The sequence below is a fragment of the Amphiprion ocellaris genome, chromosome 19 (genome assembly GCF_022539595.1).
Source record: "Amphiprion ocellaris isolate individual 3 ecotype Okinawa chromosome 19, ASM2253959v1, whole genome shotgun sequence".
Taxonomy (NCBI): domain Eukaryota; kingdom Metazoa; phylum Chordata; class Actinopteri; family Pomacentridae; genus Amphiprion; species Amphiprion ocellaris.
Window position 1 is genome coordinate 6,960,257 of NC_072784.1, and position 110,033 is coordinate 7,070,289.

Genomic DNA, 110,033 nt, shown 5'->3' on the forward strand with positions numbered 1-110,033 from the left:
CCAGAGAATAGATTCTAAAATCCTGCTGGTGGTTTATAAAGCACTGAATGGTTGTGGTACATAGCTGATCTGCTGTCACTTTATGAACCATCTCAACCTCTGAGGTCTTCAGGTACTGGTCTGCTTTCAGTCCCAAGAGTTAGAACTAAACATGGTGAAGCAGCGTTTACTCATTATGCTCCACATATCTGGAACAAACTCTCTGAAAGCTGTAGGTCTGCTCCAACTCTCACTTCTTTTATATCACAGCTCAAGACTTTTCTGTTTCCCACTGCTTTCCTATTATAACTTATTTTAAATTGTTTTTAGTTTGAAAATGTGGAAAAATATATAGATTTTTATAGTGAAACTTATGATTTCCACATTTTCAAGATTTTTGGGAAATCTTGGAACATTTTTGGTGGGGAAAAAAAGAAATGTTAAAATGTTCAAGAACATTCACATAGAAAATCAACCAAAATCCAGCGAATTTCGCTGGATTTTGGTCAATTTTTTTATGTGAATTTTCTTAAAGAAATTATTAGAAGTTTACTGATATATATGTAATCACTTTAGATATTTTTAGGATTTTTTTGGAAGATTTTTACTCATTTTTTGAAAACATTTACAAGAATTTTCTTGCCAAATTTGGGGGCCTTTTTTTAAGAATAAAACTTTTAAGGGAAACTTTTCAGCAATTATGGGAATTTTCAGAAATTTGGGGAATTTTTTTGCTGAATTTTTGGATTTTTTTTCAGACAAGGAAACAATATTTTTTGTGCCCGTAAATGAGGATACATTAATACATTTCTAATTTTCCTATTTTCTGTTTTATTATATTTATCATTTCAATTGTGCTTTTTATGCTTGTCTGAATGTTTCCAGTGCTTTTAATGTAAAGCACACTGAGTTGCCCTCGTGTATGAAATGTGCTATACAAATACAGCTGCCTTGCCTCCAATAACACTCTAGGGTTGAAATTTTGAATTTCAAAGTATTTCAATGAGTGCCCTTTAAAGGGTAATGTACTCTGTCACCTCCTGTCAGTTTCTATCACAACATTAACAAACTTATTAATCATTAATGTCCTGTGTTGTTCTGCTAATTGAATGACATCATAAAAATAAGTAAATCAGAATATTTTATTAACACAAATGTTCAGGTTTATGATGGAACAAAAAACACACAAAAGCCATAAATGAGCAAAAAAAATTGATTAGTTGACTCAATAAGGTCTGAACTTTCTCTGTGCCCTCAGCAGAGCTATTCTCTGTTTATCCTCCTCAAACTTCTTCCTTAGTTCAGCAATATCTGGAAAAAACAAACAAAAACACAATTAACCACAAAGATATTGTGCTCACAAGCTGAATTCCAAGTTAATGTGTTTCCATAGGTTTAGTAATCTTAGAATATCAGTAACTTACGTTCTTTTTGTGTGTTTCTGTGCTGCCAGGTGTAGAAGTTCATGAGCTCCTTCCTCTTTTTCTTCCTCATCTCCTTCCGTAGAGTCCTCTGGTTGGCTGCCTCACTGTGAGGACGGGCCTTGGTGCCCTTGTTCCCTCTAGTGACTTTCACCCAGCCCTCCTCTTCTTCTTTCTGCTGCTCGGCCTCCTTCTTCTGACGCTCTGCCTCCTGTGATGGGAAGCAAACGCAGGTTAAAGTCACTTAATGAGGGGGTATGATGTTGGAGGAAAAGCTGCAGAATTCTCACCTCTTCTTTATGCTTGTCGTAGTTTTCCATAAAAGAGTCGACGGTTTGTTGCAGTTTGTCCGGGTGAATAAAAGACTCAGTGTACTGCTGAATCCATTCTGGCATTAGAAAATACAAAATATATGCACTGAAAGTGATCCCGACCTACGCTGAAATTGTATTAACTGGTTTATATTTAAATTAGATCATGCATGCCATCCACCGTGGGGGACAGTTATTCTATATGTCCACTAAAACCACATTTTTTACAACAATTACTCCAAACCAGCAGGGCACAATCTAACAAACCTTTATATATCTATATGATGACTGTTTTTATTCATATTTGTCACCCTGAAATATTCTATCATAACTCCAAAATGGTGGACAGTGGTGGAAACTTGACTGTCATTCCTGGAATATGTGTTAAAACCTTTCATTACAAGAAAGAAGAAAGATACAGAAATATTTTCTAATTAACTGCAGTGAAGAAATCTTCAATGAAAGTTAAACTTTTTGGTTTCTATCCATAGTAATTTGGTAACATTATGCATCATTAGGGCCTTGTATAGCAACATAGTGGAAAACATTAGTTAATAGTGTGACATAATCTGATATCATACATGAAAATATGTATTGTTAATTATTGTGCACACTGCACAACAGACATGGGTAAGTAATAAGTTGTGTAAGTTTTTACAGAGGGGTTTTGCTCATATCATTCACAAACTTGCACATTTTAAGTTAGATAATACCTTATATGTATATTTAAGCATAGAAAAGTAATGTAAGTTCTAAACTATGTGAGTTTTATGGTCATATCTATTTAAGTTTTTACCCAATTGACTTGTAGTGTAGCTGAAGCACAATTTAAACCTTTGATGGCCAATGTCCTCTACAGTGAAAAAATGTAATTGGACATGATTTCGGTCTTGTTTGGGAGTAAGAAAGTTTTAAAACAAATCTCACTTAGTATTTCAATAATTCTTGCACAGAAGGATTGAGAGTGAAAGCAAAGAAAGCAAAACAAGCATAGAATAAAACGTGACAGCATCAAATCTAGTATGAATAAAAGCACTCACTCTGTACTCCCGTTCTAACTGGACGCTGCTCTGTGCAGACCACCAGAGGCACATCATGTGGGTGTGATTTAACTGCTGTTAAACTGGAGGACTTTTTAAACACAACGTAGCCGACATTGAAACCCTGGAAGAGGCAGAGAGACATAAGAGGTTAAACAAAAACCTGTTAAACAATATACAACAGAAATGAACATGCAACCATGCAATATCAGCTAACTGTCAAATGATTCAAAACTGAATGACCTCTTAACTGGATAAATTCGAAGTCGATCAGTCAATCAATTGAAGTCTGTTTATATAGTCCTTTACAACAGCCCAAAGGGTGACCAGGGTGGCCTGTTTTAGTCACTGTGAGCGAGAATTCAACCATAATTAGGTTTGTAGAGGGTTTTTAACATCATATCTGGACTCTAGGCTGCTGTGAGGAGCTGATTTAACATTTAAAATCTGAGTTTAACAATCTGGAAATTACAGAAATCATATAAAGCCACTTAATTTTTATTCCAGTCCAACTTCATCTTCATAATATAATATATGCCTCAAGTTTGGTTTCATTTTGGACAATTTCTGTCCAAAAAACCCCCAAAAAAACTAAAGATTTGAATCTCTAATGAAAAGTTGTATTTGTTACATTAAGTTTCCACTTGAGGTCCTGTATTTTAACCTAGTAAAACTTTACTCCTCAATTTGTCATAGGAGCAAATACCTACTGTTAAATGTAGAAATAAGGTAGTTACAGTTAGTGTACAGGAGTAAATAAGGAATACATAAGTGATCATCAAGGCAGGCCCACCTGTTTCCCAGATGGTCTGAAGAACTTGGACAGTTTGGGTCCTGATTCCTGAGTGGAGCCCGGATGGTCTCTTAGCTCCACTGACTCAACGTTGCCAAACTGAGAGAATAATTCTTTGACAACTTCCTGAAACACAAAACAGCGAAGAATATCAGTCCACAACAGTTATTGAACTGTTTACACCATTCAGAGCCGACAGTGAGCGGGCTATAGTGATAGAAACACACCTCTGAGCAGTATGGAGGGATGTTGAGCACAAATAAAGTCCGGTCCAGAGGTCTGTGGGAACTTTTCTCAGCTCGTACTTTGTGCTCTTTCACGTACAGACTGTGTCGTGCAGCGCTGTCGGAATTAAACTGTAAGGAAAGCACTGAGAGGGACAGAAAAACACGTCAGTGTCTGCAGCCACCGTGCGAACACGCACCAAAAAAACGATTTACACAACAAGAGAGAAGGATAAACCACTATGCTAGCGAAAGTCTGAAAAAATGTGTTGCTAATTTAATTTCTAAATACCCGCAAAACCTCCAGGAATGATACACGGCTGGCTGCTGGCATGTTTCTTCTTGGACGGCGCCATTTTGGTGTGAGCTTTCAACCCGGAAGTACAACGTCACAGGAAGAGCGAGGAATTATAGCAGATTATTTTTGATTTTCAGTAAATTTTTATTTCACCATTGGTATCTTCCGGCTGAAAATGACACAAACAAGTGACAAATAATACGAAGAAAAATTTGTGATTAATTTTAAGTATTTCTTTGTTGCTTTTTGTATTTTACTTAAAAAGCCATGTCCACAGCTACTTTTTTGGTTGAGAAAATGCAGCCTCTATATATTTCCAAATGGTCCTTGGAATTTCCACCATGCTCCAGAAAATTCTAACAAACTGAGAACAGCTGATGCAGTAGTTGCTTATTCAGGTCATGACTCAAACCAAAGAACCCAATGAGCACGTTATTGGGATCCATCAGTGAAAGAAACCTGGCTGCTCACAAGTTGGAGAAAAGGATGAAGCCATAATCAAGTGCTTCAAATGCTAGTGGCCACAGTGCAAATCATCATCATCAACATGAAAAAACAAACCAAAAAAAGGAGTTCAACACTGTGACTAATCTCAAAGGACAGCACTGATGAATCTGAGCAGTTTTTGTACCGACATCCTAATTAGACACCCCAGCGGACACTGAACAAGGAGGACTCCCCATCACCCAACCAGTCAAGGCAGATGGCTGCCTTCCCTGTGCCTGGTTCTGTCTGAGGTTTTTATACCCCATCCCACTTCTAGGTTGTTTTTTGTTTTCGTTCTTTCCCACCATCGCTCATAGGGAATCCAAAAGCAACTTTAGATTGTTGGGTTTTCTGTTCTCTGTTTATAATTTGTAAGCTCTGTACCTTACTATGCAAACCACTGTGAGATGACACAAGTTGTGAATCTGCACTATGTAAATAAAATTGAACCGATCTCCAAGACAGACACACCAATCATCTGGACAAAGCTTTTGGTTGTCAGTTCTGTAATGAACTGTGTTGAAAATTGAGTTTCTAGGACACAGCAATATCGTTTTTATTGGTAGAAAGAACAGAGAGGCATTCAAACAGCCAAACATAGGGATGAGCAATGCTTGCTATCCGCAGAAAAATTTGAGCTTGGGCAGGATTGGACCTTCCAACAAGACAATGATCTGAAACATACAGCCAAAGTGGTGAAGAAGTGTTATAGTGTAATAATCAAAGTTTGGCATGGGCATGAATAATATTGGGCTTATCTGTAGATATATATTATTACACAGTTCTCTGTTTAGAAGGGTAGAATTCCAACAATGTTCAATTAATTGTCATTACATGTTTAAATGTTAGATGTCCCTTTTTTAGATGAGAATTTCAAGCACTTGGTTTAAGTTTCAGTGTGTCAGCTATACGCCATTTAAACTGTTTTAGTTGAAAATGTGTAATTTACTGAAAGATATGGAAATTGTAAAAAAATATTATGTCACAAATGAGCTTGTTTTCGTGCAGTTTTTGGAAAGCTTACATGCCATCATCGTCCTCATCATATGGCCAGCAAAGAGGAGTCTCAGACAAAATTTACAAAGCTAAATATTTAATGGCGACATTTCACAGAAAGACCTGATCACTTGTTCCCTCTCGACAAACAGACCAAGAGAGCGACGGAAAGTAATTTACAGTCCTTCCACATGTATTGAGGGTAATGCATACTAAAAAGAATTAAACATATACTGCTCCAAAACTACACAACCAAGTAAAACCAGTCACAAACGGAGCATACAAGAGTCCGGATGCCACAGAGATGATAAAGCAAAAGAAAACAACACAATAGGAATACTTGAGAACTGGTTTACTGGAGTTATGGTGTTAAAGTTTCTGTCTGTCCCTGATTTACAGATGTGTTTTTTTTCGTTATTTCAGCTAGAAAGACATCTTCTTGGTTCAAGCCAGATGTGGCATCTACTATGTTTCTTTCTGTGGTCTGTACACACCAAGGCAACCCAAAAAGAGGTACTAACAATATAACTGAACACATCTGTGCAGGTATTCAGCCTTAAATGTTATGTATCCCTTATTAAACACAATGACACTCAAATGTCAATTAGTTTTTTTCAGATCTTTTCCCCTCTGTTGTCCCATTTTGGGAGGTGGGATGAGTGAAGACAACTGGGACAATTTATGGAAAAAAAAAATTAAAAAAAAAAAACAAAAACATCCAAATGGACTGGCATCAAATAAAATTAAAAAAAAAATCCCCCCCACCCCTCTTTCCCCTGGTCCATTTCAGAAACATACTGGTGACATCTGATACCACAAAACCAAAACAAACATGTTGCTTATCTATGACTTTTACATCCACAGTAGTCATGTATATCAAATGTGTAAAAATCAGTTGATGAGAGAATGCGGGCTGCCTGCTGTCAACGTGAAAACCACGGTTTATATGTGAACACCGAATGTAGTAATATGAACAGATGGCATATTGACATCAGACGTGACCTATATCTTGATGCGAAAGGCAGTGGCCTGCGAGCTGGGGGGCTCGGTGGTGGAGGTGGACTGTGCGGTGGACTTGAACAGAGCTTTGAGGATGGTCTGGGGGTCCACTTCTGGAGTGGGCTGAGACGAAGCTCGCTGGCTGGCGGGGCGCGACAAGTTGGGGGGCAGACCGTCTTTCTTTGTGCCGCTGCCTGCACCTGGAGTGTCGCTGAGTCTCCTGTGGGGAAACAAGAAGCGAAAGGTTTGTCATAATTCTTTAAGACACACTATGAAACTAAGCTTGATTTCATCAAATCCTAATGTCACTGAGAAATAAACGGTGGACATAAGATGTAGTCCCTCAGCTTCAAGGTAAATGGCAGCTGACTGAAAATAAGCTAAATAAAGCATGCATATAAATACAGTCTGAAGTCTGAAGCCTTGTGGGCTCACTTACAATAAAATGGGCTGATCAGAGGTGATGACATTTCCCTGAATATGAAGGTTACACTTCATCGGTTGGCCTGGGGGGGTGGACAAGAAGAAGAGATAAGGAAAAACTGACGACACAGAAAACAACAAACATCATCAATCTGGTTCGTGGCGATCACAGTGATGTTGACTACACATATCCTTCAGTTCAATAAAAACAACACATGGAGTTTTGTCTCTAACAGAAACTTATAATTGCTACAGTATTCGTAGACCTGCATGAGCAACAGAAACCAGTGCCCAAAGAGCCATTAGATGTGTGCGTGTCCTTGCTACCGGCACTCACCGTCCAAACAGCGGTTGTTGTACTTTCTGTACGCGCTCACGGCATCCTCTTTACGGACAAACACCACTTCAGCTACGCCTACCTTCACCAGCCGTGCTCGCTTTAAGGCACCGCACACACAGAACAGCTCCTGTGGACAAATAGGGAGTACAAACACACACCGGATGAGTCATCGTGCCGCTGCAGCACAACACTGAATATCAAACACAAGGAAAGGCTACAGGCAAACATGGTGATTTGCTCACCACTATGTCTTCCTCAGTGACCCGGGGATGCAAGTTGTTCACCGTTATTTTCGTCCCCTCCAAAGGGCTGAAAGCAGGCTAGAAAAGAAGGAAGACGGCATCACATAATCAAAAAAACGCAAACAAAATGGTGGACATAGAGCAATGTCTGCAAAAGTGTTGTTCAAGGTTAACACGTCAAACATTTTGGCCATTTATGGCCCAAAACACAATGAGTATAGGTATATATATTTCATGTTGCTTAACACTAATTTAAAAAATGCTGCATTTCTGACAATGGGGGAATGAACAGCCTTAGCGGAGGACTATGCTCTGAGTGCTTTTCTGGTTCATCTCTGTCATTTATATGGAGGGGTAACCTGTTTAAATTTGCACGTTGGTACCTATTCATCTGGTTACTGATATGGTCTGTCCAATATCATGAAAAATTACACTCATATTGTGAGCTGCAGATAAGCTAAAGGTGACAAAGGTATAAAAGAAGCTGCAGATGCAAGCCATAGTGTCTACCTGAGGGGGAGAAGGAGCTGTTGCGCTGGTTTCTGCTGTGCTCTGCTGAAGAGTCCTAGAGACTGGCTGTAAGGCTGCAGCCGAGGACCGGGCGGCAGCCATGCTGGTGGTGGGCCGAGTGGGAGCCACGGGGACAGGAGGACGTGGGGCAGTGTAAGCATCATTTTTAACCACTTTGGTGATGGGGGCTGACATGGAGAATGTGGAGCCCACTGGACCGGCCTGCATGAAATATAAAAATAGAAAGGAAGAGTTAGCTGTAATATGAGAACAGAGATCAGACATGCTAAACTGTATTAAGAGTCACTGTACTAAGTCTTAAAAAGCCAATCTTACCCTCGCTTGTAGCATACTGTTTGGAGTAGTGATCTTTATTTGTTTACTTTGGGCCCCATCCAGTTCATTTAAGACTGGCTGTGGAAAAAAACAGCAATCTTTTTAGTAGTTATATGTTTTACTGTAATAGCCAATACAACACAGTGTTTTTGTCATGTTTAAATATGACAAAAAAAACTCCTCTACCTGTGTAGCTGCACGGATTCCACCAGACATCCCGATCGGACGTTGCTGTAAAAAGAAGAAACGAATAAAGTACAATAACAATGTCGATGTGGCTTTACACATCAACAAATCCATAAAGATACATGTGGTAACTGTTCTTACAACAAAGGAAAACATTTTGCCCTCACCTGAATGGTCTTGGTTATTTTTAGAGGTGGTGCAGCAGTTCCTTGTATCTGTGTCCCTCCAATGCTCCTCTTGAGGCTCAGCCTATCACGAGCATCCATCATTCTTTTGTTACTACTCAGCTGTGGTGTTACGGTGGCCCTCACACTCAGTCCTTGTACGTTCGGGGCAAACTGCCTAGTGTTCACACCGGCAAGGTTGTTGTTGGTGTGTATCTGTATCTGCGGTACATGTGTCTGGCTCTGCAGTTGGTGTGCTGCTGCTGTCTTTTGAATGATCTGTGCAGGCACGCTGAACTGATTCTGCCCTTGTTTGCGTGAGTTGATCATCTGACGAGCATCCTGCACTGCTCCTGCTCCTCCCCGGCCACGAATTTTGAAGCGAGCATCCTTCTGACCCAGCTTTTCTCTGGCATCTTTCACTTGAAAACCTGAAGTGAGAAAGCAAACAAAATTTTACTCCCCAAAACAGAACATTCATTGATTAGTTAGGACTATAAAGGTCAATTCGCGCTTTATGCATCCGTGTGTCCACATCGGTGCTGTGTCCACTTTACCAGACACACCTTAGGATACATCACACTGACAACTTACTACAGCCCAGTCTTTTATATGAGTGCAAGGTCACAGCCTTTCACAAACATCCACAGCAACAAATGTGTTCAGAATGTGACCTTCCGCGTCACAGGCCAATGCAAACCTGCTGTAGCATGAATAGAACCACATGCGTGTCTGCTTTCAGTGTCCGCATCAGTCATGTAGGAACCGTGAGTTGGCCTTAAGGCTTAGGCATATTAATGATCTTATGCCTTATATCTTACCGGTGCCTCCTCCAAGTCGCTGTCTTACATCATTAGCCCCGATCTTCTGCCGAGCGTCAAAACTTTTGCCATCCATCCCTTGACCCCGTCCAAACATGGGCCTAAGAAAGAAGAATGCTTCCTTAAGTTCAACATCAGTACTGTAACAAGCAAAAAACATTCTCAGGTGTTTAAGTAGCAAGCAAATGAACTTGCTGTTGACAGGGTTTGCCTATAGGTGGGGCTTAAATAAATAACAGGACAGAGGAAGTCCCCTCGATAAATGGTGATACCTTCTACTTAAGCACACAGTAATATCAGTGACTTAAAAACTATAAAGATCTGTTGCAATGAGATTGTGTCGACAACGCTGCAACGCTGTTTTAAAATTCCTAGAAATACACATAAGTATTTACCATTTTGCTAGTGATGCTTAACGTAAGAAAGGTCGTTTTCTTTATCATTTCTTAGACTGTCTAAAGAAAATGCACTCAGGAGCTCTGCAAACAGGAATATGATTCCTCCTTCCTTTGAAACATAGTGGAGGAGGAACATTATTTGAAGCATTAAACATTGATTTAGACAAGGCACCAGTGCTTCCAGCAACCTAATTTGCTCAATCACTGGGGATAACCTTCTTCACTATCACCATGAATATTAGCTTACTAGCCAGCTAATTGGGACGAGTCAAGCTACAAACAAAACGCTAAGCAACCACGCTGCATCTTTTTTTCAGTTGATGCTTAATCACAAACACTAACCGCCAGCTCGGTCACATGGGTCGTGGATAAACGATTAACTTGCGTTTTCTTATTTTCTCTGAGAAGGGCTTCATAATGAAAGGCCTGCAGTTAATGGCAGCTACTTAGCGGTGCATTAGCGATGTGATCGTTGCTAGCTGCACGTAGCTAACATTAGCTCACGATAAGCAACAAGCTACCAACAACTCCAAGTTCTCGTAATGCTTTCAGAAATGCTACAGCGTGCTGCTACGTCGTAAATACACAAATATCCGCCGATGCAGTAAAAGTTTACATACCGTTTGGCTGGAGCCTTGAGGTTGATACGGCGCTGTCGTATAACTTCATCCAAAGATACGTCTGCCATTTTCTCACACACTTTCCAACAGCGCGTGCGCGCCTCAGAATATTTCAGTGACTATGGAAACCGGCTCGGGACAAAACCTCTAACGGCTGTCGGGGGCTCACAATGAATTTTGCGTATTGTTAAGTTTTCGTCGATGGTGTCCTTCCAGATTAAAAAAACGATTCACGTCGTAGTGTTCCACTCACCTATATTATCTGATCAAATAAGAACGCGCCCTTACTAATAAATACTCTGTGATCGATTGCTCTCGTCAGAGCGCAAATAACGCACATCCCTGCATACCCATGAGCCTTTGCGCCACATTGTTTTAACAACTATGCTTATTTTGCGCGAGAAATGTAGTTTATGATAAATGAAAGACTATGAAAGCATTTAATTCTGATAAGACATTACAGCGCACATTGACAGCTGCGTCTAGAAACTAGAACAAAGTGCTACGTGTGTGTTAATGGTAGCACCGTGATAGAGAGTAGCTGGGCATTTTTTGTAGTTCCGTCTTCGGCAGCTGACTGGTTATGCCTTAAACTGATGAGTAAGGAAAATAACGACGCGGGGTGACGCCCGTGTCCTCGTTTACATTACGAGATGAATTTTTGAAGGGGGAGAGGTCTACCTGCTGAGGTGACTCGCCTACTTTGCGAGATGCCTCGTGGGACTAGGACCTTCCCTGAAGCCTAACTTTGTCAAAAAGAAAACAAATTAACAGAACTGCTCCTAATAAATTGTAAACAGTCTTAGCAGAGGCTGTGGTTGCAGAAATCTAAGTTTTGTGTTTGGTTTTCTTCATTATAACATTTAAATCTTACAGAAGCACGTAAATAAATAATACCACAATCACCAACCTGCATAGTTTATCGTCTCTTTATCATGTGTTGTATTAAGCAAATGTAATATCATAGTCAGTAAAGTGCAAAACTCATAATTTGTTTTTGAGTTTAATGGATTTCTTTCTATTGAAAGGGAGACAGACACTACAGGTAAATATGGACAACGGACATCACTGTGAAACTTCCCCTGAATACTTATATTAACCCTCCTGTTGTCTTCATTTAAGGGCACCAAAAAAATATCGTTTCCTTGTCTGAAAAAAATCCCAAAAAGCAGCAAAAACACTCCCCAAATTTATGAAAATTTGCAAAACCTTCAGGAAGAAAATTCCAATAATTCCTTAAAAATGTAGCTTAAAAGTTTTTGTTCTTAAATCCCCAAATTTGGCAAGAAAATTGTTGTAAATATTTTCAAAAAATGGGTAAAAATCTTCAAAAAAAAATCCTAAAAATACCTAAAGTGATTACATACATATCAGTAAAACTTCTAATATTTTCTTTAAGAACATTCACAAAAAAATCAACCAAAATCCAGCAAAATTTGCTGGATTTTGGTTGATTTTTTTGTGAATGTTCTTAAGAAACATTTTTAACATTTCTTTTGTTCCCACCAAAAAATGTTCTGTTCTGGAAATTTATGCAATTAAGTACATATTTAGACAGACAATGTGCTGCTTGCATATTTGAACATACATTTTAGAAAATTCAGACTAAAAAACTAAATATTTTAACCCTCATGTTGTCCTTTGGGTCAAAATTGACCCGTTTTAAAGTTTGAAAATGTGGAAAAAAATATATATTTTCACAGTGAAACTTCTGATGTCCACATTTTCAACATTTTTGGGAAATCTTTGAACATTTTTTGGTGGGAAAAAAGAAATGTTAAAAATGATTCTTAAGAACATTCACAAAAAAATCAACCAAAATCCAGCGAATTTTGTTGGATTTTGGTTGATTTTTTGTGAATATTCTTAAAGAAAATATTAGCAGTTTTACTGATATACATGTAATCACTAGATATTTTTAGGATTTTTTTGCAAGATTATTACTCATTTTTTGAAAATATTTACAACAATTTTCTTGTCAAATTTGGGGATTTTTTTTTAAAGATAAAACTTCTAAGGGAAACTTTTAAGGAATTATTGGAATATTCTTTCTGAAGGTTTTGCAAATTGTCAGAAATTTGGGGGATTTTTTTTGCTGATTTTTTGGATTTTTTTCAGACAAGGAAACAATATTTTTTGGTGCCCGTAAATGAGGACAACAGGAGGGTTAAGGATTTGTATTGTAAAATTCCATCCATCATTGTTGGGAAGGGGGGAAAGTAAAATAGAAGTCCAAATTTTTTTTTTTTTTAAAAATGGATGTCTATTTTACTATTTTTTTTTTTTTTTTAAAGAGGGGGGGAGTCGGAGGTAAAATATACATCCAAATGTGTGTTTTGGAACTTTTCTAGTATAATTATTGCTTTATATAATTTATCTTTTAATTCTGCTTATACAGAGAGTGCCAAAGTGAGTTTCGTTGTTTTTTTTTTAATAACAGTAACAATAAAAGCCTATTCTATTCTATTCTATTCTATTCTATTCTATTCTATTCTATTCTATTCTATTCTGAAGCGTTTTTATGAGTGTGGTTGCAGAACTACAACTCCCAGGGTGCAGCGCGGCAGATCCAATCTGCAGGGTCGGTGGCTCGGAGCTGCACATCACCGTTGCCTCACGTCGGTATCTGGCGGATCGGTTGGAGGAGAAATGGCTGCAGCTCTGTCCCGAGCCCTCAAACTGCCCGGTAAGATGTGAATCTTTAGCGGACAGAAACCAGAAGGAGACGTGAGGAGGAGCAGCCGGTTCTCTGGAACCACAGACGCTCCTGTGATGGTCCACATCGCTGCTCCGCTCTTTAAATGCAACTGATTCATTCCACGCATCCCATTGTTTTTTTTTTTGTTTGTTTTTTTTTTATTTACAGTGTTTTCATCTGGATCATCCCAGAGCACTGAGCAGAACTTATATAACCTGGATGATGTTTGAGCTGCATGCTGCCTGTCTGCTGCTGCTGCTAGCCGCTAGCTAATGTTGACAACACAACATGCACTGTCTTTATTTATTTGTTTATGCATGATGTGCAGGAGTGTAATAATATCTGTTGTTTCATTGTTAACACTTTTTGCTGTCGCTTTAATAATGTCTTAGTTATGATCATGCTACAGTAATTGCAATATATTTATTATTGATTGATTTTTATAAATGAAACTAACATATATGCAACCCGTATTATAATTATATGATTATAGCTTAATATTATGCATGAATGCTTTATGTTTTGTTGCTTTATGGACTTACTTCTGGGGAAAAAAGGTGGTATATTTCACTACTCGGGGATTTTGTTAGATAAAATGCATTATTATAGAATAGAATAGAATAGAATAGAATAGAATAGAATAGAATAGAATAGAATAGAATAGACATACTTTAATGATCCCCAAGGCATGTTTTTTTCTTGTGTTTTTTTTTCTTTAGAATAGAATAGAATTTACAATAAGACCCTTATCTGCAAAGCAAAAAAAAAAAAATCCATTATTGCATCATACAATATAATCCTAATATAGTAAATCAGCAGGTTTCACAGGACAATAATCCTGCTCAGATTTTAAATACCAAACCGATTTTCATTGTTTTCTGTGACAGTGACATTAATGATCTAATCTATTCTATTCTATTCTATTCTATTCTATTCTATTCTATTCTATTCTATTCTATTCTATTCTATTCTATTCTATTCTATTCTATTCTATTCTATTCTATTCTATTCTATTCTATTCTATTCTATTCTATTCTAAATGAGTACCCAAACAGGACATTTGATTCTCATCACCTTCCTATGTCTTCCTGCAGGGAAGAAGGGCTCAGAGCTCGGCGAGTACGACCCTCTCACCCAAGCGGACAGCGAGGACGAGAGCGAAGAGGATGACCTGGTCCTCAACTACCCCCGGAACGGCCTGGGCAGGGACGGCTGCCTGGGCTCGGGCTCCTCCAAGCTGCGGGGCGGCAGATCCGGACGGCTGGTGGGAGCCCCAGATGAGGCGCAGGAGGACGAGGAGGAAGAGGAGGACGAGTGGAGGGAGCATCTCCCCAGCAAGTCCAGGCAGGACAGGGAGGCCATGAAGGGCGTCCAGTACTGGAGCCACGGGGACTCGGGAAGGGAGAGGACGGGGGAGGACAGGCGGGGGTCGGGGGGTTTGGGGGGCGCCGGGCTGGGGGTTCACAGCGCCGAGGCGGAGGAGAAGAGGATGAGGGTGAAGAATGCCGTCCGAAGTGCGTTTTTCCTGGTGCCTCTGGTCTTTGCCATGCTGCTGGTGCTGCTGTGTGCGTTCCTGATCCCCTGCCAGAAGGGGGAACTGGGGAAGACGCTGCAGTGGGAGAAAGCACTGGGAGACGCAGGAGGTACAGTACAGACATTTTCAGTTTGCATATTGTTGTTACTTCCACATATAATACACCTGGAATACATCCAGACTCAGAGTTCACGGAGGGTAAAAGATAAAACTGAAAAATAAGAGCTTCTTCTAATGCCCAGCAAGCAGGGAATGTCCTCACAAGTTCTAATAATGTTTTAGTCTTATGTTCAAAGAATGTTTTGAGGATATTTCTCATTTCAACTAGTACTCCTAGAAGGTAAAAGTTAATTAAGACATCATGTTTTAACCCTTGTGTTGTCAGGACAAAACAGTAAAAATTTCCCCATTTTCAACATTTTTGGGAAATTTTTTGAACATTTTTTTGGTGGGAAAAAAAAAGAAATGTAAAAAAATTTGTAAAAAAACTTTTTTTTTTAAAGAACATTCACAAAAAATCACTGGATTTTGGTTGATTTTTTTCTGGATGTACTTAAAGAAAATATTAGAAGTTTTACTGATATAAATGTAATCACTTCAGATATTTTTGAGATTTCTTTGGAGGAATTTTACACATTTTTTGAAAAATATTTACAAGAATTTTCTTGCCAAATTTGGAGTATTTTTTTTTTTTTTTTTTTTTTTACAGAACTTTTATGGGAAACTTTTAAGGAATTATTGGAATTTTCTTCCTGAAGGTTTTTGCAAATTTTCAGAAATTTGGGGATTTTTTTATTTTTTTTTTGCTAAAACCTTCAAGAAGAAAATTCCAATAATTCCTTAAAAGTTTCCCTTAAAAGTTTTGTTAAAAAAAATACTCCAAATTTGGCAAGAAAATTCTTGTAAATATTTTTCAAAAAATGAGTAAAATTCAGAAAATGTTTAAAGAAAAAGATATTTAGAGAACTTTTTTCTGCCTTTAAGGACGGCATTCAGGGAATAGAAAGAAACTTCCTGCTGAAAACATTACCAGAACCTTCCCAGAATGTATTTAGAATAACACAACTCTAGCTGGGTTTGTAGGTTTGTATGGTGAGTTGTGACACGAGTAAAAAGCTCACTTTTTAAACACTAACTCAGGAGTCTGGAGGGTGGAGAGACAATGATGGTTTACCCTTTAATTATCTGCCTGTGATTATACAGGATTCAGACCATAATTCCACCAACCACAAGCTCTGTCTCGACATGAACAGTCCGTGCGTCAGTAACGTGTCTTTACTGATGTATTTTTACCTGGATTTTATACAGTCTGGTCCATAAATATTTGGACATTGACACAATTTCCTGAATGTCTGTCTGCTAAGTACGTCTTGGAGCCAGAGAGAGCTATGCTAATGTTAGCATCAGGTGATATATACACAGCCATAACAAGTACGACTGTTATCTCTCTCGGCAAATAAATGGGCCTGCACATGACGGTCATTGTCTCTAGTTCAAGGGGGCAGTAGGTATTAATAACTCTGCTGTTGGTACATGAGATGCATGATGGCCTGTTTCACTGATAGTGGTAGCTCTTTGGACTTCATAATGAGAAGTGACCTTACCAAACACCACACTTGAAATGAACTCTAGACTTTTTATCTGCTCCTTTTATCTGAATAACACCCACCTGACCATGGAACAACTGAGCAGCCAGTTGTCCAGTTACTTTTGGTTCCTTAAAAAGGTGCAGGGCACATCTAAAATGTGTTGTAATTCACCTGGTTTGGATGTACACCACCAGTCAGAAGTTTGGACACACCTTGTCATTTAATGTTTTTTCTTTATTTTCATGATTGTAGATTCTCACTGAAGTCATCAAAATTATGAATGAACACATATGGAACTATGTAGTAAACAAAAAAGTGTGAAATAAGTCAAAACATGTTTTATATTTTAGGTTCTTCAAAACAGCCACCCTTTGCTTTGATTACTGTTTTGCACACCCAAGGTCTTCTCTCGATAAGCTTTGTGAGGTAGTCTCCTGAAATGGTTTTCACTTCACAGGTGTTCCTTGTCAAGGTTAATTTGTGGAATTTCTTGCCTTCTTAATGGTGTTGGGACCATCAGTTGTGTTGTGCAGAAGTCAGGTTGGTACACAGTTGACAGCCCTGTTTGACAACTGTTAGAATTCATAGTATGGTAGGAACCGATCAGCTAAGTAAAGAGAAACAAGACTCCATCATTACTTTAGGAACTAAAGATCAGTCAGTCCGAAAAATTGCAAAAACTTTGACTGTATCCCCAAGTGAGGTCACAAAAGCCATCAAGCGCTACGATGAAACTGGCTCCCATGAGGACCACTCCAGGAAAGGAAGACCAAGAGTCTCCACTGCTGCTGAGGATAAGTTCATCCGAGTCACCAGCTTCAGAAATCACAAGTTAACAGCAGCTCAGATTACAGCCCAGATAAATGCCACACCAAGTTCTAGCAGCAGACACATCTCTACATCAACATTCAGAGGAGACTGAACAATCAGGCCTTTGTGGTCAAATAGCTGCTAAGAAACCACTACGAAGGAAAAGCAACATACAGAAGAGATTAGTTTGGGTCAAGAAACACCAGGAATGGACAATAGACCAGTGGAAATCTGTGCTTTGGTCTGATGAGTCCAAATTTCAGACCTTTGGTTCCACCTGCCGTGTCTTTGTGAGACCAGAAAAGGTGAACGGATGGTCTCTACATGCATGGTTCCCACCGTGAAGCATGAAGGAGGAGGTGTGATGGTGTGGGGGTAGTTTGCTGGTGACACTGTTGGGGGTTTATTCCAAACTGAAGGCACACTGAACCAACATGGCTACCACAGCATCCTAGAGACCAAGAAGGAGAGTGATGGAGTGCTGCTCAGATGACCAAAACCCAGTCCAGATGGTTTGGGGTGAGATGGACCGCAGAGTGAAGGCAAACTGTCCAACAAGTGCTCAGCATCTCTAGGAACTGCTTCAAGACTGTTGGAAAACCATTTCAGGAGACTACCTCATGAAGCTCATGGACAAATGCCAAGAGTGTTCAAAGCAGCAATCAAAAAAAAGAGTGGCTATGTTGAAGAATCTAAAATATTCCATATGTTCATTCATAGTTTTAATGCCTTCAGTGAGAATCTACGATGTAAATAGTCATGAAAATAAAGAAAAAACATTAAATGAGAAGGTGTGTCCAAACTTTTAACTGGTAGTGTAGACACCCTGAAATTAAAGCTGAAAGTCTTCACTTAAAACACATCTTGATTGTTTAATTTCAAATCCATTGTTGAGCCAAAATGCTGAAAATTGCACCAGTGTCCAAATATTTATGGACTTAACAGTATGTATTATATGTATTTATATGTACACAGAAAACCCAGCTAGTAAATTTAATGTCTTCATACTCAGTTGCTTTCTATGATTCTTCCATTTCCCCCCATTTCTCCTGCAGTTACAAAGCGTTGCTCAGCAGAACACTTTGACCTTCACTCATTACAAAACCAGCCTGCTCATTGTTGAAGCAGCTGCTAAAAGCAAACACTGACTGTGATTCTGCAGCTAGAAACTGTTCAGTTTGTTTTCTTCTTGCTGTTTAGGTGTCACTCCACCCGCACTGGCTTTGTGGGACGTGGACGGGGATTCGGTGGAGGATGTGTTTCTGGGTGTTACCGGCTGGACCAATGATACCCACACCACACAAGGGAACAAAGGTATGTGAGGAATTCTTCAGGCATGGCCACTGAGTGCTGTTTTACTTCCATGTCCTGATGATTAAATGAATTAATTCAGCAGGATTCTTTTTATATCACAGAGGTTCTTGCATTTATTACTTACTACCTATTTTTTCAGTGCCACAAAATGACATCTTATTAATAATAATAATAATAATAATAATAATAATAATAATAATAATAATAATAATAATAATAATAATAATAAAAACATCTTAATAACTCACTTATAACTTAAAGCAACATATGTTCAAGGTCAAGACTGTTCATGAGTTTCATCAGTGTGAACTTTGATTACACCACAAACATCACATTTATGGTGACTGAGCTTCTGAAACAGATATTTTTCAGAGAAGCTACTCCATATTTACCTTTGATTCAGATTTATTTTCCATTTATGCTGATTATAGAAATAATGTGCTGGAAGAAATGAGATACAACTTGTACTTGCAATTTAGCTGGACTGCTTTCTTAATCCCATTGGATATTTGACCATTCCCACACACACCTCTGTTCCCACAAACATTCATGCCCACACAATATAAAACTCCACCTTATACATATTATATTGCTGTTCAAGGTTCGAGCTAATCTTTGACCTTGCAGCCAGCAGAACACCACAGTGGCACACAGGTTTACCACACTCTAAACCAACACAATAGATGAAAAAACATTATGCTAACAATAAAATAAACCTTATTAAAAAATAATGAAATCATCATCAATTTAAGACAAAAGAAATATGATGATAAAGGTGAATAAATAAAAGCAAAATAAATCACATCATGCTGTATAATAAAAACACAGTGGTAGCAGGGACAAATGAGTTTTTATATCTGGTGGTCCTGCACCTACACAGATGGCATCTGCGACGAAGGAAGCGACTTAAATTCACAACAGAAAAGCACTCAGAGAGTGCAGCACTCCTCCAAGGCTGTTCATTCCCCCATATGGCATTGTCAGAAAAATGCAGCATTTTTTTTTTAAATGCAGCGTTTGTTTATCAGTTATTGATGATCAGAAATCAGGGCAACATATAATGTGGCCATTTAATATAGATGTACCCACAAACAAAATGACCTTGCACTGAGCACAGGCACGTGTTTTGCATGTGTACTTTATGTACGTATACCGGATTGCATGACCGAAATATGTAGCAGCCGACGGGAATTGATGTAGGCAGCTGACATTTCGCAATGATACAGAAATCTTTAACAAATCCATGGATCCAGACTATAAGCCACATTACTACCAAAATCTAATCAGGCGGTACTTGTGTCATTTCTGACCTTCACTGAACATTTCATTCCGTCTGTTTTTCAGTAATGTTGCACACAGAATAACAGACAGACAGACAAATGTACATCACATAACTCCACTACGTTCCTTGGCCGAGTAACAAAAGAATTAATAGAAGTACATTCAGTTTAGATCAGACTTTATTATAAAACTGATTACTTGTGGAGGAAAGAACAGTCATCAGCTAAATTTAAATATTGACCACATCTCGGTCCAGCAGGAAAATGACTAAAAATCCATTTCACCTTGTCTGGTCTGAACTCTGTGCACCACTAACTGCCCAGTTTCTGCAGATCTGAGCGACCATCCAGGCTGAAGCAAGCATATCTCAGATATATTTTGGTCTCAAATCATTCAGAGACTCATGGACCATGAGTAGGGCCTTAAACACAACAGAAACTTTAAGAATAAGAATAAAAAGGCAGAGAATGTCTCAAAATATCCTTCCTGTATGCATGCGTCATACCTACTGTTTATACTGATCTAATCTGTGAAATGAATCCGTTACTTTAAGTCCTGAGCCAAATTACTAAAAACCTGTATCTACCTAACAGTTACACCTCTTCTGTCCTCTTTAATCTAGTTGACATTTATACATCCTGTATGTTTTCCTGATTTTTTGGATTTTATCTCCTAGTTTACAGTGCGGTGGCTGTTTCTGCCGTCAGCGGTCAGGTGCTGTGGAGGAAAGTGATGCGGGAGTCTGTGATGTACATCCAGTGTGGTCTGCAGTTCACCACCCAACCCTCACCTGTGTGTCTCCTCATTGGAAAATCCATCATCATGGCTGTCAACGGCACCACAGGTTAGGGGGGAAAAAGGCCATATAAGCTATGTAGGCTTCTACTAATCTGTTTATATCACTTAGATTGTAAACCAGAGCCAACTTCTGCACAACTTTAATACTTATTCTTACGCTGTCTTTTAGTCTTTCTTCCACAAAGTCTGTAATCTGGTTATTATTTGTTGTGATCAGATAGAAAAAGCAGATTTTTAGGATGGATTTCTGTTCACTTCCTCAATCAGATCCAAGGAAAAAAGTCATAAAGTGACATAAAGTGAATATGATCGCTCAACCTTGAGTGTTCAAAGCATTGAGAACAGGTTCAAAGAAGCTTCCTTTCACTCCTCAGGGGAGAAGTTGTGGCCCGTCATGCTGAAGAACATTGAATCCCAGGCGGTGTTGCTTCCAGACCTCCAGGGCGACTCGGTTCCAGATCTGCTCGTTGCCACCCTGCCTGTAGATGAGGTATAGCTACGTCGGCCACCTCCCTCTTTTCCTCATTTATGTGTATATTAAGTTGCACAGAAACATTGTACATGTAACTTCAACTGCAATGTAACTGTACTGGGTGAAAATCTACAATCAGGGTTTTACACAGTTGTAATTTTTAAATGTCACTTTATTTAGCCCATATTTATTTTTTTTATTTCTAACTTAAAAAAAAAAAAATCTATCCTATTTTTCAAGAAAAAAATAATATTTTTAAAACATTATCCTATTTTTTTAAATGTAATTTTATTAATCCTATATTTTTTGTTTTTAATCTATAATTTTAAAAAATGTATTTTATTTTTAAAGAAAGAAATATCACATTTTTAAAAAATTATCCTATTTCTTAAATTGAATTTTATTTATCCTCTATTTTTATTTTTTATTTCTAATTTTTTTTAAAAGTATCCTATTTTTAAAGAAAAAATATAGTATTTTAAAAAATTATCCTATTTTTAAAATTTAAGTTTATTTATCCTATATTTTTAATTTTTCATTTCTAATTTTAAAAAGTGTATCCTATTTTTAAAGAAAAAACATCACATTGTATGACCCCTGGCACTTTTCTTCACAATATCAGTGAAGTGATTATGAGCTGAAAGTTCACAGATCATGTCTTCAGGCCTTTACATTCAGTGACTACATGCCGTTTCCTTTTTGCTGAATTCAATTTTTCAGGCTTTGGATCTCTCCCTGACGCTGATCTCAGGACGGACAGGTGCGATGCTCGGACATCCCGTGCCTTTCAACCTCACCGGACAAGGAAGGCTGATTGGTCCTTTGCTGCATGAGACGCAACACGGGGCGTACTACATCCTCTTTGGACTAGGTAGAAGGAGAAAAATGAAAATATTTTTAAAAAAAAACACTTAAGCGACTTATTCTGCTCAACTACATTTTTATAAATCTTTGTGTTGATGCGTGTTCCTTCAGGTAATGTCGAGGCCATCTCTCTGCGAGACATCTACATTCGCGCCACTTCCAAAATGCCCATAACCCAGGCACTTAGAAAGAGGGATCCAGGATGGGAAGGACTCAAGAAAACCAATTTATCCTCCTTCATTCACATTTACAGGTACGCCTCAGTGGCTGGCATGTAGCTCTTGTTACACTCTACAAGGTCTTATTTGTCTGTTAAATGTTAAACCTCTAATCAGATGGCATGAAGGAGGCACCTTTACAAACCCTGTGGTGCTTGAACCAGTGCTGATGTTATTTCTTCCACTGGAGTTAGAGAGAAAATGTTAGACTTGTTAATCATAATTGAATTTTAAACATTACAGATAGTTTAATCTTTTGAATACATGCTTAAATCAATATCTCATAGATTAAAGAGCCCCATACTCTGTTTATTCCCCACTTTCGTTCAATGTTATATAGCTGCTTTTTTGTGCACGTTAAAGGCCTACAAACCTACAAAACCCAAAGTCCACACCGAATGGAGTTATCTTTAACACAGAAAACACATCACCAACCATTTCTTCTGTTGCTTATCTATATCACTACGTAACACATTTAAATAACATCTTCCTATTACCCACTTTGGCTGCTTCCTCTCAATCATGTCCTTGCTAGAGCACCTTTACTAGAACTATGTGTCTTTGCCGCTCTACCACTCCTCAGTTGTGCATTCAAATATAAATAGTACCATGGAAAGGATTAAATACCAGGATGTCCGCTACTTTGTAAAGACAGAACGTACTGTAAGTAAACAGAAAAAGTACGCACTTCGGAACACAAGACATCTGCTCAGAGACCTCCTGATAAACTTTCTTGTTGCGAGTCGCACCGTCCAGCTCCCTCTGTATTCTTTGGTCTGCCACCAAATACAGAAAAGTCTCAGCCTCTTCATTCACCCACTGTACAGGTCTTGTGTGTCATCGCTCCCTGTCCAATCAGTGGCCTGCACTCTGTAGACGTCACATTATCGGCTCGACTCAACTCGCTTGGAACCCCGGCTGAATAGGTACTAAAATAGTACCTGGTACCAGGTACTAGTCCTAATAGAAAACCTCACAAACAGAGTAGAGTCGAGCTGAGTAGGTGCTAGTGGAAAAGCGGGATTAGGGTGAAGGCAGGGGACACCCTGGACAGGTCACCAGTCTTTCACAGGGTTACATATAGAGACAAACAAAAAGCACACTCACATTCACACCTACAGACAATTTAGAATCACCAATTAACCTCAGCATGTTTTTGGACTGTGGGAGGAAGCCAGAGAAAACCCACACATGCACAGGGAGAACATGCAAACTCCATGCAGAAAGATCCCAGGCCCCGAATCGGGGATCTTCTAGCTGCGAGGCGACAGTGCTCACCACTGATCTACTGTGCAGCCCTCCAGTGACACATCTAGATTAGTTTAAATGTTGTGTCTGACTAAATGAAGTCTTCTCCTCTCCAGAGGAGCTGAGCATGCGGAGTTCTTGCTCCCTCTTGTGACTGGTTTTGGCAACAACCACAACAACCTGGACACGGTTTCGAACCTGAACGCCAGCAGAAGTGACTGGGTGTTGGTGTACGGATCCAGCAAGCTGTCAGTTCTCAGACAGAAGGACTTAAGAAAAGAATGGACTTTCAACTCAGCTCCCATCCACAGGTACAGCCCTGCACAGCTCTGTGTCACAGCGGACTGCATTTCTTTTTTCATGTCTGTTCATGCCAAAAATACTAGCTTTTATGATTAGATTAAAAAATACAAAGCAGTTAGCGTGAAATCAGACAGCTCTGGTTTCATACATCCTCTCACTAGTGTAAAAAACCCTACATGAAAGCACAAAACAAAGTATGGATCAGTATCTTCCTAAATGAGTTCTTTTTCTGACAGTCAACCAACCCTGGGACACTTCAATGATGATGGAATCCTTGATCTTTTCATTCAGCATTCAGCAAACGGTACCATGAAGGTGAACCTCTCATACTTTATTTTCAAGGGTTACATGAATTCAAAGGCTGACATACTTGGTGGCATCTTATACTGTCATGCATGTTAGTTCTAATTTGACAGTTTTTCCCTCTTCTTTGTCTTTCAGACGCAGATCGTCGATGGAGCAAACAGGGACGTTCTCTGGACGTCAGAGTTTGTGTGTCCTCATCTCGTTTTGGAAGCATCTGCAATCTCCACCTCAACCGGCCAATCAGCGTTCCTATTCTGGGCCAGCGAACCAATCAAAGCACAGAGAAATGTTACCAAGACAACGGTGAGTCTTCCCTTAGAGATCATTAAGGCAGATCTGCTGATGGAATACAAACACTGTATAAAACAGAAAGAGCAGCTTCGGTAGAAATCACGAGCGCCGTTTATTTCACTCCGTTATCTTTGACTTTGAAACCCAGTGTTCTAAACTGTCCACTCTGGCTGTCCAGGTGACACAAGGTCTTGCTGCACCAGAGCCGCTCATCAGAAAACTTTTCCTGCTGCATCCTGCGTATCCCTTAATCCTGCTGGAGCTCACCAGTACCACGGACACTACAGTCACATCTGCAGGTAACGTCACCGTGGTTAAAATGCACTTTAGCCACAACATACCGTAGAAAAACGTCTGCTTAAACTCTCTGAACCTCAAGGAGCTCCTGGATGTGTCTTTGCTCCTGTTACATTTTGTTACAAACAACATACAGGAGACAAGTCAGAGGAGTCAATTAACCCTCGTGTCATCCTGCGGGTCAAAATTGACCCGTTTTAAAGTTTGAAAATGTGGAAAAAAATAAATATTTTCACAGTGAAAACTTCCACATTTCCAACATTTTTGGGAGATTTTTGAACATTTTTTGGTGGAAAAAAAGAAATGTTGAAAAAAAAATGTTTTTTAAGAACATTCAGAAAAAAATCAACCAAAATCCAGTGAATTTCACTGGAAGACTCACCTATCTCTATCTCTCTCTTTTAAGCTTAGGTGTTGTCATTTTCCTGATTGAACTGCACATTACGCTTTATATACACTACGATTCAAAAGTTTGGGGTCCCTCAGGCAATTTCATGTTTTATATGAAAACTCACACTTTTATTCATGTGCTAACATAATTACACAAGGGTTTTCTAATCATTAATTAGCCTTTCAACACCATTAACTAACACAATGTAGCATTAGAACACAGGAGTGATGGTTGCTGGAAATGTTCCTCTGTAAACCTATGGAGATATTCCATTAAAAATCAACCGTTTCCAGCTAGAATAGTCATTTACCACATTAACAATGTCTAGACTGCATTTCTGATTCATTTAATGTTATCATGCTGCCATCTTCACTCAGTGCTTTTCTTTCAAAAATAAGGGCATTTCTAAGTGACCCCAAACTGTTGAAAGATAGTGTAATCAAGGACTGTTAGAAAGTTGAAAATCTGATTTTTTTCTTTTGATTTTGCAGTTTCTCACTGATAAACAGTTTCAATTTAGGATTTTGTTAAAAAAAAAATAACACAAAAAACATGCCTTTTAAACCTACGAGTTTCAAGGTTCAGATGTTAATGCATAGTAATAAGTATTTTTAAAATAATCCCTTTGCTCTAAATTCCTATGTAAGAAAAACCTGTCCACATAGACGTTCCTTATGTGATGCATGTATTCAGGTAATGAAAATGTTCTATTTTCTCCTTCCTGCTCTCTGACAGTGAGCTACCAGGAGCATCAGAAAGACGCCTCCTACATTACCGTGTCCTCCAGACCAACGCCTGACTCTGAGCCTGGTGCTCGGATAGTCAAGAGCATGAGCCTCAGAGCTGCTATCACCAAAGGGCAGATTGTCAGACTAGGAGAAACCAATAAGAACGGAGGGCCCATTAAACCGAGCGCCTTCGAGATCTACAAGTTCTTCCGGCGTCTGACCTTCAAACGTCAGGTGAGAAAGACCGTAATGTGAAAGCATGTTGGAGAACAAAACAGGAGATTTATTTGAAGCCTGTATTTATACATATATATACACTCCCCTCCAAAAGTATTGGAACAGTGAGGTCCATTCCTTTATCTTTGCTGTACAGTGAAAACATTTGGGTTTGACATCAAACGATGAATATGAGACGAGAGATCAACATTTCATCTTTTATTTCCAGGTATTTACATCTGGATCTGATACACAACTTAGAAGATAGCATTATTTGTACTGGAACACCAGTTTTTTTAATTATTTAATAGATTAAAACGAATAAGACTTAATATTTAGTATTATATTTAGTTTATATTTAATCGTAAATCCTTTGCTTGCAATAACTGCACCAGGCCTGTGACCGTTTTGCATTTGTTCTTTTCACTGCAGCCTCTTTCAGTTGTTGTTATATTTGGGTCATTTCAGAACTGGAGGACATTTGGGCTTCACATTTTTGAAAAATAAATGTTCTCTTTTACAATTTTCTGCTCCATATTCATCAATAATAGGTAATAAACTATCAAAGGCTGGATTGGCTCAGCTTTCACATCAATGGTACCATTTTTATTCCATGTTTTATGTGTTGTTTTCTAACCCTACTCTATTCACAGTAACAGGGTTGCTAATCCATGCTAATGTTAGCTTTTTCTCAGCAGTAGAAGCTAGATATTTAGCTAGCTGTTACTGCTGACCAGGAGAACAAACTTGAGAGAATATGAAAAATAGAAGAGAGGACATAGCTTCTTCTACCCATTCTTTTGGAAAACTGTTTGATGAAGTTAATTCCAGCGTTTCATGTGATTCATTGTTCTTCTTCTTCTACCAGCTAAAAAGGATTACGCCAACAGGGTTGTTGTAGGACACATGCATAATAATTATAATTTAAAATTATTATATTGATTAAAAGTTCCCACAATTACCAGAGACATCAATGAAAAAAGTAATACCAAAATAAAGGAGGTTTAAATTTCATTTTAACTGTTTTATTTGAGATTCAATTTGATCATCAAGGGGGTGGGACAAGAGAAAAATGACATTTTAGGGGGAACTCTAGACTTATTCGGTATTTTAAACATTATTTTCTCCTAGATTTTTTAGATTTGGTCTCAGGACAAGTAAATTTACACAACAACTGCATTTTTTATTATTTTGTCCATTTGAAATTTGATGAGTGGGACGTAAAATGTCCTCCAATCCTGGAATGACCCATTTATGTATATAAAATATAATCTGTGATTTTAGTCAGTGATAAATCTGTCTTATGTGTGTTGCTTTCAGTGATTAACCAACTCTGCACCCTGCTAGAAGCGGTACGACTTAAAGGACTGTGTGAGGATGAAAGGGACAAAAGCTGTGGATCGTTCTGCACTTGAATTCATTTGAAGCTGTTTACATCTCGTTAAGTAGAATTTCACTTCTGTTACTTGAGCAAGAGATTTGTATTGTTTTGGTATACATTATGTTGCTTATTTAAATTATTTGACTTGCATTTAGGAAGCCTGTAATATTTAACTGAATGTTTATAATGGACATGATGACAGGGGAGTAACTTTCAACTGGAATTTATTACCAACTTTGAAGCACAATAATGTGATGAAAGAATATGTAAATGCATTCACAGTATGGTTCACTCATAACACTTCCAAGGCCAGTATTTTCCTGTGCTGTCATTCCCTGGTCACATGCATTTCCTCCCCCTGAAACCACTAATAGTGTTTCTACTGCTCATTATCACAATATGTAGTATATAGGGAGTCTGTAAATATTTAATGCTGTACAGTATTTATTGGTTTGCTTTAGGGTTTTGTTTTGTTTTTTCATGTTTGAAATTTTGACTGATCTTTTAATGTACAGTAAAGTCCAGAATTATTCATCCCCATGCCAAATTTGAATTTATAGTTATTTTTTTATTCAACTAATAGGGTTATTCTAACTTCCTCTGTTTTTTGTGTCATACATTTTAACTATTTCTGTGGTCTTTGTTCAGTTTTACAAAAAAATGCCATGTCCAAGATGATTTATATCCAGTAATCAGTGTCAACGCCTTTATTCACACATCAGTTTTATTTGATTAGTAAGTATTTTTTCTGGCTGTAAATGGCATAAACCAATGACAAAAAGCAGAAATAGCTTGTGTTAGAGATGTTAATGATACATTTGAACAATTTTATGCTTTAATGATACTTTTTTTTAAGAATATGCAGCTTCTATCCCATTCTAAATAGTTCTCGTAACTTGTACTATGTCCTAGATTTTTTGAATACATTAGAAGCTGAGAACAGCTCAGGCAGTAGTTCTCTAGTTAGTTTCTAGTCAATCGCAAGTCATGGCTACAACCAACGAGCAAAGTGAGCTGGTTATTATAGTTGCACATTGTTGCTGCTCACATGACAGAGAAAAGCTCGAAAGTCATTCAAAATTAGCATCAAAAAGTACAATGAGAGCAATACTGAGAAATTCCAAAGATTTTAGTTGGAAGCCAAAAGTTTCCCAAGCAGAATCCAAGAATCACCACCATCCTGATGAATCTGAGCAACTGTGTGAACGATATCTCAATTAGACACTATAGCAGATTGTGAACAAGCAATGAAAGAAGACCCTACTTCTCCAAGACAGACACACAGAGCTCACCTGGACTAAGTTAAAACACTCGCACCAGTGACACAAAGAGCAGAAAAGTCCACAAATTCGCTTTAAATCAAAAGTTGGCATGAGGATGAATAATTTAACTGCATATAATCAACCACTTTCTCAGAAGATGTGGCTGCTAAAGGTTCTGGCATTTCAATGTAAGCTGCAACTCCTCAAGAGAAAGTAAACTGCAACGTGTCTCCTGCTGTTTATTTATTGGCTCGAAACAGTTCTATTATTGTTGTTACACACGGTGGCGCTGTTGTCCCGCTACGTCCAAAACACAGCTCCGTTTTCCGCATTGCTGCTGCTGCACTCGCCGCTGCGAACATGGCGTCGGCCCTCCTCGGTCGCCAGGCCCGGCTGTCGGCCCTCACACCTGGCCTCTCCTCAGCGCTCAGCCCCGGGGGGAGAACCGGGACGGTGAGCCGGTCCGCCGTGTCCACGTCCTCCGGGGGTATCCTGCCCAAGCCCAAGAAGGTGAGTCAGACCTGTGTGGGCGACAGTAACAGCTCAGGAGGCTCAGGAGAGAAGGGGGGGTTCCTCTGGAGGGGTAAAGGGGTAAATATGTCAGGCTGTGTGTTCCCAAACATTTGAATAAAGAGCTAAACTGCAGGTCAGTCTGGGTCACTTCACAGACAGGAGTTAAGTTGTTTTCCTGTCTCAGGTTGTGCTCAGTCTTCAGATATGTGTTATTTGGAGTTAAAAACTAATCCTGGAGTCCAGGTGGGGCAACAGGGGCAGTTATGTACATGAAGCTGTGGTGGTCGGGAGATTACGGAGGGTACAGAAGTCTACAGTCCAGCGGGGAGTGAGTGACTGAGGCCTTGTCCACACGTAGCAGGGTTTTTGTAAAACCGTATATCCTGCCCCCTCTGTCTAGAAAAAAACTTACATGCACACCACCTCGTTTTTAGAAAAAAACTTCATCCACACCTAACCGCATAAGTGCGTTTTTCAGCACATTCATAAGCATGCCGGACCTTTAGGTGGCAGTAGTTCCCCAAATCCTAGCAAGGTGGTGGAGAATAACCGTCCTTAACGTCGTCCTTCGCCTGTGTTGTTGAATGTGGAGCAGTATCTGGGCTTGTAAAAACAAGCAAGTAAAAAGCGCCTGTACAAGAAACAGCGTCCAAAACCTTGTGAGAGCATCCATACTGTTACCGAATGTAAACACAGGTCGCATATGTGACGTAAGAACATATTTTGTCGCAGGCGGTGACGTTTCGAAACGCAAAACCCCGGTTACTGATGTCCACATGCAGACGCATAAAACGGAGAATTCGCAAATCTTCACTTTGGTCAGAGTTTTTAAAAAGAAACGTTTTTGGTGACGTAAATCTGCGTTTTCGTGTGGATGATAGGCCGAATCGTAGAAAAATATCTTCGTTTTGTGAGATACCCGGCTACGTGTGGACAAGGGCTGAACTGGGTTTGTATGGTGGAGAAGTGATTGCAGACAGGTGAGCTCAATGGGCTGATTCTCATAGCTGTAATCAGAGGAGTGCAGGCAGGTGAGTGAGAGAGACAAGTGAGACAGGTAGAAAGACACAGAGACCAACAGATGCAGACAGAGGGAGCCAGAGAGACCACATCACCATATCCTCATGTCAGAATAGCAACAAAAAAAACCCCAACCCTCCTGTTGTCCTCATTTATGGGCACCAAAAAGTACCGTTTCCTTGTCTGAAAGAAATCCAAAAATTCCACAAATTTCTGAATGTTTGCAAAACCTTCAGGAAGAAAATTCCAATAATTCCTATAAAGTTTCCCTTAAAAGTTTTATTTTTAAAAAAATTCCCCAAATTTGGCAAGAAAAAAAATCTTCCAAAAAATTCCCCAAATTTGGCAAAAAAAAAGTCTTCTAAAAAAATCCCCCAAATTTGGCAAGAAAAATTCTTGTAAATATTTTCAAAAAATGAGTAAAAATCTTCCAAAAAAATCCTAAAAATATTTAAAATGATGACATATATGTCAGTAAAACTTCTAATATTTTCTTTAAGAACATTCACATAAAAATCAACCAAAATCCAGCGAAATTCGCTGGATTTTGGTTGATTTTTTTGTCAATGTTCTTAAGAAACATTTTTAACATTTCTTTTTTCCACCAAAAAATGTTCAAAGATTTCCCAAAAATGTTGAAAATGTGGACATCAGAAGTTTCACTGTGAAAATACATTTTTTCCCACATTTTCAAACTTTGAAACGGGTCAATTTTGACCAGCGGGACGACACGAGGGTTAAAATTCCACTGACCTTAGAGCCTTTAAAAGTCGTTGAAATGTTGCCCGATAAGTGTATTTTTAGCAGCATACATGGACATATTCATACATATACACTTAGAGAAACTTTCAGAGGCCCCAATACCACCTGCTTTAAAAAATATATATAATGCAAGTTGCACCTTTTTTCCACTTTGAAGGACTAATAACTAAAAATATGGGTCCATTTGGATCTGCTGGAACAATTTTGTCTATCTTCACAAAATGTAACGACTGTGGGAGGTTGTAGTTCTGAAGACGGTGAAGTCTTAAATTGGAATCCAAGACAAAATGTGTATTTGAGGGGGAAAATCACCAGGTCTGACAAGATATGAACTTCTCAGAATTTAGTTTTGTGTCCCGATGAGCAAATAAGTACATTCTTAGCAAAATCTGAGCCGGTGGAGCAATATGACCATCTGAAATGACACAGACTGACCCTGCAGTCTTTCTCACAGCTTTAGTACATATCAGAGTTGACATGAACTAACTTAGTTGTTTCTATGGTGGGCTGTGCGACACTGGGGAGCAGACCCCCTTCGGCCTTTTCCGGATTGCTCTCGTAGTGGTGCCCTTCTTGTATGTGGGGACTCAGATCAGCAAGAACTTTGCTGCGCTGCTGGAGGAGCACGACATCTTCGTCCCCGAGGACGACGACGATGATGACTGAGGGGTCTGTAGGCTTCCCGGTTATCAGGTATCGCCGGCTTGGATTGTGGGCTTCTCTGTGAATTGTGGCAAATCACACACACACAAACATTTACTCAGTCTGTCACATTGGTGTCCTCATCCTGACTATTTACTAATGCTGCATTTGAGTGCAAGCTGCAACATGGGAGTCCATAAACACTCACACTGCAGATAACAGCATGTCAAATAATATGAGCGACCAGTCAGTGGTGATGCTTTGGCAAATGTATTAGGGACAGACCGATTATCTGCCTGGCTGATTATTGTGGCCGATATTTGTCATTCATCATTATTTTAAATTGTCAATATCAGCAAATTATCGGCCCATTATTGATAAATTAAAGCGATACTACGGTCTAATACAGCCTCCTTTTTCTGTAGTCACTATGTGGTCTCAGCGATTTCTCTAAAGCAGACATTAACCAGATTCTCATTTAGCTAAGGCTAGTGGCTAAGTCAGAAGGCAGCCACAAATTATCCTGAAACAAGGTCTTTAAGAGATGGACCTTAGAGGTCAACAAAAGTTATAGGCCAGTGAAATATTAAGAAAACAGACGTACGCTACTGGCCAAAAATTTAGAAGCAACTTCAAGTTTCTATTCATAATGTCTTCCTTAAAAAGGTAGAAATACACTGGTCCATTGCCATGTTGCAGTTCACTTTTCGCGGCCTCACTGTATCGCGGATTTTTCGCTATATCGTGGGATTTTGCGGTAAAAAGGTATTTATATATTTATTATTTGAATTGTTTTGCGGTAAAATAAGCATTTTCTAGCCTACAAAATTAAAAACAATATAAAGAAACATAAAAAATAATAATTAAAACATATTAAAAGAATATTAAATCAAAATAAAATGCGTAGCATACAGCACTGGACACCGATTGGCTAGTCTCTTCTGTCTCCTGTATATAGCAGCGTGCAGCATCTGGCCTTGTCCATTCTCACTGTGCAGTACATTCATCTCATCTTCATCTGTACTGCACAAATAATTCTTCATCATCTTCATCATTCAAGTTGTAATATATTCACTAGTGAGTACCCATATAGAATTTTATGCCGCTAAAATTCCGTAGGTTTAAGAGCATAGGAAGTGTGTATATATATATATATATATATATATATATATATATATATATATATATATATATATATATATATATATATATATATATATATATATATATATATATATACATGCTCAGACTTTGCTTTCATTGATACGCACCATTTCCTCAATTTACCTTTAGGTATACACTGAAGTTACCACTGAGTAATTGTTAACAAAAGAAAAGAAGGGCTTAGTTTTAGGGTTGAGTAGGTTTACAAGAGTCACAACTTCAGTGCAAAAGTAAAAAAAATAATCAGTTTACATTATTCACTTTAGATCTTTGGCTTTTGAGAGTTTGAATAGAAAAATCCTAATAAAGCTCAACTGTGCCCGTATCTCTATAACCACCACAGAAATGGCTAGAAAGAAACAACTGAGTAAAGAAACAATAGCACAGATACGACTATCTGATAATTATAGTAAAAATGTATTCTGATGAGTGACTCTTTATATAATAATCATGTTCATTTTGTTGCAAAGTATACCAATGAAACTTGATTTTGCTTCCAAACTTTTGGCCTGTAGTAACTGCAGGACACAAACTGATCAATCTCAGTCGATCCTACATAAACAGAGAAGTTCCCTAATTGAATCATTTCTGTTTCTATTTTACATATTCAGTTATAGTCACCATTAATATGGAAGAAACCTAGTTATGAATGACAGGTTGCCTACTATCACCTGCTGTGAAAACAATACATTTATTGTTTATCGGTTTGAATTACTGGTTAATTATTGGTTATCTATTGTTGTTGATCTCCAGTAATTGGAATATATTTATTTCCAGGCACAGCTTTCTCACAGCACTACCTTGAATGCAGCAGTAGACAGGGAAAAAGTTCTGAATGCTCTTGTGTGCGTATTTTTCTTTTGTGACTGATGCAGCTTTTGCTGAATACATTATGTGTTAGTATTTGGAATGAGGTAGCTTAAAATGTTGTACAAAGTCACCACTCGCTCCTGCTTTTCTCCACAGATTACCCTGCTGTGTCACTACTGCTGCCAAGTGTCTGTGGGCAGATGAATGCCTTGGTGAAGTTCCTTCTGCTGTGTTTTCAAGTCGCCTCTGTAGCACTGGATTCAGGATTTTAGCCGGTACTGACAAAGACAGGGCGGCCGCAAGCTGCTTGTGTTCTACTGAGTTTGCATGCACTGCTTAAGTCTTAATAAAGGGAATGATACTTGTAAAATACAGCGTATAATCGGTGGACTTTGGTGTGAGTTAGTGGCAACGTCAGTTCTGTAAAGTGTGGTTTTGGTGGTTATCTATACATTGATGCACTGTATGTAAAAAAAAAAAAACAAAAAAAAAAAAAACAAAACAAAAAAAAACGTGATGTGATGCTTTATGTGTCCAAGACTGACACACACGATATACTTTCAGGTAAATAAAATAGTTGAACAGTAGTCTCCCACACCACCTTAAAAAGGACAGGTAATCTAAAATCTCCAATGTTTTTTCTCTCTCTTAATAGTATCATCACCTCAAGTAGTTTAGTTTGTCAAGATGAAAGAAAACAACCTTTTTCACAGCAGGAGTAACAATTAATAGCATTAATAATGACTGAGTTCCATTTAGTGTCCAAGAAGCCAGTGGGTCAACATATAATTGAGGGACTTTTGAAGTCCATGGGATATATCTTGCATACATTTTTATTAAAAGTAAAAAAAAAACTAATGTATTTTATGTTCATTATGATCATGTCTTTACAAATTCCATAATTATTATGGAAAAAATCACTTATCAATTAAAAATGACTGGATATCACTAATATGTCAACTAAATAACCGTCCGAATTTAATAACAACCACCTTCTAATTAGCTAAACAATAATAAAATGATTCAAAAATTGCTATGATTGTGTTCTTTTTACTCGAGATAATCATGACAGACACTGTTCCCTCTAAGCTGCGCAATTGCGCACTGCTGACACGGTCTCCGCGCACAGAAAATCTGCGCTGCGCACAAAAAAAAAATCCAACCTAAATTGTAAATAAAATAAACACGTAACAATTCATTCTGTGCTATTTTTCAATGTGAGTCAGTGAGTGACCAGTGACTGGCTGCTGCAGCCAATGATGGGATTCACATACGTATTTACCATAGACTGTATATAATGGTATTTACGCAGCTAATCAACGTCATTGACAGGCGTCCTTATGTGCAGCCATCGTTGTTGTCATAGATATGAATGAGTAGATAGGACACGCCCCTTTGAGCTGCGGCTACTGCGAGGCTAAGCTAGTGGGAGCAAAGTTTCAGTGCATTCCGTTGATGTAGACGGCGTGAAAACGGAAACAAGAAGTATGCCGGCTCACTGTGCTGCATACAATTACACACTACGTCATACGATTGAGACAAGGAAACTTGGAATGACTTTTCATAGGTAAGAATAGTTTTTGGCTCTTTTTTCATTATGAAATCTTGTTGAGAGCTTCCAGTCTATGAGAGCTAACTAGTTAGCCACTAGCAAAACGCTAAGGCGAGCTAGCAGCTTGACAACCAAATACCAGACGATTAATAGTAGCTGTAGTATAGTTGTACAAGCAGTAGTAGTAATACTAAAAGTACAAGCAGCAGTAGTAGTATAAACAGCTGTTAGAGTCGTAGAAGTAGTATCAGCATTTGTAATAGTATTACAAGTTGTAGTAGCAGTGCCAGTATCAGCAGCAGTAGTTAGTACTACCACTACTACTAGTAGTAGTCACATTGCTATTACTACCACCAATACTACCAATAGTAGTTATAAAGCCTAACTCATATATATCCAGATTACCATCTATGTTCTTCCTCCAAACCCATTTTATGATTGGGATTACAGGCAGTTCTTTAGGACTGCTCTCAAATAATTGAAATGTTACTAAACAAGGTTATACTTATCAAATTAAATAGCTCTGGTCTCCAGTATATTGGCGAATTTGGTTCTTTGTACTTAATTTATTAGTATGATTTCTTTTTAATATGTTGTGTACAGACTTAATTACTTCTCTGTCTACTTTTCTTACTCCATGTAGGTTTCCCAGAGACTATGGGTTGAGGAGGAATTGGAAGTTTGTCAGCTTAGACCTGGTGTCATTCCATCAGTGTTAAACTTCCCGGCTCATCTTGGAAGAGTACGTGCCAGAAAGACCACGACCAAGCAGCCTTGAGATCTTAGGCAGCGTCTCCCTGAGGTGGGTGTCGACGGTGTTCACGGTCAGGTCTGTGGTAATCCCGTCAAAAAACAAAACAGAAAAAAAATCTAGATTATAAATCAACATGTAACCAAAGCACTCTGTGTATAACGCCATAGTATAGGATGTAGTTCAGAAAATGTCAAAGTATAGTATACTTTACTCAAGAATAACATAGTATGGCCTGTAGTTCATAGTACAGCATGTTGGCAAGAAAGAAAAACAAAACGTAGATTATTATGTGGTTCAAAAAGCGCAAAATGATAGGATGTTGCCTAAAATTGTCATGTCTGATATGTGGTTCAAAAAATGTCATCGTTCAGTATATTGTCAAAATAGTATGTAATTCAAGAAAACATCAGAGTATAATGTCATCTAAAAAATGCCATAGAATAAGAATTTCATTGCACAAGTAAAAGTATAGTAACTTTTAAAACTGTTCGAATTCTTATATGTTGCTAAAAAAAACTAAAACAAAAAAACGTCACAGTAATATGTCAATTAAAAAAGCCTATAGTATAGCGTGTCGCCCAACAAACATCATAGTATAGCATGTCGCTCTAAAAACGTCACAGTATAGCCTTTAGTCCACAGCTGTCAGTAGGTGAGGAGCAACACAAAAACAGTCCAAACGCTGGTTTCCAGAGGGTTAGACGAGAATTTATTTGAAAGAGTAAGTTTACAACAACACAACATGTGAGGGGGTTTAAAAACAAATGGGTGTTAGTAAAATAAAAATAAATAAACAGAACTAAAAGTGAACTTCATGTTGACATTGACGGGCATTCCAACCAGGAACAAAGTAAAAGATAATCAATATGAAAAAAACTCTTCCTGTTCACCTCTTAAAACCCAAAAACACACTGCAGTAGCACCCTAAACTAAAACTACCAATGGGTTTCCTGTTTTCCTTTCTGAACAATTCAAAGGTCCCTCTCTATCTCCCCACACATCCACCAACCACTGGAACACATCTCCAAAGTTCTGCTGGGCCAGGTCAACTTCTCCTCAGAAGAAGTGCCGCCACCTGCCAGATGAAGGAGCCTTTTGAGAGGCAGCTGGCATCGTGATTGGACTGTACTTTGGTCTGTTCCAATCCAGCTTCAGCTCCAGAGACGGCAGGCGGGACGAGTCAACGGAGGCCTGGTGGACGAAGGCATGCAGCTGAGTACAATCCAGAAAACAACAGAGGAGGAGTGCAGGGCCAGAACAAAGAGAGTAGCATCGTATGTCTCTTAGAAAACATCATAGTATAGCCTTTGGTATGAAAAAACGCCATCATATACATCGTATATTGTACAAATAACAAGTCAAAGCAAAGAGACATACATTGTAGAATTGTAGTAATTGTGGACTGACTGATTTACTGACTATCAGTATTTTATTTTTTACTGATTTACGGTTATAAATACATTTAAAAATGGTGCTACTTTGGCTCTGAACCTTTATCTGCCTGTGGTCGCTCTGTCTTCTGGAGTGATTTGATTGGTTATACGTCATGAATAATAATAATAAAACTCCTTTAACTTAACATCTGTAAACAAAACAAAAACGTATCGACAAAGTTTTCTGTTAGAGTTTGTGTTCTTCTAAGTTTAACTCCAAGATTTTAAATACTTTCATTTACTGCAAATGAATATCTACTCCAAATGTCTCACTAATAATCATTATCAGCCTTAAAAACCCACAAAACACCCCTCTATACTCGACCACACTTAGTACAGTCCGGTTCCCCCTTCTATAAATCTGCTTGGAATCGTCCACTTCCTGTTTGTCAAAGTGGCCTTCTACCTGGACAGGTTTTGTTGGAGCTCATGCAACAAACATTTTGGGTAACTGCACTTTAATATGGATGGATGACACTGAATTAGAGTCTGTTTTAATGAGACTGAGTTAAGATGTGTAGCTCTGTCGTTAAGTAGGAAATTATTTCTCAGAATTCACAGAGAAAAGTCTGAAATGTTTGCGAGGTTAGCATCCCACATGTTCTTTGGCTCAGCTAAAGCTAACTCTCTCCAACTTCTGGATCTCTTGAGTTGCTTGTTGTTAAAATATCTTGCTAGAGGTGCTGAAGCTCAGAAAGTCTGAGAAGTTTGTTCAAAATCAGCTCATTCTCAAGTCTGATCTGAACTGTCCTCTTTTGTTTGAACTTTCCCTAAACTTAGGAGTTAATGACAGAGCAGCACATCCAGACTCAGTCTCATTTATGTAGAGATTAAACTTCAGTGTCATTCATTGATGTTAAAGTGCAGTTTTTCAAATGTTTGTTGCACATGCTCCCGACCAAACCAGTCCAGGTGGAAGACGATGTGAAGAGAAAGAGGATGAATATCACAAATTTACGTTGGAAATAAATGTCCTTTAATTAGACATTGTCATGCAAATGATGTTCAAATCTTTGAGTGTTTTGTTGATGTTGGTTTCTAAATGTTTTTTGACACTCGGCCCCAAAGATTAAAACCTTTTCCGGGCTCACAAGCTGCAACAATTCACACATTATCAACTATGTCTCTGACTAAACTAAGATAAAAAGTGAAAAACTGCCTGATCCCTGCATCATGAATGTAAATCTTTTTGGTTTTTTATGACCGTAAACTGAATATATTTGGGCTTGACATTTTATAAACCAAAACAAGAAATGAATTACTGGAGAAAACGATCAACAGATTAATGGACAAAGAAAATGTGTTTTCCAACATATATGGCTGAATTACTCCAACATTACAAGATACATACAATTTTAATTCAATTTTATTTATCTAATGCCAATTACAGGTCAAATTGTCTCAAGACAGTTTATTTTTATATTTTTTGTCATATTTAAAATATGACAAAGTAAGAAATTTAAACCTCTTGACTAATCCAATTTATTATTTGGTTTTTAAGAGACTAATTGACAATTAAAATAACTTTCTCCACTAAAACTAATAAACATGAGGTCAAATAGAAGGAACAGTTTTAAATACTGCAGTCCCACAATGACAAGAATAAAGTTTGTCAACAAAAACTAAATCTGCTGGTGGATTCCATGAAAGTCCTAATAAAGTGTGATACTAAAGGTTTGTGGTGCTAAACATGTCAAAGTAAAGATATCAAGTTGAACATCTGGATGGAGGTTGATAAAAGTTGACCTTCTTTCATTTCTCTGGAGCCGACTCCATGGATTTTATGGATGGTGGTTAAAGACCTGCTCTTCTAGTCATCTTCCTTCTCGTCGCTGTAAAAAGTCAGTCCATCCTGGCCGACTTCAACACCTCTTCATGACAACTTGTTCTGCCTCGGACCTCATGGAAACTCCAGAAACTCGGGAAAGCCCGTCGAGGCTCGAGGAACTCGTGGAGACTCGAAGAACTCGTCGGGCGGGGGAAGGTGTGGTGGGCGGTGGGGGGAGGTGGGGGAGTAGAGGGGGGAGGCCGCCACCCACCTCCCCGCCTACTCTCCGCCCTGACTCCACCCAGACTCCGCCTTGGCTCCTCCCATGTGGTCACTTTGGAAACTACGATGCCAAAGGGACGACGAATTTATTTCTTTGTATCTGATCTGTAGCTCAGTGAGTTAAGGATTTGCCTATGGAGCTGCAGGTCGCTGGTTCAAGACCAGACCCTTCTTAAGTTTTCTCAAAATCGTGACAAAGACAAAGAAAGAAAATTGCCAGTGGTGGGTCTCGAACCTGCGACCTTCCAGTTGGTAGTCTATCCTCTTATCCTCCTGAGCTACTCGCTCAGATACTAATTCTTCTTTTTTTTGCGCATTTATCATCTATTTTTTGTCGTTTTCGAGTTTTTTTTTTAACTCGAGTCTTGACTCGACCGTTTTTCTCAGGAGGTGGGACTTCGGCCTTTGTGCTGGAGGGTTGAACCCTCAGTTCCAAGACTTTCCAAAGCCTCCACACCTCCCGAGTCCTCAGGACCTGAGCTTTCACACAGTCTGAGGGCTGAAATTTTCTAAGTCCAACAGTAGTTCTCTGTTAGTTTGAACCTTCAGACAGTCCAAGGACTGATATCCTCTAAGTTCCTGAGTAGTTCTCTGTTAGTTTGAACCTTCAGACAGTCTGAGGACTGAAAACCTAAAACTTCTTGAGTAGTTCTCCGTTAGTTTGAACCTTTAGACAGTCTGAGGACTGAAATCTTACAAGTTTCTCAGTACTTCTCTGTTAGTTTGAACTTTCTGGTTAACAGAAGCCTTAAAACTTGTGACCATGAGTCTTGATTTCACATTTAGACCATCCATCTGAGTTCTTCTCAGACCTTCACCTGTGGGTTTTTTAGAAATCCTGAACAAACTTTGATTCTCTTCACTGAACAGTAAAGTTTGTGGAGATCAGAAGGTAACATTAGTTTGATCGATGCCTTCAACTACTAGTAGACTTTATCTGGAAATCAGTTTTCTGAAATGAGTTCTTAGTAAATCTGTCCACAATCAAACCAAGAACATAGAAAGAGTAAATGTTTGAAGAAACAACTTGATGTTTACATTTCAGACTAGAAAACACTTTAAGGCCTATATCTGTTTTTGCTCTTTTGATCATTTTATTGTCTCCTCTGTTTAATTTGATCTTCTAAAGTCTAACTGGTGCCCTTTCAAATGTTTTATCTTTAGTTTGATTCTTCTTAAATGTTTAGTTTTGCTCTTCTCTCACCTTTTATTCTGTTCTAATGTCTGATCTGATTTCGAAATGTTTTGTCTTTTTAATGTTTGTTGTTTTTTCAAATGTTTTATCGGCTTGTTTGAAAAATTTCCTTTTCTTTCCCAATGTTTAATTTTTCGATTAAATCTTTGTTGAGGTTTTTCTTTTTAAATGTTTTACCACCTTTTAATGCTTAATTTTCTTTTTTAATGCTTCATTGTATTTTGTGTTTAATTCCTATTTAAAGTTTGATAGTCTTTAAGATTTAATTTTCTAATTAAACATTTAATTTTTTAATTAAATGTTTTGACTTTTGTTTTGTATTTTTCTAAATGTGTAATATTCTTGTTTAATTGTATTTTTTAAATATTTAATTATCTAAAATATTTCATCTTTAATGTTTAATAAAAATAACAAAAAATAAAAAATTTTTGTTTAATTTCATAATTACATGCTTTGTATCTTCCATTTAATTATCTAATTAAATATTTTGTCTAATGTGATTTAATTGTATTTAATGTTTAATTTTCTTTTTAAAAGTTTTATATTAATTTTTTTCCCTTTGATTTAATTGCTTTTTTACTGTAGTTTATTTCTTTAATCTTTTTTTTCTGTCAAGATTTTAACCCCAACCTTAAAAATGAAACAAACCCTTAAATCACAATGAAAATACTTCTGTTGTCACAATCATGAGTTAGTCAATTATTCAGTTTATCAATTCAACTTTATTTGCTTAGCACCTTTCACACAGATGACAAAACTAAACAAGCAAAGAGAAACAACCTATGCTAAAACTATGATTAAAACTCAAAAAATAAACAAAAAAAAGATTTAACATGGTAATAAAATATGTTGTGTCCAGGGGATGGAGGGAGTTTATTGAAGTCTTCTTGGGGTCACATGGGAAATCATTTAAAATATAAACTTGATATTCAGTCTAAGGAAACTGCAGAGCGACAGAAGAAGCAACAATATCTCCTGTTTTCTCCTTTAATGAGTCGACTCTTCTTGTGCTTTCAGACCAAAGAACTACAGACTCTTCACAACCTGCTCAAACTCTTGTACAGGACCTCACCACACGGGTAAAGAAGGTTTCTGTCTCATTTCTACTCTGAAGATCACCTTCTCCTGCTCAAACTGCTGACAAATGTTTCTGCTGCTCTAAAGTCTGGTCTCCAGAACTTCCTAAAAACTCTCAAAGTCTCTTCTGCTGCAGGTTGCTTTGTAGAACTGTTCCAGAAAACCTCACTAAACCACATGGAGGGGCCTCAAGATAGTTGTCCAAATGAAACCGTACAAAAACCAAACTAGTACAACCCAAACGCTAAAGTCTCCTGCAGCCTACCAGAGAACCTCTGAGAACAGAGAATCAGGACAGGAACTCTTACCTTCTGGACAACCAACGTTGGTTCACAAACAAGAATACACAATGTGTCTGACCAAAAACCTCTGAAGACTCACTACAGCCAAGATAAAGACACAACTCAGCTGCAGCAAATCCACTAATCACTGCACACATTAGCACCATGTGATAACTGTGGCTAAAGAACCACATTTACCAAGACAGCTATCCAGTACAAAGCCCTAAAACACACCAAGAAACACATTAAAGCCTATTTTACTGCTGGAAGCTGCAAGCCAACGCCTAAAGAACAACCTAAAGCGACGGAGCCAAACCCGGTTCACTGGTGAAGAGAAGAAGAGGAAATGTTTGTCTGCAGCTAAATAAAGCAGGAAGACACTGAGCTGCTCAGGTGTTCCTGATAACACCAAGCAGCCACCTGGACAGCCAATAGGAACACATCTTACTGGAAGTCCAGAGGGCTGGGTTAGTGAAGGAAATTTAGTTTAAAGTTGAAGCAGAAAGTTAACAAAGAAAGTTGAAAACCACCTTCTGATACCTGAAATCTCTGAGTTTTCACACAAAGAACACCTGAACATGTCAAACTGGTTCCATAGTAGAACCATCATTGTAAAAACGTCATAGTATGGTGTGTTGCTCAAAAAACATTAGGACCCGGCTGTCAGGGGACAAACATGTAAGAAACATGAGAACAGAGAGAACCCAACCAGTAGGTCACAGTTTATCATCCCCCAGTCATCTCCTGAAGTCCATATGGTGAGAGACATCAGTATCTGGTTGTTCATTTACCAGAGGATGCTTATAATCATGCTGATGTGGTCTGTACTCTACAGTATTTTAGTGACTCAATAAATGCCTAAGTTGTTTTTTTTTTAAATGCTTTTTAGTTTTTAATAAACATTTAACAGCCTATATGTAATCAATAAATGGCCTTTGCCTGTCTTAAGAAAAACTCACTCAGAACTCTGATATGTTAACAGTACTAAATAAATCAATAAATACATGCATACACACATAAATAAGTTAATACGTTAACTGTGTTAAGATAAGATTTAGATTTTTTTTAAAAAGTTGTTTATGTTTTTGCAGAATCCAGTATTGCTCACTGGTTGGTCATTACATTTTGTTAGTTTGATTTCACTGTTTAAAATGATGCCACCTCTTTTCAGACAGAACCTGTGATAATAAAACAATACAAAATTTTTAGTTCCGTGTTAATAAAGCACTTAAAGCTTTAAGTATGGCTAAATGCTTTTTTCAAAATTAAATATATCACTCCTTAGGTGGTAGTGGCCCAAAGTTCAGTAAAGTTGGAAAGATATTCACAGATTCGGACTTCCAGCATCAATAACTCATTAGATATAGGTTTTCAAAACATAAACGGTGCCTCTTTCCCATTGTTGCAAGGCAGACAATGTGCTACAAGCCCAGTTTTATCAAAAGTAGCTGTCTTTCAAGCTACAGGAATAACATTGGTGTCTATGGAGTGAACAGGGTCCGTCTGCAATTTGCAAAACCACTGCAACAGTAAAGAGAGACAAATATTCAATAACTTCACTCTTATACATTGTAGTGTCACTAAAATCACTGCAGCCTTCAACTGGCTCCTGTTGACAAAGTGTTTTAACAGAAATGTAAATGCTGTAATTTGATTCTTTTAATGAATCATGTAACTTGAATGGATGTGATGCTGGTGTGACCACAGTGCACACGTCTGATGTTGCTCACAGTGGTCCAAGGAACGCTCAGGGAGTTTGTGTGTTTGCTCACACTCAGGAAAAATTACAGGGAACATTGATGACAGATATTTCTTTTTTGGCAATATATCAAATTTTATATGGAAAATCACTTTCAACTAAGTTACTCATTACAAAAACACCTCTCAATGAAGTGTGTTAATTCCAGATCACATGACCTGCTCCACATGATGTCATTTCCTCCTGAAGAAAAGACTGGCCAGACTCCAAGGCTTTCTGAGTTATTTAATATAAAGTAGTGTGTGAGTCAAGTGTGGATTTATGGCATGTCAACGGGTTTACTATAATATCTTTATAAATAACTTTCAGTTTCAATTTCACTCAATTGTATATATAATATTTAGAAGAATATTTCTATAAAAATGTCATGTGGTGTTTGGTTATAGGCAGTCATGTTGATTTTAGACCTGAAAACAGCAAAAATGTCAACTATGATACAAAAAGTCCCACAATTATATATTGACCCAAGTAATCATAATTGCCTCCTCTAGGTGGAGTACAACCATCATTAATACATACCGTGTTCTGTGAAAAAGGTTTTCATTAAACTTGTCATCAAACCCTCTGTAAATTCCTTTAAAGGGAGTTTTCAATGGAACTGTACCTTTAAAATGTATCCCAGTTAAACCAAAGAAAAAGACACAACTTCCGTTATTTGAGTGTTAAGTGTGTATTTACAATAAAGGACTGGACACAAGCAAAAAGGGGTCAGAGGTCAGCTGAAAGCCACACAGTTCACGGGTCATGACCGTGGTAGAATTTGGACAGGAAGTCGGTGGGACGAGCCTCCTCGGTCTCGTGGAAATAGCGCATTACGTGGGTTTTCTGCTTCCAGACGTGGATTGTTTCCTGAAGTTCCATTTTCCCCTGAGGTTTAAACAACATACAAATGGAAAACAGTTCAACACACCTTGAAATAAATGTGTAGCTCAAACCAACACTGAGATCAGGTACTGGGCAAAGTATGAAACACTGCCTCAAAAAAACCAAATTACTAGCCAGTAAATTTGTAAAGTTAAAGCATGTATGGCTAGTGGAAACCGCAGACTAGCAACAGGCAGTTCTTACCTTAATGACTAACATGTCAATCACACGAGGGTCGGTGACGTGCTTGTTTTTGTCAAACATCTCCCTCACTTTGTTTCTTCCCTGACGTGTTGTGATGTCCAGCTGGAACATTGCCACTAAAGAGAAAGACAAACAAAATGTCACTTTTTTCCAGTAGGCTAAACAGTATGTACAGACAGACAGACAGACAGATAGATAGATAGATAGATAGATAGACAGATACTGTAGATAGATAGATAGATAGATAGATAGATACTACAGACACATTATTTTTACAGATATTGCAATTGTAATGACTCCCAATTTTAGAGGGAATGGCGTTTCTTTTCAACTGAAAAAGATAAAAAATGATAATGTCGTATCTGTACCAAACAATCTTCTTCCTTTACGTCCACAATGCCACATTCAGAATGGTATGTTGTATCATATTTAACTTTACTGACAAATTGCATCTCCTGTGATTTGAATAATATACTTTCATGATTTCATGATTTAGATCAGCCTGAATTTCTGCCTTCATCCAGGAAATCATTTTTTACAATTTTCTTTGACAGTCTGCTGTCTTTGAGTTTGGACTGGTTGACTGGACAAAACAAGACATTTTAAAAATATTGTGGAAAATGACAATGTGTAAACAAGTGTAAAAATGAAGGTTAAAACTCTACAATCTAATTTATTATGTGAATTTAACAGTCGTTTAAATATCATAGTTATGACTCTACATAAAACACAAAGTTACCTACTAAATTGAAGGTTAAGTTTAAGACCGAACAATAATATTCATGCAAATTGACCCAAATGGCTCGAATGTTAGGTTTATGAACCTACAATATTATACTCTTGCGAATAACTTGACTAATTTTAAAACTGCAGTTGAGATCGTACAAAGATACACATGAAAAACTAATGCAAAGATTCCTTTTAAGCAAGCATATTAGCGACAATGTTAAAGAAAAACTCTTTTTTAACACAAAGACAGCCTCAGCAGAACCAGGCTCAGGGTGAGCAGCCATCTGCCTCTACCAGCTGGGGTGAGGGTCAAGAGACAAACTTAACGCTGGTTTCGGTTTTTCAGATTTGCTGACAACTTGATAATATGACCAGCTTTAAGTACAACACTGAGCCACAATGGGAGTGATAGAAAGAACATCTTCGAATCTGTCAGCAGCACAATTTACAGCAGCTTTGTTGTGAATCTGGAGCCGAATAAAAACATTAAGTTAATGTCTGTGTGGATTCTCAGGAATCCTTGTCATGGTGATCCAAGGAGCTTTAGTAAAAAGCCACTGAACTTGTTTTTTTCATTCTTGAAGACATCTCTCATCCAAGAAGCTTCGTTAAGCCCTAATTTGAAAACTTATTAAGTGATATTAAGCAATTAGAGCTCTACCTGCAGCAGCTAAAACAGTAACATGCTATTGACACACTGACGCTTCACGACTGACAGATGAAGTGAACACCATCGATCAGCTTGTCATAATGCAACGTTCAACTGGGAAACCTTCACATTTATGTGGATGTTTGACATGTTCCTCCCACCTAAACATTACAGGTCTAGCAACCTCCTACCCAATGGCACCAGTAGTCCTTGTTACCGGTTGCCACCCTCAGCAGGAAAATGCACCCCGACACTGCAAAAACTGCTCAGGAGTGGCCTGGGGAACACGACAGAGCAAAGGATTCCACGCTTCCTAGATTCAAATCTAATTGAACATCTGTGGGTTATACCAGGATAAGCCTGATCTTGGTAGGTCCCACCTGGCAACCCAGAAAACATCTCCTGAGGTCCTGTGTCCATGCCCCACTGGGTCAGAGGAGTTTTAGCAGCATAAAGGGGGCCAACACAGTACTAGGTATGTGGTCATAGTGTTATGCCTGATCAGTTTATATGGTCTAATCATGATTGAGGGACCAAACCACCTTAAACAGGTTTTAAGAAACATCTTGGATGAGAGCTGAAATGTCTTGAAGAATCAGAAAGAGAGGCCCATTTGCTTTTTACTGAAGTTTCCAGGAATATTCACTTAAGTAGAAGTAGGGGGGGAAATGCAGTTGGATGTTGACAAAGGGAGTCACAAGGGTCATTTTGAAAGTGTCGTCCTGACCACCACACTCCATACTCCTTGTGTAAGTATAAACCCTGAACACAGTTTAGCAGGGAGACATGCACCCACGCTGATTTACACAAGTATCAGTACGTGTAACCTCCCATAAGTCGTATGCTAACATAAAGATACAGTCCTGAAAAAGATGTCACACCAGCGTTATGGAGCAGAAATTCAAAGGTTGTTAGCCTGCCACGCAGAAACAAGAGAAAAACGAACTTTTCGATGAACTAGTCCACAGAAAATATCCTCTGGTAAATGTGTTGTTGTGCTCAGGTAGCTGTTAGCTCGCGGCTAATATCCACATAGACTCGACCTTGACGGTAACGTCGCCGTCTAAACACCGTTTACCGTCCACAGCAGACCCACATACCTGTGTTAGGGACCTCTCGGTACCAGGCTCGGTACAGCTCCCGGACCCTGCGCTTAGCCTCATCCAAGTCCCGGCTAAAAATCGGTTTAACGACTTTAGTAGTAGCAGCCGCTGCTCGGGTCGCCGCTGTGGACGCCATGTCTGCCGCTGCTGCTGCTGTTTCCGCTGCTGACTGGTCGGTGATGCCGCTGGCGCCCCCTGCAGGTGAGGATGCTTCAATGCAGGATCACTGCCAGCAATAGTACAGAACACTTTCATTTTTTCCCCCGAAACTTTAGTGGTGAAAAGTATTTCAGGAAATGTACTCTAGTGCAGTTTTACACTTCTCAAGTAATTCTACTTTAGCAGGTACTACAGAGCCATGTACACTAAAACCAGCAGACACAGGAACAGCTTCCTCCACATTACCATCACCCTAATAAACTGCTGAGCCATTCCTCCACACCTGTACAATATACAGTATTCCAATGGATAAATAAAGTACTTTTTGCACTATGAACAGCATTCTCTACTTTTTGCACTGTATCATCATGTAGCAATTATCATTTTGCACTACTGTTTATATATTCCTTTCTAGCTTGTAAATATCTGTATATATTGTTATATTTATTTTTATTACAATTTTTTCCCGTTCTTCTTTCTATAGTTTCTTTTTTATTATTCTCTTTCTATATTCCGAGGGTGACACTAACAGCCCAAACCAAATTCCTTGCATGTTGTGTACGTACTTGGCCATTAAAGCTGATTCTGATTCTTTGTACTTGCTTTGTAGTTGATATTGTACTTTGTACTTCACTGCATTTATCTGACTGTTACTTTAAGGTGAAATTTTTACACAGGATATTATAACAAGCTTTAAAAACGCAGCAACTGTTAAGCCTGGTTTCCAACATTTTTGGCTTCTTCCAAAGAACAGTGTTTAATCACCTTTCAGTTATTAAAAGTTCCACCAAAAAGTGACTTTTTTCTCTCTCTTAACCTCTCATTAATTTCAATAAATGTTCCAATGATTCAATATCTCAGCAAAAAAATCTGATTCGAGAAAAAGTTCAAAAGCTGAAAACAGATTTGTTTCCTCTCTCATTAATCCCAGTTAATATACTCAGGCAAATCCCAATCATCAATACCATTTTAGGGTCTTAATCTTAATATCTAATCTTGGAACACTAGTCTTGTTTCTGTACTACAAACCACTCTGGCTCCGCGGCTAGTGTTTTAAAGATGCTGTATAAATAAAGATTACTTGATTTGACTTCATCATGGGACAAGATTGATCTGCTGCTCCTGATTATAAAACTGGATATAAAGTAGTTCAAACTAGCTCCACCTGCAGCAGCTACAAGAAGAACGCGCTGCTATCATATAATGCTATATACTAGAATAATAATGTGTCAGTCAGAGGCACCATACCAGTACTTTAAAGCTTGAACTACATTTACTTAGGCACTTTAACTATTTTAATTTGTGTTTTTTACATTGCTTTTTGGGTATTTTTACTTAGCAAGCCCTTTGAAAACTTCCACCACATATCATTGGTGTTAACAATATTTTCCAGTTCCAAAGTAATTAAAGCTATTGTAAACTGAGTAAACTGAATGGAATATGGAATGTTGTTGTAAAAGCAACATCAAAAAGTATAGCCTCTTAGAAGTTGAAACACAATCAACTAACATGAAACAACACTATATTAACATTTGTCAAGGTTGAGTCGTACTTTTAACCCTTTAAGATCTACCATTGTGTAAGTCTGCCAGGACATATTCTTACATTTTTACATGCTGTCGTGCAATTATTTTTTGGAGTTTTTTAAATTTGCTTTACATCAATATAACCCTTATATAGCAAGTTTTAATAATATGTATTCACTTGTGTCTTAACTACAATAAATTGCTTAAAAATGAAATAAACCTAAAAAAAAAATCATGAAAATCGTTTTTGTTGGCAGAAATTGCATGGCTGTCCCTCAAATTTGCAAATGTATAAAAGCTGCACAATATCCCGTGATCTTGTTTATAAAGATTTTTGTTATGCGCGCTTTGTGTATTTTTACAAACCCATCACTGCAATAAAAAAGCGTTGAGACCTGGTGAATGTGTGAAATGTTAGTCTAACTCCCCAGATCTTTACGCAAAGAGAATGATCGATATATCTTATCCGGTTTCAAATCTACCACATATCAAAAATGAATATGCAATCGGGTTAATGCAAAATGAAAGAAAAACAAAAGCATGTGTGGTCTGCAGGTGCCACTGAAGTTAAACATATAGTGCACAAGTGTTTTACTGCAAGACTTTTTTTAATTGATTGCAAAAAAAGTGTATAATTTACAAAGAAAAGACACGAGGCTCTACAGTACATTAAATATGAAAATGTTTTCAAAAGGCAAGTAGATAAGTCATTTTATCACAATACATATTATCAATAAAAAAAATTGGCTCATTGATGCAACACTTGTTATTCGTCGTGGTCGTGGCACATACTGTAGATGCCCATAAAGATCAGGGGAGACTTAAAGCTTGGGAGTTCTCAACCGTGGTAAAAAAATTAAGACATCTGTAATGTGGGACAACATTCATCCAACAGCTTTTACAAGCATCCCAAAGAAAGCTGCGCCTGAATTTGCTTCTACACAATCATAGATCAATTTGCAATTCAACAAGGAATTTGAATTTTTGCTGTCTTGTCCTGTTTAAATCCCAAAATATTTTTTTCCAAAAATATGTATTCACAAATAAAATAGAAGATGGAGCATAACAATTGTTTCCAGGTAAAAAATAATAATTACAGCAAATGAAAAGCTCCCATTTCTTAGGAAAAAAAGTGTGCCATCTTGACAAGGTAAACATGACATGAAAAACTGTACAACGGGAAACTGAAATGACAGTAGCTCTTCTGACCGCTGCTGTCTCAGGCAGCAGACATGAGGCAATGAGAAGCTTATCCAACTACCAAAGCTGATACAGTATGAACTCTTATCTACAATACCTGATAAAAAAAAAAGAAAAAAACAAAGGTCATTCAACAAATATTCCAGTTTTTGGACCAATTGCGTACTCATACACGCTTGCACTCACAAAAGCAAAAAGCTAAAATAAACATAATTAAAAGTGCAGTTTTATATATCCGGTGTGGCCCAGTGTAATGAAACCAGCTAATGGCTACTCTACGCTGTTCATTGGCAGAATGATTGAAAACGAAGGCATGATCAAGGTCCCCACAGCTGGAAACAACACTTATCTCCTCTGTTTTTCTGCATCTCTCTTCCATTGAAGTGGAGACACACCTGCAAAAAAGACACAGAAAAGACTGAACAAATTATTACAAACTGCACAAATAGCTGCCTCTCTAACTCTCCATAGAGGCAGCTATTTGTTGGCTACATTAGTATGACATTGCGGTGGTTATCCCAGCCTGTACACACCTGCCAGTGCATTAGTACCAGCAGCAGCAGCAGCAGCAGCCTCTCAGTGGTCCAGGCTGTTCCCCAGCTTCTGCCCCTCCTGCAGAGCAGCCATTGCCAGCTTTAAGTGCTCTTTAAGACTCTGAATCTCTCGCTCGTTTCGGCCTTTCATCCCGCTCAGCTCTTCGTGCACCTCGGCATATCGATCGCAGGCCAGCTGTTTTTCCTGCAAAGCAAAGAGCGGGAGATGAACTTTCACCCATTTTCTAACAGATTCCAGGTAATGAGACGGTTAACTGAGGTGTTGTTAAAGCGTAGGCTGCACTAAAAGAAATTAAAAAGACTTTTAACAGATCAACCCACGCATGCAAACACACACACACACACACACACACACATTACCAAGTTAAGAAACTGCAGCTCGTTCCTCAGACAGCTGATCTCTTTGTGTAAGTACTCGATCTCGTTGTCTTTCATCCTAAGAAGAACCTGGGGGAAAACAACACATTGTGTTTTGTTAAAGACAAAGAAAAAACAAAAAAAACACACAGAAAAAACATATTTACAACCCAAGAATGCATAGAAAATATTGTGACATATTTAAGACAATACACTGGGCTTTGAGTATAAGTTAACTTTAATAGTGAAACGACACTCAGTGGCTTGGTGACATCAGTGTCATTTGTTTACTACAAAGAACAAACAAGCAAACACTTATTTGGACAGTGAAACTTATCACATTGTATGTAATAACTAACTTCATGTAATCCAACTAAAACTATTAATTATATTTTTGAAAATATTTACAAGAATTTTCTTGCCAAATTTGGGCAATTTTATTTATTTTTTTTTTTAAATAAAACTTTTAAGGGAAACTTTGAAGGAATTATTGGAATTTTCTGAAGGTTTTGCAAATTTTCAGAAATTTGGGAATTTTTTTTTTTGCTGATTTTTGAGGGTTTTTTTTTTTCAAACAAGGAAACTATATTTTTTGGTGCCCGTAAATGAGGACAACAGGAGGGTTAAATCACAGTATACTGTTACCCCTCTAAACCACCCTGTTAAACTAAAGCTGAGAATGTCTTCTTCAGCACCACTTGATGGACAGGTTTGCCAGTTTAGAGGATTACTGTCAGTTTAAGTATACAGTAGAGAGTTATTACCTGCAGCTCACAGGGTATCCTCTCCTCTGAGCCGTGAACTGTGATGGTAGATCGTATGCGGGTGATCTCTTCTGTCAAACGGGTCTTTAGGTCCTGAAGGGGAAGATATTTTGTCTTTATCATTTCAAATAATGACCATTTGCTGGCATACATTTGAAAAAAAAAATGGATTGCTAGTTTTCATACAGCTAGGCAGCAGAGTTCACACTTCTTTACTGTCCAAACAGAGAACAGCAGCATATCAGTAACAGATACTGTATGCACCCTCTCACCTGTCCCTTATTAAACACAAAGTTCCAGTGAGGGGCAGAGTGGTCACACTAAATCGAGGACCATGCGTCTAAAATACTCTAAAATGAAAAATGTATAATTATATCAACCACCAAAAATGCCATGCTTGCATGTCAAAATTACATCTGCCAGTGTAAAAAAGGAACAAAATCTTTAATTTTGACTTGAGCCTGATATGAAAGCTTGCATCCCTCTTCTTCGTAGCCTGACTACAGTTTAAAAATCTGCAAACTCACCTGGTTCTCTTTTTTCAGCTGCTCCATATCTCTCTCCTTGCGGCTGATTTCCCTTTCTCTTTCAGCATTATTCTGCTCGGCTCGGTTTAGCTCCAGACACTTCTGGGAGTAGCGCTCAGACAGTCCAGACAGTTCTCTCTGCAAGGCTTGAGCTTCTGCCCTGCAGCAAAAGGTAGATAGCACAACATGAAGATGCTTAGGGTGGGTCCTTACAAACTGAAAGACAGATTTAACAAGTGCAATGATGCAATTTCAAATCTAGCAGATGAGAGACTTCACCCTCCTGTTGTCTTCATTTACGAGCACCAAAAAATATTGTTTCCTTGTCTGAAAAAAATCCAAAAATTCAGCAAAAAATTCCCCAAATTTCTGAAAATTTGCAAACCCTTCTGGAGGAAAATTCCAATAATTCCTTAAAAGTTTCCCTTAAAAGTTTTATTTTAAAAAAAATCCCCCAAATTTGGCAAGAACATTCTTGTAAATATTTTCAAAAAATGAGTAAAAATATTGCAAAAAAATCCTACAAATATCTAAAGTGATTCCATATATATCAGTTAAACTTCTAATATTTTCTTAAGAACATTCACATAAAAATCAACCAAAATCCAGCGAATTTCACTGGATTTTGGTTGATTTTTTTGTGAATGTTGTTAACATTTTTAACATTTCTTTTTTTCCACCAAACAATGTTCAAAGATTTCCCAAAAATGTTGAAAATGTGGACATCAGAAGTTTCATTGTGAAAATATTTTTTTCTCCACATTTTCAAACTTTAAAATTAGTCAATTTTGACCCGCAGGACGACACGAGGGTTAAAATAACTCCGTCTGCCTTCTTTTTACTGTAGGATATTACACAGAAAACAGCAATCCCAGCAAATCAGCATACAAAGTAGTTAAGTTCAGAATTAGACACATCAGTGCTCCAGTGGGACAAGAGTGAGCTTCTTTTTCTGCTCTGCACTCGCATTTAAACTACGCTATTATTATAATAAAGTATGAATTATGTTTAATAACAGCAACATGTTAAGTGTTTTCCACTTTCAAGAGCCAAATATTTCCTGCTGTGGTTCAAAAACCTATTCACTGCTTCTAAACTAATAACAAAAATAAGGAAGCGCAATGCAACGTGAAAAATGCAGAGGAGGCAACAGGCATAAGCCCTAAAATGCAGGTTCCAGTTGCAGCCACTGAGACAGTCTGTGTCAAAGGCCTTATGAAGCTTACAAAAGAAAACTAATCCATGACCAAATTCTTCGACATTCCTGAAGTGCCTAACAGGACCCAGTGGCTGCTGCGGTAATGGCCTCGCCTCAACAAAGAACCCGGGCTTGTTGTGCAGTCTGCAAAATCAACCTTTTATTTCACAGAAGAGCCTTTTGTGGCCAGCTAGCTCCCCACTTAAAAGCACAAGAGACCTATTCACATAAATTACCGAAGCTGACCTGTACTGACTGAGACCGAGGGGCCAAACTACCACCGAGGGTTAATTCACGTTCAAGGCTTACACAAGACAACGCTGCGGTTTACGAACTCGTTGGTAGTCCAGGTGATGTTCTTGTTGCCATAAACAAATTGTGTATTTTCCGTCATATCTCGTGAAGCAAACACGATAACAGAGAGAAGGTGATGACTGGCCACATGTTTTGAGGGTCAAGAATTTCAATGACACCATATACAACCCCATAAAGTGTTCAGGTGAATAGTTAACTGTGAATTCAGAGACGCTGAGGGAAAGAAATCAGATATCTATCCGAGGACCTGGGATAGACTTCATAATATCATGTCTGGTGCAAGCATGCTGTGTAGAATTTCAACAGTTTAACCCTTCTGTTCATTATCCCTGATTTCAACTACCATTTTTTCTGCAATTGATGCCGTTTCTGTTGAACATTTCTCGATGTATTTTGCATAAAGCTAGCCGACATGAAGAGCTGTTTCCTATGCCCACAGCTATCTGGGTAGCCGTTATACTGTACGTCAGTCACACTGACTGAGTTGAAGTTACTTACTGTTGTTGGGCTCGCAAAGACTGTGAGTCTAGTACCCCGCTGCTCAGCCTCTTCACTTTCTCTACCTCTCTCTCCAGTTCCTCTCTGTGTTTCTTCTTCAAAGCCTCCATCACTGAAACATAAACAACATGATACAACTAAATGATAATAGCACATCAAGGTGTTTCTCATTGGGGAAAGTAAAAGAAACCACCTGAAAACAACTCATCATAAAAAAAATCAGTACAAACATCAAAATATTTTCACAACCTTACGTACTTTAAAAAAAAAAAAAGACAGAATCTATACAGAGTAGGTGGATATGGCTTAAAACAAGCATATCATCAACTGCACACACTACCGTTCAAAAGTTTGGGGTCCCTTACAAATGTGTTTATTCTTGAAAGAAAAGCAGTTTTTTTTCAATGAAGATAACATTAAATGAATCAGAAACACAGTCTAGACATTGTTAATGTGGTAAATGACTGTTCTAGCTGGAAACAGCTGATTTTTAATGGAATATCTCCATAGGGGTACAGAGGAACATTTCCAGCAACCATCACTCCTGTGTTCTAATGCTACATTGTGTTAGCTAATGGTGTTGAAAGGCTAATTGATGATTAGAAAACTTTTGTGCAATTATGTTAGCACATGAATAAAAGTGTGAGTTTTCATGGAAAATATGAAATTGCCTGGGTGACCTAAAACTGTTGAACAGTAGTGTATGCATTTTGTGAGATTAAAATACATATATACATATATATTTACGATCAGCTACAACATTAAAACCACTGGAACTTCAGGGGAATAACACAATGTCTCTGTTTACAATCCACACATTAAGAAGCAAGTAAACAATAAGTTCTTGATGTTGGCATGTTGGAAGCAGGAAAAACTCCAACCCAGTTCATCATATGACCTAGTCAGTGACAGTTCAATTAATGGTTCACTAAAAGTTACAATTAAACCTGTATGTTTTTTCTCTCTTTAAATTATGGAAACTGTCGCCATCTTCACAGAACTCCACAATTATTTAGTTGACCTTCTTTTTGACTTCGTGCGATCGACCGACCTCGTGCGGTGTCCTGCGTCTCCTCCAGCAACAGCCTGTCCTTCTCGGTCTCCAGCTCCTTCATCTGGCGGTCATGCTGCCTCTGTAGCTCCTCCAGCGCCTGCCGGTGAGCGCGCTCCATGGCTGCCAGGCTGCGGCCGCAGGGTGCCTCGGGGCCGCAGCCGCCCTGCACGCTTCCTCCGCCTCTCCCTCCCCTTACTCCCCCCCGTTGTAGTTGCTCCAGCTGCTGCCTCAGTGACGCCACCTGAGAAGAGACGGATGACGGAGGTAAAGTCCACTGAGCGACAGGGTTAGGGGGCCAAAGCTGATGAACATAGCAGTTTAATGCGACATCTGCTTAAGCTATTGTTTTAATCCAGGCAGTCTAATGATGCCAAACACTTACACTTGATGTTTGTGTGCTTAAAGTTTAGAGTTTTTGAACTTAAACCTCTTTCATCCTGTCTTGAGGTACACTACCGATCAAAAGTTTGGGGTCACCCAATTTCATGGTTTCAATTAAGACTCACACTTTTATTCATGTGCTAACATAATTGCACAAGGGTTTTCTAATCATCAATGAGCCTTTCAACACCATTAGCTAACACAATGTAGCATTAGAACACAGGAGTGATGGTTGCTGGAAATGTTCCTCTGTACCCCTATGGAGATATTACATTAAAAATCAGCCGTTTCCAGCTAGAATAGTCATTTACCACATTAACAATATCTAGACTGGATTTCTGATTCATTTAATGTTATCTTCATAGAAAAGAAATGCCTTTCTTTCAAAAATAAGGACATTTATAAGTGACCCTAAACTTTTGAACGGTAGTTTATATGCAGGGCTCCAGACTGCGACCAAAATGGTTGGATTTGCGACTTTTTTTTGAGAGTGTGCGAGTTAAAATTTCAATTGGTCGTATTGTGCTGGTGTATGATGATCATTGAGCTGTATTGGTGTCACTCTAACCGGCACAGGCAGTTACTGTGTCAACCACAGTGGTTGAAAGTAGTATTTCTAGAACTGTGGTGTACTGCAGTATTCATGTTTTGGAAAAGGAGGTCTTCTCATGAAGTGCGAAGCGCACATACATGCGTTGTTATTCCCGCATGTAGAAAAAAAAAAATCACTGTTTCTTCTTGGACAAATCTAACATCATAAAGCCCAAGTTTAACTCTTTTCAAAATAATTTTTGGTCACACGCCTGTCTGAGCACCGCAGCTACTGCAGCCTGCAATGTGGGGCGTTGGGGGAACAATGGTAAATTGCAGTGTCTATTGATTTGCCTGTGACAAGCAGGGAGGTGCGACCAACTTTCTCTTGGTCTCACCGCTGCTACCAGTGAAAAGGTTAGCCTGGAGCCCAGGGTTTTTGTAATATGCTGGAGTGGAAACATAGACTCAAACCAAGATGCACAGCACAACACGCAGAAAAAGAGCAAACAGGACTTTCAGTAGCATTTTCCATATTACTATCTGGATTCTTATTCCAATCATGAATTGTTGCTTTTAATCTTTAAACCTCCAACTGCATATCCTCCATGTTTCTGTAGAAGGCAACCTGATTTCACTTTTTGGGTCCTAAAAACCTCTTATCCAAGAGGCTTCTTCAGTTCCAACTTACTGGTTTAGTGAGTCCCACGCATTTCGCCTCAACCCAAAATCAAATGGCTCAGGGCTCTTTAACAAAACAAGACTCGAGGTGAGACATACCTCTTGGTGTTTCATCACTAAACAGAAGAGGGAGCTTCTGACACCACTTATCAGATACTTAAAATACAATCATGACACCTCTCTCCTGACAGTTTCACCACCATTAACACCTTGAGTCATCCCTCTTCAAGCAAAAAGTCCAGCTGCCTTCTAGTGAAGCACGTACAGTTACTATAACCTGGATGACTGAGAATCTGCACAGATGTATGTCTGCGCCCTGCACATGATTTCAGATGGAAAACACTGCTGAAGAGTATGTACACTATCGTTCAAAAGTTTGGGGTCACCCAGGCAATTTCATGTTTTCCATGAAAACTCAAACTTAATCATCAATGAGCCTTTCAACAGCATTAGCTAACACAATGTAGCGTTAGAACACAGGAGTGATGGTTGCTGGAAATGTTCCTCTGTACCCCTATGGAGATATTCCATTAAAAATCAGCTGTTTCCTGCTAGAATAGTCATTTACCACATTAACAATGTCTAGACTGTCTAGACTGTTTCTGATTCATTTAATGTAATCTTTATTGGAAAAAAATGCTTTTCTTTCAAAAATAAGGACATTTCTAAGTGACCTTAAAATTTTGAATGGTAGTGTACATGTCAGAGTAGTAAAAGTGTTAAAAAGCAGACAGAATTATTTGACTTCATCGATGTAGATGAAGGGTTAATTTGCATATTATTTAAATTGCAAATTGGAAAATCATCTCCACGCACTACCTCCCTCTGCAGCGCCTCACTGGCTGATTGGCTGGAAGACCGTAATCCCATTGGTGGCGAGGAGCTCATCTCCTTTAACGGCATTCTTTCAAACTCAGCCCACTTCTTCTCAATTTCATCTTCCATGCGTAGTCTTTGGTTGGATCCCATGCCGCCGTCCTTCCTGGACAGCAAAGCCTCCCACTGGCTGCTTGTACTCCTCTCCTCCTGCCATTGGCTATGTTCTCTCCCCTGCCCCTCCCCTGCTTCTCTCTGACTGGCCGGGAGAGGGCTGGAGGAGGCGGGAACAGGGGACAACTCGACATAGTCAAACCTACGTAAAGTCGGAGGGGCGGAGGCTGGAACGTCTGACGGGGCGTCGCCATGTCGTGATGTTGGGCGACGGGAAGACAGCAGAAAGCGAGAATGGGAGTTTTCCTTGTCGCTGCTGCTGTCAGGTAATCTAGAGAAGATTAGACGCAAATTATTAACTTATAAATCATCAAATTAATAAATCATACATCATATTTTAATCTCTTGGAAGAATAAGTCCATCAATACTCTCAAGGCAGAGCTGTCAGTGAGTCATTAAAAAAAACAGAACATTTATTACTACTCCAAATAATTGAATAAACTTTGAGTCATCCAGAAAGTACAAAGCGAATGAAATTCTTCAGGGGCTAAGTTGAAGGAGCAGCCTCTTATCTAGCTGTATTTATTCAAGGCAGAGCCAAAGCAAGACCTGAAGTGATTAATCCAAGAATGCAGGTGCAAACAATCTTGAAATTAGTAGAAGTGTACCAAAAGAACTATGAAGCTCATCATCAAATGATTAGCATTCAAATAAAAGTATTCTTTACTGATATTTAAATGACAGTATTTTAAATATTGGCTAACTAAATCTAAGATGATGTTTCAAAATGTCAATATACTTCAGTGAACAACGTCTTGGTGTGAGAAAGAGAATCTATAGTTTCACAATACTGGAAAAAATGGACATTACAATATGTAGCTGTTCTGCATTATGTATTATATTAAAAAGATACAGAATTTTTTTCCCTAGATGACTTAAAAAACTGCTTGTAAGAAAATAATTACTCTAGATTGATTGAGGTGATTTTGTAGGGAGGTGTGTGTATAAAAAAAATACCTTTTTGTGTGTTTTTTAAAGCTGAAGAAGCCATTTGGAACTTTTCTTAGACAGTGTAACCCAGGCAAAAGCACCACAGTTTTTTTTTTGCTCAGATGGCATTCAGAAGTGACTTTGCGTTCATCACACAGAGCTTCTCAGTGTTCATTTAAAAGGCCAGAGAAAGGACCTGTTTTCAGTCAACATTATTATATCACACTGTCACATTTAAATAATTCTATTTATATTAGAGCACTGCTTTCACTTCCATGTTGTGCTACATTCCCGCTAATATACACGTAAATTAAAATAAGGTTCTTCTTTATCTAAATCTAGTGCATCTACTTGAGGCAAAATGTAAATAAAGCTACACTTCAAACTCCTCACTTGCCCAACAGCTGCTTATTGATGGATAATACAATTTACCAATGTTCTCTAATGTTCTCACATGCAGGCTACAGTAGGCAGTAAATGATGTTCTACTCAACAGACTTCCCTTGTAAATTAGTCATGGAAAAAAATCACAAATGTTTTCTTTCTGTATCAAGCAGTGAAATAAATTGTCGCAGGTTTGAGGTAATTCGCATCGCTTCACATCCCACTTCCTGCAACGTGACTATTGCGCACACTGCACTGTGCATAAAAGAAAATGATAAATATAACATTGTAACTTGGAAAAAGACTTTAAAAAACTGTATCCAACATGTAAAGCATGCAAAAAAAGTCAGAAACAAAACTAGATACAATGTCAGAGGTCAACATGGATTTACTGAAACTGTTTAGAAATTCATACGATGGGAAAACAAACAAGAAGCCAATTTCAATGTTGGATAAATGTGTGACGGATCATAAGTGCCATTCCACTGAATACACAGGGTGGGAGAAAGAAGGAGGGAGACTATATCAGAGGAAGAATGGACTGCAATATGGGAACTCCAGTGGAAATGCACAAACTCACAGAGATGGAAGGAATATGGATGGAAAACCTTGATAAGATACTTTATCACCCCATGTCAACAAACACACTGTGATGGAACTCCTCTTGTCTGTTGGAGGAAGTGTGGAGACCAAACCATTTTCACATCCTATGGGACTGCCCACCTATTAGACAGGATTGGAATGATGTTCATGGAGCACTGCAAGACATTTTTAAATGTGTAATTCCTTTTGGAATAAAAATCATTTATCATGGATGTTTACCACAGGAATGAAGAAAAAAGGATAAATATCTACTGAGTGTTTTGTTGGTTGTGAGTAAGAAATGGTTATCATAGGGTATTCCCACCATGTCAGCATGGTGGGATATAACACTGGATATTTATAAAATGGACCAGATGACAGCGTTTATAAATCAAAAACAAGATTGGTTTGTAGCATGTTGGGAAAAATGGGTTGCGTATATAACAATTAACAAGCCCAATTTAATTTTGAGTCTGAAAATTTAAAAACAACATAAGGGTCACTCCCTAATGTTCTTAAAGATGTTTCTGTTTATTTCATTTTTTTGATGGGAAATCGTTTTCTGAAAAAAGAACAATGATAATATTGTGCACAAGTGAATTGTACCCATCACTGAAAATTGTTAAAACTGATAAAAAAAAATAAAAATGTTTAAAAAAGCAGGCAAAAATGTGCTTTCTGGCTGTAAAATACATTGTAATCTAAAAACATTGATACAGTTCTGTAGGTTCTTACTGTGTGAGGTCTGGAGAGCTGCTGGGCCGTATGCACTTCTTTAAAACCTCGATCCAGTTCCGCCTGATACCAGCCGTCATGGCAGAAAGTGTGAACACAGCCTCACGTGTCTGAGGAACAAAAGAAAAAAAAAACAGGTTAAGGAGACAAAGATGTAACAGAACTGGGATGAGATGGAGGAGATACAGTAAAACTAAAAGAGAGAAACACTGACAGCAAGGTGGAGGAGATACTGACATAGATGTGAGTGGTGATAACTGAAAAACAAGAAAATGAAGCAGAAATTGAGAGCAGGTGTGGTTAAAGATGATAAGGAAGACCACACGGGATGGATACAATAAAGAAAATCAGTCATACAGACAGCTGATATAAGAGTTTGACCTGTAACACAGATAGCCACCTGTATCTGAAAGCCATAGTTCTTCTCCACGTCAAACTCTGACACCTTCACGCAGGATTTAAGGTCAATCTCCCCGTCCAAGTCGTCTTTCTGTACAGATGACACAGGAGCAAGACAAATTTCTCTCACATGTTCTCATAAATTTAAAACATACAATGTGTTTTTTTTTTTTTTGGAACGCTCAGTGCAGATTGCTTTAATGGATCACACTATCAGAAAAGTTACGGAATTTTGCAACAAACAGACAAAGAAAATGGCAAAAATTGAAAGATAAATACCTCTTCTGCAGTTGAGTCTCTGTAGTACTTCAGGCCTGCATCAGTCAGAACAAACCAATGCTTCTTCCACTGACAAAACAAAAAAGATTTCACTTAATCTAAGACTGAAATGCAACGTTTAAGTCTGAATATAAAAACTATCAAAACAATAACAAGATCTCAGACCATTATATTTAGAGCTGCACCACGTGATCAATTACTTTTAAATGTATCTGCAGCCAATTGATAGGTTTTTAAAGAAAGAAAATGTAAATTCTCTGATCCACCTTTTTAATTTTGAATATTTTTGGGGGTTTTTTTTCCTCTTGTATGACAGCAAACTGAATATCTTTGGGTTACTTTCATAGATCAAACAACTAATCCATTAATCAAGACAAAATTAATTAATAAAGAATGAAAATAATCACCAATTGCAGCTTATTTATCCTTTGTTTTTTTAGAGTAACCGACAAACACAAGGGAACAGGAAGGCCCTGTGGTAAGCTGAAGACTTACAGTATGTGGTGTGTGAAGTGAGAAGCTCATTCACTCAAGCATATCATTAAAAGAGAGGAGACACCTGCTGTGCCTCAAGCCACCAGGTTAATAATGTGATAACAAGGATAATCTGCTGCTATCATCTTACACACAACCTTTCTCATTAGGAACTAGGCAGGCGGGGAAGATGGCAGTAAAGAAGGAGGGAGAAGAGCGGCGTGAGACACTCGGCGTTACAGCACTTTACCTCCCCGCTGTCGTCCAGGTTTGACATCCATCCCTTTTTAAAGTTCAAGAGGTCAGGCTGCAAGGCAGAGAGTACACAGTGTCAACTTCACCGACTTTAAATTGGATGCTTCAAAAAAAAATGCAACAGAACTCGAAAGAAGGAACTTTGTGTGTCTGTGAAAGTCAAGGCCGTTCTGCTGCAACGCCTTTATCACTTGCAAGTCTGGATGGATTTTACAGAGAAGAAAGAAACTGAGAAAGTGAACAGGAAGCAGACAGAAGAGAAAAAAAAGCGACTCAGTGTAACATATGAAACAACACCCAGACTGGGCAAAGCACACAACTAGGCCATATCAAAGAGTGTCCAAGAAATGAGAAACTAGAAACCACCACACCGCTACATGTTTATTCTTTGTATTGTTGCACATGCAGACAACAGACACTAGTAATACAATGGTGATTTATTTGGCCGCAATGGTCAAAAATCAGTTTCCATTGTGGAGAAATGAGCTTTTCTTAACCTGAGCCTGGTAAGCTTAGTAGTGGCGCTGCTAGATGTTTCTATTTATACATTTTTTGAACATGAAGACATTTAGATGACTAAACCATTTAATGCTGTTTTTATACTATGCACTGATCATTTAACAAAGCCTAATGTCACCTATATGGTATCTCAACACTACAGTGTTTACACAACGCTGCAACACAACATGGTGGTGCTCTGCTCTGCTGCAGCTGAGCAGAGCACCACCGTGCTTTCGACACCATGACAGGAAGAGAAAAACATGCGCCAGGTTTTTCAAGACGGGGTGATCTCAGATTAAGATTAGGCAACTTTTTCCAGCCTGCATTCCTCCCTTTGCTTATCTCTCTTTCACCAGCATGTGCATTCCTCACTTTTAAATCCCTCTGGATTCGTCAGCTCACCTCCCAACGGACCTCACTCCCATCAGGTTTTTTTCCTGTCAGCTGTAACTTCTTGTTAATTTATTTAGCTGTTAATTTCTCTGTCTTTTCTGTCATCTCTAACCATTCCATTTCCGTATTTATACTCCCTACCTGGTGTTTTTGTAAGCCACAGTACCACCCCGTTATTCTCTTTTTAATCCTGTTTATCTGTGCCACTGATCTTTTTTAATCTAACAAATTTTCCAGTCTGATGACTGCCAACAGACCATGTAAAAGGAATATTGTATTGAGAACTGCCCTTGGTGTATGAAAAAATTTGATAAGCCCCACCTAAACTTTTTTGGGAGCTATTAATAAAAGATGATGCAATGTTTGGAAACATTGGGAACCATTTAATGTCACTGATTAAACACTAAAACTCATGTCTGTGTCCCAGAGTTGCATAGTTTTAAGTCTTAAAATATCTTTGATATAATTCTACACACTTGCTTCCTCTAGTACATACAGATCTATAAAGTCCCTGGCTCCATCTTTAGCCAGCTCTCCACATTCACTGCAGCTTGGCACACCAGCTCACCTCTGACTCCTCTCAAACACAGTAAAACAACTCTACACTACACAGCGGCAAGTTGTGATGTTGGGAGCAATTCAGCCCGACATTGAGTCGGTGGAAGAACAGTCATACAGAAAGCCTCACCTTACAAGCTGATAGGGTTGGTTTCTTTGTTTGTTAAATATGAAACTTTGCAAGTATATTAAAACATTTAATACATACATACATAAAAAAAGAAACAATATAGAAATGTTGACATGGTTAAAAAAAAAACACTTGATTTTCACTGGAGGGGATCTTTATATACAATATACAAACCATGTCATAATTTTACATCACACCTAACAGCTGTATCATCAGATGGAAGCTATAAATACAATAGGAAATTTTTTGAACAGCGGCATTTTTAAGGTACTGTTGGAGACTGAAAAGGTAACCAATCACTGTTTTTTTCCATCCTTTTGTAATGTCTCACAGAAAGTGTGTAGATTTGGACTGAACAACTAACAGACTTCAACTTGAAACTACCATTAGAAACAATGCAATTAGAGATGTGCAAAGACTTCAGTTTAGAATATATCAGCAGATCCAATCCACAGTTTTTACCGTCGTATCAACTGATTTGCAAATTCATGCCGTCGTCCTTGTGAGACAGTCACACTTTTGATGGTAATGCTCCAACACATGTTTAACATCTATTAAACAGTGAATACTGAACTGAAACTGCCATGTTTTTTTGTTGCTTTGTTAAAATTACATGGCAAATCAAATCACAGTTAGACATTTTCCCAAAATTTTTCAGCCCAGGCTTATGAACTAAACTACTTGAGCAACAAGTGATGTGTGAAATCTCAACATAAATTCATATTTTCTTGTCAACGTATGCCCATAAGCAGGGTCAGGAAAAGGACACAGCAGAAAGAGGTTCTACTTTCCATACATTAAGCTGTATAATAAATCGTTTGAGCATCAACATTGTGATGTGGGCATGCACAATTACCAGATCACAGGACATATGACGTGAGAAGAGAAGCCTGTCTTTCCCAGGATACTTGCTTGGAAAAACTGGGTTGACTTTTATTTTTTATTTACTCGTGCACATCAAAATAAGAGAGAAACAATCGAGAAACACTGAAAAGCTTCATTCCACAAGCTGTCAGAATGCTGGAGTGCTGGTCCGGATATGCACATGCTTCTGCACCTTAACCTAAATTCTGGTATTTTTAGTTTCAGTATTTAAATTATTTATCATCCCACAAGGTCACTATAACTGTTGTGCACTTTACGTCACAGGATGTATGGACATTTAATAACAATTCAACTGCCAATTTTTGTCAATTTGGTAAAACAAAGTCTTAGGGATGTGTGCATGTGTGTGTTGTGTGATTACATAAGTTTTTTTCTCTACTGTAGAGTTTGTTTAATAGCTTTAAACTGATCCTGGAGAAACACTCTCATCTTGCCTGCACTAGTGTTGTACGTACAGCTAAATGACAACAAAGCTTGATTAGATTTTTGTTGCAAAAAAGAAGAAAGTCAGCTGTGTGGATGATGCTGACCAAAAACAGGTACTTTGCCTGCAGCAACTGTTGAAACTCCATGACACAACTAATTTGTTTGCATTTCAATCAAACCATAAAGCCAGGACAAATAGTTAACCTGCTCATCTGGTGATAACCTTTTTTCCTATGGCAGAAATACCACAATGTCAGTTTCATTCACAGGCACTTTCAACCAACACCGGAGACAGTTTGAGTCAACTCCTGTCATTATAAAGGAGCATTGTCTGGTGAGCTTTGTCCTTTAGGCCTAGTTAAATAGGTGAATCTTCTGCACAATGTGAGTAAGAGTATCCTCATGCACGGCTCATTGTGATGATAGTTCCTGAACGGCTTGGGGAGAGTCAGTACAGTCTGGGTGATTTTTTTTTTTTTTTTTTTTAAATAAAAACACCAGCCAGGTGTTGTTGGCTGAGTGCAAACAGGGGAACATGTGTCACAGCTGGCTGTAAAAACTGACACATACAGTACAAGCTACTGGCTAATGACCCTTACTGCTACTGTAAACATGTAAGGGCAAACAGGAGGAACTGTACCACGCTCGGAAACAACTTTTTGGACATGGCAGCTAAGCAAACGTGCAAATTTTTACTGCTTTACAGGTAACACATTCATATACATACAAAAAAAGTTTTAAGCTAGCGGCAGCTAACGTACACACCCCTCGAATCAAACAAGCGCACGAGAGCCCATTAAAACTAGCTAGCTACGTAAAGCTAACAAACGTTCAACTTTATTAAGAATTAGTCGAACATTTGCCTAAAAATTGAGCTATTGAAACGGCTAGCTCCTGGGCTAAAGTTCATCTGAGATGTATTATTTCAGGAAGAAGTGACAGACAGGAGAAAAAACACACACACGGCTTTTCAAGGTGCAGCCAAAACGAAGCGCTTACCGTCATGATAACAGGATCCAGAAAGGGTTTAAAAATAAAGACAAAAGAAGCGTTAAACCGCGAAAACAAAACCCTCCACTTTCCTCTCGTCGTGTTAGCTAAAGCCCAGATTACTTTCTCGCAGCACACTGACGGTAGGAGAACCGAGATAAAACCCCGCCATTCATGCCCGTGTTAACTTAATCAAGCGGACCGCCACGGTGCACGGCAGACGGGACGGTCGGGCCGCTCTTAAGGGGAAAGTACGTTCATCCCACCGAACACGGAACGACGAAACTAAAAATTTCTCCTCAACTTTCTGACAAGTTGTGAGGAGCTCAGCGCAACACGGTCGGATGTGTTCGCTCGCAGCTCTCTCGCCCTGTCGTCTGCCACTTCCTGGGCGGATCCGCGAAGACCGTTTGAGAAAACAAGCCTCCCCCAGAGCTGGGTGTATAAAGACGGGGTTCGGGGCCTCCGGAGGAGCAGGGGGATCCATCTGACCCCTCATCACATATTACAGTAATGATTACTGCAATCAGAGCTGGATTTAACTGACACTGAGACTCTACAGGTGAATAGAGTAGGATTTTTAACCATCAGATATCACTACACTAAAAAAAAATCATTTCATTTCGTTTCGTTCACGTTTCATAGAGTGTGTGTCAATCTTTTGGAGTTATTGCAACTTCCAATGAAATTATGTTCAACCACAATGACTTATTAGAATAAGTTTCAAGGGATTTTTTTCTTACTAATCATCTGAAATTGTCCAGACATGTTAGGACTTGAAATCCTGAAGAAAAATGAAGTTATCAAGCCATTTTCATTAAGTTACCTCAGTTTAAATGAGGTTTTAAATCGAATAAAGCAGTAATTAGAGTTTAAATTGCACAGAATATTAAGATGATGCAATTATCAACATGATTATATCAACACTTCACATCAAAATCATGTGTACACCCTAACAGATTTTAATTCAGTGATGAGAACAGGTCCCCTGAATCATTTATGTATACATGAGTGCATGAAACGCACTTGGTTGATTACTTCTGGCTCCACAAAACAGGTTTGCATGAATCTTTTGGAGTTATTACAACTTCTAATGAAACCATGTTCAACCACAATGACTTATTAGCATAAGTTCCAAGGTATTAATAATCATCTGAAATTGTCATGTTTGGTCAGAGGAGGGGACTTGAAATCCTGGACTCAAGGTGAAGAAAAATTAAGTTATCAAGCCATTTTAATTAAGTTACCTAAGTTTAAATGAGGTTTTAAATCAACTAAAGCAGTTATTAGAGTTTAAATTGCACAGAATAATAAGCAGGTGCAATATATATCAATGTAACACATTAAATAATCTGTACACCCTAACAGATTTTAATTCAATGATGAAAACAGATTCCCTGAATCATTTGTTTCTCTATGACTGCATGAAACATACTTGGTTGAGTACGTCTGGCTCAACAAAACCAAGTTTGCATCAATCTTTTGGAGTTATTCCAACTTGTAATGAAACTATACTCAACCACAATGAGTTATTGGGATAAGTTTCAAGGTATTTTTTCTTACAAAGCATCTGAAATTGTCCAGACATGTTAGGACTTGAAATCTTGGACTCAAGGTGAAGAAAAATGAAGTTATCAAGCCATTTTCATTAAGTTACCTCTGTTTAAATGAAGTTTTAAATCAACTAATGTAGCGATTAGAGTTAAAATGACAGTGTTAAGCTAAAGCAACATCATTATGTCAGCATACCACTTTAAAATAATGTGTAGACCCTAGCAGATTTTAATTCAGTGATGAGAATAGGTCCCCTGAATCATTTATTTATACATGAAACGTACTTGGTTGATTACTTCTGGCTCAACAACAAAAAAGTTTGCATTAATCTTCTGGAGTTATTACAACTTCTCATGAAACTATGTTCAACCATAATGAGTTATTGGAATAAGCTTTTCGGGTAGTTTTTTCTTACAAAGCATCTGGAATTGTCCAGACATGTTAGGGCTTGAAATCCTGGACTCAAGGTGAAGAAAAATGAAGTGATCAAGCCATTTTTATTAAGTTACCTCAGTTTAAATGAGGTTTTAAATCAACTAATGTAGTAATTAGAGTTAAAATGACACAGTATTAAGCTAATGCAACAATATTATGCCAAAATAACACATAAAAATAATGTGTACACCCTAACAGATTTTAATTAAGTCATGAGAATAGGTCCCCTGAATCATTTATTGAACAATAACTCGGTAGATTACTTCTGGTTTAGGCTCCACAAAAACAAGTTTGTATCAATCTTTTGGAGTTATTCCAACTTCTAATGAAACTATGTTCAACCACAATGACTTATTGGAATTTTTGTAATTAATCACCTGAAATTGTCCAGACATGTTAGGACAGAGGAGGGGACTTGAAATCCTGGACTTAAGGTGAAGAAAAATGAAGTTATCAAGCCATTTTCATTAGGTTACCTCAGTTTAAATGAGGTTTTAAATCAACTACAGCAGTAATTATAGTTAAAATGACACACAGTATTAAGTTGATGCAATTATCAACATTATTATGACAAAACAACACATCAAAATAATGTGTACACCCTAACAGATTTTAATTAAGGTCCTCTAAATGACTTGCATGAAACATATTTGGTTGATATATACACTGGATGAAGCCAGCTTCGAAATTATTGTTTCATTTTGTTGGCATGTTAAAGTCAAATGTTTTTACAGAGGGGATTTTGGATATGTCATTATACCACTCTATAAATCAGAAAATACATTCATATCATGTTTTAGGAATACAATGTTCTAAACCTTAATGATATAGATAGAAATAAAACTGAAAAGCTTGGTGTATGCTTCAGTGAACATATCTGGATAGTAGAAGAAAAACTCCTTTTTGAGAGAACAGCCTTTAAAGATATGTATTATAATTAAGACCTATGGACGCAAATAGACAAAATGTCAAAGGATAAACACCTGAATGTGTATTTTGTCTGAAAAAGACATGATACAGACATCCTAGAATCTTCAAATTTACCAGTAAATGAAAAAACAACCCATGTTTTTGCTCATAGTATCACACTTGAAGTGTTTTGCAATACTTTTTAACCTGATTTTTCTTTTCATAACACTTTTTTAGCTGTACTGTTCTAAATTTCAAATGGAAATAGTGTTTTTTACTTCACTACATTTATCTGACATCTTAATTTACGTTACAAATTAGAATATTTTTTGACACAAAGCTTAACTTTTAAAATATTATTTGTGCTATTAATAAAACTACTTGACAGCTTATATAAGTACAGCTTAAACAATTAGTCAGTTAATCGATTACTGAATTGACGGAAAATGAGTTAGCAATGTAATTAATGTGATAATTTTAACGCATTTTTCATTATTTTAAGGTTTAGACTGTTGTTGACAAAACAAATATTGTAAAAGTTCCCTTTTGGGAATTTCTGACTATTTTCAGAAGTTTTACAAACGTAAAAATCAGTCAATTAATGCAGAAGAAAAGCAGACTATTTCACAATGAAAAATAATTAACTAATCCACTAATTCCAACAGTAAAATCCTGCTTTTACATGAATCCATGAGTAATAATAATCTAAGGATATAACATATAAGTATATAACAGTAACAGGAGAGAAATTTCTGTATGAAGAACATTTATTTATAATACTTAAAGTAAATTTACTGCACTTTTCTTTAAGTAACATTTTAAAAGCACAACTTTTACTTGTATTTTAGCACTTTTTCTTTAGTAAAACACTTGAATACTTCCTCCAACGCTGCCCACAAAAGCAACAAAATGGAAAAAAACTATTCAACTATTCAATCTATGGTCTCAGTCCTGATAAAATCCTGACATGGAAAAGTTTAGTTATCCCCTTTCTTTCTGAACATACAGAACAAACTTACTTGCCATATTTTCCTGCCTGAAAATCTTTCGGGCTTGCAAATAAAGTGGCACTCCCCCCTCCAAAATCCTCTCTCGGTAGCTATTGGTTTCAGTCCAGGAATTTCAACACATGCCCCAGCAGACCACAATCGACAAAGCTCAGTCAGTCTTATGAAATGACTGTAGGGTGTAGGTGAAGCCCGCAGACACAACTACCAGCTATTAAAGAAGAATTTAAACAGAGTGTGCAATGTAGTTATGGATATACACCGACACCTTAGAGTGCCAAGTATCTAAAAGCTTTACAATTACAGGTAGGATCTGTGTGAACGTTGGTAAATATGTAACAGAAAGATACCATTTATTGAAACAGGCTGAACGGCAGTAAACTCGCATTGATCTGTGTGCACTACAGGTTTATTACAAGCATCACAAATATTAGTGATAACAAAAAAAAACTGTTGAACATCATACTCCATATGGCACAGCAGATGTGAGGTTGTTTCAGCTTACAGCACATACAGTATAATAAGAGAAGACAGATTGGGGATATGACATACCTGCATTTGTTCCGATCTGTGATGATTACCTTTCCAAGAACTGCCCTCATCTGCCGTGGGACTGCCAGACCTCTGGAAAAAAGGAGTTTGCAGTTAGGAGGATAATCAATATCTGACTGCGCAAACGTAGAAACCTCACATCCACAGACTTTTTTTTTTTTTTTTCAAATGTGATGTGTGGTATGTGGAAGATGTAGTTAAGCATTAACATAGTAGGCAGGTGGAAACCGCAGGGCACAATTGCACTCGTGGATTATATCGTGCAGGGGAAAAGGTACTTAATGCAGTACACATACCATTGTAGGGTTTTAACGCCCTGTTCCCAGCCCTCCCTGTACTGTTGCCACTCTGTGCTTTGAAACATCCCATTGAGGTTGTATTTCCCCCCAGTAACATAAGGTTTCATCAAATTCCCTCTAATGGAACACGGTTTTGGATGCCTGAATCAAGAAGCTAATCTTACCAAATGTTTTCCATCCTTTCATAACACTGGCATTTTGCTCCAACCTGCCTACCTGTAATGAGGTGGAGGAGTGAGCTCGAGATAGATGTCCACCGCCACCGTAGTGCCATTCTCTGTCAGTATCCGCCGTATCTAACCACTCTCTGGAGGGAAACTTGCTCAGGGAGTGGCTGAAACAGAACAAACAGGTTATCAGTGTGTCCGATCTAATCAAATTCATCCAATCTGATGGTGTACAAGAAAAAAAAAACATACTTGGAAAATATTTTGGATCATTTTGTGTGATAACCAATATTACCACACAACAAATGCTCAGTTAACATAAACTCCTACACCTGTAATCAACACGTCCAACATCTTTCAAGTGCCCACAGGTGTCAACCATACTGGAAAAAATGGTGGCCCTATATACTATAGAAATACTATAGAAACTTTACTATTTCCATTTTCTCACACTTCTTTGCACTTACAAAGATATTTCACCACACTGAATGTATCTTCCAACAACTTGCTTCTTTGTATAGTCTTTTTGAGCCATGCTACATTTATTTTAATGATTTGTTGACTTGTCTCCCATCTGCTCTGCAAACACAGTCTGCAGTTCAGCCAAATAGTCTACAGCTGAGTCAGTCATATCTTCTCAATTACACTGAGGAGTGCATATCTTTTTTTTTTTTTTTCACTGGATCTGGGGCAAAACATTTATTTTTTTGGAGTATTTTAAAACAAGATATGTAGACTAAAGCAGTTTTGATGAAATATCCATTTTAAGCTTAGATTTTGTTAATTTTATGTAATTGCATGTCATGGATAATTAGTTTAAACACTGTTGGAAAGTTTAAAATCCAGTGGTTCTTTCTGTTATGGCTCTGATAAATGGTATACTCTTGGCAGTTTTTAGAAGATATCCTTCCACAGGTTTTGTGGTGGTAATGGGAGTCTGACCTGGCTGGTTTGAAGAGCTCCTGTCTCCGAACAGGCTGCTGGCTCTGTAGTCGTCCCATGTGGCCCGGACCCTCCCTCTGATGGATCATTTTGGCCTTTGGCAGGTCAGCCATCATGGCGTACTCCTCTCTGTTCCGTCCTGTGGACCCCATTGAGATTTGGCCCGACTCTGAGGACTCCATGGAGCTTTGTGAGGAGGTGTGCCTCTGCAACTGAATCTGAGGTGAAGGAGATGGGCTCCATGCATGGTATGAGGACCTCTTGTCATGAGAAGAGGAGTAGTAATCCTCACGGCTATGTCTACCATCAGCCAATCTGATGCTGCCAGAGCTCATGGGTTTTTCCAAGGTGACAAAAGCAGTTCTGTTGCCATTTGTGGCGTGTCGAGAGGGTGAAGCAGAGCGAGATAATGAAGAGCTGCGGAGGGAATGAGTTGATTCCCTCCACGAGTGTGGTGAGCGACTGGAGTCAGGTTTTGCCTCACTGTGAGTGTTTTTTCTCTGAAAGGAATGACTGGAGTCTCCATTAGAGGCAGTTCTGAGGATTGAGTAGCCTGGCGGGTCATGGTTGCCTCTTCTAGAAGGAGAGGAGTTGCGATTGACTTGAGTCTTGCTGTTAAAGGAAGTGCCAATTTCTGATGTGCGTAGCACACGTTGGTCAGGAACATCATAACTTTTTCTTACAGCCACTGAACTGTGGCTGTCACGACCTCTGACTGAACTGTTAGATTCAGACTTGCGCAGTAGAGACTGGGAAGGAGGTTCGTAGTTTCTCCTTGAAGGGGAAGAGTTACGACTTTCATGGCTACGACCATGTAATGAACCACTGGTGTCTGTTTTCTTAAGTTGGTACTGGGAAGGGTTTTCATAGGCTCTCCTTCCAGGGGAGGAAGAACGGCTGTCCCGACCTCGGCTGCCACTAGCAGTACTTGGTTCGGTCTTACGGAGTATTGATTGACTTGGTTTGTCATAGCCTCGTCTAGATGGGGACACGGTGGGGACTTCATGTTCTTGATCATTCAGTCCATTTCTTGCTGTTGGGTTACGCAGCAGAGTCTGGCTTTCAATATCATAACCTTCTCTTATGGGGGAGCCACAGCGTCCATGGTGACTACGTCCATTTAAAGACAAAACTGATTCAGATTTACGAAGGATTGACTGGCTAGATGAGCTGTAATTATTCCTTGTTGGTGAGAAACTGTGTCTGTCACGCAAACTATCCGAAGTTCTCCGAGATGGAGAGGCAGTACGACTGCTGCTACCATGTCCATGTGATACACTAGTAGTGCTTACAGCTTTGCGAAGAGACATTTGGCCGAAAGACTTATATTCCCTCCTCGACGGAGAAGAGCTTCTGCTGTCACCATGCCGACCGCTTAAAGACCCATTTTCTTCTGTTTTCCGCAAGGCACCCCTAAAATTGGATATCGTGCTGGATTGGGATTTGACTGGACTAGCAAATGATTTGAAGTTTCTTGGAAGAGTCCCAGATTCAACACGTCGCCCATGTGTCCCTTGCAAGGTGCCTCTAGATCCTGACTCTGTCCCTTTAGACCACCCTCCACCATCAAAGCTATGCCTGCTTAGTGAAGCAGTGGACTCACTGCGCCTAAATAGTGAGTTTCCACGTGATGGAGAGGAAGAGCGAGATTGAAGAGCTGAGCCTTGCCTTGAGGAATCATAACGCCCTGACTGTTGATAGGAAGAGCTGTGAGAAGGTGGATTTCCTCTGCCATATGAGGTGCTGAAACCCTTTCGGGAACTTGTGGCCAGCGACTCTGCTATCTTAAAAGGAGTAGGGCTTGGAGAGCGAGGGCCAACTTGTGCCTCAACCTCAACTGCAATTTCATAAGGGTCAGGAGGAATTTCCACAGGCAGCTCCTCATTCAGATTCTCTGGAATCGGCCTTTCTGAGGCCACACCAAGATTAGGATTTCTGAAGGGGATGGTATCTTTGGGCTCAACGTTTCTGCTGTTGAAGATGGGATGACCTCTCTCAAAATGGCGGAAAGGAGCAGGTGGGCTGCTATCCTGAAGAGAACGGGCGCCTGCTGCCCTTCCCAGGGAGAAGTAGCCACTTTCACGCCTCTCTCTGTCTTCTTTTAACTCTGAAGACAGAAATAGAACGAATGTGAGATAACAGAAATAAGAGATGTTCACATCAAAGTTCAACCACTGAGGAACTACCTGAGGTTTCCTGACACAAACCTAGCTATATTGTATTACTGATAATTGCTCTTGGACACCTCAGCTGGTGACAGCAAATAGTATTGCCAAGTAAAGAACACCTCTGCTGTAATTGGATATAGATTGGTCAAATGCTGTAAGTCATAGGTTTACTGAAGACTCAGTCTACTGCAGCACGGAATATTTAGGACTACATGTGTTAAAATAAGAGTTCAGGTGCTCCATTTGTCCTTCTCCTTAATACATTTCTACAAAACTGTGCATCTTTTTCAGCTCTTTGTAATAAACCACCTCTATCAAGAAATTGACAAAACCATATAATAGGTCAGGTACCTGAGCGTCTGCTGAAGCCATCTCTGCTTCGAGCTTCATCCATCCAGGCCCGAGGGTTGGGTCGGTGAGGTGGAGGGTCAAGTCGGGTCATGCTGAGTTTGGTTGAACGTATTGGCAGGTAATCGTCCTCTGCACTGACAGAGCCGCTGAACTCTTGGTAGTCACTCTGGTCACGACAGCTATGTGGAAGAGGAGATGGGAGAAGAATGACGAGAGCAGAGGTAGGAAGGTGAGAGATTGAGAGCCAAAGAGGAGGTAGTACAATACATATCATAGAGCAACAAAGAAATGAATTGTACATTATTGAAAAGTTACAGGTCAGAGAATATAGTAAACTAAAAAACATGAGAAAACAGGACTACATACTACACACTGCTGCTTACTATATCTAGCATATTGAAACACTTAAAATGCATATTCTGGTCTAAGGTTAGGGTTGGGTTAAGTTACCTTTCTGGCTCTCCTAAATGTCTTACTCCTACCATCCAGTATCTTTACCTGTCTGTGCTGTCGTCGTCGTCGTCGCCGTCACAGATATAAAGCTCACAGTCGGGGCTCAGGATGCACAAAGAGCTCTCCTCATAACCCAGACGACCTCCATTGACACCACAGTAGCTGCTCACCACCGACAGACCGTCAGAATCCTCCTGATAGGTTGACAAGGAAAGACACCGGCCAATCACAGCGTCCCGGCAAACTCCATCTCCCTCCAAGTCACAATCAAAGAAGTACTGACGCCACTCTTGACAATGGCTGTGTGTATAAACAAAAGCGGTGCTTGCCAAAGAGTGAATATGATTCCTCTTACAGAAGAGTGACCTTACATGTTACACATAACAGTCCTAGACCTCTCTGCCCAGCTTCACCTCCTAGAATCGAGGGTTCGATGAATAGTGTCTGTCCCCTCCGTCCTCTCTGAGAAACACTCACATGTTCAGTCTGCTGTTCGATTAGGGTTACACCTCTGTAACTCGACCTGGCTCGCGGCTTTCCTCATTAATACTTTAGCACTTTTTTTTCTTGCCATAATACCTTCTCTTGAACCACCCTGTCTTAAAAGAGGATCTAAAACTGCCTGTAAATGTCATAAAATGGCATTAATCCCTACAACCTCGAGGAAACTACCGGTAAGATACCAGGGGAACTATAGTAGTACAGTTCAACATACAATAGAAATGAGTAACTATGAGTGTCACCACTTAACAGTGTCACAGAAGCAGAATGGATAGACAGTAGCAGAAGTTGTGACAGTTTTAATACTGTACAGAATCATAACCATCCTTTCTGTACGTTGCACCTCTAATATTACAAGTGATTCCCAAGAGGGCAGTAAGTGATCCAGCTTCATTAATTTATAATAGGAGCCACTACTGCCACCCTGCTTCACGTCACTACCTCTCATTCTCTGACCTTTTCTTTTTTACTTACAAGTAGCAAAGACTCACATATGATCTCACTAACTGTGCTTAATACTGTCTGCATTTGAGCAGGAGGGCTTTATTTGCTCATCCGTGGGAGCAGATTTTTGGGTCAAGCAAGTACTTTTGCTTGAGAGAAGTCGTACTTAGAGAACATTTCATTTTCAGTTCCAAAACATGAAACTCAACTTCTGAACTACAAAGCAGTTCAAGGTAAGTCAAGCAGCACAGTAGTACTTCCTTATTTCATAGACTTAGCATCTAAACTCACTGTCGTGCTGACTTCACCTGTGATCTCTAATGCTCTTGTCTCCCTGTCTTTCTTCAGGTCCAACTAATCCCATCTCTCAGTACATGCTGTACTCTGGGTTTCTCATTAGCACCTCTCCTCCTGGTTACCTAGCTGCCTGGTTCATCTCCCTCCCTCTTCCTTTCTGGCGTCTCTTCTTTCTTACCTTGCTGCTGGTGTCTCTTTCCTCTGCCTGGGATGGGATTGGCGTTAACAAAACTCCTTTGCTCGACCCAATCCCATTTCCAATCCCATCGGCAGTCCCAGTTTTAGCCCCAGTTCTGGGCTCTGCTGGAGATTTTTGCTGTGGCGCTACCTCGGTGCCCTCCCCTGCAACGGTGTGCAGGTGCCTCTGGCGGAGGCAGTCGTGGCAGCGGGAGGGGTCGAAGATGTTGGGCTGGAACTTGGGGCAGATGGGCTCATCGACGGCGAGGGACATGGTGAGTGTGGAGGGAGAACCTGCCCACTCATTGCATCCCACAGAGAAAACTAAAGAAGCAACAGCAGGGTCAACTCGAGATACAATATCACATTAAAATATACTGCACAACAAACAGTTAAAACACTTGAATAAATGTCAGTGGAATGAAATCTCTCTAAAACTATAGGGGAAGGTGATGGTGTTTCAGAATTAAAACATCTTGTAGGGAACCTTCCACAACCAAGTGTGACATAAGAAAAAGCAAGATTATTATAAAAATTTCTAGAAAAAAACTGTTGTCTTGCAGTGACATTCATCAGCTGCTCAGAGCGCATGCTAAAGAGGCTGTTTAATGGTTCATCTAAAGCAGATCTGTTAAGCTATGCGATAACTAATCACACTAAAGGACAGTGAAACACTATCCAGTGTGAGCACTGTCAAAGCGTTCCAGAGAAGCATTACTACAAACCACAAGTCACATGCACTGGAATTTAACAGCCTTTACATGCACGAGAGCCTCTAATAATACACATAATGTAACTGAACCTACTAAAACTGTAAAAAGCAGCAGAGTGAAAATAGCAGAAAATAATTTCAGATGTAAAAAGGTTGAGGAAAAATGACAAATACCTGACGAGAGGATCTCCTGCTGTCAGCTCCACTTTGAATGTGTCATTACGAGTTTGAGGATGAGCTGTCCATCAGACCCCCATCAGGCACATGCCTCCTCTTCCCCATGTTCTCTATCCTCCTGGGCTGCCAAGCACTCAAACCAATCCCCATTGGCTGCTCTGACAATGAGTGAAACTGAAGCATCCATGACAGCCATGGCGGCTCTCAGTTACCGCAGGGGAGCTCCTGAAGCACACACAACCTCGAACCAACATGGAGCCAGTGGCCTGCTGGTTCCTCTATTGAGCGGTTGTATTAAATATCATGGGCTTTAGAAAGCGAAATGAAACGCTCATGCTACTGACAGCTGGCACACGCTGGCTCAGGTTAACGTAAATAAATAAACACTGGTGAGATGTGGGTGTTTAACATACATAAGAACCACTGGCTGTGCAGGAGAAGGTTCTGCAGGTTAACAGCAAGTTCATTTGGTGTGTTCTCCTTTAGATGATAACCAGGTAATACTGAGCTGTGAGGAAACGGAGCTAAGGGTTGATTTCCTGATGTTCTACAGAGGATGTTGACAACAGCATCAGGTTTCCTATTAAACAATAGCAGCACAGAGGGACAAAATTCCTCACAGAGCACAGTGATAGTATGTGACGAGGCTACAACATGAGGTCGTTAGAAAAGATGAATATTTCCTTTAATCAAATACAGTGAAGTTTGTTCAGAAACAACTCTACAAAAACAGTTGAAAAATGTACAATTTTGACCACAAGATTTCAAGAGGCGGGTACTTTGGAAAACACGGAGCATCAATTTCAAAAACTTCTCGGCACATCCTGCTCGAACACAGGGGCATAAATACTCCAAATTTATTTACACACAAGATAAAGTCTTCAGGATTTAACACTCTTTCAGTCCTGATGATGCACCTTCTTCCCAGTCTGTCGACGTCTCTGCCGCTTGCTGGTCTTTCCGCCTTTGTGTTTGCTCTCGGTGATGGCAGGCCTCTTGTCTGTCGGACGGCCCTGTCTGCCTCGGCCTTCCTGCTTCCCTTTCCTCTTCCGCTTGGTGGTGTAAGTGTTAAGCGCCGCCGTCAGGGAGCGGATCCTGCAGCAGCAAGGGGGAAAGAGAGACAAAAATACAGCTGGGAGTCAGAGGAGTCATTCAGACAAACTGAAAAAAAAACTTTTAACCTTTTATGGGGCAAGTGATCATGTTTGGTAACTTCCACACACATTAAATATCCGTCTCTCAGTGAGGTTTAGAAGCATGTGGTTTTCACCCAGCCAATCAGTGAAGATCCCTCTATGTTACAGAACACTACATTGTGGCATTTCACCAATCAGCAGAGGCCTGGAACGAATCAAACTTTCTCTTTTCTCTGAAATTGGAAAAAGACAGACTTTAAAAATTGGAATTTTAAAGTATTTCAGTGAGTGCCCTTGAAAGGGTTAACCCTTTGATGAGCAACATGGGTCACAAGTGACCCAAATCCAATGGAAAACGAGTATCCCCTGACCGACATTGTGCATCAAAGGGTTAACGGGCACTCACTGAAATCCAAAATTTCAACCCTAGCGTGTTTTTGGAGGACATAATACTTTCTTTACTTTTGTGACATTTTTCAAAATTTTTAATTTTCATGTTGAAATTTAAGGTCAATGAAGTTACCATACATGGTTCCTTGTTACTCTCATTAATGTTCATATGTAGAAACCTGGATGATGAGCAACTTACTTTTTGTTGACAATTGGATTCCCAGCTCTTTTAGGCATCGCATTCGTTTTCTCTTCTTCTTCTTCTCCCTTTTCTTCGGCTTCACTCCCTTCATCAGCCTTTAAGGCAGAGATTTGCAGTATTAATGCAGCTTTATTACCTTCAGTGTAATTTCTTTCCAGCGGTAAAAATGACACATCTAAACCCACAATAACACTGTATATGGACTTTTAAAATGATTACAGCTGTAAATGTTCACCTGGTGTGTTGCAGGACTGAGCAGGTGAGCCCCTGTCAGGTCAAGATCACTGATGGTTGTCACGGTAACTGTATGGTTGGGATGATCATACTGCACAGACTCGGTTGTAGCGGTTATTGCGTCTTCCAGATCATCTTCGGCGTCCGCTGCGAGATGTATCAAGTGAGTAAAAAAACTTTATGTACAGATTCTGAGGTAGTAAAACAGTGAAATGAACAGATTTCCTGTTTTACTCACCGAGAGCTTCTGTTCTCTCCTTCAGCATCTTTATGTATTCCTTATGCCTCTGAAAAGAGACACCCAAACTTAACACCAGGTCATACTTTCACTACATGTAATTAAGACATGGAAAACATTATTAATAATGTTTAAATTTAACATTATTTGAGTTCTGTTACTTTACACTTACCTCTTCTCTGACTCTGATCTGCTCTTCCTTGATTCTCTTTCGGATTTCTGCCACTGCTGCTTTCCTCCTTTCCACTTTTCTCTTATGGAAACCAGTAAGATAGTCCCTGACAGGATAGCAAAGGAAGAAACTTAAGAAACGGCTCAGTTGTTAATGTGTCAGTAGGTTGGTACACAGGATAAACAGCAGGAGTAAACTCTGGGATATCATCTAAATACCAAATGATTCCAACTTGTTTCATATCTCAATAACTGCAATGTTTCTATGTTGAGCAGCAGAGTGAAACACATAGTTTAGAAAGACTATGTTAAAAACATAGGACCCAAAGTAGAAATTTAAGTCAACGAAAGTGAACAAAATGATTAGCGCTCACTGTCACACTAATCAATTCAATTTAATCTTATTTATATAACGCCAATTTCAATTGAAATTGTCTCAAGACACTTTACTGAGCCTCCAGAACAAGCCCTAAGGCGACAGTGGCAAGAAAAAACTCTCTTTTAACCGGAAGAAACCTTGAGCAAAGCAGAATATATCCCCGTTTCACCCCACAAGTCATGTCCTTTTCCACAGTGTAAGCTGATCCATTCAAACCCAACAGTGTTTGGAATAGCATCCCCATCTTCCAAGCATAATATCCTGATGTTCCTAACTGGAATTCTGAATGGATGACATGTTTTATTCCTTTGGGAATCAAGAGAAAGACAGACCTTCCTCAAAAACTCAAAAAACCTGCGATCAATCTGTGATTTCCAGTTAGCATAATTGCATGAACATGACTGCTGGTACATTCTTTGATAAGATGAGAGCAAAATAAATTGGTTCAGCTCAGATGGGTTTCAGCATGTCTGGTGTGAACCTGGTCAGGACTACCACAGTTAATGCACAGTCCTGATAGTAAAGCACAGAGGTGGGAGTGTGATGATATTAAACTAAGCTAGCTATATTTTTAACCCCTTATTTACAATTCCACCTTGGGTTATTCAGGTTTATGTCACTTCACTCAGACGAAACAACAAACCACACAAACTGCTAACGCACCAAAGCTAATATTTTACAATACAGAGAGGAAAACCTACTGAAATTTATCTGCATACAGTCAGACCTGGAGGTATCATAAACTCACAGCCTACACTCACCACATATTCTTGATACATGCATACATTGAGCTAAGTAATAATGTTAGAAACTTGATGCTAAAACAAGCCAGTGAATGCTAATGCTAGGATGCTAACTAACAGCAGCAGATGTTCTGAGTAAAAATAAACAAAATAAACTTACTGTCTGTCTTTGTCGTCAAACGTTATGATGCACTTGTTCTCTCTTTTCTTGGACCCTGGTTTAAATTTACCCTTTTTCGGCTCATTGTTGTGTTTTTTTCTGTTTTTCATGTTATACACGTGAGGACTGAGGTCGATACTTCCGGCTTCTCACGTCGTTTAAATGTGTCCGACGAGAAACACGAACATAACAGCGTTATCAGACACAGGAACGACAACACCGAGTAGTGAAATCTCTTTTTTGTTGTTGTTTGTTTTAAAACTCTTTTGACTTGAGTACAGATAGTGGCTTTAGATCTGGACCTAGTCTAATGTGGTCCAGGTGAGAAATGTCCCATTTTTGCATTTGCACAAATAGAATAAGTAATTCACAATTCATATGTGTTTTTGCAGACTCTTCAGTCTTATAGGACAATTTATTTCAGATTTGATAGGTGTGTATGTAGTAATTTTAGATCTGGACCAGGTTTAATGTGGTCTACATGTGAAAAAAGCATACACATCTCCCTTTAGTGAGTTTTAATTTATAGAATACAGATTTCACAATTCACAGACTATGTTTTAAAGACTATGTAGCCTCTGTAGTAGGCAATCTAGTGCAGATTTGACGAGTCTATTCGTGTTTTTCACGTTTCACAAGGTCTACGTGCAAAAAAAGCCTTTTCAAAGTGAGTAAGTTAAATTGGGAAAGTGGGTTTCAGTCAGCATTATGGGATTACCTAAAATCATTACATCGTTTTACACCATTAAAATGTGTGTGTGTGTGTGTGTGTGTGTGTGTGTGTGTGTGTGTGTGTGTGTGTGTGTGTGTGTGTGTGTGTGTGTGTGTGTGTGTGTGTGTGTGTGTGTGTGTGTGTGTGTGTGGGATGGGGGGGAATTAGAATTGGTTGCTCATGACCGTTTTCTGCTGAATTGGAAGTTAACTTTAACTTTTTAATGTAATTTTGTTACTAATATTGACTAAAAGTATGTTTGGATCTTTAATCTTTACCACAAAGACTCTTCCTGACAAATAAGTTTAGTTTAAGCTGATTCATATTCATACTTCTACCCTGTGAAGCACTTCTCAACCTGCTGCCATCAGGGAAGAGACTCAGATCGTTAAAATGCAGGACAAACAGGCTGAGAAACAGCTTTTCCCCATGTTCCCTCAGACTCCTAAACTCAAAATAACGCAGTGTCACTTTTATTGGTTCTAATGCTGCTTACGTGCAACCTCCTGACCACATTTATTCTATTTTATTGTTTATTTGATTTTATTGACCTCCCACACTGTATTGTACAAATCTTACCTCTTTTGCTCATCTTACACTTCTTAATATAGTCTTGTTTAATATATACATTTGATTTTTTATTGTTATTTTAGCTTGTTATCAATGCACCGTCCAGTGGCGGCTATGTATATTTTTGTAATGCCCTCATGTATGATGACAGTAAAGCTATTCTATTCTATCACAAAGGTTAATAGAGAAACATAGATGTAAACTGTGCATCCTAACTCCTGTCACACCTGTTTTCTCTCACTCATCGTGTATCCAGGAATGTCACCTCTCGATGTGAAATGTAATAATCCATCTTCTTTCAGTCTCTTTGCCTGCACTGTATTTCCTATATTACACACCTTCAACCATTTACTACACAAAGATCACATAAACCAAACACTGTCATGTATTGTTTTATTAGAAAACATCCAAATGAACACAGAAATTGAGACAACGAAACACGTCAAACAAAAAGGAAAAGACAAAAATAAAAGTAACAATTATAATGCTAGCAAAACCTGCAGCTTGCCGTCTAAGCACTGCTTTCTCCTCTGTGGACTTTTACCAACCAGGAAATCTAAACCGATGGAAGTATTTTCAGTACTGCTAGATTTGGGTTGACCTGGAAGACAGAGTTCGAGGACTTTCTAATAGTATGCTTGTGTTTTAAAATCAGCAACGAATTTCAATGTGCTAAAAAAAAAAAAAAAAAAAAGTATATCCTAAAATGCCAAGCTAAATGTTTAAATGAGGGATTTACTTCTTCAATAAAATACAAAACGTTGTCCTATGACAGATTCTCCCTCTGACTGTTTCTGACCCATACAAAACAATAACAATGACACAACTGCCCCCCCCAAAAGCATTTATAGTCATATCACATAACCATTAAATAAGATAATCAGAGCACAGAAACAGGAATGAAAGAAGTGCTGTGCCATGTGAGTCAACAATTACCAATAAAAAGATTTCACAAAGATACACAAAGTCCTCCGTCTTTCCTACATGACGACATGATAAAATTATTTTTTTACATAACATCAAGGCCATTTTTGCTTTGAGAGCTTTACTCATAGTTGGACATCACTTCCAAGAAATAACATTCTTCACTTTTATCAGACCATTTTTACCTAGATAGACCTTAAAGTGATACGCCAGCAAACATCTTTTGACTCTCTAACACCCACCTGCCTGCAGGCTTGAAAGGTGGCTTTTACAGGCAGAAAGGTGGAATATTCCACAGAAAACTTTTAGGAGCAGATTGGTGCTCTTTTCCTGTCATTACAATGAGCCAACATGTATTCAAAGCAACTACAAGTACTGTTTTTTGAAGCCACCATTCAAGGCTATATAGCAGGTGTTTGGTGATTTCATAGTTTTTGGTGTAAAACTTCAAGGTTGAGAAGTTGACCTCGCTCTCCAAACATTACATTACAGCTCTGATTGTTCTCAGGGTGCCTTCTCTCAAATAATAATTAAGAACTTTGTCTTTAATCTACGTCTGTCTATTTGCTTATGTACAACCTATATACAATCACATTATGTGTTCAAGCGCAAGTCATTTATATATGCATCTTGTGTTTGTCTACAGACATTTTTAAAAGCACATCAGCTCATGCCTGCTTCGCTCTGTTATTTAGATATTTCCCAAACAATTTGCCCTGCTTTTCATCTAATTCCTAAACTGCTGTGTTGCTGACTTGTACAGTTAAAGTTAAGCAGGTCGGCACGATTTTATTAGAATGATGCTGAATCGAAGCATCACTTGGTCAATTATTTTAAATTCTCGGTAGGTGACGCAGTGCACAAGTATCCTATTTTGCTCCGCGGTAAAACGCTGGCATTGTACAGTATTTGAGGTAGATAAGAGGAGACACTACTCAGCACTGTATGGTTAAAAGCAAGCGGCATCCTACTCTTGAATACTGCAAAGCCCTTAATTGAAGCTTGCAAATTAAATGAGACCGTTACAGTGTGCCAATAATGATTGTACAGCTCGGTATCCTACAGCTAATCAATGCACTGCTCCGTTGCATTAATTTAAACAGCTATTAAGAGTAATGGTCCCTTTTCCCTTCGGGCCTGTTTAACCTGATTTTCCTGGTTGTGTAGTTTTGTTGGAAATGAGGCAGCAGAGTACCACTGACGACCACAAGGTGGGGTGATTGTGCCGCAAAAACGCAAGTAAGTATTAAAGGAGCAAATATGTAGCTTTGAGCAGTGTGTGAACTTGTATACGCAGGACTTCGAAGCAAAGTCTTTATATTTCCATCCTTTGATCAGTGTGAAGAGCTGTCAATGGTAAAATTACATGTTGGTGGATGAGTAGCCTCATTAATATCTCTCTGTGTGTGAGAGCAAACTGCACAGATCATTGTGTGTTGTGTTCAGGAAGCAGCGATGGTGGTGCCTCCGCTGAGGCGCAGTAGGATCTGCTGACAGTCCTGCAAGGATCGACGGTCTCCCACCCGCTCCAGGGTTCGCTTGGCCTCAGCCAGCAGACGAGCTCGGTGTCCAGGCGGGGTCAGCAGAGGCATGGGCAGGTGGCGGCAGGCGAGCAGGATGGCGTGAGCCCTCTCCCTCTCACCTAGAACACACTCTCCATCTGACAGGGAGAGGACGAAAAGAAGCAGATTAGTGACTCCTGCCTGAGTGTGTGATTAGCATCCGTATGAGGACTCTCAGCTGTTACATCCTACCAGTTCTGATGTACGGATGTGAATCTTGGAACATAAATAATAAAATGTCAAACAAAATCACTGCAGCAGAGATGTGGTTCTACAGACACATGCTGCGTATATCTGATAGAATAACCAATGAAGAGGTTTTAAAAATATTAAACACAAATTATATGCTGCTGAACAAAATTAGGAAATGGCAAGCAACATTTTTTGGACACATCTTAAGGAAGGAGATCCTGGAATATATCATTACAACTGGAAAAATGAATGGGAAGAGAGGATGAGGCAGACAGAGAATGAAAATGATAGACCGACTGACATCATGGCTACACATGGAACGGGCAACAGTCACAATTTAGAGAGCAAAAGATCAGATTAGATGGAGAGAAATGATCACCTGCACTGAATGGCATGGCACTTGATTGATTGCCTTAGTGTGTGTGTACTTACACAGTCCCTCCAGGAATTTGCAATCGCAACAATTCATGCAAATTCAACCAATCTACGTAAATTCTGCGCAACCTTTCAATTTCGTCCAATCACTGCAACTCTTCTGCAACTTTGGCCAGCCTCCCGTGAGTTCCACCAATCATAGCAGTCCCCAGCGCAAACGTAATGCAGGTACGTCACCAAATTCACTTTCTTGTTTATGGTTTGAAGATCCAGACATGTCCCATTCTAATGTCTCTCATTTACCAACAAAAATTACTGCTAAAGACCGTGAAAAACAACTCTCTGATGTTCTTCACAAAAGCGGAGGTAAACTGTTTTGCAGCCGTGCAATATTGTGGTGGAATAGAAACAAAAATCATCGATTGATGGAGAATGGCTGAAACTAGCAGACCACAGAGCAGACAAATCACCATGACAGAAACTGTTGCATCCAGATCTGTTGCAGCACTGAAAGAATGAAGGTAAGTTAGATTAATTAATTGAAACCGTGAGCATGTGTGTGAACACGTGTGTGCCAGGATGTGAAATTAACTTTTTAAGCCACTGACAGATTCGTCCAAATATGATTCATTCAATATGTAAATTATCATTTTGTGCCTTAAATCTACCAAACACTTCATGTTAAACCAGTATCTGGCTGCTGCTAATTCCCCACCGTGGTGTGCCAGCTTTTGTAAAATGTGTTAAAGAATTAGTTTAGGAATAAATACTGTCAATTAAAATGTTGAAACATGTTCTAAAAGCTGAAAAAAAATGCAACTTTTTAGCAACTGTCACTGTGTCCTGCAATTTCATCACAACAAATATGCTTAAAACATCACATTTTTTTTAGAAAAGCTGCAGCAAATTCAGGCATTTTAGGCAGCAAGCATCAAAAGCCAGTGAAATCCTGCAGGGACTGCTTAGACATGCGTTGCTGTAGTATTTTAATTTTGTCGTTGGGAGCTAAGAACATGCAGAATCTGATTTTAACCAGCTACTAAAGTTGAAGATACACTCTGAGTTGTTGTGTGCAGCTGTGAGTCTGTAGTGATGCAGATTCTGTCAGTGAGTTGGAGTCTTGCCTACCGGTTGTGTAGGAGCTGTGTGTCCGGCGTCGGAGGTTGTGCTCCAGCAGCTGGTGTGTCCTTGTGGGACTGGCTCCAGCCATCAGCCTCACTGTGGTCTCATGAAGGAACACCTGGGGGAAAAACACACAAGAACCTCAATCACTGTCATCACGGAGTATTTAATACACTGAGTAGCTGAACGATATATAGCAGTGATGTCAAACATGCGGCCCGCGGGCTACAAGTGGCCCGCCAGAGGGTCCAGTCTGGCCCACGAGATGAATTTGTAAAGTGCAGAAATTACAGAGAAGACATCAACTGCAATTTGTAAATTTGTTAAAGTATAAATTTAAAATAATTTCTGGACCATGACAAGTTGTTTTGATCATAAAGTAAAATACCTGATTCTGCACTGTTCTTTTGTCATTTTGTGTCTCATTTTTGTAATATTTGTTTTTTTTTGTCTGAATTTTGTCATTTGTCTTGAGTTTTTGTCATTTTGTGTTTCTTTTTTGTCTCGCTCGTGTTTTTTGTCGTATTCTTATGATTTTGTGTTTTTCTTGCCAAAAATACTAATAAAATCTAAGTATTTGAAAAAAGAGAGGTTAATGTTAACTGTTTAATGAGAAATTATTGTGATGGAAACCTGTCTTTTCTGCATCCTCACCAAATTTCATGGCAATAGAATTCTATTTTTGGAGGTATTGAACCCTAAATGAGGCTTCTCAGGTAAGACTTTCTCAAAAACAAAAAGTGTGGAAAAAAATTACATTCTGAAAATTCAGGAAAAAGTATAATAGAGTTTAGTTTTTGGCTCTAAATAACACTGGATGGATGGATGGATGGATGGATGGATGGATGGATGGATGGATGGATGGATGGATGGATGGATGGATGGATGGATGGATGGATCTGTACCTTGTGTTGTGCCTGTCTGTAGCACTGTGTGAGCTTTCTGAGTGCACTGAGGTCCCTCTGGAAACCAGCCAACTGGGATCCAGGAGCTGGTCCAGGTTCTCCATTAGTGCTGCCTCCCCGTTGCCATAAACTGGTCCTCAAGGTTAGGAGAAGATCACAGACCAGCAGCTCAACCCCCTTGGAAGATAAAAACAGAGCTGTTGGGTATGCATAAATATCAAGGAGGATTAACTTGACATTGCAGGTGATGTATGCTTTTAAGCATGTAGAAGCTTTTTTCATGCGTTTGGCAGCAGAGGTATGATTCAGATTTGACAATCACAACCCATCACCTCCAACTAACCACCACGATTACAATTGCACCTTACCCAATGCGCATGCCAGAAAGCAAACGTAAAACTTGCAGTGATACTCAGTGCTGTTGAATGTTAGGTGTCGGGGTGTGTAGCGGGTGCGTGCAGATCGGGGAGGCCTCTGTACTGCACTGCAGACACATTGCACTGGACTTCAGGATCATGCAATGCAACTACAATGCACCACAGCCACCTCCTGCCACCCACACTGTGCACGCACGCACACACACACGCACGCACACACACACACACACGCACGCACGCACACACACACACACACACACACACACACAGCCCCACGTCAGCCTGTCCTCCCCTGACTGAGCATGCAGTGTGTGTGAATGTATCTACACAGAGTTCAGCAACTTCAGTGAGTCAGGGGAATTTGAAACAGAACACGCACTTTTATGTTTGTATATAATGTATGTCTGAGACAGCTGATGCCCTAACAAACCCTCTAAGCCAGGGGTGTCAAATATGCGGCCCGCGGGCCGCATATTTGACACCCCTGGCTTGGTGGGCCAATCCGGCCCACTGGAAGACTTGGTAAAGTGTAAAACAACAGAAAAGACACTAACTGGAAATTGTAAATTTGTAAAACTAGAAATTTAAAATAATTTCTAAACCATAAAGTTGTTTTGATCATAAATGAAAATATTAGATTGCTTATTGTTCTTGTCATTTTGTGTCTCATTTTTGTCATTTTGTTTCTTTTGTCATTTTGTGTCTCATTGTTGTCATTTTGTTTCTTTTGTCATTTTGTGTCTCATTTTTGTCTCCTTTGTCTCATGTTTTTAATCGTTTTGTTTCCTTTTTGTCTCGCTTGTTTTTTGTTATTTTGTGTTTTGTTTTATTAATTTTTGTCATTTTGTGTAATTTTTTTGTCTCATTTTTCATGGTTGTCCATTTTTTGTCACTTTGTAACTTTTTTGTCCAATATTTTGTCTCTTTTTTGTTTTGTTCCATGTCATTTGACTCATTTTTTGTCTTGTTTTTTGTCTTTTTTTTGTCAGACTTTGGTTGTTTTGATCATTAAGTAAAATACTGTATCATTCAGTTCCAGATACATGGGACTGAATATTTTGTTCCTTTGTAGACACTCTGTGATCTGGAAGTTGTAATGTGTAAATGATGAACTGAGCCATAATATTGCTGAAATTGCACTTATTTTTCTGAAGAAATTTCAGTTTGTTCATAATGTTTAATAAAAAGATAATTCATTAAATGGGAATATTTTCAGAATTTACTTTTTTTTGCACTAAAACAAAGTAAAAATTTGGAGTTGTGGTTATTTATAGGTTGTTATGCTGTGATTTTACTGGTCCGACCCACTGAAGATCAAACTGGGCTGAATATGGCCCCTGAACTAAAATGAGTTTGACATTCCTGATGTAACCAGACATTATAGCAGCTCCCAAGCAGAGTAGTGCCTGTCTTTGGAGAGTTGTAAATAAACTCTTTGTCCTCTACCTTGTTCAGCCAGTTCCCAGACTGTGCGAGTGGCACTGAGATGCTGGAGCGAAGGTAGCTGCTGGCTCTGTCACAGTGGGAAAGACAGCTTACTGCCCCCTCTCCTTTCAGAGGGGACAGACTCATCTGGACCACCTTGCAGAGAAGCAGCACAGCCTTGGGCAGAGGGTGACTGAAACAGAGAGAGGGACAGTGGGAATGGAACAGTGACATTTTGAAACTTTTCCTCAACTTATTTTAGAACTTTGAATTGAAACCGAGAATGAATGATCTTCACTTTGTTTTCTGTGGTGAAATAACTCTCACACAGTAACTGCAGATTCATGTGAAGGTGTGTGATTCCCACCTGTTAAAGTTCACACTGCAAAACAGATTACCTTGTGCAACAGTTTTCCAAAGACTGTTCAATAAAGCAGCTATTACACCTTAACTGAATCAGCTTAACCGTCATTGTTCAAGACAACAAGAACCATACCTTATCAAGATTTTCTTTCTTTTTCATTGTGTTAATCACTTGCAGAAACATGCATTGTGAGAGGGTTCATTTCACTCACTCAAGAATGTGCAGAGCTCTCGGCATTCGCTCTGCCTCTGCCAGAAGCGACCTCACCGCGGCATCATCGCCCTGCAGCCAATGAACAGCGGCCTTCAGGACCAAAGCCCACCAACGACTCACTGGGTCTCCCACTGGCAGCAAAAAAAAAAAGAAAAAAGGAGGGAGATAATGTAGAAAACTGTAAGTCTGCAAGTGTAATTGGTGATTTTCCAACAAAACAAGTTAATCCCAAGAGCTATCAGGTATCAGTGTACCGCTGGAGCAAAGCAAATCCCTTTAGTTGGACTGTAATGATTCCGATAGCTCAGCTGGTTAATCCTAACTGAGGAGACAGTGTCTCTGTTCACAGCTGGCACTAACACACGTCATGGTGATCTGATCACCTGAGATGTGTTGAGGAGGCACTGGGATCCTAACAGTCAGAACATATTCAGAGGTGCTCTTCACTGCTTATAGCTGCATTCTTTCAGCAGTGTATAGGTCAGAGGTGTCAAACGTGCAGAAAAGACATTAACTGCAGATTGTAAATTTGTAAAACTATACATTTAAAATGATTTCTACACCATGACATGTTGCATTGATCATAAAGTGAAATACTAGATTGTTCTTTTGTCATTTTGTATCTCATTTTTGAAATATTTTGTCGTTTTTGTAGTTTTTTTTGTCTTTCTTTGTCTGATTTCTGTCGTTTGTCTCATCTTTTTGATGTTTTGTTTACCGTTTTGTGTTTCCTTTTTGTCTTGTGTTTTTTTGTTTTATTTTTGTTATTTTGTTTCGCTTTATTCATTGTTTTGAACATTGTTTTTGTCGTTTTGTGTTTTTTGGTGTTGCTTGTGCTGTCAATTTTTCGTCATTTTGTTTCTTGCTTTTGTCATTTTTTGTCTTGTTTATGTTGTTTTGTGTACTTTTTGTGTCGTTTGTCCATGTTTTTGTCGCTTTGTAACTTTTGTCAATTTTTTTTGTCTCTTTTTTTTGTTTCGTGTCCTTTGTTTCATTTTGTTTCTCGCTTTTGTCGTTTTGTGTTTTGTTCTTGTTATTTTGTCTCATTTTTGTAGTGTTTTATCTTGTTTTTGTCATTTGTCAATTTTTGTCTCGCATGTGTCATTTGTGTAATTTTTTGTCTTGTTTGTCTTAAGTTTTTTGTCATTTTGTTTCTCGTTTTGGTCATTTTGTTTCTTGCTTTTGTCATTTTGTGTCTCATTTTTGTATTTTGTCTTGTCTGTTGTTTTTTGTCTGACTTTTGTTGTTTAGATCATAAAGTAAAATGCTATATCGGTCAGTTTGAGATACCTGTGACTATATGTTTTGTTCGTTTGTAGACACTCTGGGATGTGGAAGTTGTAATGTGTAAATGACAAACTGAGGCATAATGTTGTTGAAACTGAATTTGTTTGTCTTAACAAATTTCAGGTTGTTCATCATGTTTTGTAAAAAGATAATTGCTTAAATGTGAACATTTTGCACTAAAACAAAGGAGCAATGTGGAGTTGTGGTTATTTATAGGTTGTTTGCTGTGATTTTACTGATCTGGCCCAATGGAGATGAAGTTGGGCTGAACGTGGCCCCTGAACTAAAATGAGTTTGACACCCCTGGTATAGGTGAATGTGGATGTGAATGTACCAGCTATACTCTTGGACCACCTACTTAACTGACATCACCTGTGTAAGCTGAAGAATGTACTCCTTTTCATTCTCAAATAATTTAATATGAAACTTCTGTCTGTCTATAGAGATGAGTTTTGAGTGCGCAAAACAGCCTGGGTGATTTTGTTTGCCTGGAACACTTCAAGGAAGACTCCTGGTGTGTACCGCTTTGATTTCTTCTTGTTCTTGTATTTCCTGGTAACTCTATTAGGCACAGAACGTGCATTGCTGCCGCCTACAAGTGAGAACAACACTGGATTTAGTCTTTCTGGGGTGTGGTTCTGCTCAGCAGTCGGGGATGAGGGTGGTTTAGGGACCAGTACCAGGTCAAGCTGACGGCACACGTGTAATTCATTGCCTCATCTGTCTCTCCCTGGAGCTGTCATTCTGAGACAAACCACACCACAAGTTACAGGGCGCCAACAATATGTAGCCTCTGCTGGGAGAGTATGTTTTGGTTTTTTTGCAGCGAGAAACTGAGTGCACTCTGGCAGAAACCATTTAAGTTCTATGTGTGGTTTATGGCAGTAATAAAGTCTGTGCTTCAAGCTTTCATCACGTGTGTGTGCATTTGTGCGTTAGTCTGTGCTGAGGAGAACCTGCAGCAGCTGCTAAATGAAAAATGATGTGTGTTTATTAGCATATAAAGTGGGGAATTAAAGTGTAATCATGTGGAAATGCATGCAAATACCAGGTGTGAACTGATGTACTTAGAGAAGTCCACTTGTGTGTACTTGTGAAAATGCATGTAAATTCCAGGAGTGAACAGAGCCGGTTGTGATTCATGCTTTTTTTTTTTTTTTTTTTTGTAAACGGGCAGGGTTGTTGCTCTTCATCCTGTTCATACCTGGAATGGTGGTGTGATTGGGTGGAGTCGAGAAAGGAGGAGGAGGGGAAGGAGAGTCCTCTGTGCAGCTGTTCAACAACTGAAGGAACTCCAGGGCGCTGGAAAACTCCCTGAAATGGTAACAGCAAGAAAACTAAATAAGAAACGATAGCACGGCTGAACAATCAAATGATTTCAAGTCAAGTCAATCAGCTAATTACAACGGCAGCAATTTAGAATATACAAGGTGTGGCTGTTAAATAATGAGACTAATGCTGTAATCTAATGTTTGAGCAGATTCAAATGTTCACGGGCTGTTTATGCTGTCTATTGATCCACTGACATTAGTCTCAATATTTAATGGCCACACATACATTTTGCAGCAAATTTGACTATTGGTTTAAACTGTTCTGTCAGTTGTTTCAATAATTCATGCCAACCTCCCGCCATGCATTTGATGTATTAATGCTCAGTTACATTTTAAATGTATTACACTGTGAATGCTAAACTGCAGCTTGACTTTTAATAAAAGGTAAATCAGATTACAATATCTGTCAGAAAAAATAAAATGACATTATTGCCCGAAATCGTTTAGGTCTAGTTTACAGATGTAAAGCAAATCGTTAATTCAAACCAACAGTTTGACCAGTCGGACAGTTAAGAGCTTGAGCTTCTTGGTAGCGTAACGTTGATGCTGTCCCAGCATTACCCGGACTCATTCTTGCATTTGTCTGCATCGGAATCGCTCTGCGGCTGGATGAGGGTGTGAACGGCTCTCTCCAAAAGTTTCCTGCAGAAGCAGCGATGGAGCTGGGCAATGGGGTCAGCTAAGAGAAGATCAAGAGGAAAACGGATAAATCAAAGCACACACGGTATATTTTTGAATGACAAAGTCTTTTATTGTTCCCTTTAAACCGAGTAAACAACTGGTTTAATTAAAACTTTAGCGTATATTCACAGCTTACCTGGTTCTCTCTGAGAGGTGTACACTCCATCGCTGCTCTCCGACTTCACCGACCAATCGCAGCTCAGGAAGAACTGCCTGCCCAGTGGAGTGAAGAGCCAGCGCAGGCAGTCGGGGATCGGCTTGGTCTCTGATTGGTTGGCTACACTCTCCGCACAACCCAACAGGTAAGCCTGGGAGACAGAAGAAAAGATACTCATGATGGAGTTTGGATTTAAAAGTATGAGAAAAAAGTGATGATGGGACTAAAGCGAGAGACGTACAGGCAGACAGGAGAGATGGTGACCCAGCACAGTGCGCAGGGCCGTTGCCGCGGTGACATAAATCTGGGCAAGCTGTGCGGGGGCCATCTTCCCTTGGGCGCTCTCGCTGAGGTTGACGGCACTCAGAGACAGAGACAACGCCCACAGGCTGCTCCGCTGAGGCAGTTTTCCTACAGAGAGAACAGATATTGTATCACTATGCTCAAACCTTCCTGGCATGTCAAAGTGTACGCAAGATAGAAAACTGACCTGTTGCTATTAATGGAATATCATTGTACAGTCACTTAGTATACAACATCAGTCCATTTTTATCCTCAACGCTCACCTGTCAGTTGCAATTGGCTCAGCCGGTGGTAAACCAGCGCAGCATCCTTTGCGCTCGTCCTCGCCTCCTCGCCCTCGTGCTTTCCTCCGACTTGGTGAACCAGCCAGCCCAGGGGAGTCGGACGATGCAGGCAGTAGCGAATCAAATTCCAAGAGAGCGAGCAGACCAAATCCAGAGTGGTTGAGGGAAGAGCTCTTGTCAAGACAGACAGGCAAGTTTCTAAGCTGGCCATTGCTGCCGTGTAATCTCCCTGCAGGAGGGAAGTAGAGAACTGTTCAGCGTTCAGCACAGACCGACACAAGAGAGAAGTTGTGTAAGGTCACGACTTAGATATGAAAATGATTTGAGCAAACGCTAAAAATAAAACCAGGCAGGGAACAGGCGGGCTAAACTGAGACATCAAAACGGTGAGAATCAAAGCAAAGCTGTGTGAAGTGCTCTTCAACGGGTGGAAAAAAAAATCTAATCTAAATCTCCAAGCCCGTCCCAAATTGGAGAAAAGAATGAGCGCATCCAAAATTCACATCACATGAAATGCGTCAAGTGTGATAATTTCTTTCTATATTTGGAAACGCTACCTCATTCTTTTCTCAGAAGCTTCCCTAATAAACGAGCATCACAAGCAGTGTTCTTGGTTTGTTTAAGATGTCTTAGAAAGCCAGTCCTCCTGATCCCAGGTCGTTACTCACCCTGTTGAGATGCAGATCTGCTTGTTTTCGGTGCCTCCAGAAGGACACGGATTTTGGTGAGTGGAGGGGAGTGACGGGCTCCCACAGGTACAGCACCCTGACACAGCCCCACACTGCTCCCACCCCACTCAGCACCCACACCATCACCCACGGCAACAGACACCGCAGCCAAGATGCTGTAGGATGAGAAGAAATGAAACATGAGATAAAGTCATTGTGCATTTCAGAATACAGGGGGTCCTCGACTTACGTTGGAGTCCCGTTCCTACCGATCTACGCAAATCCATTTTTGCCGTAAGCTGTAACTGTAGTGAAAATATTAAAAAAAAGGCGCTATGTGCATCACGTTATGAGCAGTTCTTCGGAAAAGTCATGAATACTAATGATTTTCATGCATGTATGAGTCATTTTACAAGAAGATAACAGAATATTGTAACGGACTGATATTGTTGTTGATGTTTCAATGTTTATTGTTCAGTTCCAGATTAACCCAATGTCAGTGTACGTGCCATGTTTAGTTAGCTAATGCCATGTCTGATTGGCTGAGAGTCAGCAGTAGTGTGTGTGTGTGTGTGTGTGTTGGTCCGTGCCGTGCCAAATTTTGGAGCTATAGTTACGGGGTTTTTGTAGTTATTTTGGCGTTGGCTACAGCCCACAGTATCCTATGTGAAGGTTCAATAAACCACCAGAGAACCAGATAAAGTCTCACTCATTCATCACAGAGAGTCTCTACAATATGTTGCACTCTTTTTACAACTTGACCGATGTTCGTCGGTGTTTCGCTCTGTTCCGAGCGTTTTATTATATCTAATTTCACTTCCATGGAGATGACTTTCCTTTTCTTCAAAGCACTGCCATCAGAAGAGTCTGATTGATGCTTGGGAGCCATAATGAAGGGAAAAAAAGTCAGCGAATGTAGTGCAATCGAAGGTGGCGTACAATCGGAGAATGTAAACAAAGCTGTCTTATAGTGCCATGTGACGATGTATTCGTCCACTCCGCTCGTCAGCTAGTTCCACATAACCAGTTCCAATGTAACAACAAAATGCCGTAGGCCAATGACGTCGTAAACTGAGGACCCTCCGTACTCCACAACCAAATTACGACAAATACATGACAGACTGGACAACCTGTGTTTTAGATATTCTTTTGAACTTGGAGCAGGAACTCACCAAAGTCCTGTGTGTGACTTGGGAACCAGAAAAGTGTTCTAGCTGGGCCATGGCCTGTAGACAGGCTGGGGCTTCCTGAGGCCTCCGAGCCCAACAAAGAAGGCAGAGGGTTTAGGGACAGGCAGAAGAACGTCAGAGCACAGAGGAGCAGTCGAGAACGATCCATCACTCCAACGGAGGAGGGAGAGTCCGGTTCAATCTTCATCTAAGAGACAACAAGAAATACAGGTTCACAATAATTAATAGGATGTAGGATTGTAGAACTGTAATATGCAGACATGCTATTCATTAAACTGAAGTCAAACTCTATATACAGTGAGACAACAGAAAAGATTAAAGAACTAGAGAGGGAAATTGAATTAAATGTAACTAAAGTATCTGAACATTTTTCTCAACTGTGATATCAGGCACTTTGTAGGCATAAGTTTCAGTTGCATGACAGCTATAATAAAAAAAAGTCCATAATTCCACGTGTATAATATAAACTAACTCTTGTGTAGGCTGGGAAAGGCCTGGGAAAATATTAGCCAGACAAGTGCAAGAGAAGAATTCTCAAACTAAATTTTCATTGAAGAGATTGATGACCTCAACTGCTATTTAAGAGAGATATTTCAATAATACTGTATAAAGTCATACATCAATTGCACCTTGCATTAATACCCAGAGGGAGCAGGAACTGGTCTTTTCTTACATCGATAAACCAAAGCTACATCCTAATCACATAGAGAAGTCATTGTCACTTATAACTGAGGATGAAATAAGGACAGCTGTCTCACTAATGAAAAGTAGGAAATCACCAGTGTATGATGGATTTTCTGTGGAATATTATAAAAAAATATGAGATATTTGTGCTCCAGTTCTGCAAAAAAGTTCACCAGGAAACTCCTGATAGCAGTCATATGCCAGCAACATGTAATGAAGCCTCAATATCTTTAATTCCACAGAAGGATGGAGATAAAACAGACCCATGTCATTTAAGACCTGTAACTCTGCTCAATCTGAGCTGCAAAATATGACCAAAAGAGCTGGCTTTAAGAGAGCAGAATAAAGCTGATGCATCTTTATGAGTGTTACCTGGTCATGGTCCAGTAAGGGGCTGCCGGGCTCCGAGTCGACGCAGTAAGGAGAGAACTGGTGAGGGGAACCAGAACCGGAATCTGAGGCTGGAGGCGACATCATCACTACCTCCTGTTTGAGCTCTACATCTTCAGATATTGCCACTTGCTCTGGGATGGAGAGAAACTCTAGTTGTAATCTCAAGTTGTGATGAATTCTGATCTGCATAGAAGTTTAACGACTGTGGAGCACTTACTGTTCTTCTGGTTGGCCATCTTCAGTGCCAGGTTCTCCTGTCGTAGTTTGTGGTTGACCTGTTGCAGGTACTTTATGTGGTCGATGGCCTTCCTCAACACTCCTGACTTATGCATCTGAGAAGAAACACATAAAGGACGATGTGTGAGGATCCTATTACTGTCACAGTCATTAATGAATTCACATTATTCAGTGTAAAAGTTTTTCTTTTCCAGTATTAAAATCGTTTACCTTTGCGTCACTTCCCATGACCAGATCTCTGAGCTCCATAATCTTGTCATTGATGGAGGACCGATATCGCTTCTCAATGATGTTGTGGGTCGTCCTCCTCTCGCCCTCCTTCACTACACCTCCTGGTCCGACTACTCCTGCTGTCACCTGGCTCTGCTCCATGCCTGGTCTGACTCCGTTTGGACAGTGAGAAGAGCCTGGCTGGAGCTGTTTGATCGGCAGCTTGTCTCCTCCTCCCATTACAACAGGGACGGTGGTGAGGATGTTGCTGCTCATCAGCGTCTACAGACAGACGATCGATTTAGGGTGAATATTAACAGTGTGGTTGCCTTTTAACATATCAAATAGTAACATAAAACCTTTAATCCATGATGCATACCGGGACTTGTAGAGCTGTGTTCTGGATGGGCGTGGTCAGCGTGGTGATCCCGGTGGGGCTCTGCATGGTAGACAGCACCTGTGTTCCATCTGGTTTGAGCGTTGTGAGAACCAACGAGTCTGTCTTCAGAATCTGAGGCTGCTGGACCAGAACCTGAGGAAAAGTCATCCAAATGATTCATCTAAGACTTTTCTAGCTTCCTTAAAACAACAAAGCATGTTTGTACTCAGATCAGCTCGTTTCATCCTCTGCATCTACATCAATGTGAAGAAATTATGCATTATTAGGTAACTTTTATTGCTAGATATCAGTTACTGGTAATAATTTTGGCTGCTTACGAATCTGAGGCTACTTACAGGTACTTGTTGCACCTGCTGTTGCACAGTGTGGACTGTGGTGGGTGCTGTGGAGAGAGTCTGGATGGTTTGACCTGTTGGGGTCAGAACACGCTGGTGCTGAATGGTCACTGGTTGGAGCTGTGGTGATGTCATGATGCTCTGCATCTGTGGCTGGAGGACTGAAGGGATGATGGACAAAATGATGCACAATTCACAAGTTACAGTCAAAATACACTTCTGTCTTAACATATATTTTTAAAACGAGTATACTGCTGCATCAACAAATGACTATCAAGAAACACTGTAATGAACTGTATGATAAATTTACAAATAAGTGCAATACCAGTCAAAAGTTTGGAAACACCTTCTCATTCAGTGGTTTTTATTGAATTATTTTATGCATTGCAGATTAATACTGAAGACATCAAAACTATAAAAACACGCATATGGAATTATGTTGTAAACAAAAAAAGTGTTAATCTTCAGTGTTTATCTGCAATGTAGAAAATAATTAGTGCTGTGAAACGATTGAAAATTTTAATCTGATTAATCACAGGGCTGCTGTAGATTATTTCGATTATTACGATTAAATATCATTCATTTTTAATCTATATTAATCGCGTTTCATTTTGCATGCACACTCAAGAAAGAAGGGAAGACAGATAGATAGATAGATAGATTTCAAATTTCCCACCGAGACGGCCAACGTGTGCAACGGTTAGTCTACTTGGACAAACTGCCCGAAATGCATTTCCAGAGACATTTCAGGGATTTCCAGTCATTCTGCACTGCAGATGGGTAAATTGCATTAAATGTTTTAATCAGATTAATCAGGATGATGGATTAATCTGCATTAACGCGCTAATTTTGACAGTCCTAAAAATAAAACAAATAAATAAAAACCAATGAATGAGAATGTGTCCAAGTGTTCCACTGGTAGTATACAAATCGCATGTATTCCCTCAAATTGTGTACATTTAAATCAAAAACCCTCCTGTCCTTCTCTTTACTGACCTTGGAATCCAGGAGCAGGGCTCTGATGGCAGATGACGGGGTTCTGGATGAAGCGTGACTGTCCACCGTTGGAGGCGATCATCACCGTTTGAGCCGCCTGCGTCTGGATGGGCAGGGGCGTCTGGCTGTGGGTCTGAACCAGAGTGTGTACAGGGAAGCTCTGGGTCTGCATGGGAATCCCCTGGGTGTGCATCTGCATTTCAATAAAACATGAATAGAGTACTATTTTAGAATTCATGTCTCCTCAGAGATGACTGTTTAAGTTTAATGCAACATAAAACGTTTTTTCTGTCTTTTCGTTTGACCGCTTTAGGATGAGGGTATTTCAATCAAGACAGTGAACTACGTCTGTCACTTTGACAGCTTTGCTATAGTTTTGCTGAGGCATGCAGAAGTGTTTGTAGGGATGCTGAGCTGGATATTATGTTTTACTGTGTGTCAGTACAAAATTTTTTCTTAGGTCAGCAGAGGCTTTTCAGTGTAAATCACAGAATAACGCAAAAAGAAATACACATTTTCTCCCCAATGGACAGTTAAATTTCATTTTGGGGACCAGGCCTCTTGAAAACACCCTAATATTCAAGAGTGCAGCACTATTCCATCACAGCGCCAGTGACGAAAAAATAGTTTGAAAAGAGTCAGGTTTGTACAAGATTAAACCGAGTGATTTCATCCACATCCAAGTAAGTTTTCTACACCTATTATGAGCGGAGTGTATTTTTAAATGTGAAGACCACAGTCAATCGTTCTTGTGTAGTGGTTAGAAGCTTGAATCAACGGAATGGCTAGCTCACTGGTTCAGTATTTCCAGCCTGCACCTACACCCTGATCATCAGGTGTGTCTCAGTCAGACTTCTACTTCTCTGCCTCCTCTTTCCTCAGTTTTAGTTGAGGAATGCACAACAGCTAAATAGCTAGACTGACAGAATGAGTCATTGTCAAACACAGTTCTTGCTCCTGCTGTCAGATGGTTGGTACCTGGATGGTGGGCTGGGCCGTCTGCTGGGGCTGCGGCTGGATGGGTTGGACCAACTGAGGCCGTGGCTGCAGGAGAGGAGGGCTGCGGGTCACCTGCTGCTGCACTGAGGAGGTGGTGGTGGGTGAGGGCGTCTGCACAGGAGTGAGGGGAGGAGTGAGGGGCACAGACTGGGGGGACAGCGTCTGGGAGGAGGCGAGGCTAACGCTGGAGCTCTGGTAGGCAGCAGCTGTGGGTGTCTGGGGAGTCTGATGAGTCTGAGGGGTTTGAAGGGCCGGTTTTGGGGTGGAGTTGGTGCCAGCGCTCTGCAGAGAGCCTGATGTGTTCATCTGGTCCTCAAACAAGTCTGGGAAGTCGCCCACCTGGTTGCTGACAAACTGCAGCATCTCTGAGAAGACAAAGAAACAAAAAGAACATTGAAACAAGTCTGGATTTGACTAAACATGACTAAATAACTTCATATGAAGGGGTAATGTTGCTTCACTGCAGATCTGGCGAAGATGTGTGAACAGAGTTTATTGATAGCAGATGAGACAAGAAACTCCAGGAGAATTTCAAGGCCTGACCTTGAAATGGCACATCTAGACAGGCACAGCTACTGTTGTGGTTATAAATCAGTAAAAAGCAGCCTTCAAACAGATAGCCTTGAAAAAAGGTTTGGTAACATTTACCGATTGCCTCAAAAGAGAGTGGGGGAAGTAAAAGAGCACTTTGATAAAAAATCTGGCAGCTCTGACAGTCTGGACAGACAGATGGATGAATGCCACTACTGCGATGAAAAATATTCACTGCAATCATATTGTTAAGCTCTAGTGTACTATATACAAAGCCCCCCCTAAATGCATTCAATAACAACTACAATAGAATAGAATAGAATAGAATAGAATAGAATAGAATAGAATAGAATGTGCTTTATTGTCATTATACAGTGTACAGCGAGATTGGAGAGCTTCTCCTTTTCAGTGCAAACATAGCAGAAGGTGCAAGATAAAAGTCTTAAAAATCTTAAAGTAGTGCAAACAGTCTCTATTTACTACTATACAATATAAATGTCACAAACGATAAAAATCTTAAAAAATATATGAGAATTGTAAAGAAAAGACAAGAAAAAGAAAGAAAAATATGTATTGCACTGTAAAAAAGTGTGTTGCACACTTTGAAATGATTGTATTGCACGGGGTGAGTGGATATGAGGTGGTATACATAACCTAAAGTGAATATTGAGGTAGTATAGAGCAGCAGCAGCAGCAGAGACAGTGGTGTATATTGCACGTTTTACATTATATTGTTGGCTGGGTTGTTACATATGAGAGTTCAGGGTGGTGATGGCTCTCGGAAAGAAGCTGTTTTTTAGTCTGTTTGTCCTCGCTTTAATGCATCTGTAACGCCTCCCAGAGGGCAACAGATCAAAAAGCTGAGAACTGGGATGTGAACTGTCCTTGATGATGTTCTGAGCTCTGCTGAGGCACCGGGTGGAGTAGATGTCCATGAGGCAGGAGAGAGGACTACCATTATTTTCTGCCTATGAAGGGTGATCAAAACGTTCTGATACTGTTGTGTTTGGAACACGCAATGGTCACGGTACACACATTTTTGTGACCACTAGTAGTCGCCTGTCCAAACTGGAGCAGAGAGAAAACATGACTTTCTGAATCACTCAGCATCCAGGATGAGTCTACCTTCATGTGGGTGATCATCACTGGTGACAAGAGGTGAGTCTGCAGCTGCAACTGAGAGAAGATCAAGTTGTTTTCACAGTGGAAGAGCCCATAGTTCCAAAACCTTCTAACAATCACGCAGTGCAAATGACCTGAACCATGGCACAATGCCACGTGGTTCCTCAAATGAGAACACAATCACCACTCTCCATCCACCCTACTTTCTAGATTTGGCCCCCTGTGACTCCTTCCTCTTCCCCAAAATTAAATTTAAGTTGCAGAGTTATCATTTTCACATCGTTTAGGTCATCGAAGATAGTAGCTTACAAAACAAGAGTTTCAGGGAGCATGGGGGCATTGCAGAAGTGCTAGAAGCACTTTATCACCGATTAAGCAAAATACTTCAACAGGGAGGGCTGCCAAATTTAAATCAAAAACAGGTTTATAATTTTATAGGCACAGTTATTTTGCCAACTTTGCTTTCTTCACAGCTATGAGAGGAAACCAGTCTGCCAAAGTCCTTGTGGTCCATCAGTGGGGACAAAACATGTCCTTCATGATCCTTCAGGCCTTTGGAACTGCAAGACTTTTGACAGCAGATTTACGGAGGTCATGTAGAAGCGTCCCTGACTAATCTGTCACTGATAGCGCATATTGCCTGAGCTGTCAGGGTCAGCGAAGTAAAGCCCAGCCTGTAGCCTTGAACTTAGTCCTACTGTAGGAAAGTAAGAGCAGAATCCAACGCAGAGTACATTTATCTACAGAATAACATTAGACCACTGATGAGACCCCTGGTTATTATGCAGATCAAGACACTTAGAGTGCATTTAAGACATTTTTTGGAGTGTGGGTTTTGGAGTGTGTCATCAATTTTTTCCAAAATAAAAGACTGAAATATCTAGTTTACATTTAGTAAGTGTTTAGACCCTTCTGTTAGCACTAGGTTAAAGCACCTTTATCAGTAATGTTAGCCTCTAGTTCCACCAGGTTCCCAGAGTGAAAACTGCAGAAAAGGTCTTCAATTAGGACTGCTCTATATTTTCCTCCATCCATCTTTGTCAGTTTCTACTGCAGAAAAACGTCCACACAGCATGATGCTGCCGCCACCGTGTTTGACTACAGGGAGGATATTAAAGAGTTGATGCTCACTCCCTGGGTTCTTCCACACACTCGCACTGTTGCCAAATAGTTCCATCTTAGCTTTAACAGATCAGAAGATTTTGTTTCTGGTGGGCTAAGAGTCATTCAGGCGCCTTTTTGTAAAATCCCTGCAGGCTTGTTTGTGCCTTTTAGTGAGGAATGGCTTCCATCTGGTCACTTTTCCATAACGGTGGAGGGCAGCACTGATGGTTGTACTTTTATGAGATTCTCTCACCTAAACAAAGGAACTATTAGTCATGGTGACCATTTAGTTTCTAGCTACCAGACTGAGCAAGGCTCAGGTCAGGTTCCCAGTTACTCAGTTCAGTTGGGCGGCCAGACTGCTGATGTTTCCAAACACCTTCCATCTGAGAACAATGGAGGCTACTATAGACATTTTCTCATGTCTTTCGTCAATCTACAAACAATTCTCTGGGCTTCATGGCTTGGTATTCATTCTGAGATATGCCATCATATAGACAGGTGTGTGCTTTTCTTAATTACATCTGATAAACTCGGTTTGGCATAGCAGAAGCATCTAAAGGGCCACTTAATAAGCACGATACAACAGAGCTTGACTGCAAGAGTCTTAACAAAGAGTCTAAATATTTATATAAATGGAATATTTCAGTGTTTCATCCATCCATCCATCCATTATCTATACACCGCTTAATCCTCACTAGGGTTGCGGGGGGGGGCTGGAGTCTATCCCAGCTGACTCAGGTGAAGGCAGGGGACACCCTAGACAGGTCGCCAGTCTGTCGCAGGGCTACATATATAGACAAACAAGCACTCACACATTCACACCTACGGGCAATTTAGAATAATCAATTAACCTCAGCATATTTTTGGACTGTGGGAGGAAGCCGGAGTACCCGGAGAGAACCCACGCATGCATAGGGAGAACATGCAAACTCCATGCAGAAAGATCCCGGGAAAGCCGGGACGCGAACCAGGGACCTTCTTGCTGCAAGGCGAAAGTGCTAACCACTACGCCACTGTGCAGCCCTCAGTGTTTCATTATTGATAAATTAAACATTCCAAAAACCCGTGTTTAGATTCGTGACTATATGAATTGAATCCACTACAGCATGAGTCTGAAAGATAACAAAATGTTGAAAATGTAAAAAGATCTTAAAACACTGAAAGCAGCCATCAAGTTAACAGTAAACTTTGCTTGGTTTGCATGTCAAATGTTTTCAAGACACTACTTTGTGGCATCACAATGATTGACTGCAGTCGCCATGCATTCATTAGAGGGTTAGTAGCTGTCAGCCACAAACACTGCCATTTGGTAACACAATATTATGATAACACGTCTACTCAAAATCACAGTGCAGTGAGGGACAAGTTACAACATACGTTAGTCATCTTTTATCTATTTGTCTACGATCGTTGCCTTCTTTACATTCTATTTTAGAAATTAAAATGCTTCACATTCTGTACTATTGCAATGAAGTTAATGCTTTCTTTTTTGTGAACTGGCTTTTAAAATGTTTAAACCACACGGTATATCTGCAGGAGGCATTATATTTTACAGTAATAATGAATGTAAACCTTAAACAGATGCAACACAAAATGTCAGACATATAAAGCCGAAAGCTAAGTTTGTACAGAAATAAAAGTTACAAAAATGTCAACAATTTTCAATTCTCATTTTCTCAGCACAGGAAGCCAACATCCTGTCAGCTCTGTCTGTTACCAGTTGTTATATTTTATCATTGTGTAATCAATGAAGCAATAAAGGTTCATCTTCAGTGTAAGCAAGGAAAGCCAACTTCCCATCAACTCACATTAAGCCTTGAAATACAGCAAGTTATCACAATAGAGATGTCGTTATCTGCAGGTATCGAGGGTCACAAAAAAAACAAATGACAGGAGAAGGACAGTATTTCCTTGTATTGTCTAAATGTTGTATGCTCTGTTGGCACTAAGATGCTAGTTGTAATAGAAGATGCAATTTTTAACTAAGCAGCACTAGGGCTGAAAATATGGGAAAAATATTTTACAGATATTGCAATAACAGTTTCAGTTCAACATTCAATATTCAGTTTGGAATCGATGTAAAACATGTGAATGAGCCTTACGACAAGAGGAACCATCAAAAGTGGTCAGCATGAATTTGCAGAATCATTGACAACGGTTTAAAATGTGAGTCAGATGTGCAGCAAAATGCTATTAAACAACAAGACTGGGCACAAACCATAGCATGCATGCCTGATCATGCAGAATACATTGATCAATGGGCAGCAGGAACAAGTTAAAATAAATGAAACCTGAAAAACCCGTCATTTATGTCATTATTTAATAGCTACACCTCCTATATCCTAACTTGCAGCTATTGTTATTTGCATACTTTCAAATTGCAGTTTGAAATTGATTAATCTTTCACCCATAATGCAAACATTAACTGGCCTTTCTCATCAGGCGCTTTTACCTGCCCGTCACATACGCTTGCATACTTCCTGTACGCTGACACACTAGACTAGATCGTGCGCTTGTTCACCTCCACAGGGGGAAGACTATTAGTGGCAAGCAGGACAAAGCCTCTCTGAGCCCCCAAAGCCTCAGACAAGCGAACACAAAGGGTAAATCCATCAAAGGGGGACAGTTTCCTCGGCTGCGGAGAGCAAAGAAAATAGCTTATATAACAAGATCTGCAGTTGCTAAGCGAATAATTGAGAGAGAAAGAATGTTCGAGATGAATATATGGTCAATGCATCACATGCCTTTACTCACTCAACAAAATTAATGTGGCTAGTCTGAAGAAAAACAGTCAAATATGTTTTGATTTTAAATAAATTATGATATAAAAGAGGATGTTATGCCCTTAAATATACATAATGAAAGCAGAAACCCCAAATCTCTCAAAAAAAATTTGTATACAATATAGATTTTTCTGCAGTTGGAAGCTCTCCTTTATAGAAAAATGTGTTTATCCATTAGCTGTGGGCAAATCGGAGGCTGAGTGAAGCAAAAATCAAGTGTGGACTGTTTGTGCTGCAGCTAGTCTGTGAATTCATCAGTCAAACCTCAGTTGTCATTTCTCTTTCACACAAACTGTACAGTCCCCTCTTTTGACACAGTGATTAAGTGGGATTACGTAACTATGACTGGGGGCGAGCTGCCTGCTCATCCTGTCTAAAGACCCCATTTGAGAGGAGAATTAACACCTGAGGCCAAAGACAGGTAGAGTTTCAGAGAGGTGTCAAAGGTATGAGTGCATCATCTCTAGTGATGTTTGTTACATAGTCTTGTTAAGATCCACGGTGGCAAGCAGACAAAAAGAAGAGTAATGTCCTAAAACCCACACACACAGACACACACGCACCAGTCCATCAATCCGGTTTGGTAACTTAGCATTCAGTAAAATTCCATCCTAATGGAAATCTGGTGACTCTGCGCTGGCCAGTGTTACACCAAAAGCCCCATCCTTTCACTGCGTGCCAAAGGCTGAAACTTGTTTTGATAAAAGGGAGACTGGATCAAGGATGCTGTTTGTTTGCTGGGTTTGAGCCTGGATCCATAGAGATGTTGTCCTACAAACATTGCTCAATTATTTCTGCAGACCAAGCTTGGAAATAAGGCCTCAAATATGAATTATTTTCAGCGTTGATCAGTGTTTCTTAAAGCCCAAGATGACATCCACATACAAATCATTTTTGCCACAACCCAGATAAACACTGAAAACCCAAAAAGAAACTGTTTACTGTTATAGTGGAGGAGAGAAACCACAAAGTATTCACATTTAAGAAGATGCGATCTCAGATAAGACTCAATTAACTATCAGTATAGTTGGTAGTCAGTTTAATAGTTGACAACTAATCAATTAATTACTGCTCAAAAAGATGCTGAGGTTAGAGACAAGCTACCCTTCATTCAATCCACAAAAAGCAACTTTATATAAAAGCCATACATTGTTTCTAAACTGCTTATCTAATAACTCTTGGCCTACAATGATAACACAGTCATCTGGATGAGCAAGTTACACTCATGTGTCTCCCTTCACTGTCTGCGTTACTCAGCTTCCTGATAAATGACACCTTACTGATACCTACCTCAGCTGCAAATAACATCACCCATTTATTTTTACACTCGGGCCTAGCTTTTTGTAGAGACAGAGAGAGCTGGTAATACCTAAAACTAAAAATGTAAATTAAGTCGAAAGTATTCCACTGTGCAAATAAAGTGTGGGGACTGAACGATTTTGGTCGTTTTGTGCCTCATATTCTTCATTTTGAGTCATCTTAGAGGGTTTGTGTCTCATTTTTGTATTTTTTTTTGTCTGATTTTTTTCATTTTGTGTCTTGTTTTTGTCATTTTGTCCCTTGTTTTTGTGGTTTTGTGTCTTCTGGGAACACTTCTAGGTAAACACCACATTTTTCATTTGTGTTGGGCTTCCATACAAAACAGACTCACCCTATTTCTGGAGCAGAACCACTAGATTCTGACACTTTCACACATAAAGACATCAGCCACAGCTTCAATTCAGATTCATAATCTGAATCCTTTTTTTTTTTAGCATGCCAGGCATTTACATAGAAGGAATTTGACTTGATGTTTGGTGCCTAATAGTACTCACTGACATTTAAAACACTTTTTATAAAGTGGAAGTCAAATAAACATTAATTTCGACAAGACAAGTAAGAAGCACTTGTTGCAAATCCATGGTATTATAAAGTAAACAAAATATTCACAATATAATTTTAAGAGATTGTTTTTATTTGTACAGACTGTGAACAAATGTGCAAATTATTTGCATGTAAAACACAATCTCACAGTATGTGGTTCAGACACTACATTCTTGAATATAGTATTCAGTTCTCTATTTGCCCTACACATAAAACACTAACATTTGAACATTCTTTACATAGAACAGTTTCTATTTTTCTTATTGCTTATTTTTATTTACTGCACATTTTTGCTTATTTACCTGTATTTCTGGTGGTGGGAACTGCACTCTTACCCTCAAGGATTAATAAAGTATTTCTATTCTATTGTGTATTCTACAATAATAACCAAATTGGCTTACATTTTATCATTTGAATCTCACTAACATAACAGGGCCTTTAAGAGTAAGAACTGTTGCCTTCCTTTTAAAATCAGGTGTACATTTTGGAAAGTAAACTTTGTGTTGAGCAGCTTCACATTAATCATGCAGAGCTTCCTCCACTCAGCACATAAAGGAGAGGAAACAGGCCAAAACTTAGGAAAGAACAACAACGACAACAACACTGCTACTCACCGTCTATGTCTCCTAAGGTGAATTCGTCCCCTAATTCCGCTAAAGTCGGGTCCATGTTGTCCATAGAGGAGATGTATTCTCCGCTGTCCATCCTGCCTGTCAGCGGCTCGCCTCCCCGGCTGTCACCGGACGCTCGTAGGAGGAACGAAACAAGAGCCGCAGGGCTCCTCTGAGGTGTCCGGCAACGCTTACAACACGCTTATCTCACCGCCAAACGTCTCCTGTAACCAAAACAACCGTAAAACAACACGAGAGCCTCCGGAGAGGCGGCCGTCTACGCCGTTAAACTCATTCACACCGATTTATGTTGGACGCGACGCCATCTTGTTTTACGCTCATTACGTCATCCACAAACAGACTGTGTGGCCCGAGGAGGGATCTGATTGGCTCGGAGCTCGCCGTTCTTGTCATGAGACCAGTCATCGTCGTCCAATGACGGGGCCGTATTTACTGTGGTCTGATAGTACGTCAAGCATCAGAAGCTTGTGTGTCATTTGAATAAACCGCGCCCCCTATCTTCATGAAAAGCAGTCAACAGACAAATAAAGCAGCTCGGAAACAACAGTGGCAAGAAGCAAGTGAGATGAAGTCCAACGCTGCAGACATGTTCAGTCAAATCAGCTGCATTTTAGTGCTCTCATGCAATGCTGCTGACACTGTGATAGGGATTTTCCTTCACTGCAGATGAAATATAGTGTCAGTTTTTACTGTCCTAAAGGGTTCATGATATTCACAAGCAGTACTTACACATGCCCTTCATGGAAAAAATAGGAACAAATAAGCAACAAATACATATTAACCCTCGTGTTGTCCTGCGGGTCAGAATTGACCCGTTTTAAAGTTTGAAAATGTGGAAAATAATATATATATTTTTACAGTGAAACTTTTGATGTCCACATTTTCAACATTTTTGGGAAATCTTTGAACATTTTTTGGTGGAAAAAAAAAGAAATGTTAAAAATGTTTCTTAAGAACATTCACATGAAAATCAACCAAAATCCAGTGAATTTCACTGGATTTTGGTTGATTTTTTTGGTGAATGTTCTTAAAGAAAAAATTAGGAGTTTTACTGATATATATGGAATCATTTTAGATATTCTTAGGATTTTTTGGGAAGGTTTTTACTCATTTTTTGAAAATATTTACAAGAATTTTCTTGCCAAATTTGGGGGATTTTTTAAAATAAAATTTTTAAGGGAAACTGTTAAGAAATTATTTGAATTTTCTTCCTGAAGGTTTTGCAAATTTTCAGAAATTTGGGGCATTTTTTTGCTGAATTTTGGGATTTTTTTCAGACAATGAAACAATATTTTTTGGTGCCCACAAATGAGGACAACAGGAGGGTTAATGGTAGAATACTGTTTTAATAAACAAATAAAAATACACCTGTATCTATACCCATCATTAAACACTATCCAACTTTTCCTCATGAAATTTGTAAACTCACACAGTTGTGGCACAGTCGATGCTACTAAAATCCAAGTTAAGTCTTAATCCAGGTGTTTTGCTGTTGGTCATTACATTCAAACACATCATTCCCATTCAAAATGCCAACAATCACACATTTTGACAGAGGAATTTAAAGAACTCTCTCAGCTTTTGCAGCTTCATATAGATGCAAAGTTTATCTTGTTACCGTCAAGAGAAGTCTGAGGAGAAATGACCAGTGTGAAAGGGCTGCAGGAAGAAAACGCTTTTTCAAAAGGGGAACAGGGCTGAAAGGATGAAATATGAAAAAGCCCACAAAGACTGCAGCACAGATCGATAGAAAAGATTCCTGTGGAGAGATAAATCAAAGTTTGAAATGTTCTGGTCCACTCATCGATAACGTGTGAGAAGATATTTAGAGAGTCATAAGAAAAGGTGCTTGCAGCCTTTTGATCAACCAGGGTGGAGGGTCTGTCATCGTCTGGGGCTACATTTCTGCCAGTAGTGTTGAATCGATGGAAGCATGAATGCTCAGAAGTACAGACAAATTCTGGTTCCTCATTTCAGTCATACTGGAAAACGTCTGACTGGAAACAGCTTTATTTTTCAGGAGGACAATGACGCCAGTGTTGTTGTGAAATCACACACGAAGGAAAACAAACAGTTGAGAAACAGCGACAGAGATGGAGTGTCCTTCACAGAGCTCAGGGGTAAATATAGAAGCTGTTTGGGATCTTGGGAGCAGAGAAACAAAGCTTAGTATAATAAACCACAAGATAATTTAACCCCCCTGTTGTCCTCATTTACGGGCACCAAAAAATATTGTTTCCTTGTCTGAAAAATATCCCAAAATTCTGCAAAAAAAATTCCCCAAATGTCTGAAAATTTGCAAAAACCTTCAGGAAGAAAATTCCAATAATTCCTTAAAGTTTCCCTGAAAAGTTTTATTTTAAAAAAATTTGGCAAGAAAATTCTTGTAAATATTTTCAAAAAATGAGTAAAAATCTTCCCAAAAAATCCTAAAAATATCTAAAGTGATCAGTAAAACTTCAAATATTTTCTTTAAGAACATTCACAAAAAAATC

The 110,033-nt window shown here is 39.2% G+C and overlaps 8 protein-coding genes and 1 non-coding gene across 13 annotated transcripts; 3 read left to right on the top strand and 6 right to left on the bottom strand.

Annotated features, from left to right (window-relative positions):
* Nucleotides 1-1,107: 1,107 nt before the first annotated feature.
* rrp7a (ribosomal RNA processing 7 homolog A) lies at nucleotides 1,108-4,155 on the bottom strand. The gene is made up of 7 exons (XM_023293094.3): nucleotides 4,061-4,155; nucleotides 3,772-3,914; nucleotides 3,545-3,670; nucleotides 2,752-2,875; nucleotides 1,691-1,788; nucleotides 1,404-1,611; nucleotides 1,108-1,290 (listed from the first exon to the last, which is right to left on the bottom strand). Exons 1-7 carry the CDS (start codon nucleotides 4,122-4,124, stop codon nucleotides 1,205-1,207), a joined length of 849 nt encoding a protein of 282 aa, XP_023148862.2. The 5' UTR covers nucleotides 4,125-4,155; the 3' UTR covers nucleotides 1,108-1,204.
* Nucleotides 4,156-5,628: 1,473 nt separating this feature from the next.
* Nucleotides 5,629-10,813, bottom strand: poldip3 (polymerase (DNA-directed), delta interacting protein 3). The gene is made up of 10 exons (XM_023293087.3): nucleotides 10,588-10,813; nucleotides 9,570-9,670; nucleotides 8,752-9,179; nucleotides 8,585-8,629; nucleotides 8,399-8,476; nucleotides 8,063-8,284; nucleotides 7,553-7,630; nucleotides 7,308-7,437; nucleotides 6,987-7,053; nucleotides 5,629-6,767 (listed from the first exon to the last, which is right to left on the bottom strand). Exons 1-10 carry the CDS (start codon nucleotides 10,653-10,655, stop codon nucleotides 6,551-6,553), a joined length of 1,434 nt encoding a protein of 477 aa, XP_023148855.2. The 5' UTR covers nucleotides 10,656-10,813; the 3' UTR covers nucleotides 5,629-6,550.
* A 357-nt stretch (nucleotides 10,814-11,170) lies between these two features.
* Nucleotides 11,171-11,324, top strand: LOC111583847 (U12 minor spliceosomal RNA). The gene has a single exon (XR_002747485.2). It is a non-coding gene; the product is annotated as a U12 minor spliceosomal RNA (small nuclear RNA).
* Nucleotides 11,325-13,126: 1,802 nt separating this feature from the next.
* On the top strand, nucleotides 13,127-28,818 carry fam234b (family with sequence similarity 234 member B). 2 transcript variants are annotated; one of them, XR_008599738.1, is made up of 14 exons: nucleotides 13,127-13,273; nucleotides 14,380-14,928; nucleotides 18,419-18,532; nucleotides 20,490-20,657; nucleotides 20,986-21,101; nucleotides 21,804-21,954; nucleotides 22,059-22,200; nucleotides 23,530-23,724; nucleotides 23,953-24,031; nucleotides 24,158-24,325; nucleotides 24,492-24,612; nucleotides 25,737-25,963; nucleotides 26,103-26,174; nucleotides 27,266-28,818. XR_008599738.1 is itself a non-coding variant. In XM_023293088.3 (13 exons), the coding sequence occupies exons 1-13, from the start codon at nucleotides 13,237-13,239 to the stop codon at nucleotides 27,266-27,268; spliced, it is 2,070 nt and encodes a 689-aa protein (XP_023148856.2). In that variant the 5' UTR covers nucleotides 13,127-13,236; the 3' UTR covers nucleotides 27,269-28,818. The 2 variants fall into 2 exon arrangements, 1 of the variants encoding a protein (XP_023148856.2); XM_023293088.3 differs by lacking the exon at nucleotides 26,103-26,174.
* Nucleotides 28,819-28,898: 80 nt separating this feature from the next.
* Nucleotides 28,899-44,160, top strand: LOC111583840 (essential MCU regulator, mitochondrial). Of its 3 annotated transcripts, XR_008599740.1 has the most exons (5): nucleotides 28,899-29,098; nucleotides 31,412-31,576; nucleotides 33,656-33,774; nucleotides 41,501-41,562; nucleotides 41,697-44,160. XR_008599740.1 is itself a non-coding variant. In XM_023293089.3 (3 exons), the coding sequence occupies exons 1-2, from the start codon at nucleotides 28,949-28,951 to the stop codon at nucleotides 31,547-31,549; spliced, it is 288 nt and encodes a 95-aa protein (XP_023148857.1). In that variant the 5' UTR covers nucleotides 28,899-28,948; the 3' UTR covers nucleotides 31,550-31,576; nucleotides 33,656-34,531. The 3 variants fall into 3 exon arrangements, 1 of the variants encoding a protein (XP_023148857.1); XR_008599739.1 differs by having other exon boundaries at nucleotides 41,501-44,160; XM_023293089.3 differs by lacking the exons at nucleotides 41,501-41,562; nucleotides 41,697-44,160 and having other exon boundaries at nucleotides 33,656-34,531.
* A 91-nt stretch (nucleotides 44,161-44,251) lies between these two features.
* ndufa6 (NADH:ubiquinone oxidoreductase subunit A6) lies at nucleotides 44,252-47,319 on the bottom strand. The gene is made up of 3 exons (XM_023293092.3): nucleotides 47,147-47,319; nucleotides 44,669-44,784; nucleotides 44,252-44,467 (listed from the first exon to the last, which is right to left on the bottom strand). Exons 1-3 carry the CDS (start codon nucleotides 47,283-47,285, stop codon nucleotides 44,336-44,338), a joined length of 387 nt encoding a protein of 128 aa, XP_023148860.1. The 5' UTR covers nucleotides 47,286-47,319; the 3' UTR covers nucleotides 44,252-44,335.
* A 2,104-nt stretch (nucleotides 47,320-49,423) lies between these two features.
* triobpb (TRIO and F-actin binding protein b) lies at nucleotides 49,424-75,007 on the bottom strand. 2 transcript variants are annotated; one of them, XM_035958570.2, is made up of 17 exons: nucleotides 74,689-75,007; nucleotides 74,191-74,369; nucleotides 71,672-73,778; nucleotides 70,779-70,896; nucleotides 70,264-70,335; nucleotides 61,919-61,975; nucleotides 61,195-61,263; nucleotides 60,917-61,006; nucleotides 60,517-60,626; nucleotides 57,714-58,155; nucleotides 55,299-55,542; nucleotides 54,248-54,359; nucleotides 52,237-52,396; nucleotides 51,710-51,802; nucleotides 50,949-51,035; nucleotides 50,568-50,772; nucleotides 49,424-50,429 (listed from the first exon to the last, which is right to left on the bottom strand). In XM_035958570.2, the coding sequence occupies exons 2-16, from the start codon at nucleotides 74,279-74,281 to the stop codon at nucleotides 50,611-50,613; spliced, it is 4,014 nt and encodes a 1,337-aa protein (XP_035814463.2). In that variant the 5' UTR covers nucleotides 74,282-74,369; nucleotides 74,689-75,007; the 3' UTR covers nucleotides 49,424-50,429; nucleotides 50,568-50,610. The 2 variants fall into 2 exon arrangements, with proteins under 2 accessions (XP_035814463.2, XP_023148852.2); XM_023293084.3 differs by lacking the exons at nucleotides 70,264-70,335; nucleotides 70,779-70,896; nucleotides 71,672-73,778; nucleotides 74,191-74,369; nucleotides 74,689-75,007 and adding an exon at nucleotides 65,816-66,194.
* A 2,604-nt stretch (nucleotides 75,008-77,611) lies between these two features.
* On the bottom strand, nucleotides 77,612-80,767 carry nol12 (nucleolar protein 12). The gene is made up of 6 exons (XM_023293093.3): nucleotides 80,605-80,767; nucleotides 79,324-79,429; nucleotides 79,152-79,200; nucleotides 78,915-79,060; nucleotides 78,677-78,774; nucleotides 77,612-78,046 (listed from the first exon to the last, which is right to left on the bottom strand). The coding sequence occupies exons 1-6, from the start codon at nucleotides 80,712-80,714 to the stop codon at nucleotides 77,851-77,853; spliced, it is 705 nt and encodes a 234-aa protein (XP_023148861.2). The 5' UTR covers nucleotides 80,715-80,767; the 3' UTR covers nucleotides 77,612-77,850.
* Nucleotides 80,768-82,262: 1,495 nt separating this feature from the next.
* srebf2 (sterol regulatory element binding transcription factor 2) lies at nucleotides 82,263-107,856 on the bottom strand. Its single transcript, XM_023293082.3, has 20 exons — nucleotides 107,521-107,856; nucleotides 99,480-99,865; nucleotides 98,502-98,694; nucleotides 97,506-97,666; nucleotides 97,150-97,302; nucleotides 96,771-97,052; nucleotides 96,541-96,655; nucleotides 96,303-96,454; nucleotides 95,229-95,433; nucleotides 94,057-94,232; nucleotides 93,368-93,617; nucleotides 93,043-93,212; nucleotides 92,781-92,952; nucleotides 92,525-92,642; nucleotides 91,837-91,946; nucleotides 89,344-89,476; nucleotides 88,790-88,961; nucleotides 86,967-87,143; nucleotides 86,068-86,179; nucleotides 82,263-84,470 (listed from the first exon to the last, which is right to left on the bottom strand). Exons 1-20 carry the CDS (start codon nucleotides 107,609-107,611, stop codon nucleotides 84,253-84,255), a joined length of 3,546 nt encoding a protein of 1,181 aa, XP_023148850.2. The 5' UTR covers nucleotides 107,612-107,856; the 3' UTR covers nucleotides 82,263-84,252.
* Between the last annotated feature and the right edge of the window lie 2,177 nt (nucleotides 107,857-110,033).

What these genes read in the sequence shown, in the direction of transcription:
- rrp7a (XM_023293094.3), bottom strand. Translation starts at nt 4,124, where the DNA reads ATGGCGCCGTCCAAGAAGAAACATGCCAGCAGCCAGCCGTGTATCATT. An exon ending in TCCCTCCATACTGCTCAGAG is followed by an intron (nt 3,671 to 3,771) that starts GTGTGTTTCTAT and finishes TTTGTGTTTCAG; the next exon opens with GAAGTTGTCAAAGAATTATT. An exon ending in CAGAAACACACAAAAAGAAC is followed by an intron (nt 1,291 to 1,403) that starts GTAAGTTACTGA and finishes TGTTTTTTCCAG; the next exon opens with ATATTGCTGAACTAAGGAAG.
- poldip3 (XM_023293087.3), bottom strand. Translation starts at nt 10,655, where the DNA reads ATGGCAGACGTATCTTTGGATGAAGTTATACGACAGCGCCGTATCAAC. An exon ending in CAACAACCGCTGTTTGGACG is followed by an intron (nt 7,054 to 7,307) that starts GTGAGTGCCGGT and finishes CCACCCCCCCAG; the next exon opens with GCCAACCGATGAAGTGTAAC. An exon ending in TCTGATCAGCCCATTTTATT is followed by an intron (nt 6,768 to 6,986) that starts GTAAGTGAGCCC and finishes GTTTCCCCACAG; the next exon opens with GAGACTCAGCGACACTCCAG.
- fam234b (XM_023293088.3), top strand. Translation starts at nt 13,237, where the DNA reads ATGGCTGCAGCTCTGTCCCGAGCCCTCAAACTGCCCG. An exon ending in CCGAGCCCTCAAACTGCCCG is followed by an intron (nt 13,274 to 14,379) that starts GTAAGATGTGAA and finishes GTCTTCCTGCAG; the next exon opens with GGAAGAAGGGCTCAGAGCTC. An exon ending in CACCACACAAGGGAACAAAG is followed by an intron (nt 18,533 to 20,489) that starts GTATGTGAGGAA and finishes TTTATCTCCTAG; the next exon opens with TTTACAGTGCGGTGGCTGTT.
- LOC111583840 (XM_023293089.3), top strand. Translation starts at nt 28,949, where the DNA reads ATGGCGTCGGCCCTCCTCGGTCGCCAGGCCCGGCTGTCGGCCCTCACA. An exon ending in TCCTGCCCAAGCCCAAGAAG is followed by an intron (nt 29,099 to 31,411) that starts GTGAGTCAGACC and finishes ACTGGGGAGCAG; the next exon opens with ACCCCCTTCGGCCTTTTCCG.
- ndufa6 (XM_023293092.3), bottom strand. Translation starts at nt 47,285, where the DNA reads ATGGCGTCCACAGCGGCGACCCGAGCAGCGGCTGCTACTACTAAAGTC. An exon ending in CCGAGAGGTCCCTAACACAG is followed by an intron (nt 44,785 to 47,146) that starts GTATGTGGGTCT and finishes CTTTCTCTTTAG; the next exon opens with TGGCAATGTTCCAGCTGGAC. An exon ending in TTGACATGTTAGTCATTAAG is followed by an intron (nt 44,468 to 44,668) that starts GTAAGAACTGCC and finishes TTTAAACCTCAG; the next exon opens with GGGAAAATGGAACTTCAGGA.
- triobpb (XM_035958570.2), bottom strand. Translation starts at nt 74,281, where the DNA reads ATGACCCGACTTGACCCTCCACCTCACCGACCCAACCCTCGGGCCTGG. An exon ending in ACTCCTCCACCTCATTACAG is followed by an intron (nt 70,336 to 70,778) that starts GTAGGCAGGTTG and finishes CCTTTTTTCCAG; the next exon opens with AGGTCTGGCAGTCCCACGGC. An exon ending in AGCTGCAGTTTCTTAACTTG is followed by an intron (nt 50,773 to 50,948) that starts GTAATGTGTGTG and finishes TTTGCTTTGCAG; the next exon opens with GAAAAACAGCTGGCCTGCGA.
- nol12 (XM_023293093.3), bottom strand. Translation starts at nt 80,714, where the DNA reads ATGAAAAACAGAAAAAAACACAACAATGAGCCGAAAAAGGGTAAATTT. An exon ending in GGAGAGAACAGAAGCTCTCG is followed by an intron (nt 79,061 to 79,151) that starts GTGAGTAAAACA and finishes TACATCTCGCAG; the next exon opens with CGGACGCCGAAGATGATCTG. An exon ending in TCAGTCCTGCAACACACCAG is followed by an intron (nt 78,775 to 78,914) that starts GTGAACATTTAC and finishes TCTGCCTTAAAG; the next exon opens with GCTGATGAAGGGAGTGAAGC.
- srebf2 (XM_023293082.3), bottom strand. Translation starts at nt 107,611, where the DNA reads ATGGACAGCGGAGAATACATCTCCTCTATGGACAACATGGACCCGACT. An exon ending in CACCTTAGGAGACATAGACG is followed by an intron (nt 99,866 to 107,520) that starts GTGAGTAGCAGT and finishes TTGTCTTCTCAG; the next exon opens with AGATGCTGCAGTTTGTCAGC. An exon ending in AAGTCACACACAGGACTTTG is followed by an intron (nt 94,233 to 95,228) that starts GTGAGTTCCTGC and finishes CTCATCCTACAG; the next exon opens with CATCTTGGCTGCGGTGTCTG.